At 38.0% G+C, this 121,896-nt stretch overlaps 1 long non-coding RNA gene across 1 annotated transcript; it reads right to left on the bottom strand.

Annotated features, from left to right (window-relative positions):
* Positions 1-2,021: 2,021 nt before the first annotated feature.
* On the bottom strand, positions 2,022-61,482 carry LOC134416743 (uncharacterized). The gene is made up of 3 exons (XR_010027361.1): positions 61,428-61,482; positions 2,909-2,964; positions 2,022-2,142 (listed from the first exon to the last, which is right to left on the bottom strand). It is a non-coding gene; the product is annotated as an uncharacterized LOC134416743 (long non-coding RNA).
* Between the last annotated feature and the right edge of the window lie 60,414 nt (positions 61,483-121,896).

Here is a 121,896-nt window from a genome sequence, read left to right as displayed (position 1 = left end):
CAGGAAGCAGAAGAATAGCATCTGAACTGATAGATACCCTAGATCTCAGTCATCAGTTATCTGCTCAAACCAGTCCGAGTAGGCTTGAAGGCACGAGAGAGAAGAGCTGTCTGATTTTAGCAATGAGATACTATTTCTCACATACAGAATACAGATCACAGGGCTAAGGAGAAGACAAACTACAGAGCAGGGAGAGGCAAGGGAAGAAATACTGATCTAGGAAAAGAAGGAAAGTAGATGTGTGCAGCCTTGGGTACATTGGAACTTATATTTTAAATTTATTCACTAAATTCCTTAAGATATTTTCTTCAAGGCCAGACTGGATGGGACTTTGAACAATCTGACATTGTGGAAGGTTTCCCTGCTGTTTCAGGGTTGGACTCAATAAAGTTACATTTTTAGTACAAATGGCATAATTATTTTTACCTGCGTATCCATTGCATTTAGAAATGTTTGAAATAATTAGAACTGATTAAAAAAAAAAAAACAAACCCTAAACAATAATTTCTTTTCTGTTACTCTTAATTTACTTTTAAAAAAATACTTAAAAGTTAAATCAGAATATTTATTTGCACATGTAGTGTGTCTCTGATTTTATAAAGGTATGTGCTCACTTGAGGTACGGAATCTTCCAGTTAACTTAAATAATGTCATGCAAGTGATTAAAGTTATTAAGTATGGATGTTAGAAGTTGGTCTTGGTCAGCTTGGGAAACTGGAACTCAAGAATTGGTATATCTCTCTGTCTGACTTAGCTTCCAAAATATTTCCAGAAATTGGTTTGGTTGTTTTTTTTTTTTGTTTTTTTTTTTTTTTGAGGTATTCTAGAAAGCCAGAGAACCCGTGTCAATGCTAAATCTCTAAATTGTCCTTCCTGAAAACTCCAGTCTTTTTATATAAGAACATGAGCTGCTTAAGGGCCTATTCAACCCTAAAATCTGTCATGGATAAATTAAATTGAAACAGCTGATGTTTCTTTATGCAGAGAGTTGTTAATCAGAACTCAGTTTAAGGAGATGCCACTTAGACTTAAAACTAAAAGCTTGTAATTAGAAAATATATGGAGGCAATAAAAAATTCTTGGAGCAAATCAAGAACTTTTAAGATTTTGAAGGCTTATGGTATATGGTGCTGCAGAGTCAGTATAGGTAAATAATAAAGCATCAGCAAAAATAACTTAATGGGGTAGAATCTTCACTTTTCTTCTTTGAAATTCAATAAACTTGACTTTACTTCTTTTGTGGAAATTGTGGAATTGTTGTGGAAATTAGTGCAGATATTAAACTGCAAAACTTAATTTAGAATTATTTTCCAACATGCTAAATTTGCTCTTCCACATCTTCAAAAACCTCTAATCATTTCTGATTTATTATGTGCCCATCTTTCCCATCACAATGTCTTTATGTTTCTCAGTTGCTTTCAGTCTCCCTTTACCTCTCACAAGAGCTGCTTAGAGAATACATTAAGAGATTTCAATCTAATGTAGAACAGATGACAGAACAGAACAATATCAACAATGGTGAAATAAAAAGTGTGATGGGAGACAGAAAGAAAAATTGTTATTAAGTTGCCTTCCCCTAATTTTCTTTTCTCCCCTTTAATTTTCCTTTCATCTGATACACAAAAAGAAATGGGGACAATATTTTAGCTTAAACATTAATTTATTTGATCAATGTTTTTCTGTAGATTGCTTATTTGGAAATTGTAATTTACAGTGCACATATTTTTATAATCCATATTACATGTTCTCTATAGAGTATTTCAAAGGTTTTTTACTAAAACTAAAATTTCAATGTATTTCCTCCAGTAATCAACTATTTAATTCTGAAAGACATAAACCTGGAAATGGGAAGATAGAATATAAATTCAGTCTAAAGTTGTTGACTTTCAGAACAGCTTTTCTGGAAATACCCTGAATATAGCGCCTTACATAAATGTAAAGTGACTTGATTTAACCACATATGTTATTTGCAATATCTTTTATTTATTTCAACTTCAAATACAAGGAAATTTCTTGAATGCCTTTGAATTCCTGTTGCTTCAGTTTGCCTGGGCCTTCTATCACAGGATGATTACTTGCAGCTACTCAGAATCTCCTCAGTAAATAACTTCCCATAGTATAAATTTTTCTTCATGTCTGTTACTGTGAAAAGAGGATGGACATTCAGAATAACTATAGGCATTTTCTGGAGACTAAAATTCCCCTCTTCAGGAGAAAAGCCATCCCCAGTGTTAATAGAGATGATGATGATGATGCTGATGATGATGATTATTATTATTATTGTTATTGTTGTTTTGTTGCCAAATAATAAATAGCTTCAGAGGTATTCTTTTTATTAAATAGTTTTATGATATGTACAGTCGTGAATTTTATCCTTAAGAGGCAGAATCAAAATCAAGCAACACTTGACTAAGGCACAGTAGGAACTAAAACTATCAATTTCAAATTATACTAGATGATTACAGAGCTTTCCTCTGACTTCATTCAGGATTTTTGTGTTTACACTGGACAGTGGCTGAGTCTGGTTGCTACCATACAGATGAGTCAAAGAAGATATGAGCTAAAAGAAATGTTAAATTATGAGTGTGAAGTGGAACAGAATTTGAAAATTTACCTACTCTGCTAGTGTTCAAAACAAGTTGTGGTTTCCTTGTCTTAATGAGAGTGGCAATATAAGTCCCAAAACTTTGCATAGTTTGCAAAGTGGAAATATTTGGGGGAGACCGAATTTCTTTTTCATTATTATCTCGGATTATCAGCATCAATCTAATCAGCTAGCACTGAATTTGCATTACTAACTCATAAAACATTGCATACTGAATTAGCGAAACTATCAACATCATCAGGGTTTTCTTTAAGGAAGAGTGCAGTACAGAACCTCCATAATTTTTATATTTAAATTACTTACTTATTCTTATCTGAATTTCCATTCTCATCATTTCCACTTGGTGGTTCACGGAAATCCTGCCAGAAGAAATCACATAGATACAACTAGTCAAAGTGAGACTAGTTAAAGTGAGACCAAGGTGATGCTAAAGATGTTGAAACATGTTTTGAGATGGGTCTTCCTAATAGGCTAAAATCGACTTCTGGTAAAAGTAGACACACTGATATGGAAGATGTTTATTTGCTGCATGGTCTTTTGCAGTTCCACTTCCTCATTTTGCTACTTGTTGGTTCAAGAATTTACCACAGACTCAACTGGTATTAATTTCCAGGTTATCCAAAGCAGATGGAAAAAATGAGAATGAAGAAGCAGCCATTATTTCCTACATGACGCCTGAGACAGCTTGGGATTTTTACAATGTTTGTATCAGTGTAAAAACATAATAATTGCTACAGAAGAAACCAGAGGACCATCTAATTTGACCTTCTGTCTTCAAGTGAGCTGATGCCAGCCTTCTCAAATGTAGACATAAATATCCCTAATACACAGAATTGTGCAATGGTCTGCCATAGAGGAAATTATTCCTGACTCCAGCTGTTGCTCAATTATGTCCTGAAGCATGAGGATTAATGGTTCTTGTGACTTCTGTCCCAGCATGAGTAATTGCACATGCCATTATTATTCAGATCAATGGATAATTCTGCTCTGAATCTTCCTCAATGCTCTTCCTTCTACTAATTTGTGGCCTTAAATGGCAGAAGATGTCACATCATTTTAGAAACACATCCCAGACATATCCTGCCATGCACCAAAGAAGTAGATTCTGTGTTGAAGTGAAGCAAAATTTATCGGCAGGGAAATATTACCTGAGGTGAGTTATGCAATCATTTGGCTGCCGGAGCGTAGGAGGGCTCTATAGAGGGATTGGACTGGCTGGATAGATGGACTGAGGCCAGTTGCATGAGGTTCAACAAGGTGAGGTGTCAAGTCCCACACTTTGGCCACCAGGCAACTCCAGGCAGCACTACAAGCTGGGGAAAGTCTGTCTGGAAAGCTGCCTTGCAAAAAAGGGCCTGGGAGTGCTGGTCCACAGCAGACAAACTGCGTGTGCCCAGGTGACCAGGAAGGACAGTGGCATCCTGGCCTGTATCAGGAAGAATGCGACCAGCAGGACGAAGACAGTGATTGTCCCTCTCTACTCAGCCCTGTGAGGCTGCACCTTGAAACCTGCATCCAGTTCTGGGCCCTTCACTTCAGGAAGGCCATTGAGGTGCTGAAGTGTGTCTAGAGAAGGGCAATGAAGCTGCTGAAACTTCTAGTGATTAAGTCCTATGAAGAGCAGATGAGGGAGCTGAGGTTGTTTAGTTTGGAGAAAAGGAGGCTGGGGGAGGAAACACCTTACCATGCTTGACAATTCCCTGAAAGAAGGGTGTGTCCAAGTGGACATCAGTCTTTTCTCCCAGGCAACCAGTGGCAGGGTGAGAGGACATAGCTTAAAGCTGCCACAGGGAAGGTTCAGATTGGACGTCTGGAAAAATTTCTCAGTGGAAAGGTTCATTAAGCATTGGAATGGGCAGACTAGGAAGATGGTAGAGTCATCATCCCTGGAGGTATTCAAGAAATAAACGGACATGGCACTTAATGCCAGGGTCTAGTCTGCAAGGTGGTGATTGGTCAAAGGTTGGACTTGATGAACTTAGAGGTCTTTTTCCAGCCTAAATGACTCTGTGATTCTGTTGTGAGCTGCCCTTGTCCCATTCCATCAAGGCTGAGGGGTTGAGATCAGATAAGTGGGTGAGGAGATATTGGCCCAGTTCAGCTTTTAGATCCTGTCTGGAAGTTGTATTAGGTAACATAGCCTGACAGATGCTATGAGCAGGCTTAACCAGTCTGGTGAGCAGGCACTTTCATGAATGCTGAGATGGTCTCCTATACAACCTGCACATTTGTTAGCAAGTCATTCCTAGTCACGATAGATCATCCTCCCCTGAAAAAAAAATTCTGCTCCATGTTATGTTTTAGGTCCATAAAGATAGTTATTTGCAGAAAGGTATCCATTGGTGAGATAATCATTAATGTTCATCTAATGATTTTATCTAAAGGTACACACACTGAAAGGGGAGGGGGGAAAAGCCCCTAAAAATTCCAGGGTGTCTTTGAGTTACAAAGGAATCTTTCAGCAAAGTTTTGCTAGGCCAATTTTTACTAGGAGCCCATGACTCCTGCCTTGAATAAGATTATTTTGTTTTTAAATTCAAGCAAAATAAATAAGCAAACATTTTCCAAGTCATTAAAATGATTGGAAGAATTAGCCAAGTAGGTGAACTAACTTGTGAGGGTAGAAAGACTGAGATGCTTTTATGAACAGACCAAAGAAATAAAGGAACTCTCTGTAAAGGCAACATTTCTCACTATCCATGAAATTACTGTTGCCATATATTTTCCAACAGATGATGTATCAACAGGTTTCTGGCAGGTGCCTTAGAGGAACATTTTTGCATTCTCTATTCCCGTTAGGAGACTCTGTTTTTCAGACTGCCATTTGGGTTGTATTTGGCAGCCACAGTGATTCACTAGAAAATGAAACACATTTTTGGTTGTATAGAATACACTGGGTTTTATACACAAGATGATTTGATCAGGAGAAAAATGGTAGAAAAGTGAGTCCAGATGCTCAGAGCCACTTCTGGAGGAGCCATGCTTGGGTCCTAAAACAAACCAACAAATGAAAACTCCATAGTATAAATGTCACATCAGAGAAAGAGGGAACCTGGGGAAAAAAAGTTATGAGTTATGTGAACAGAAAAATCACAATTGATTTGAAAGTATTATCACCTACCTCTATTAGGACACAAAAAAGGCACCAGCCATCTGAGAGCTAGTAGGCAAAACTGTCTTGGGTAAACACCGGAAAATCTGCAGAAGAAATCGCAGAATAAACCAGCCTGTTAATCATTCCCCAAAAACTATAGTTGTGAACTTCTTCACTCAAAAGTGGAGTTTTGCAAAAGAAGAACAATAGGATAGATGCATAGAAGCTGCTAGCAAAAACCTGGGCATCCTTGAAATTAAATAGAGATGAATTTGGTCATAGACATTGGGTGAAAAAAGTGGTACTTCTTTTGTTTTGAAATAAGAGACCAGTGTTGGCTGTGTCTAGGAAACAAAGAACAAACAAAAATCTAAATGGATTTTCAATAAATTTATTTATTTACATATTTTTAAGTGATTTTTCTGAGAATATTTGAACTTACTTTATCCCATGGTCAAAACCTGATAATTTTCTTTCTGTTCCTTCCAATGCCCATTCTGAGCCTATGCTGTTTGTGTGTGGTCTTTTCCACAGGGGTTAAGAAAGACTCCAGAGAAGGACAAATACAAAGATGCCAATTTGCAAGCCATACTACTCTGATATGGGCTAAGCTAGTTCACAAGTGACTTTAAAATTGGTCAAAAGGCTTTTGCTGCTTCCTTGCAAAAAAAATAAAGTGTTTGAGTAGGAACCAGCTCACATTTGTTCTACTGATTTTCAGTCTATTAAGTGCTTTCTCTTCTCTCATTTTATATCCTTTCAATACCTTTTGAATTTTTTGTTTTTAGAAGCCTTCCTCAACTGCTATTGTCATTTTACAAAACTTAACCATGCTAAGAGCTGCCCTCACTGCCTGCTCCCTACACTAAGATATACACAGCCACAAACATTATCGTTTCTTCTCCCTCCCTTTCTCTTACCAAAGCCTTTTGGTAATACTTTGAACAGAGTAAATATGATATAAATTGTCATTCATTTCTATTCTTTAGGCAAAATTCAAAGAGATGGTACTCAGTTAAAATACCCTCATATGTTATATGGATGTGTAACTTCTCATAACCTGGATTCTTTCTGATCTCATAAATTAAGGCTGCCTTCTGTGAGTGGAGTTTCAGAGTAACAATATTCCTCATCTGCTCAAGCTGGATACATGTGTCTGGATTTAAAATTCTTAGTACAGACTGAAGGACTAGGTCAAATTTGAGAGCTACATCAAGTGGTAATGGCATGGAAAGAATTATTTGCTAGCAATAGTTCAAAAATAGCATCATGGATCAATCTAAATTACAGATTTTGAATTTCTAAATGCTGTGTAAGTCCAGTGACAGTGAGAAGCTCCAGGTATCAATAAATGTACTTTATATAAAAAATTGTCTTAACCTGATTATGTCAGTTTGACCTGCATATAATGCAGTTATTGTCAATGGAATTTGTTTTTTCTAATTTCTAATTCTTTCCTATTTTTTTTTATTTTGTTCAAATTGTGTTGGCTGTAGCAACCAGATACCAGCTAGCATTGGTAAACTACATATTACATAAACTACAATTACCGGTAGTCCATAAAGAAGATTACGCTTGAGAGAAGGGAGAAGATACAATTTATCACAAACCAAATTTTTTTTTCCCAAATAAGGGAAAATTATTTTTTTTAATTATTTTTTAAATTACAAATTTTAAGCTTTTTAAATAGGAAAATTGTTCTAATTACAATTTGTTAGTTTACGTAAACCAGCATATAATTGTATAATTTATACAATAGATATAACTTACATTTCACTGCTGTAAAATGTGCACTTAGGTGTAGTTAATGTTGCAGCAAATGGAAAGAGGTCAGAAGTTGAGGTGTATAAAACTAAATGAGAAAAATAGTATAAAGCACTCCGACCTTGTTGCTTACAGTATCTGCTTGGTGGGAAGTGTCATATGAGGTGTCACATGAATGTATTGGCTTCTGTCTTCTCTCACTGCTGTGATGTAATGCTGTGGAGCCCTTGGCACAGCTGACATCTTCTAGAGCAGCTACTTCAATACTTTAACTCTTTCCTCTGCAAATGAGTAATGCTGGTCGTGAACACATGGTAAATCACAGTTTGGGAACACTCAAAATCATAGATGTTCATGGGATGGTCAGCCTGTTTACATGGGGCGCTGAGGTAATCCTACAAGGAGAGAAATCCTGACAAGATGCTAAAGTCTCATTTTCATGTCCCAGAACATGTTATTTTGCAGGATTCTCAGAAGCATTAGCTCCACCAAATCAATGTTCTGTGCCTAATCTCGTTCATTTAAGAGTTCAACCTGAAAATATGTGTTCAGTCTGTTTTATTCTGTGCTTGAGAGAAATCATTTCAGAGATGACTTGAATAAAAGACCATATCCACAAGGGTGTAACCCTTTACAAAATTCATGCTGATCATTATATCAGCAGAAGTTTTATTGGGAAGCTTCAATTGCCTCCTGAAATCTCTCCATGCTCCATCCACTCCAAGTACAATGTGGAAAAGAGAAGAGAAAAAATAACCCAGACACATACCCGTTCTGGATATTTGTATGGAAGGGTGAATGAGAAGGCACAGCTTTTTGATTATCAGAAAGATGGTTATGAAAAACAAGGTTTAAGTTATAGATATTCCTTTTAAAACCTATTTATGAGGGGAAAAAAATTTAAATCACTGGTCAACAAGTTATTGCTGTGGTTTACATGTGGGACAAGGAGGCTAGTTATATGAATAGGCAGAAAACATGCAGGAATTGCTCTACAAGGCCACACAGTAAAAAACATAAATGTATGTGGGTAAACCAATGTCGAGCTTGTTTACACATGAGTAAATCCTAATTAGAGAAGTGGAAAAATGTCTGAATCTAAATTTAAAGTGGAGACTGTTCGTGAGAGTCATGGGTGACTAAAAGTAATTAAGGCCATCACTTAACTAAACAGATGTAACAGATTACCCATGTGTTTCTATGTTTGATGTAAAAATTTTGTTTTGGATACACTGCTGTTTAAAGTCCTTTAATGCTGCCTGAGATATATGTGCCATTATTTTGATTTGGTGATTTCTTGTTGCAAATGCATTTAGCATTGGCTGACATTTAGTTTGTCTAAACAATTGAAAGTGTTTACAACTAAAAGTATTTGTTCAAGCAAGCTAGAGTACGGAGAAATACATTCAAATATAAAACAAAAGATGTACAGAAAAATAAAATACATTTTAATGCCTCCTTTTGCACTGATTTTTTGCTAGAGATGGATTTAGATAGGAGTAGAAAAAAGGAAGTCCATTTTCATCTGACACTACCCAACAAAACTAACTTTTCTTACAAAATAATTGTTTTTTAATTGTGTTAAGGATTTTTATTTTTATTTTCAGCCTCATAGAGTTCAGACTTGCTAAGTTTCTAAGAGTAATTGTATTCCACTAATACTTTTTGGTAAAATGAAAGAAGATAAAGTAGCTATTGTTTAACATGGTTTATTGTCCTGAGCTTTCCACCCAGATAACACAAAGTTGCACATAATAAATTACAGGTAATTACATTGCAGATGCAGCTCTATGAATAGGATTGCATTGAAATTGGAGCATTTATAACAAGGCTGGATTCTTCTCCTATTACAGGAGTGAGAAATTTCATTTAAGGTTTACTCCATTGGCAGTAATATTGTATTGATCAGTCTGCATGTGTGTGCATGAGAGAAGCCCTGAGATACATGCCTCATGTGTCTGTGGTTTCAAACTTCCTGAGATATTGGCACACCCTTACAGAGGGTTGGGAAAGAATAAAGTAGAGATGAAGAGTGTAATTCAGAATTGCCCAGAGTATAATTTTATGATGATGAGACTTGAATGTTGTGTTGCAAATTCCCTGCATGCATCTAATGGAGGAAAAAATGGGTGAACTCAATTAGCTTTAAGAGAAAGTTATGGCTGATGATGCTCTCTGGCTCCAGTTTGGCCAACCAAATATATGATGCTCCTGATCTGAAACCTATGAGGCTGAGGATGATTGTAATTCTCTATCTCTCAACATTTGGTAGAAACTCCTGATAACCAACAACTGTGTTGAATTGTCACAATGGGCCTCAAAATTTCTGAATTATGGCACTTCACCCTTGCTCCTCCAGAAGCTGTATTTAGCAAGTCATTCTCTGCATTAGCATGTTTTTGGTTTTATTTCTTTTAAAGAATGAACATAATTAACGTTTTAATCACTGAGTAAAATAAAATATATTTTGCAGATTTTTATGATGAATTAGTTTCCTGCACACTACTCTGGGAAGTAAATTGGATTTATAGCATTTTTTTGCCAGACAGCCACTCTCTAACCTCTGGTCACACAAGCTTCAGCCATCTAGAGTCCTCAACCAGCAGTTTTTTGAAGGGCAGACACCTGTGGTTTTTTTTGGACTGAAATATTCTTGTGAATCAAAAAGAATTGACCACAACAATTAGGGGCAAGTAGTCACGAAGCCTAATATCAGCCATCAAAGTTGAACTCTATGATCCTTGTGGGTCACTTCCAACACGGGACATTCTGAATCTATGATGATATTCCTGGGAAGGTTTTCTCATGCATTTCACTCCCTAAAGGCAGTAGCAGTTCCAGAGGACAACTGTCTACTTCAAACAACCCCCCCAGGAGCCTTCCACCTTCTCCATGGACTACTAAGGCAGCTTAAGGAGGCAGGCTTGAGTTGCTGCTAGGTTTGTGTTTTGTGCACTCATTTATCTCTCATATATGGAGTCTGGAATTCAAAGAGTCATACCACAATGATGACAGCTAGCACAGCTTGAAGAAAAGGGCCTTAAAGTACTAGATCCTCTTGTCCACCCTCTACTTGCGTGGGGTCGTTTCCCACACAATGCATGGATATGCCACCCATAAAGGCAGCTGGTAAGAGCAGCAACTGAGTCTGAATCACACAAACAAGGCGGGAGGGAAATTGTGTAAACTTTGAAGTATAAGAAGAGGACATTTTCCCCAGGGTTTTAAGGACTTCAGCCTGATGGTTTCTAGAAGCTGTAAATCTTCCAAATGTTACCTCAGTAACTGAGAATTTTCCTGGCAACACTGCAGATTTATGCTGCCTCCTTCTGTGCTCACACCAGATGGAATATCTTCAAGGAAAGTACAGGTTAGGCATTCCTTATGCTGAGCATACTTACAGTGACAAAACCAAGCAGCCTAGAGAGACATTAGGTCTGGAATGACTTCTCTCCATTCTGCTGAGAACAAGAATGCCTGTTTAAACAGCCTTACACTGCTCAAATAAGAAGCGATAGACGCAAGGTATGATGCTGAAGGACAGGCATCAGTAAAGTCAAGGTTCTGGAGTCAGAGAAGTGACTATTTAAAGCCACACCTTGGCTTTCAACTTAAAAAGGAACCTTAACAATTTTTAGGATATTCAATCCCTTCAACACCTATGTACTATCTTGGGTACCACTATCAGAACATTTTATTTTCTATCTTCTGTCTCTTTTTTGGCCATGTGAATGATCCCTTAAACATTTATGAAAACACCCATTTCCATAGACTCCGTATGATTGTATTTGTCTCTGGACAGTCTTCATCCTGACAAAACTGGCTGAAATCAGCAGATTTATAAGCTGTGAAGCTATTCTCTATGTTTAAAATCCTTAGATGTGTTCTCATTTCTTCTCATTGGAAATGCAAGGCCAAAATTAATTTACATGCAAAATTTTCTACATAAAGTTTGCAGTATTTGGACCTTCTCTAATAAAATAAATGCAAAGTCCATGATTGATAGCTGCCTTTCTGTAATTTGCTAAATGAGTGGTCAAAATTTAATATGATGCAGTGAAGGACACCTTTTGACCATATCTGAGTCACAAAATGTAAGTGTCAAGCTATTGGAATATCAGAACTACTAAGTATTTTATATAGAAGATTGCCAGTTACCAGGCTTGTCCAAAGAGGAAGGAATGTCTAAAGCAAGCATATCTACAAATTTCAAAATACTGATACAAATATTAACAGCTTAAAACCAACTCAACTAATTGTTTACAATTTTATTCGTCTTAGATTTCAATATAGAAACCTATTAGTATGTTTTTTTTTTTTAATGTTGTTTTAAAATAGATTGATATTCACAAACCTCATAAAGATCAATAAACCCTCATGGTCTCGCAATTTTACTTCCAGTTATAGTAGGCTCTCTTTTTCAGGATGGGTGGAAAACATTGGGGCCAAGAAGAAAGAAGATATTTTTATAAAATAGTTTACTCTTGACAAGCCAACATTCCTTGTCCTGTTGCAGCTGACGCTAGGGAGGAAAAGTAGTTTTTCTGCATTTAGTCTTTTTTATCATTTAGATTGTAAGTTCTCTGCAGCATAATCTTTTTGTAGTGCTGTGCGATCCTTTCTGGTCTGCACAAACATATCATAATTTTAGCAATGAATAAAATAGTCTTATCTTCTTTCCACATCTCATTTAAGAAGCAATTTAACTTTGATTGATGTCCCAGATCATCTAGTGTCCAGTTCCATTCATGTCTGTAAAAATATTTACTTGCCCTCTAGAAAAGAATGGCCCCTGATGTAAAAGAGTGGATTTCTGAGCCAAATCTGTGGTCAGCTGTCTCTTCCTCCTGAAATCCATGAGAATTGATCCTAACATTAGTCTCAGAGCACGAAGAAGTGGAAAGTTTTCTACAAATAACTGTCTGTGCCATGTGCTTTGAGCTTTTCATCTAACACATTACAAGTTCTGGTGAAGGCCTATGGCCAAAAATATAATATTCCCTACTTAGGAAGGAATTCTGTTTGACAGTTCACCCACTTTTAGAAGATTATATACCATATTGCTAGAACTGTCCATTTCCAGGATTTAATCCAGTATCTGAGATTGTTTTCTTTCCTTGCTAAGAATGTAATTAGGATTGCTGAAGAGTCTTTGCATATTATGAAATTAAGCTATAAAGCCAAATACCATTAAGTTGCCAGGAAACGATCCTGCCTGTTTTCTGACCTTCTGGTCACGAAACTCTCATGTTTGACTTCTACCCAAAAGCTGGAATTAAATGTGCATTATTGTGTAATATTTAGAAATTTATGTCTTAGACACTAGTGGGAAAAAATCAGCTATACACAAAACTGCTTGCAGGAGGTCCTCCCTCACATGTCCTTGGGTGTTAACAAAAGGGAATCCAGGACTGATCATCATGTTGGAGAGGGAAATAGCAAAATGTGATTTTGATTTTCTGGAAGAGAAGATCTGAACAGTAAGCTATCCTCTGAAATATCAAAGGACCTTGAAAATAAAGGAGCCCAAATTACAATATCCATTGAGTCAGTGCAGTTTGGCCAAAGAATATTATGACTTAAAGTGGTTAAATCCTGGTGTGTGCTTAATACCACTTGTGCCAACGAAAGTAGAAGAGAAACCATTTAAAACTTACATGAAAAGCATGGGCAGATTGCCTTCTCAATAAAAATGTTTCTGCATACACATTAGGTTTTCATGTGTAATGCACTCTTTATGCTTTGCAATGTGATTTAAGTTAAGAGAAGTACAGAAAAAGAATATTGTCCTTGTAATTATGCTTGTACATTGTTGAAAGAGCAGTGGAAGAATTTTTTAATTATTTGCTTCTTTTCTGCAACTTACTGCATGTTAGAAACCTTCTTCGATGTTTAAGAGCTTTGCAGGCCTCTGTACATTAATAGAACCAAGTGAAAAACATTCCTTTCAAACAGCAGTATATTGTCATCTGTTTATAATTACTTCATCATGTGTTCATTTGTCTTTGCTTTTAACACATCTTTTTTACACATTTGTATTTGTTCATGAAAGCCACTTTATAATAGCAAAGGCATATATTTCACAACAGCTGAGGAGACTATGCTGAAAATCTCTGTGTAGTGGAGGCTGCTTGCTGTTAGCCAGCTCAGACTATTTATTCCTTGCTGAGCTATTAAGAAGCTCTTCAGTGAAATAACTTTTCAGCATGGTAGATTCACACTGGATGCAGATACCAATGGTGGGCTCCACTTCACCCAAAAGGGGCTTCTTGTTTCAGTTTGTTGTGTAGGATTCCCGTAAAAGTTAAGGGAAAATACATATGCACCTTGTAAGGGTACTTTATCTTCCCAACTTATAAACAAACTGTTTTTTAAAAAAGGCAAAGTATCTCCTTTGATGAGATGATTTAAGATTGATTAGTTTAGACTAGACTCCCAAATTTTAGGCCTTCAGAATAAGGAGGGATGGATTCTGCCTCATCAGTTTACAATTAGTTAAGATTTTTTGCCCTAATTTTCTAACACACTCGAGTGTTTCTGGATAAGGCCCTATTAGATGTGCTATAGCTTAGCAACTAGAGACCTGAAATGGCTACCTCAAAAATAGAGTAAATAATAAAAAGACTGTGCTCCAGCATGGATCAGTGACTGCTGCAAAAGCATGGAAAAGAAAACTTAGGAAAGTAATGAAAGTTTAAACTCCTATGCTTAAATTATTGGCGTCCTGAAGCTGTGTTTTATCCCTGTAAGAAGGAAAGCCGCATGGGACAGACTCACACTGCTCCGAGGACAGGTGCCAAGAGCAAGTCTGTCCTTCTCAGCGAGCAGCTGACCCAGATAAACAATTACCAAACAGAAGGCTTACTTGTACACATATTTTTTTCCTTTATGGCACCTGCTGTATTGGCCAAGCACTGCAGCCAGGGCAGCTCCTGCCCCAGATTTGGATGGAGCAGCTGTGATTCCCAGCAGCCCGAGCTTTGCGCCCCGTGCCGAAAAGCCGCGCTGCTGGCGCTCTCTCAGCTCGCTGGGGCTGCGGGAGCATCCAGAACTGCCTGCCTGGAGACAATTTGGAATCGTCCCCTTGGAAGGAGCTGGGAAAATTGAAGGTATTCACTGTGCTGCTGGGACGCTGTGAACAGCAGAATAAACTTTCCTGTAAAAGGGGCCATTTGGATGAATTCATCTTGTTCCCGAGTAATTTTTGGAAAGTCCTGTACACCTGCACCACAGTGGATTTTCTCAACACTAAGTAAAGACTTTCTATTTCATATAGACATATGAAAAATGAATAAATATATATTTTAGAAGTATTTCTTCTAAAAGCACTTGCACTTTGGATGTATAGATGGCCAGACCTCAAAAAATGATTTAAATGTTTTTTTAAAAACAAGCCAAATATTTGCAAGGCATCTGTTTTTGGTGGGAACACACTGATCATTTTGTAGAATATTTATATATATCTTGATGCTTACAGATTTTTTAAAAGAAAACATTTATATTGTGGTTTCTGAATCAAACAACATTAAGTATGTAAATAATGAAAGACTGGACACTTCTTTTTTAGTTGGTTTTCTTTTTAGGTTTATTTTTTCGAGATCTGGTCTTAAACATAACTTGAATATGATCATATGTAGTTAGGTGCCTTCAAACATGAAAAAAATAAAGACTCATTTGTTTGAGAGAGATTTCATACACTTTGATTGACATTGAATTATAGGCCTGAATTTCTTTAATGTAAGCATAAGTTAGAAGTACCTCAGCTGAATGTGGGTCAAATCGAATAGCTGAACTGTAAAAAGCATAAGAATAATTAAGCTTTTTTCATTTGAATGACTTGTGTATATTTTTTATGAAGTTCACAGCCATGTGAAATTCCCTTCTTTCTGTAGCAACTGGTTTAGAGGGCAGAAGACATACAGGAGGGTTTATTTGCCTCTTTCGAGATGGGTGTGTTTTGAGTTGTCTTCATAATCCTCAATTTGTCCCAAATTTGTCAAGAAGATTTTCCAAGTTTTACTGACCCTTGAAATGAGCTCAGGCTGAACTTCTAAAGTATAGATTGCCCGTCAAGTTAATCCAATCTCTGAGTTCCACAGAAAGTTTGCTGTTTTGTTCCAAGCCATGGTTATGACTGAGGATTGCTTTGAGTTTTAGGGTTTGTATGAGCTCAGAAACCCAAAGTTAAACTCAGCATGTGTGTGAACCGTCAGTAACTGAAACAAAAAAAAAAAAAAAAAAAAGAAAAAGAAAAGGAAAAAAAGGAAAAAAAAATATTGAACCCTGGGGATGTGAAACTGCCAAAGTTCTCAGAGCTTCAGTATATGAAAAAAGAATGTTATTGCAGCATGAGAAAATTTGATGTGGGTAGAATAACATTATTTTTAAAAGTGTTGAACTGTCACAATGCTTTTGGAAAAGATGCAATAACTTCCTAGCTTTAATTCTTTATTCACAAACTTCAAATATTCGAATACAATTTTTAAAAGAAGATGATAGTGTATATTTTTTTTTGTCAGATCTATATGGAATCTAAATAATGTAACTAATGGCACATAAATAAAGACATAAAAAATGTTGTACTTGGATAGATTAAAAAGCTGTATTACTTAGAAACTTCTCAACTTAATTTCTGTTATAATCTGTTTGATATATTTAACGGAGTATTTTTCAGCCCTAAGACCTGACATTCGGTCCCTGAATTGCCACGTGGAGTGATGCTGTAGTCACTTTGATATCTGCATTCCCTTTTACAGGAGAGTGCAGATGAAAATTTAAACCTCATGGATGACTTAGTCTCTTGGAGTAGTTGAAGAGTTTCTCAGATTTTTTCAGTATTTTTTCAGTCTTTTGTACATCTTCAGCTCTGAATTCAGTTTAATGAAAATTTCCATCCTCTAGTCATGGTTTGAAAGATGGCAAGTTCCTTTCAGTGTGTAAACAGCGCAGTGCACTTCAGCTTGAATCAGTCCATTTGTACATCAATACACTTACAGTTTACAGCTGCTTTCTTCAATTTTCTTATGCCTGAGAACGGAGACACACATAAAAATTTGTAATAATGGAATATCAAGAGAAAGCAGATGACCACTCTATCTGTATGGGGGCAAAAAGAGTCATCAAGGAAAAATTACAGTCATCTTTCTGAAACACCGTTTCTTGCATTGAGATGAGCACAACTCGGACGGCTCGCAAACACTTCTGTGTGAGACTGTGTGCATCTTCCTGTGAGGTGGCTCAAATCCCACAGCTTTTCTTTGCTTAGCAACTTGCTTGTTGCATGGTTACAATTTGCAGTATACAAAACCAAATAGATCAAGCCGCTGGGGAGGTGTTGGCAAATACTTTCATCAGTAACAGATGCTTAAATGATCATTACTTGCATCCAGATATTTCAGTTTGTCCTCCACCCTGGCTGAATTCAATCTGAATTTTGCCTGCATCATTCAAATGTAAGATTTGGGATCTTAATTTTCCTAAGACACTCACTATGTAAAGAACCCCTTAAATAAAAAAATACCCCAAAAATTTCTGTGTCATTAAAAAAGTCATTTTATGTGATTTAAAGAACTGTTCTGCAGAACTGAACAGTATGCAGTAAATCTTGGGAGTAATACTCTCCATATTTTCAGAAAAAAAATAAGCATTTAACACAGATTAGCAACATCTCTTTTTGTTTTGAAAACACATTAACTATTTGGCATCCTTCAGGTAATACTCAGCATCTTTTTAGACAGGCACAGTGATCTCACTCTTCTTTATGACACTTTATAGGGCATACAGGACAAAAATGAGTGATGATGGAATTCAACTCTTCCAACTTACACTGACCACACAGGCTTCTAGTCAAAGCCACTTTGTTGCACTCCTAAGATGAGAGAGAGATGGATGTCTACCAAAGGTGGCTTTTAGGCTTTCTTATATTTAGAGGGTGGGTCTTGACAAAATGCCTCTTTGTGTCTCCTCTGTCAAAAAGAGAACGTAGTTGACTAGCTTACGCTAAATATTTCAAATTCAGCTAATTAATCTCATCCTATCAGCCCAAAAGTGTAAGAGGCTGGGACACCTTTCTCCCCTATGCTGAGACACCTACTTAAAGTCACCCCACTGACTAAAATATGTCTAACAGCTTATAACAGCTCAGTTTTGATTTAGTGTGTTGCTTAGTTTGCAGATTGGAATTTGCTGCTTCTGCAACAGGCCAGAAGTTTTCAGATTTTCAGGTGTTCAGGTCAGAGGTTTTGCTTTCTTATCCCCAAAATCAAACTCATCTTAATAGCAGCAGTAATAGGACCCCCTTCCCTACTTCTCCCTCAAAATTTGCCTTGTGTCCCTTTGGCTCTCATTACTGTAGCAACATCCAGGTTACTTGCAGCAGCAACAGTCCCATTCCACTGCTCTCTTATTAGGGAGCAGGCAGTGGACAATGAATTTGACAATGCTTGCTTGTGTGCCCATGCATCATTGCAAGGCCAGGCACGCAATTTCATAGGTGTGCATTGTATGAAAGTCATATGGGTAATGCAAATCAGTTGAGGCTTTCCAATTTATTTAGAGAATGAAAACATTCCTCCTTAGAAGCCAAGAACTGCCCCTTATCCTTCTACTACTGGCTGCACTGCCTTTAAATGACAACCTGTTAATTGAAGTTAAAGCAAAATGTGTTTTAACACTGCCCTCTTACATTTACAAATCTAATTTATCTTCACATTTAACACATTATATATAATTCCATGTATTTCTCTGCAAAGTTTATACAGAGAGATTTATAAATTGTGTCATCTTTCATTATTCTGTCTCCTTTTCTCATTTATGTTTACTTTTCTGTAATTACAGAGGTATTCCATATGGAAACAAATTTTCATTCCCACCTGGTGAAAAATATCACAGGTAAACTTTGTTTGAAATGTTAGGAATATACACCATGGGCTCTTTTTTCTTTTGTTCTTTCTTTTTTTTCCAGAGGTGGAAAAGGCTAAGAGAGCCCTTTCCAAAGATACAGAACATTAGAGTCATTCCTTAGAAGTCTCATTTTTCATAACAACGTTGCCTTTTAAACATATATTACATGCCCAAAAGATGGTTAAATAGCTCATCATATATTCATATATCCATAGTATGAAAAAATTAACTTTTTTCCTGGTAAATCAAATACATCGATGGATAATTTTATATGAAAAAGTTCATAAACTAGTTGAGCAGTGCTCATTGACGTAAAAAAGAAAAGACAGAGAAAAAACTGATTAAAAGAAGTCCTTTTGAACATTTTGGGAAAAAACAATTACATTTTTGTATTTCAGCAAAAGCAGTGTTTGATTCTTCTGTAAATTTAATTTTACAAAATTAAAATGATTTCTTGCATTACCAAAGTTCATAAATTAATATACATAGACAGTGTAAAGGCTGCGCTGAGTAAAAATATTTGATAATTGCAAGATAAACAAAGCTTAGACTAACAAATTAGGACTGCATTGTGTATGGCATTTTCAATTGTACATTGCTTAATTCTCCTCTTGGAGTAAAGTACACATTCAACAATAAAATAATACTAAGATATTTTTGCCCTGAGAAAAAATTAATTTTATTGGAACGCCTTTGTCATGAAGTTCAATTACCATCATTGAAAATCCTGAAGGACCACTCTCAAAATCAGAGAAGTAGTTTCTTTTTTTAAATTATTTTTTATTTTATTTTGCTATTAATTTGGAATCTGGTGGGTTTTTTCAGTCAATGTGATTTCTTTACTGTTTAAAATGACATGTCAGCATAGGTAGTATTGCATGATGCCGACAAGCGGTAAGAAAGCATAGCTGTTCAAATCTTTCATTTCAGTTCTACAGAACTGCTGCTTCATGCTGATGGAACCAGCTTTTTTTTTTCTATCACAGCACATTCTGTGCTTTGATTATATTTAAGCCATTTGCATTTTAACACAGGTGATATATGAGTGGAAAAGGTCTTCAATAGAGCAAAACCTCCCACAGAGTGGGAAAGATTCCAGCTTTCATTAACTGTACAGCCAAATGTTGGTGTGACACACCATGTTAACTCCAAATTAATTTAAAATTTGATGTAGGATATTATAAAATTACTGGTCATAATTGTGTAGTCGAGGCTGAGTGTCATATTTATATATTCTTTAGACACAAAGTCTTAAAACTCATTAAAATAGGAAAACACACTGGGGACAGGAAAATATATATTATAAACATCCCTTAAATAAATACAGACATCTTCAGCTAATACAGGTAATAAGCTAATAACATTTTACAGCATTAAGATCATCCTGTGGCTGAGGTAAGGAGAGGTGGTCTAGGAATGTTTTGTACTCTCTTGCAGACTTGAAACAATGCAAATCATGCCAGTGTGGGTACCAATGTCTTATAAAAGCAGATTTTGGTACACACTGTAGTGTTCCCAGGATTCCATACAATGACAAATGCACATAGGGAGATAGCAGGGCCACCAAAGCAGGGATAAGTGGGTGAATTCTCACTTGACTGAGAGAGTTCCCTGCATTGCCCCTCTGCAATAGCAGGGCAAGAAAGCAACAGTGCCTGAGGGAAGGATGCCCAAGAGTGCAGTGTGCAGTAATCCAAGCATCTCATCAGCCAAGAAAGCTTTTTGGTGGCTGCCCTTAGCCCATGCATGGCCTCATCTGTGGGAGCTCCTCCTTCCATGGTGGTTAACAACATCATGGCCCCTGGTACTGACTGCTTCTAGTGACTTCATCCTCACCTGGGTTGAAAACCGTTCTGTACCTGAGCTAAACACAAACCAAACAGAAAACCAGTCCCCAAGGGTTTAGTTTATAACATGGTACAGGAAATAAATTTGCAATATAAATAAATATTAGGTTGAGATAACTGAGAGATGAGTTGACTTTATGGAGTAAGTTCTAATAATAACTCTTCATTAGCCAGAAGGCAAATTTGGGCAACTGTGCTGTATATAGAAAATAAATAAATAGATTATAAATATAAATATAAATTAACTGTTATGTATACATACATTAAAGAATACAGAAAGAAACACAAACATACTTTTTATCCAATTCCCTACTCCTGTAAGATTTTAATGTATTTTGTCGTTCTCCAATATTTTGTTTAACTCAGAACTTCTCAGTGACCAGATTTTTACCTTCCAGATATAAATAACTATAGGGGGAAGGAGACAGGTATTTGAAAGAATTCAGAGTTGAAACTCTTCAAACTAGATGGTGTCTCTGACAAGAAAGAAACTTTTGTTTGCTTTATGTCTTTATCCTGAAAGAGATCAGAAAGCTGTTGAGAGTTGTAAAGTATGTATACATAAGGTTATTCCATTTGATTTAGCATTTGACAGGGTGTATAGACATTTTAAATCCCTCTATATACTTTGAACTTCTAACTGAAAGTCTTCTCTTTGTGATGCTGTTGCTTAGCTTACATTAAAGAATTCAATGGATTCAGTAATGTGGAATAATGCTTTGACTTTTTTTAATCACAGTATGCCCAGTCACTAGTCCTAACTTGAAAAAAGGGAAATGGCTCAGAGTAAATGTAAGTTTATGATGATTGGAAAAGAGGTCATATAAGCAACTTCCTGGCTGAGTTTTCTGGAATCTGATATGCCAAATTGAATGAAATATTCAGAGTCTGTCAAAAGTAATACATCAAGTCCTTGTCACAAATGTAATATCAATATTTTAAGATACAAGTTTACTGAGTCCTTGTATATGCTGATATCTCCATAACAAAATACTACTGATCTGAATGCTCTAGCCAGCTGAAGATTCAAATCTGGATCAGAATTACATGACTTGGATGGTGAAGTAATTTTGCACTGTGTCTCTGAGAAAGCAACTTGTTTTGATTTAGTAGTTCAATTTTCTGTTTGAAAGAAGCAGCTTTTTCACAGCACATTTTTTCTTTTCAACAAATATTGAATAGTGTCTCACATGTTTTGGCACAGTAGGTCTTTACATTAAAAAAAATACTTCAGATATCACTGGTATACATCATATTTCATCCCTTGATAGTTAGCTTCAATTTGTCCCATGAGTTTCTACTGAGACTCCCTACAGACAAGAATAATTTGCTCACCCATGTCTGTCAATAACAGACAGGATTTTCTCTATCTTGTTGAAATGGGAAACTGCATCCTGAATTTTTTTCTAAGACATTGTCCTTGTTTTGATCAGTGCTACTCTTTGTGGACCGAAAAACCCAAAGAAAATGTGAAGGCTGCTGTGTTATGAAGAAGACAGCACTGACCACAACCTGCATCACTTCTGAGAAAGAATTAGCACCTCAAAACAGGCAACAGCTATGTGGCAGAACTGGCAGGAAATTGGAGGCTTAGCCATCAGATAACATTCTCTCTGACAGGTTAGTAGCTCAGTAGAAGCATGGATGGGTGGATAGGCAGGCATGCAGGCATGCACATTCACATGAATCTGCAAGCCAAAAAACAGCAGCCAGGGATCAGGAGCTGTTACTGTCCTAATAGGAACATTTTAAATTGTGGTCTGTGGAATGGTTATGTCCCTCCTGAGGATCAATGTCCTCTGCCATCCCTGGCTTGGTGCTATGCAGGCACTGTGGTGAAGGATACTTGACCCATCATTAAACTGAGGAAGGCCTTCCCTTTGTAGCCTCCCTGCCTCTACTGAAACTCTCAAATCCTTTCACAGACAGGATAAAATTAGCTGTCATTGCATCTGACAGGCTTTTCTTGTCCCTGTAAACATGCATTGCAGGCAAGAACTCTTCTAAACAAGCAGCGAGCTCCTCTGTATCTCTGTCCTTTGCTGTGTGGGATTGCAGACAAACTAAGCAGTGCCTTTTACTCCTCTCTAGTGTCAGACTTGCAGGCTAAATGCCTCTGTTTTAGGTCAGTCTTGAAGAGTAAAGGTCAGACCAAATCAGTCACAGATTCATTCCTTGAGTTCTTTGGCAGAATTTGATCTTCAGCAGATTTGATCTCTACTTTTGCAGAGAGCTGCTGATTTTGCTGACTTGGCTATTATGAACAACCTTTATTTTTCATTTCAGCCACCACTCAGGTATCAGTGCGCCGTATCCATCTCCAACCATTGGGAAAATGTATAAGTTTTGAAATTTCTTCCAGTCACATTCTGACTATACGCCCTTGTTCACTGCATACAAGACAACTTTGGTATTCTTCTGCTTACTTTGTTTTTTCATAGCAGCAATCTATTCCTCTAAGGAGTTCAGGAGAAAGAAAAACCTAACAGGAAGCAGGATTTCAAGGGTCACAAGAAGTGGTTTGCTGGGAATTGAGAAGGTGATCTACACATGAAGATGTGAACTCCAGAAATCTGAATGTGACAAAGATTTAGTAGTAGCACCATCCAGTCTAAATTTTTCATGTTATGTATTGTTTAGCATCTGCAAGATTAAAACCAGATGGAAACAACAGGTTACAGAAAAATGTGCGCTGTGTTACTTCGAAATCCTTGCCACTGCCTGGCCAGTCCTGTGCCAAAGCACAATGGGTTGTACAGATACACCTCTACACCATGGTATCATGTAGTTATGATGTATTTGCATAGCTCCAGAAAAATGTATTTTGAAGAGTGAAAAAGAAGTAAAGAAATGAAGAATTAAAGTAGCAAAGAAGTGAAGAATTGAAGTAAGGAATTTTGGTTTCTGTAATGACTGAGATTTCTGAAAACTCAAAAGTTTTGATTAGTAGTGCTGAGTTCTTGTATACCTGAATTATGAATGGAAAAAATAAGGAATATTGGGATTGTTTTTCATTCTATGTCTTACTGTCTTTTTTCCTCAATGACATTAAGGCAGGGGCTCTCTCCTCCTAACCACCTACAGGCTGGACCCATGGTTGAGCTAGTAGTGTAAATACCTACAGCTGTCCAAATGCTGACTGCAGCTATGCACAGGAGAGACTATCTGCACTGGTTTCACTCTCTGACTTCAACTAATTAAATATATTGTCAGTATTTTATTTCCACCCTTCTAGAAGAGGACCAAATAGAATATATTTTTGCTCCCTGACAGGTTCCAGGAACTTGATGTACCTCTTTTAACAGTATAGCTGCTTTTATAAGTATTGACAACCATTTCACAGCCTTTATCCTGTGCCTAAATTGATGCTGATTAAAGTCACATAAAAGTGAATCTTTATTGCTTTTCACCTCTGTGGAGGAAAACTTAGAGAGCTATGCCGAGAAATACCAAGCAGTAAAGCTCTTTCATGGCTGCAGTTTTAGTTGCCCCATTGTATGAGTCTCATCTCTAAAAGATAGGTTCAGAAGAAAATACATTCTTTCCTTGAATATAAAGGATCTTCTATAGCCAATTAAAAAAATAATGTGATTTAAAATGTCTGGGTTTTCCTTTGATTCTTGTGCACTGAATGCACTGTGGAAAAATGGTAATTATGTGATTAAAGGAATGCACAATACAATGGGCAACATCAGAGGAGTAACAGAATATGTATGGTTTGCAAACATTGATTCTCAGGGGTTTTTTCTCTCTGTTGTTGTGGTTTTCTTGGTGGGGGGGAAGTTGTTGGTTTGGTTTGGTTTTTTTATTGTTTGTTTGTTTTGTTTTGTTTAGTAAGGCCTCCAGGACAAACTTAGAACAAAAAATTTAAAAGGCCCCCACAAAACAGCAAAAATTTTATTTTATTCTTGGAAGCCAGGCAGCCATGCACCTCAGATAATCTGGGCCAGAGTTATTCTTGAGGTTAATTAGTAAAATGCCTGTATAGTTCAAAAGGTGATGTGCAGGGGATATAGCAGTATTTTACCATTCAGGAGGGATTATCTAGTAAAAATTGAGAGTCCTAGAGGGTTTCCATATATCACTGGAGGAATTCTGTCTGTGGTAAAGTAGAACTGCTAATCATTAAATCAGTTTCTCTTAAAGATTATTTTTCTCTTAATAATACTTTCCTGTTTATTTTTTTGACTTTATAGCACTTTTTCAACTAACCTGCTTTCCACAGGAATGTCATTAATTTTTCCAGAGACAAAAAAGTTTATTTTAAGTCTGGCCAGCAGGGACCACTGGAGTGACAGAAAGCAGAAAAGAAGTAACAGCTGAAATAAAATGTCAGCTTGAACTTGTCACTGATCCTTGTGTCTTAAGGATCTTGTTTTGCAAAGCTGGGCTGCTGTTCGAGTCTCAGATAATAAGGGAGTGTCCTAGGTGAGCCTTACAGCAGGTTAAATTTGGAGATCTTTAATGTTCATTGGATTTGGGCATTATGACATCCTAACCACTCTCTATGGTGCCTCCCGTGAGACGTTTGCTGTTGAGACCTTTTTCCAAAGAGAAATCCAGTAGTAAAAGAAAGAAGCAAGTCAGCTCCTGCTGTGGTGGGCTGGTCTTATTTCGGTTCTAGGTACAAGAAATTAATTTTCATACTCAAAAGGTCTGGGACTCAGCATCTCACAAGTTCAGGTCAGTCACTGCCCAGGGAGGGCAGCCACTCCTCAAATACCTCCCCAATAGAAGGACCTCTCTCCTTCTCTTTCTGACAATTCCAACTCTGCAGACCTGACCAGGCATAGGGAAGCAATCACAGCAAAGGAAACATTCATCACACTGAGGCTTTTCTGCTAATTTGAGTTCAAATGGGCTAGAACCAATCCCAACAGACTCATTGCTTCTCCCCTCTGTATTCTTTTTAAAAGTAAAGTGAGATACACTATAGTCTGAGTCAGCTCAGACTTCCATATACTCTTGGATCTTTTTGCTTAGATAACGTGTTTATTGAAGGCTAGCAATGGATCAGCTAAGCTTTTAGCCTGCTGGATTATACCTGCTGAAGAACTGGAACACTGAACAAAAATGTGGATTAGGCACGTAGGATCTGCATGTTGAACTCTGAGTTCAAGTTGTTTCTATCTTGGATCTATTATAATGGGATTAGAATTGACTAAAATATCAAAAGTTCCTGTTGTAATTACATTTTATCTCAGGTTATAAAAGGTTTTTTTGTTCTCTCATCTTTTAACTTAGCTTGTTAAATACAAAGTATAACAGGAACAATTGAGTTACTATTGTTTTAAATTGTGTTCTTCTGTTCCTTCTCTTTCTCCTCTTCATGGACAATAAAAGCATACTGAAAGAGAGGATGAGAACTACATATTTTAATACACTGTAAATTTTAAAGACCAGAAATGATGGAGATAAAAAAAAGAAAAAAAGTTAAACAAAATGTACTCATTGCATGTAATGGGAAAAAAATCAAAAATGTAGAAGAGCTAAATATATTTTAAAGTTAATTCTATTTAACACAGCCTCCACAAGGAGGAAATATTTCACCTTTGGGTACCACTTGCCACACAGATCCCTTCCCTTCCCTTCCCTTCCCTTCCCTTCCCTTCCCTTCCCTTCCCTTCCCTTCCCTTCCCTTCCCTTCCCTTCCCTTCCCTTCCCTTCCCTTCCCTTCCCTTCCCTTCCCTTCCCTTCCCTTCCCTTCCCTTCCCTTCCTTTCATTAATTTTTTATTTTCTGCAAAAGACTAGTTACAAGCTGTGATTATTTTGATTTCATCATGAAGGAAGTGAGGTAATACCAGTGTTTCTGGCTAAATTCTTGGGGCTTCACAACTGAGGTTTTAAGAAGACACTGTTTCCTGCAGGCTCCTATGTATTTAACATTTCCCTGCCATTGCTCTCTACACTTTCTGTTTTATGTATATTACCTGCCTCCTTGACAGTGGCCTTCCTGGCCACTGGCAGTGGGCACATCTTTCTGTATATGTAAGCATGTATGCCACAGTATGTCATGTCCCAGAATTACTATTAAGTCTCCTTTAACAGAATTCTACATCCCTTATTTTTACATAAAATAGATGGCCTTTGCCATATTTGTCATTTGATATTTTCTGATGCAAGAGAGCAAAACACCCCTCTTTTGTATTAAAAATCAATTGTTAGCATTTATGTAGCTCAGGGAACCTTTCCAGCATTAACTGCCACAGAATTTAGATATGAAGCCTACCAGTAACTCAGCATGTTTGGAAGACAGGTTTGTTGTCACATTTCTGAAGGAAAGTTTTTGGACTGTGCTGCATCTGATCACTCAAGACTAAGCAGTTTTGAGTAGGAGCTAACATAGAAGTCTTTTTGGGAGCAAGGGACAAAGGCAGAGGATAGATGAATATTCCCAAATCCTGCAGTAAGAGGGAAATGGATGGTAGGGAGTCAAACATCTGGCCAACCTGACTGATTCTTAATTAGGTAATAGCTGAAGGAAAGTCCTGCTCTATTTTGCTTTTGTGAGATTCCACATAGATCTGTGCTCTTGTGCTCTGGGGATCTGCAAGGCACAAGAAAGACATTGGCATGTTGGAATGAATCCAGAGGAGGGCTACTAAGTTGATCACAGGGCTAGAAAGCCTCTTCTATGAAAACTGAGAGAGAAGGAGCTCAGCCTGGAGAAGGCCCTGGCAAGACCGTAGAGCAGTGTGCCAGTCCTAAAGAGAGGTACAAGAAGGCTGAAGATGGACTTCTGGCAAGAGTATGTAGCGGTAGGACAAGGGGCAATGGGCTTAAACTGAAGGAGAGTAATTTAGGTAAGACATTAGGAAGAAATTATTTACTGTGAGAGTGATGAAGAATGGGCACAGTTTTCGCAGACAAGTTGTTGTGGATGCCCTATCCCTGGAGGCATTGAAGACCAGGCTGGATGGGCTCTGAGTAAACTGGTGAAGTGGAAGGTTACCTGTCCACGACAGGGAGTTTGGAACTCCTTGGTAGAAGATTTTTAAGGTGTCTTCCAGCTGAAACTGTTCTATGACTTTATGAACGTCTCAAGAAGACTCATTGTGATTTCAGTGAAAGAGAACATAGTGTCTGGAAGAAGCTCAGAGCAACCAGCAGGAAGGGAGGTCTTCATCAAAAAGACTTTGAAGATCTTAGGGAGTCTCATAGGAAGCTTTAAAATTTACTGTACTTTTACATGGGAAAGTACTGTGGCTACATAACTGGACAGTGAAAAGTCTAAAAATGCTTAGTATCTATGTGTGCGTAAAGCTAGTCTGAGAACAGAACGTAGCTTGGTCTGCAATTGCTGTACAAGCCACCAAAATTGTAATTTCTTTGAGAAAATTTGATAAAACAAGCTAAGTCTTGTATGCTAAATTCTCCTCAGTTATATAGGCATGGTGTGAGTGCCTGAAAAATCTGAAACAAAGTCAGTCTAAATTTTGGAAAGAGAGCTGTGAAACAAGATTTTTCACAGAATCCCAACACAAGAGCCCAAGAGGATATTCTTTAGATGGAATAACTCACAGTTGCTGAAATGAGTTTGTTTTCTTATCTGACAAGCTCTGGCAAATTAGCCATGCCACACACCAGCAAAGCCCTTGGTGCAGCTGCTACTGACATCAGAGAGTTGGAATGTGTGTGCAGCACATCCACTAAGAAAAGTTACCAGTCATTCTCTGAAAGCAGACAAGGTGTGAGAAACTACTGAACATCTAAATGAGGCCACTTCTATCTTTGTTAAATATACTGTTTATGCTGAAGATGTTTTACGATCATTTAGTCAAACCAGAGTGTGAACTCACCTGAGGTGAGAAAACACAGCTGGGAGTAAACACTTCCTTCTCGGAAGTTGTTTTCTCCTTAATACCTTCATTTTGCATTTGTTTATTTGCCTTAGTCCAACTTCCTCATTCAAAGTTTGTTTTAAAATTTTAAATCAATTACTCTGTCCTGAATAAATACTGAAGAGTGAATATATAGGCCCCAAACATCTCTCTAGCTCTGAAGAGCTATCTCTAGCATTGCTTCACACTCTTCTGATGTGATTTATTAATAGCAAAACATTGCAACAAATTTGTCAGCTTCACAATATTCTTTTTCCACTGAAGAGCTTAATGTATGTTCTGTAGAAGGAAGAATTGCAGCAAAGCCCAGCTGAAAAATGTGACACACACAGCAAGAGAGTATAGGTTAGAGAATTAGATATTGTCCACCTAGCCACTGTGAGCCAACCCCCAGCTTGAGGATCGCTGAAATTATCCTTCTTGACACCAGTGCCTTCTGAATGCCTTCAAGGCTTCACAAGTACCCAGTGACCAGGTGAGGACTGTCTTTAGATATGTCACAAGTTCCCCATGGTTCTCCTATATCAACATGCTCTAACTTCTTCCCTCTTCAAATATTAGTTCTATTTTTCTCAAAGCTGTAGCTAGAGCCTAAGATATAGCAACACAAAATTCATAAGCTGCAATTGTTTATGGGTTTCATACTGATCTGTACTTATACTTACCTTTTCCAGAATAGAAAGTAGCAAAGATAACCACACAAATACATGTATTTAAGTCCTGATGTGAACCTCATCTTGATAAACCTGCAAATATATCATAGTAGAACAGTATCATTTCATGGAAGGCTATATCTAATTGCTGATGTATAATAGCTTCTTAAATAGACTTTCAGGCCTAGTAGAAATTTCATCTGAGACCTTATTCTTCATTCTTTTCACTTCAAACTAAAATAAGTCAGTTTATATGCAGAGAAGATCAAGCAAGACTCTTCGGCTTGCGCTCAGAAATGTATAACTGCTGTTGAGTACAGCTGAGAACAGCCACTTAACTGTTTGTTTGAACACTCCTGCTATGCATCCAACAAAATTGTTGGGTTTAATGTGTTGTTTGGATCTTTAAGTGTTGCAAAGAGCAGATACAGCCAAGGTAGTCTAGGGAGCTCCCAGCTCTGTAGGACACTTGTAGGTACAGCTGCAAGCTGTTAAGCAGCTTAGCTAAATTGTAGGAAAGGCATAGCCTCTCTAATGACCTTTCAGTTATAAATCTCTGAAGTCAGAATGATGCTGCTCTTTCCACATCCATATGGTCTGTGCATCAGGATTTCTTGCAAGAGGTCCTTAACCCACTAGGAAGATGCTCTTCCTCTGGATGTTTTCTATATGAGTACTCAGACAGCTAAAGGCTCCATGCTTCAGTGATAGCTCCATGTAGAGCTGCTCGTGAGCTAGTTAATCACTTGAATGGTGTTGAAAAATCATTTATTCTGTAAGAGATGTGCAATATCTGCTGCAAGACCCAGAAATTCAGCTGCAGATTTCTCAAAATTTATTAATATTTGAGCTGTGAAGTCAGTGTGACTTCAGGGTCCAACATTATGAAGGAAGTTATGAACTTTTTGTTTTTTCTTCCTTTAGACCCCTCTGAAGACCACATAAACCATTTTAATATAAAAAGCTGAAGTTATGCAAAATGTTCACAGTGAAACCAAAACCATATTACAAATTTGGAATCCAGCATGGTGTTAGTCAATGCTTGCATGCCTTCTGTGAAAACTGCTTTGAGAGAAGTTAGGCTGTATGGGTATGATATATGGGTTTGAGCTGGAATTATGGGAAGCAGAACTCTTGGCTGAGTTTCATGTTGCATGTTCTGAGTTCATTTCAACCTGAGAATTATGCAAAATTGACAGCATGAAAGTTCTTATGGATCAATACTGGGAAATGCACTGAGGAACTGTTTCCATGATTCCTTAGAGCTTAAGGGCAAGCATTTGGTGTTGTTTAGTGCACAGAAGCTGTTTGTGATTTTCATTACTAAGTCTTCAAGAAAACTCTACTTTGATGAATGGCTGCAGATCACTTTAAGATAGTTTCTCTATGTTTATTTTCTTCCTACCAACATATTACAGAAATGAAAGGCTTAGCATAAACTTTGGCCTAAGTACATATAGCTGATTTATAGGAAATACAATACAGAGAGAGATGTTTAATTCTAGAGTTGAGGTGCAAACTGGGTTTTGAAGTACTTTTTGAATAGTCCCAGAAATCAAAAGTGAAAATGATCCCTCTGGTATGCAGTCATGTTCAGGATCAGTCATGAGAAAAACCTAAAATATTTAGACATGTCCAAGGGGTGGGGAGTAAGAAAAGACTAGATAATTCTCTAAGAAATTCACATGGCTAGAGTAGTATAGTGCAGAGTTTTGAGGGGTAAGAGCAAGTGTAATACAAAAAACTGATACTCTGTCAAGAAATGGAGAAGACCTGGAATAATTTGGGACCTGGAGAGAAAAAGTTGTGGCATTAGGTTTTGCAAAGGCATAGAGTATGTAGGAGAAATAAAAATTAAAAAAAAAAAGGCAAAAAGGCAAGAAAATGTAAAAATAAACTACATTTAAAGAGCTAAATGTTTTGTGTGTAAAAAGGTAGTTTAGTGCCACCGAAAAAAGTCTCCTTTAGCACTCACCTTGTAAGTTTACAAATTCCTTCCATAGCTGGAATCAGTACTGCAAGAATGCAGTGAAATTTGCTTAAAATGCCAGAGGCTACAATCTCTTGATGAATAAAAGCTCCTTAGCAGAACCATACACTGCTAAGTGGAGAACTCTTTCTGGGAGGAAGAATAATAGATATAGCACCAATGTGTAAACAACTCCCTTTGCCTTTTTACTCACTTGGAGGTCAACCTGACAGTAGACATCAGGGAATAGAAAGAAAAGACTAGAAAAGAATGTGAGTCTTTTATTCCTTGAAGATGGCAGGTAGGAGGAAGAGAGGAAGCCCAAGTTTTACCAGTGCCTTCAAATTCATAGCAAAACTAGAATGGTTTCTGATAGCAGCAAGTCCCAGCTGCCTAAAGCAGAAGTACCAAAAAGGCACAATAGGTAGAGGTACCATAACACAAATAATGAGGAATTTAACTTAATGCAAATAGATAAACAAAAACATTGGGCACTGAAGAACAATAAACAAAAAAAAACGGGTTTTAATGTCGTTGGAACTACCTCTCAGCCTGATGAATTCTTACTAACACTGAGGAGTCCTCTTTACCCATTTAACCTAATTGTTTGATCTTATTTCACTTTCAGGTACCAGATGCAAATATTTGGAAAGTCTGATCATATATTTAGTGAGGGAAAATAAACATCTCCACAGCCTCAGGAGTGTTTTGGTATTGTTTTCGTACAATCATAGCTCCATATCCTCAATTGTTTCTGAAGTAGTTTTCCAGTAGTTTTTTCATGTCTACACTACTCAAGCCTATTAGAAGTCATCTTACCACTGATGAAGATTTAAAACAAATATAAATATTTTATTTGTTATCCAGACATTTACTGGAAATCTGTCGCAAGCAATGAAGGACTCTTACCTTTCGTTGATCAATTCAATGTTGTTTAATAGATGGATATTGCCCAGAAGCAATAGATAACTTACTGATTTTGCTTACATTTCATCATGTGGAAGTTGTAATTTCTGTTATACGGATTGAAAAAGTAGGTTTGGAAATGCACACAGCTCTAAATATGAGTCTTAAAATTAAATTCATAGAGGCATATTTTATGATACTTCTTCCTATCAAAAAAAAGGAAGGGAGCCTTCACTAAGGGTAGGTATATCAAGAGCAGGTGTTCTTGATGCTGGAATACTGGGAGAGAATATTTTGAGACAAATATATCTCAGAATCCTTAGAAAAGAGGCTTACAGAGTGTAATGAGCATAAAAAATGTGAAAAATAATTTGATTTTTGTCCTTAAAAAAACCAAAAAAGCTGGTCAGTGTTCTAGCAAGTTAAAGATTGAAAACAGAATGTGCCTGTATTTTAATTGAATTGATGAACTATTATACTGGGAATCTGGAGATAATATCAGAGGGAAGTATTAGTGGACATTCATGGTTTGAGTTAAATATACTGAGAAGCTGGGAGTCTTTTGGCTTGAAGTCATTCTTTGCTTTCCAACCCAAGTAGTAATAACAAAAAAAACCAGTCTTTCCTTTTCCTTATTAAATCCATCTATTGTAAATATCACCTAGCAGCTGTACAGCCCACTTTATCAGGAAGTGTGCTTGAGTTCAGATAAAGTTTGTTATCTCTACTGAAGTGACCACCCTGTTAGATAGCAGCAGCCCTGTGTGTTTGCATAACTCAGAAAATATCTTCTTCAACACATAATCCCTCTGGCCTTTTCTCTACAACATTAAATCAGAAAATCTGTTTCCAGAGAAACAACATCCCCAAAGTAACAGAATTTACACCCTGTTTGCAGCATCCAATACCCAGAAACAGAGAAATTGCCAGGAAACTTTGTTCACAGTCCAAAAGCAGCAGCAAGATGTCTCAGCTATCTGTCTTGCTCTGCTACTTCAATTTTTCTGACAATGATATGCAGAGTGATGACCTGCAAGAGTGTCAATCAAAACTAGATAAAAAGTGAGCAGGGTGACTGGCAACCTGCTGGTCAGATTTGCAGTCTATCTCAACACTGGCCACATAACAGAGGTTTCTAAAAACTGCAAAATGCAAGAAAAAATTTCAAGGTGTAGGGGAAAGGGACTGTAGATGCCTGATCACAAAGTTTGTGTAATGGAGAAATTCCTTAAAGAGTGTGAATTCTGGTCTGATGTCTTCCATGCTCTATTTCAGCACACAGATTTGTGAAGGTTGCAGCTCCTCATAAGTAAGAACTAATGGTTTTCACAAGTCCTGTCTGTCTTGTAATGTTTTTTGGAGTTAACTTTTTGCAAAGTTCATAATTTGATTAATATTTTTTATGTTTTATCTTATATTTCACCACTAAAAAGAAGTCTACAACAAACCCCATAAAAAAAAAAAAAAAAAAATCCCACCACAATAAGAAATAAAACCCTGGGAAATAAAAGGCAGGTAGGTCAATAAATTAAACTAGAGAAGAGAAAAAAAGAAAAAGGACCTCTATTAGTAAATACTTAGAGTTGGCCAAAAAACTCTACACAGTACCCTCTTCCTATCTGCCTTTGTATTCATATCATGGTTGAGACAGAATGGGATTTCTAATCACCAAATTTTAATATCAATTTGGATGACAAAGAATTATTTATTCTTCATTTTTTATTTTAGTATAATAACTCAACATACAAATGGCTGAATTCCCCACAGACTGCATTAGTTCATGATGACAGGCATGTCTTTTTCAGAAACAATCTCTCCAATATATTTGAAAATAAGAGATGAAAATTAATTACTTTACAGACTGAAAGTTTACTTTGTAGGCTGGTGTTCTAAAGCCCTACAGTAAATTCTGTAATAAAATTTGGTGTCATAGTATTTCTCAAAGCTGGGAGAGGACAGAAGTTTAAGGCATTTTAGGGTTAAAAAGGGCTGGCAGAATTAAAGCGAATCATAGACAAAGGGGCCAAATATTTTTCAGACATGTCAACACGTAACTGATGAACACTTAATCCTTCAGTAACAAGTTAACCTGCTCCTCTGTTCTAGCCATGAGAAATGTCACCATGAGGAGTTCCCCCACTTGTCATTTGGACTGTGTCAATCTGTTCTAATGAATTTGCTTCAAAGCCAAGCTAGTTTACATACTGAAGCACTAAACCAGCTAATTTTCACTCTCAGCTGCAAACATTTTATTCTCAAATCATTCTTCCCTTATCACCTCTCTTTCTTAAATGCTTTCCCAGAGACTGATGGCTAGTGGGAAATATTTTACATTGGGGTAACTACCAATGGATGAAGGAGGAAGAAGAGTCAGATTTAAAAAAAAATAAAGTTCTTTTGCAGTTTAATATTTTGGATTTGGACACTTGTTACTTGTGTTACACTTACTGTTGCAATTTTTCATTAAACTACAATGCATTTCAGATGGTTGTGTACTCTGCTTCATCTTCAGATGAGTGTTTTAACCTTTCAGATAGCATCACATAAAACAGTGGTTAAACTACTCATTTGAGGAGTGAGAAACTGAGAAGGTGTAGAGACCCAGATGATAAGGGGCTAATGTGTATGTCTGAAATGCCGATAGCCAGATAGCTGTGGAGCCAACCAAGGATTGTTGGGAATAGCAGCCAAAGATTGTTGGTAATAACACACTGTGAGAAAGAGCAGGATGGAGAAGGGCTGGAGAAGGGGGCAATATGAGGGTAGGGCAGGATGTCTCTGGGAAAAATGTCCTGGAGCATGACACAGTTCACTGTTGTACAGTACAGGAATAAGATTGAGAAGCAGACATGGACAGTAGGAACAGAAATCAAGACCACCAAAGACCACTGACTCATTTCCAGAAAGGTCCAGAAGAACGGACTGCACAAAGCTAATTTGGATCGGAAGCAAGAAACTTAATTCCAGGGTGGGGAAAACGTATCTATAGAAAACAATGTCTATAGAAAGGCAGGCCCATGAAGCCCAGGCGTGCAGGCACCCACAGCTGGAATGACACTGGATTCAGAGCTAGTGATCTCTCTTTCTCTCTTTCTCATTTTCCTTCTCTCTCCCCCCCCATTTTAATTCATTTCTCTTTTTCTCTCTTCCTTTCACTCTACTCTTTTATCTAAACCCAACTGTGCATGCTTGTACTAGAAGGTCAGGAACTAACATACCAATTTCCATGCCAAGTGTTTAATCCCTCTGGCCTTTTTGCATCTATTGTGGATCCTCTGACTTCTGTTTTTTCTTTTGACCACAAGTATCTACAAATCTTGAGTGCTCCCCTTCTCTTAAGAATGGGACATAACAGAAGGGAGGTATAGAGCGCAATTTCCAAATGATTTGCCTGAATCCCAAGGAATAGGATGTCCAAACTATACAACTGTACTTCCCATAACTTTGAATGGACCAAGCGTGTACTTGTTTGCATTCAGTTTGCCAGTAGGAAACATGAAGGTGACAAAAAAGCATTCCCCCAGCGCTTTGGCAAATCACTACTGTGCTGCAAACAACCCAGAGCCAACTTGAGACACAAAAACAATTATGAAGTACAGCTCTCATAGCGGTGGAATATGGCTCTTGTTTTTCCTTTCAAACCATAGACACAAATGCTGGAGGAGGTATTTCTTTGAGAGATTCCATCACAGACTTCAGATCAGGTCCTGCAGCCTGCTGGCATACCTGGTAATTGGCTGATGTCAGAGTGGAAGGGAGTGTGGTACAGAACTCTGTGTGCTGCACTGACAGTCCCTGTGAGTAAACCCAGACTCATGAACATCAATGACCAGCCTTTGGAGGTACATGTTCATTTGGACTTTAAGCTGGAAGGCATGGCTTGTGTTTGCCTTATGGACATTCCATGGCAACACATTTTCACAACCTAGCAGAATTTGGTATTTTATCTTTCAGCAGCAGAAAATTAACTTGCAAGAAGCTTTCTATGTGATCAAACTATTTTTTACAAGACCAGAATCTTCTGTTCTATGGGGAGTTCAATCTTTCCAGTGTTGGTTTCTTGTGGGCTATTTTTTTTTCCATAAGAGATGTTGTTTCCCAAGTCTGTGAATTTTCAGCCAAAATTCCCTTTCCCCTGCTGATCTGCTCTTTGTCAACTTTATGCTTGGATCTCAACTTCCAGCAGAGAGATGGAGGCATTTCAAGGATGGGCAGAGTAACTGTTTTATGGATATTATTTGTAAATTGCTCTGGGATGGTAGGCACTATATAAATATAAGATATCATTGCTATTAAACTGTCATTCAGCATTCTCTTCCATTTACTTCTCTTGGAAGTAATAGGGAAATAACATTCACCATAAAATCTGGTTGATAACATCTACTGAAACAGCTGGTATCCTGACTTGTTTGACAGAAGTGGGTTCTTATATGAAGCTCAACAAATTAAAATGATGGTAGACACTGCTTAAGTTTCTGAGTCTATAGTTCAAGCATCTTTTGTCAACAGATTTTCTGAGTACCTGCTTCACGTCTTCCTGCTCATCGAGAGCTTCTGATTGTATTATACCACATGGTTGTGGTAGTGGCCACACAGCTTAGGCAATATATTCAGCCCTACTCATGCAGTGCCATGGATGTTTCAATGTGTGTGTAGAGACCTTGGGAGTGTGGGCTTGAGGGGAAAGAGGGTTTGACTGAACTTAGGGAGAAGCCATTATTTTGCCAGATGTTTCTTTCTGTAGGGAATGAAGGAGGAGGTAATGATTTGAGTAAGTGCAGGGCAAGCCAGTGCTACACATATGAACCTCCAGAAGCTCAGTCGAAACAGAGTAGGGAAGGCAATGTATGCAAATTGTTAAAGACATCTGTTTCCCTCATAAAAAAGAATAAACTATTCCATGCATCCATCATTAACTAGGTTCTTTTTGGATAAGACAGCTATAGGTTATGAGAGTCTCCATTGGAGAGGTTGTGTGTGTGTGTTGGTCTTCCTGTAGGAAGACTGAAGCTTCCCATGGTAAGAAGCATAGCAAATATAGCATTTATTTCCATAAAATGTCCCATCCCAGCCAAAATCTGAGTACAGAGCTGAAGGTGAGCAAGGATGGAGAGAAGATTTCAATCTGGGACTTGGCTGATCACAGTTCACCTGTTTTTATCCCAATGAAGAGCTGTCTATACAATTCAGCTGTTGCTGAATAGGGTCTGTTACAAATCCAGACTTGGCTAATAAAATCTCTGCAATAAAAACATTTCTTTGATGTCCAGCCCAGTACATAAAAACCAAAAGTATGCTGTTACCAAGGTGAACGGGTGAATGGTTTGGGTTAACATCTGAGCAGTTACAAATGTCACAAGCTTGGAGAGATTTAAAAAACCAATTGAAACATCCACTGAAGCCAGGTTTCTGGTTTAAATTTAAAAGAAATGAAAATATCTAATATATTTTATGGAGTTGTCAGGCATGAAATTGTGTCTTTGAGAGTCCGAAAAGCACTGAGAATTTAATGCATGTATCTTGGGTAATGACATGCAAATAAAAGAGATAGCAAATGATTCATGATGCTCTATACTAAATACCAGACTATGCAGCAGGGGAGATGCAAGTCTGAAGATAGCATGTGGCATGATTATGATACTGTTCTTCCTTCTGGGTAAGTGCACACTGAGAGAAAAAGTACACATGGCCGATTTATCCTCATGTGAGAGAATGTTTCCAATAAAAAAAAAAAAGATAATCACAAACTTTCATCCAGAGAAAGAAGTGTGTGAGCAAGGTTTTTATTTTATCAGATAAAACCTTTCCGAGGAGAAATTACTGGTTGTTGCTTTCATCCTTTTCTACTTATGAAAGAAAGTAAAACTTGGTTGGACATGGCCACCTCTGGTATGTTCTAGAAGATCATATATGCATCCTATCTATGTATTTCATTACTTCAAAGAAGAGGGCATTATGATCAGAGGAAAGCTGAACCAAATGCATTGAAGAGCGAGATAGGAGGGGGAAAATAAAATAAAAAGTAAAAAAAGCAGTAGAAACAGCACACTCCTGAAGGGTGCAGCTCTGTTTCCATCAAGTCTATATTCACAGGGTGTGTAAAATTTATAATATATATATAAATTAATATAGACACTGCATATCTTTCTGCACAATCAGAGGAATGGTTTTGTTTTGACTTGTGGGATCAATAGAGTTTTCCAATAATAATTTTTCCTTCTTGTAACTCCACAAGAAGATACTAATGGATGATCATACACTCTTTTCTTCACAACCATGGTGTACAGCCGGATGGCCTCAATTGCTCAATGTGTTTCAGACATAATATCTTCTGCACAGAAATGCTGAATGAGGAAAAAAGGCCAACTTAATAATTCAGTACCGTAAAACAAAGGTCAGGCAAAGAAAAACAGTACCAGGAAAGTTCAGTAAAGCTTAGGGAAATCTTTCTCTGGCAACATCTGAGTTTTTCATGAAATGTCAGTGGCTATAGCAGGAAGCCATGTGTGAGTTGAAAGACCACTTGGATAGCAATATTTCCATCTAGAAAAACAAAATCAAAAGGAATGTTGTGTGGTGTTAGTAGGAGGAACATGAGGAAACCTCAATATCTGATCCTTTCATGAATGTTTAATTTTGTTGGGTTTAGCAATTCTGAAATCTAGTATACACCTTTATAAGTTACAGCAGTTAAAAGAAGGCTATATTAGACCATAAAAGAGAAGAATAGACTGCCTTGAGTACAAATGCGAGCCAGCATCTGAGAAGACAGGGAATTGAAGAATTTGTGGACTGAGGCAAATTAAAGCATAATCAAGTTCTCAGCATTATGAGTTTTTGTCCCCCTCTGGTGACTATGAAGCTACAGAGGTCTGTGAAACATTTAGGTTGAAAAGGAAGGTGGTTGTTGTTGCTGTTCTATTTGTTTTGTTTTAAATCCAGACAGGTGCAAGTAATCCTGGGCTATTCTTGCTGCTTCACTGCTAACAAGCCATACAGGAATATACTATTTCATGAATTAAATCTAGTCACAGAGCGTTTCTGGCTGTGAGTTGTCTTTTGTCCATAATGAGTCTTAATGGAGGTGGAGACAGGCAGAATCCTTTCCACGTGGCTAAATTATAGGCTTCAAATGGCTTTTTCATGGATTATGAGGGGAGTGGATATTGGGATTTCAGAGTCATAGAGGTACTTTTTCTCATAGACAGATGTGTCTGTGTTCATGCTCACACCTGTGCACTTGTGGGGTGTAGAATGGAACATCAATTTGTGCCTGCTCACATTACAATTCAGAAGGACAATGATGAGGGTCAGACTTTTTTCCATGGTGTAGCTTTATTGTATCATCTTGCTGAAACCCCATTTATTCCTAGCTGCTGATTAAAAGCTAACTAAAAAGTGTAGGAAATTAGTATGCTCATGAAAGTACAGATCTGTCCAGAGGTCAAGGTAAGCATCAATAGGGGATAGCCATAGTGAAATACATGGCTGAAGTCACTGAAGCTGTGCCTAACCTCTAGGTGTTTGGACAATATTGACCAATGCATTTCTTTTAGTCATACGTGTATTCAAAAAATTGCAGAGACAGAAAGAGCTTTAGAAAAAGAAACACCAAAAGAAAGCACAGTAAATGGGTATTTGCTGAAAATTATAAGAAAAACTGAGGACAATGTGATTCTGAATATCTCCATTCCGTTCCCTTCCCTACAGTACTTTTATTACTAATATAAAAAAATGAAAGGCTGGACAAATCATTCCTGGTCACAAGAGGTAATGATGACATCTCTCCTTTCTCCCCAGTACCACCAGCTAATCAGAGGCCTTGCTTGGGATAAGCATAGATGTGGAGGGCACTTCCTTGGCCTTGTGAATTTAGGTACTTCAGAGTAAGGAAGAAATGTTTTCTTTTCCTTGGTGGAGCTGTATGTTGGGTTCATGTACCTGAAGTGGCTATTACGAACCTGTTTCCCTTGGGAATCTAAAATGAAAAATCCATTCCGATGTTATTCCAGCTGCCATCAGCTGAATTAACAGGTGACTTTTCACCAGCTGGTTCTACACCATCTGGATCTCAAGCACTAACCACACATACTAGTTGGTAATTTTCTTAACCTGCTTCTTTACTGCTTAAACTGAATTGCCAGAGTGATAAAAATGGCATAGTTTCATTACCCATGTCTTCACTCTGTGAATACTTATATAAACTCATCTTCAAAGAGTCTGTATTTGCATCTCTTTGTTACAGTGTAACCACTCTAAACCACTTTTAAGATCTGATGTTCCATCAATATTTTGAATTCATGGGATTTAGTTAAAAGCCCAAGACAGAATGAATCCAAGAATTTAGTGGACTCTGAAAAATATTTCTTTTGGTCATCATCCTAGAGTAAGAGTTGTTTTCCACAATATACATAAGCATTTCTAATGATGTTATGCTAATTTTTATGCATTATCCCACCACTGCTAAGATCACCTATACTGCCAGCATTCTGTATGTCACAAGCACAGTGCAATTCCATAAATGTACCCATGCATGAAGCTAAAATTAGCATTTTGAAAAATACTTCTAGATCCTCCCTTGTGTTGCAGAGAGGAACACAAAATGCAAACCCCTAGAGCTTTAGTTATATTCAATAACTCACTGGAAACTAACTCATTGGAAAATAGCTGTACTAGAGAAGACTAGAGGATTATTGTTAATGTATCAAGGGGCATACTAGTCTACCTATTTATCTTCTTACTGAGCCTAATAAGAGGCAGAATTGTACTTTCTGCATGGCTCTGAAGTGCTGCTGCAGGTCTGTTTGCCTGTCTGCATATGACAGCTGTAGCTTCTGAAATGACTGAAATCCCCACAAACACCTAATTTCAAAGTATCTAAGTATGGAGAAAAGTGAGAAGTGATAATGTCAAGATCCTTGTGTCTAATTACTAAGTCCAGGAATATCTTTCAGATGTTCAATTTGTGAATGGTCAGGAAGGGTTAAATCTTCAGGAATGTTAGAATGATATATCTTCACACACTCTTTGTGACAGCTTTCCTTTTATTTATGGTAATTGGGAAGTAATGGTATTCTGTCAGGTCACCTGTTGAACATCTGGCTTCAGTTTTGGTAAAGTAGTGCATCAAAGGAGTTAAAATTTATTTGACTATGTTTGGCACAGGTCAGAAAACATTTGGCTGTCAAAACACCAGGTAGATTTATGGTTACTTATGGACAGAAGGAAAGTTTTGAGCAGATTTCAGAGAAATAACAATGCTCTTTTCCTTTGATAAATCTATTGGATTTTCATTTTTGTTCAAGTCAACTTCCACCAAGAGATGCAAAATGCACCTACCTGGTTTTGATGGCAGAATAAAATGTACAGAATAAAATGAACACTGAACAATAAAAGTAAAAGGCTGATCTATCCCTTGAGAGGGAAAATTTTTGTTTTGATCGCCCTCTATACAGTAGGTAAATCAAAAATATTTCATGTTGATGAAGCAACCAACCTTAAAGTTATGTCTTAGCCAAACCTCTTTCTGAGTATTATATTAATTTACTGTAACTTGCTCTAATTGTAGGCAGCAATTACAGAATCACAGAATGGTTGAAGTTGGAAGGGATCTGTAGAGGTTATCTGACCCAGCTTTTCTGCTTAAGCAGGGTCATCTAGAGCTGGTTGCCCAGGACCAGGACCAGGTGATTTTTAAATATCTTCAAGGATAAAAACTCCACAACCTCTTTGGGTAACCTGTTCCAATGCTGTCACCGTCACAGTACAAAAGTGTTTTCTGAGGTAGAAAAGAATCCTTCTATGTTTCAGTTTGTATCCATTGTCACTGTTCTTTTCTGAAAGAACCTGGCTCCATCTTTAACCTCTAGTAGGATATTTAATTCATTGATGAGTTGTCATTGAGCTATCTTCTCTAAACTCCCAGATATCCCAGCACAGGTGCTGCAGCCACTTCACCAGTTTGGTGGTCCTTTGATGGACTTTCTCCAGTATGTCCATGTCTGTTTTGTACTGAAAAACCCAAAACTACACATGTGGCCTCACCTACTCAGAGAATACTCAACTCTCTGATAGCATCCTTGTGGATGCAGCCCAGGATACCTTGATTCCAGGAAATGTTGTTGAATCAGGTACAGTTTGATCATTTTTTCAACAGGCATCAGATCCCCTGCTTTGTCCAGTTTCTCACATTTTGTCCAGCTGCTTTTTCCTGCAACATTCAGAGTAAATTTAGGTGAGAGTTCTTTTATGTGTTTATCTGAGTGTGTTGTGTTCAGGCGAAAGATATCCATTTTACTATATCAAATAACAGGGGATTCCTTCTACAGGAAATACACAAAATTGATTTTTCTTCTTTTCCATTTCTACAGTATGCTCAAGGTTGTACTGTACTCCAGCTCAGAAGTACCTTCACAGTGATACACATACCTGTGCTACAGACTGATCATGTTACAGGTGCCAAATAGTGTTTCTATTCTGCCTCCTCATTAGCTCAGACATTTTGGGGTGTTTGCAAGCAAAAATATATTAATGGAAAGTTTTTGGGGTCAAAAGAAGGTGGAAGGCATTATTTGTCTGCTGAAAAATATAATTGAGCAGGTATTTCCCTCTAATGCATCAGCATCTCTAAACTCATAAATATGAGGAATCATAAAGATATTTTGAATTTAGGAACCATTCCAAGAAGTGGCATTGTCTCTGTTGTATCAGAAAACAAGAAATATGACTATTCAGACCCTTCCTTACTTAGGAAAAAATTGTTTACCAGTGTGACTGTAAAGGCAAGGCATAGCAGGCAAGGCTGCAGTTCTATCCAGAGGTAGATGATGGAGTCTGTTTGGGGCAGGTGTGCTGATCAGCAGGAGTGGCAGGACAGAGATGGTGCGGAGAGAGCTGGAGTCTGCACTAGGTCTGCTTGACATCAGGGGACTAGGAGGTGGTGCTGGCAATCAATGCCTGCTTCAGAGAGGACATCTCTGCACACTGGTGCTGGCTGGCAGCATCAGCAGTCACCTTGGCTCTGCAAGCACATACACAAGCTGAGCAGCAGTCCATGGCTGCGTAAATGCACATGTAGCGGTTTGCTCCCTCTGCAAGTGGGCAATCCTGAAAAAATGCAATCTTACCACAGCTCTAACAGCCATGAAATGTGAGACATGAAGGAAAATTTCAGCATAAAGTGAAAAAAAAAGCTCTAAAATATTGAAAATCCTTCAGGCTTTCTGTGTATGTGAAGAATGGAATTCAAGAAAATCTCAGGCTTACTGATGGTTTCTGAGAGATTATTTTAGAACTCATTACTTCAGTATTGTCTGAATACAGTCAGAATTCAGAAGCTGAGACAAAATTGTCTTAGTAGTAATTTCATTTGTGCCATCTCAAGCTCTAGGCTTGCATTGAGGTTCAAAGTATGATTTGGTACCTGATGGGAACTGCTTCTCTCATTTCATCATGTTCACTGACAAGCATAGCCCATGAAAACTAACTCAAAATTTCATGGGCATATTTGAACACTAGTTTGATGTTAACAGCAGCAGAAAGCAGACAAAACTGCATGGATGTTTGACAGAAATTTTAAAGTGGGGAACTTGGAAACTGGATATAGATGGTGCAAGACTTCTAGAATTGCTATTTTGTTCAAGGAATACACACCAAAACCATTTTCATCCAGTATTTTGACTTGTTTTTATTACAGTGTAAAGATTAGGCAGAAGCTCCCCCTTCTTGCACACCGTGAAAGCATATGCCATACAGGCAACTCCTACAAAGTTAGGCTGGAGAAATAGCCAGGAAAAAAGAAGGGTCTAATAAAAAAAGGATTGATAAATGGAAGCCCCAAACCCAAACTTATTAAATAGTTCAGGATGATGATCCTCAGACTTATGATTTCAGAGAACTATAGATGTTCAGAGGTGTGAGGCAGCTCTGTGTTTTCCAGGATAAATGCAGGGGGATTGATTGAGGGTAGCTCTAGGCAAAGCAGAAATTACACTAAGGATATTTCATGGAGGCCAAACCCACAACTTTACAACCTGCGAAGGGAAGCATAAGACTTCCTAAACACCCTGGCTAGATATAACTGTAGCTGGAAACATAAGCTGACAAACAGGTTTTTTGCATTAAATCTTAAGCTATTTGAAAAAGGGTGGTATGAGAATTAAGGGTTGAAGAATTCCCCTAAGGGAGAACACAGATGGAAGAGAAGACAATACTACAATTACTTGAAATAAGAGGAAAGTAACAGAATTCAAAAGTGGAATTCTTTCCTTGAAAGGAATCTGCTTTGGTCAGGGGGTGATGGAAAGGACTGTAGCTGACGGGAAAGAGATGGTGGCAGGGTGAGAGGAGCTGAAAGAAGAGGAAAGCATCTGGACACCTGGGGGGTCTAATAGGAAAGTGCCAGAAGGCACTATTTTCTCTGGTTTTAACTTCACTGTATTCTGTGTTGCAACAGATTTATATTCTACCTGGTTGCCACTGTTTGCCATGTGCACTATATTTCTGGGTCATAAGAAAAGAACCTATTTTTATATTTACAACTTGTCTTTTACCCACCAGTTCATAGGATGGACTGGCCAGGTGACCCTTAGCTCCTCTTGAGGCCAGTCCTTGCATGATCATAGGCGGGATTTGTGTTGGAAAAGAACTCAGTTGTTCTCCAGTGCAAACTCCTTCTCAAAGCATGGTCTGCTCTCAAGTTAGACATAGTTGTTTCAGATCTTGACAGCTGCCAGTCAGCCCTTGAAAATATCCAAGGATGGAGACAGAGCGATCTCTCTGAGAAGGCTCCTCTACTTCTTGAGAAAAGTTGCCATGGTATAAGAGGGTTTTTTTTCCCCTTAAATCCAATCTGAATCTCTTCTTTCAGCTTATGTCTGTTATTTCTCATCCTTCCACCATGCACTGGTTGCTATGTCTTGTTGATGACTTCTTTGTGGGCACTGGGATTCTGCTGTTATATCCCCCCAAGACACCAAAATCCAAAGATGAGATAATATCATCAATACCCTACCCTTACTGTGTTACAACACCTAAAGGCTAAAGGGCACTATTATCTGCTGGGCAACTTTCTTTATTAGAGCAAAAATTTTCTGAAATGGAGCCAAAAAGAAATTGATCCAGAAAAAGACAGATATTTGGTTTTGCTAAACTGTGGATGCTCTTTCAGATTTTGATATTTCTGAAAATAAAATAGCACAAGTACTTTTGAAATTTCTGCCACTTCCTTATTTTCAGCATCTCAACATTAATGTAAAACCAGCTCTGTACATGAGGAATATGTATTTTATTAAAATTTGAGAAATGCAATTTTTAAATGTTTTGTGTAGATTTCTGAGCCTTAAAAAAATTAAAAATATTGAAAATGGTGAATAGTGCCCATTAAAGATGAACTGAAGAAGTGCATGAAACAGAACCTGCACAAGGTTTAACATTTTTTTCTTGCAAAAACGATCCTCAGAGAGACATTGTATCTTTACTTCCAGGCATTAAGCACCTACAGAAAATTTCAAAGTCACTTGTCAAGTTTATCAGTGCTTTGAACACTCTTTTAAACCAAAACCAGAAAACTTCTGTTAAATTTTACCAGGCATATATTTTGCCGATAAAATCTGTACTAAAAAAGATAAAATATCAAGCCTCCCATCTTGGGAAACTATATGAAGATGTTTACAGAAGGTTTAGCACAGACTTATATAAGCAAAGCAAATGTTGTAGAAAACAAGTCTTACATATAAACCTTTAACCAGAACTTCACACTTTGATAACCTTTGTAGAAAGGCAAAAACAGAAACTAAAGGCTAGGATTTCTGAGACTCCTGAAAAGGATGGACCTGAAGGCTTACAAAAAATTGAATGCCCAGCTCCTAGGCAAAACTCCTATCTAATACAAGTAGGAAAAAATCCCAGCTAAAGCCAGTGTGAACTGCAAGATGAAACAGGCCATGACCCAAGTCCCAGCAGGCATTCAGTGTACTCTAAAAAGAAAATAGGAGAGAAAAAACCCCACACACCAAATTGTCCAAATCTTCTCAACTTCTTTGTAGCGAAGGTATTTCAGCTCCTGCCAAAAATGCTTAAACTTTCCTAGATCTCATCTGTGAGACAAGGACAGAACACAAGGCAAGGACAGAACCTGGTCAGGATCTCTGAAGTTATTGCCTTGTAGCTCTGTTTCACTGTTAAATTTGACTGTAACTTGCTGGCAAACAGATTGGAAAAAGTATGTCCTAGGTTGATAAATACCTAAAATGCAGAGCCTATCTCAGACTGCACAGATGAACTGATTCCAACCATTCATATGAAAGCAGAGAGGAAAGCAATGTTTTCTAACCATAAAACAAAACAGGAAAAGAAATCTTTGATGTTGGAGAATAAACAAGGTCAGCTTTTCAAAAGAGCAGATTCTGGGGGAAAGGTGCCTTTTTTTACTCTCCACCTACTGTACTGACACATGAGACAGGATACAAACAACTACTGTCAAAGTCACACTTATGTTTAAATATTTACAAGGTCATTAGACATGTTGAAGTTCAGGGCAATACACTGAATTAAAGATTTTCAAGGAATAATGTGCTGGTTCTCCATCCTTAGAACAGTTAGAACAGGTGCTACAGACATTTCATTATTATTACTAAGGAAATATTAAGTAATAAGCTCTTAATATTTTTTTCTAAGTCTAATTGATAAAGCAAAAACTGAAGTCACAAATAGCTTTTTTGAGAAATCTACAATAATGTGAATGACATATATATATATATATATATATATATATATATAAAATATGGATATAAATGCATTCTTTAGCAATTTAGCATTTTATATTGATTTATGCAAATTTTCATTCCATGTGGACATATAATTGAGCTTCAATCCATGGCCCCAATTGCAGTGGAAAGTTAAAAAAATCTCAGAATGAAAAACATTAATATTTAATCTGCTGTTCATAATTAAATGCACAGGAGCCTCTTGTAAGATGACAAAACCTTACATTTGGTGTAAGTTCTTTTTACATTTTTGTAATAATTACTTGAATACCCTTGATTTATACTTCAAACACTGGCAGGAAATACAATGTTATCTCCCAGAAAAAGAGTGACAATTCATTAATGTGGATACCTCTTATCAGAGATGAGAGTTTTTCCTTCTGCAGTCTTTCCATTCTCTCTGAAATAACCCTAGAACTCTCTGGTGCAACTTACATTGAGGTAAGGATATTGTCAAAAGCAATTGCAATGCTTAAATCTAAACAGCGAGTTGTTCAATTACCCATATACATCATGCAGAGGAAATTAAGAAAGGATTTTCAAATTATTTTATTAGGTAGTGCTGTGGTCTGTGGACTTGTTATCTCACATGATGTCTATTTAACTGTAGAAATCAAATATGAACATGAAGGTTATGAAAAATCTTAGCAGAAGATGGTGAGGGTATTTTGTCCCCTTGATCACAAGTAAATAGGAAGTATGTGCGCATATTAAACTGCCCTGTATCTGTGCATATTATTCTTTTTCTGGGATGCCACAGGACACCCAGCAGTCCATGCAGCCAGAGCAATGCAGCCCAGTGCCAGCTCTGACCCTGCTCAGCCCAGCTGTGTGCAGCAGGAGAGGCACTCCTGCTGTGTGGCAGTGCAGAGGCAGCACTGGGGCATCCCCATCTCCTTTGTCCTTCCAGTTCTGCTCCAGCCTTGTCCCACGATCAGCAAGGTGGGGCTGCTGGGGAGGTGTGGCAGGAGCAGCACCTTCCATTTGTGCGGAGCCCAGTGCGCACACACAGCAGTCCCTGGCTGCAGACAGCCCATCTGCTGGGGCTGGGGACGGTCGAGAAGCTCTGCTGGAGGCCATGCCACAGCCAGGTCTTTCCAAAGATCTGGACAAGTGGTTTGAATCCGACTGAAATCACTGTCCCCCAGGCAAGAAAGAGCGAGCACTAACAAAAGCCCAAAAACCCTGAGTGTGTTTAGTCCTGCTCCTGCTTTCAAGTCACTGTTGTTGTCTCATCCATCACAGACACCCCTTTCTTCTGGATCAAGTCTCTGCCTTCAGCTCTTTCAACTCATTAGTGAACCATTCAATGTGTCTTCCTATTATGATGCCAGTATTTATTACTCCAATATGGGAAAAAAAACCATGCATGAGAGAAGGAAAAGAGCGAAGATTATAAATACATTTTCTTAGCTTTTTGCACTTAGACTGTCAAAAAGATTCATGACTGAGCAATATAACAGTAGGATAATTAAAAAGCCATTCTTTTGGAATGTCTTCAGAAGTCCCTGTTTTTGGCACGCTGCTAAAATAAAAGTCAGCATGGAAGTTACAAAAGATTCTATTTTTATTTTCACCCCAGTGATTTCCCCCATGCTATCCTGACTCAGATTTCTTACTTCTTTATGTGCAAAACTGAAGTAAATGAAGCACACATCAAAATCGTTCATCTAAGAGAGGAATCTTTGAAAGGATCATTTCTTTAACAAGGATCACTTAACTTTCCTTCCATATTTTCTAAAATCACCTTCATTTTTCTTCTGAACTCAGAAGTCCCAAGGCAAAACTTGACTAAAAGAATTTAAAATGTTTAATGTACCTGCCACCTATATAAGATTAAACTTGTATTATCTCTCTACCATTTTGAACAAAATTTTGAATTATCTTTGCTTACATTTATGTTTTAAGTAGACTTCCTGGATTCATCAAAAAACTCATTTCTAACTTCATCCAACATATACCCAGCTCACCTTTTAGAACAGCCTATGTTCTGGCCATTCTCAACTCTGACCTTTTATCACAAAAAACAGATTGAGGAGTTAAATAGTCTTATTGATTGCCACTTTAGCTGTCTGAATAAAACCCACAAAATTAAAGCAGTTTAGGGCCTGAAAACTTCTTTTGGTTTAGGTAGGTGGCAGTGTTCAAATAGCCTCATGTTTCCCTTGAAATTCCACAGTTTCTCAGTTGAATTTCAAGGGAATGTGTTACAATTATCTTCTTATCTCTTTACTGCCCTTTCTGAGGGGTTGAGCTTTCCTCAGTGTTAGAAATCTAAAACAGATCACTGAAATGAAATATATATATATATATTTTTTTTTTTCTTTTGGTACTCATATCAGCTCTGACTTTGCCCTACATCAGAAACATCATTAAAAGAATGTGGATGTAGATTCACGACATTTATAGGGTTGGATGTTATGATATGCTCCCAGTTTATGGCCTCCATGTATGAGGCTTCATAAACAACTTTTGTGAAATCCTATCTTCACTCACGATAATGCCAAAATTCCTGTGAATGCCAATGGAGCCAGGCTGTCACTGCTCAGATTTTTCAGGGGCTCTTTGGTAGGTTTTCAGCCCTTGTGTGCACCACAGAATTCTATCTGTAACCACAGTTGTGCTGCTAAAAGCCCTTAGTGCAACCACAATGGGCAGGAAGTGTTTTCTGACTGAAAAAGTGTTTTGTAGGTGTACTTCAACTATTTAAAAGTCATAACCAAACCCAACTGAAATTCTCTTTTGGCAACACAAAAATGTTCATGTCAAGAACTTTGCTGGCATTGGATCATAAGCTGGAAGAGGATGCACACGAGATTTTCATTTAATGTAAATGTGGTCATGTCAGGGTAACGTGGGATGGGTATGGCCCACCTGAAGGGATTATGAAATGGCTGCTTTTTAAAATCAGCTGTTATGAAAACTTTAACCTAATTAGGAGGGGAAGAGATCTTTGTTACTTTGATTTGTGTTACTGGACCACTCAAATATTTTGGCCATGTTTAAGACCCTACTGGAAAAACCTCCTAGGACAGGACCTGTTCAAAACACAAACAATGCAGGACAGAAGAGAAGGATGTAGGCATTGTGGGCACACATGAAGAGTATTAGCACACCATCAGCATTAAAGCATTTTTCACCATTTTTGGGGAGAAAAAGCCCAACAAAGCTGCTTAGATTCAAAAGAGAACTAATAAGTGACTGTCATAGCCAAAACATCTCCTCCAACTGTGAGGGGCCAATTAAAAGCAAGCGCTAAAATGGTCTTGTTTGAAAATTGTTGCAGCAAGCAACAATTAACAAGGTTAACACTACAAGTCAACCAGAGGTGGAAGTTGATGTTGTGATAATAAATAAGAAATAGGTGGAAGAAAGCCCTGAATGATCTTTGAAGTGATATCACTTTTGTTTGAGGGGGAGGTGAGGAGCCAATTGTGCACTAAGAGAAGGGTATCAAGATCAAAGAAACAGGCTGGGAAAATGATCATTAAAAGAGCATTCTTGAAGACTCTGACCAGACAAGAGTGCATTTGTTAAGGTCAGGGGAAAGGATGCTTAAGATATGAGTGTCTGTATGACTTGAACTGCCTGTTACAAATCTTGTTGAAAGATAAGATTCCTTGAAAATGTCGGATGTCAGGAAATGCCTGGTAAGAAGAGCAATGGATTGTGCATGTTCATGTAGTCATACACAGAGCATTTCAGCTCTCACTCATTTATGACTCTGCCATTATACAAAAGCAATCATGAGTGGGAATAAACACCTCAAATATAGTACAAAACTGAATATAATTAAGTGACCATGAAGTCTAAGATACCTGCAATCTAAATGATGGGGTTTTTGCTTGTTGTGACAGCAGGATCTATTCACCTTCATAATAAAGCACAGTTACTACCGTGGTCCTCAGGCTGTAACAGATGAAATCCTGGCAAAACATGCTAAAGTGTCAATAACCATGAAGAACGGAAAAATTCCAAAACCTATTTATTTACACTTACATAAAGAAAGGCATTTTATGAATCTGTGCTGCTACTACTGAAATGTTTGCTAGAAAAATAGGCATGATGAGCAAGCCTTCTAGCACACCATTGAGGATATGCACGTCTAGAGAGCTAAGCCTGGGTCTGGAAAAGGCCAGTAGCCTCCCAGATAAGATGCTAATTATTAGTGCTTGGTTGCTCATTGAGAGAGTGCAGAAATCCATCTTACCAACTGTGGAAAAAGAGAGAATTCTGGCAAGAAGCTAGCAGAACCGCATGCCCTTGTGCAGGGAATGGTGAGCAGGTACTTGTTTTGCTGACATCTTCCACCGAGCTTCTGTCAGAACCATTTAGTTCAGCACTGTCTGCCTGAACTGCAACATTTTAAACAGTTTTTCACACACAGGTGGAAACATGGTTTTAGTGCTGTGGCACACAACTAGGTGAACCCTCCTAAGCCATCAGTGTTCCAATAGAAAGCCAGCCTGTTATTGACTAATGCAGAGGAAGACATCTTCTGCACACAGGTCTAAGGAGAAGTGAAAAAAATGAGAGACAAACTTAAGTATGCCTTATATATATTTTTATATAACCTTCTGTATTTTCATGCACATATCACCACATTAAAGAAGCAATTTCTCTTCAGAAAGATGGTCTAATTGTGTCATGTAGAAACACAAGCAGTACATACTGAACTTCTGGTCATATATTTGGCCTAACTATATGTAGTTGTTTACCTCTATGCCTGAGTGTAAAGGGAGTAAAAAACAAAATGAGTCTGAAACTATTACTCACAACAGAGCTGGCCTCCAGAGCTGGCTTTTCCGAAGTGTAAACAGTGAAGTGAGAGTGTTCCATTTTCAACTGCAGTACTGTTTATTTAAACCCAAATCTGCAAATATGATTGAAGTTTGGCTTGGATTCAACAATTTGATAAGGTATTTAAAGCTGCAGTACCATGTTTTGAATCACAGACTATTTCACTTCTTTCAGACTTTTTGTTATGTCATTAGGCAATTTCTCTTTCTTTGGCTTATTTTAAAATAATTTTTAAAAGATATTAGAAGTGGAACTGTGGGAAACTCTGCTATAAAACACAAAAAGCCACAAACAAGGCTTGTCTGCTGAATAGAATTTGGGCCTCAGAGGCCTTTCCTGAGTTTCAAAGATTTCCAAGAGTTTGCTCCAGGGTCATCTTGGAGCTTCTGGCTAATTGAAAATATAAAAACAAGAATTTTAAAAGAATTTTAGGCACTAGGAAACTACAAACAAAAAGTCATCCTAAGATCTGTTAGCCTCAGTGGAGTAAACAGCATTTGGAACCTGATGCACTTCAAAGTGAAAAGCTTTTTAAAAATACATCAGCAGCATTTAATAATCCTTTACTTTTAGATTGTCTGATAAAACAAGCTGAATTTAGCAGAAAGCTTGCAGCTGAGGTCAACACTCCCTAGATTGCAGCCACATAGTATTCTTAATTGAAAAATGTTTAGAGGCTGAACAAAGAAAAGAAAATGTCATAATGTTCTATTTCCAAGCAGTATAATTAAAGCATCGCATAAATAACACAGCTTCCCTAAGGTCACACCAAAAGATCAGTACCAATGTAGGAAGAGGTGCAAGAAGTTCAGGTGGTGGATCTCCAGCTTTATCCTGGAAACAACAGTTTTTCTCTAATTATGAGAATCTTGACAATCAGGAGTCTTAGATGGTCGAGGAATTCCTACTTGCTCTACTGCTTGCCCAAAGGAAAAGGCTCTAGCTATCTGGAAAGAGAGAATGGATAAACTATTTGCATTGATGGCAACAGAATGAAATTTCTAAACTCCTTCTGTCTTTAGGAGGTGATGATTTTGTCTTTTTAACACAACTACAACTGCATCAAAAGCATTTCTACAGCACCTGTTCTTAAAATTAGTTCCTTAATGACATCATATGACATGCTTCACATTGAAATTCAGCTGACCATTATTAAGTCTTTTTTAAAAGAAAAAATATTTATTATGAATTTAAAAAAAACCAACACAACTTATTCAGGCATGAAGTTCAGTGAACCACATCATCAAACATTTGGGAGACCTGCACAATCAGATTTAAATTCTGGCAAGAGTATGGGACAACTTTTCTGTTACATAGAAAGCTTCTTTCTTCTCCTCCCTTGATTATGACACTGTTCCCTAAACAGTAATTTGAAAGATATGCCCCTGGCATGATATTTCATGTTGGAAAGTTGCAGGTTAGCATCTGCATGGAGCCTTTTGCAAGGAATTGAAGGCATTTTTATCAAATGCCTAAGTTCTGTAATTCACCCAGAACATTCACTAGCAAAATTTTCCGCATCGGAAAACAGAAATGTGGCTTTCATAGGATGGCCTCATGCCAAATAGAAATTTCCCTGTTTGCCACACACCCAGAATGGTTCGAAGGATCTGCAATCATGCACTGTGGTGCTGTCCTAAGTGGCGGCTCAAATGCAAGCTGTGGCTTTGCATGTACTTCAGCATAGCAAAGCTGAAGTCAGTGCTACACCATTTTCCCCAGCTGACAATATAGACCTCAGTTCACATCTGGACATTTTGTGTCTTCACAAGACACTACTGTCTAGGAATTTGTAAAAATTATCTATGTCTGGCACAAAACAGTCTGTACAGAAAGCAGATTACAGCTGCCTCACAGAGTCTCTAAGTCCCAGAACATCCAGCAGCTAGATGGGCCTGTGTTGATGGATTCATAGAAAATATTAACCTTGAAAAAAATTAATATTAAGCCAGAACCATACATCAACTGTGTGATAGCAGTGGCTGGGAAACAAGAGCAAGCACAATACATGTGCTTACACAGCATACTTACGCACATGCACAGGCACACCAAGTTTCAGCTTCTGTTTTCATTTTGTGTTAGGAAGAATCTAAACCCTCTTTTTTTTTCCCTCTGAAACTTGGTAAAACGCAGAAGCCTCATAATGAAAAGCTGCTACACTCAGCTTCTGGAGCCTCACCACCACTCGCCTGAGAACTCCAAACCACCATGTAGCATGGGACATAGCTCTCTTCTTCCCTTGTGAGAAATGTCATCCTAAATCTGAGCCTCCTCACAAAAAGCTTTTGAAAAAACTAGATTTTTTCCTGAAGAGTTACAGTTTCAAGAAATCAGAGTGTTTTCAAGGGAAGAGGTGTTTAATAAAAAAGAAGCCCTGACTAGCTTGTGTGGGGAAAACCCCTTGAGAACATATTGATTGGCACCTTGATGCTTGATGCATGCCTGCTTCACCAGACCACGTCCTTAATATTATACACACGTAAAACTATCATGTCTTTCATCCTGAAGAAATGTGAAAGTAGTCCTAATGCAGCACACACTTGATGCAAATGACTCGGTCCTGTCTCTGGCAGATATCTGAATCCCATTTGTCCTTCAAACCAGGGTAATAGGGGGTTGTCCTTTGTGGAACTGGTTCTCCAAATTAACTGAAAATTTTATGGACTGAGGTCACCAAGACAGCAGTACATGTGGTGGAAAGGCTATGGATGGGGATTTACCTAAGATTTGGACTTCAGTTGCTGGTGCCAGTAATATTACCTTGTGCAGTTACTTGATATTTGTATTTTTTTTTTTATTTTGGCATATGTCTGCATGCATATGCCAGTGAATGTTATGATCTTTCCTGCAAATATGTACTAGATCCCTCCAGACCAAAATGCTTTAAATAAACCTATGCTTCTAATTGAGCACACCCATGTCAACACTGATGCATAACATATACGTTGCAGTAAGCTTCATCTGAGTTAGAACCAGGGCTTAGTTGTACCAGTCTGGCAAACATCTCATTGGAATACTTTACTCTCATAGTTAAGTGTAGAAGTGACTATTCCAGGAACTCTGAAAGACACATGCTTGGCTCATTTTTATTAGGTAAGTCTGTAAATAGTGGTGCTGTGCTGGCTGGCACCAGAATAGGCCTTGGCCCTCAGCATTGCACAGGGAGCATAAACTTGGCAAGTCTGCCTTACAAATCACATATAAATCAAACCTGCCCAGGAAACTGGTCCCATTGCTAGAACTCCTATTCCCACACACAGAAGTAATCTTTGAAGCCAAGTGCCTTAAAGATGTTTTTGTTTAAACTGTGGCGATGTAAACTTTAAGGTTTCAAGGAGTTTATTCCTTCAACAAATATTTTTACAAGACAAATAAAAGTTGTCCTATTTTTATATTGTTTTGTATTTTCTTTGTGGAACCATAACATTTAATCTACAATAATCTGATGAGAAAATAATCCATATCTGCATTATTTTTTTTTATTACAGCTACTGTTTCACAGCTTCTCTCATCCCACATGGTTGTGAATAATTGTTTTGCTCTCTAACATATGCATATGCATATTATTTTATATATGATTTGAGAATGGGTGTGGAAATGTAAGCTGGAATGTTAAACTTTTATCTAGGTGCGACAGTGTATGAAGTACTGTAGATTAATATATATTGGGAAAATATCACATTTTAGTCTGAATCATATGCTAGTTTTTCCCAAGGAACCTTATCAGTAATAAAGCAGGCTTAATTTTTCTGCTCCTGGAAATTTTTGAAATTTTATTCATGTTGTTTCTGAACACAGGGAAGTGGAGGTGCATCCGCTTCCAAGTGAAGTTAGTGTGTGCGATGTTCAGCAGTCTCAGCTAACAGTCACAAGATGAATATTCAGAAATCACTTCTGAAAAATATTAACTTTCTGTTCAAGTTTGAAGTAGATAGTGGTTTGAATAAGGCTTCATCTTCTCAGCTCTAATTAGTATTGGCTAAAGACTTAAGTACTTTGACCCTTATCCTTGTGCATTACCCATGAAAGAGACAGACTGAAACCCAAGCAGAAACCACTTATTGTTGAAGTCATGTATTAAGTTGCCTCAAAGTATTTCTGGATTGCAGCCAAAATGAACTGATTTGTAGAAGAGAATGATGTTTAAATAAATATGTATGTATGTATATATCACATCATGTAGCTAGATGCTCAGAAGGCGAAGTAGAACTTCTCCACAGAATATAATGTTTCATCTTTAGACTGGTGGGAATTTTATTGGCTTGAAAAGTAGATCTCTTACTGAAAATATCTACAGAGAGAGAAGTTATGTTTGACAAGCCTGTTCCAAAGTAATACTCCTATCACTAGTAACAGCTTTTATAATTAAAACAAACAGATCACACCCGTCAAATTCATTTCAGCTACAAAGTTTGTGGCTGCTGCCATTAACAATTACATTTGGTACAAATGTGTGGGAGTAACCCATACTGCTGAGTGTATAAGATAATTTATTTTCTTATGCAGACAGGCTTTTGTTGTCAAGTGAATCTAATATAGTGGTAAGGTTCTCAAATAATTTTACAAGTTCATCACTATACTTCATAGAGGTTATTTTCCCCAAATTCTGTAAATATAAAATGTACACCTCTGAGGTTGTATGTTTTTGAAAGGTAAGGCATCAGTATTTGTTCTTGGGATATTGCTACTAAAGGCAAAAGGTAAAAGAGGGGAGTACTAAGCATTCACTGTATTTTCTCTCCAAAACACTCCACCTCAAAAAAACTTGTACATTCAACTTCCACAGCAGTGAATTTTTCAGAAATCTTCTTCACAATCCTTGTGGAAAGGTGCTTGCCAGATTTCTGTCCATTATCTTCAACAAAGGATGCACTTAAAAGCCAGTGGAGTGTTTGCAAGGCAGAAGGTTGGAACATGCATGGAACAAAGGAGGGTCACTCTGGATGCTGTGGTCCCCCAGAAGGATGAAGAGAAACATTTGTTATTCTTGTCATCTCACCAATGATTTTGTGGGCGTTTGTAATGATTCTGACTGCAGATTAGCCCCGTCAATTCCAAATAGCTGCTAAGTGATAAAACAGAATTCCTGTACCAGAACACCCACTTCAAAGAAAGGGGGATGCAATTTAAACAGAAGAAGTACAAGATAGAGATGAACAGAAGAAGTACAATACAGAGATTAACATAATTGAATGGTATCAAGCTCTAAGCTTAAATGTTAAAGTTGTCTAATTACATGAAGAGTGATTTCTGATATGGAGGAGCATAAACAATTCCAGTGGAAAAATATAAGCAGGATATTAAAGGAAATGCTAGGGTAAAACAACAGCAAAGGTGGTATGTCAGCAGAGATTTAAGTGAAAGAAATGGGGAGTTTGCACACTGGAAGAAGCATGACCCAAATTCCACATGCAAGGATGGGAAGGGAGGATACAGCAATGAAACAAGAGGGATGGGAAGGGCAAAAATACACAACATGATTCAAGAAATGAGGGTACAGCAGTACAAAACTTCTGTCAGGGCTTTTGAACTGAATGTTGAAGGAGTGAGAGAGAAAAGAGGACTTAGAACAGAGAAGGAACAATTATTCAGCTGGGGAAAAAGAAATTATTTTTAGCTGGTGAGTATTAGGTAGGCTGCATAGGGGAAGCTGGGTGCTAGGAAATGTTCACAAAAGGAGGTTGAGGTAGCCATGAGAGCAAAATGATGAGTGACACAGAAGAAAAATAGGTAGGTTTAGAAGATTATAGAAGCAAAGAAGACAAAATTGACTGGGTACTCAAATATTAGGAAGTGTGGAGTGAAAAGTAGTTTCATGGTTGTAAATCTCAGTGTCTGGAAAGATGGAAGACTTGTCAACAGTGATGAAAGAAATGGCATGGGGAATGGGTTTGGAGGAAAGACAAGATCCTGGTAATTATAGACCAGTCAGCCTGACCTCAGTACCTGGCAAAATAATGGAACAGTTTATATTAAGTGCCATCATGCAAAATTTACAAGATGGCCAGAGTATCAGACCCAGCCAGCATGGATTTAGGAGGAGTAGGTCATGTTTGACCAACCTGGTCACCTTTTATGACCAGGTAACCCGCTTAGTGGATGCAGGGAAGGCTGTAGTTGTTGTTTACTTGGATTTCAGCAAGGCCTTTGACACTGTCTCCCACAGCATACTCCTAGACAAACTCGCAGGCTGTGGCTTGGACAGGAGCACTCTTTGCTGGGTTCAGAACTGGCTGCATGGCCGGGCCCAGAGAGTGGTGGTGAATGGTGCTGCATCCAGCTGGCGACCAGTCACCAGTGGTGTCCCTCAGGGATCTGTGCTGGGGCCAGTTCTGTTTAATATTTTTATTGATGACATGGATGAGGGTTTAGAGACCTTTATTAGCAAATTTGCAGATGACACTAAGCTGGGAACGTGTGTTGATCTGTTAGAGGGACAGAGAGCTTTGCAGAGGGACTTGGAACGGTTGGATGGATGGGCAGAAGCTAATGGGATGAAGTTCAAGAAGTCCAAGTGCCGAATCCTGCACTTTGGCCACAATAACCCCCTGCACCAATATAAGCTGGGGACGGTGTGGCTGGACAGTGCTCAGGTGGAAAGCGACCGGGGGGTGCTGGTTGACAGTCGGCTGAACAGGAGCCAGCAGTGTGCCCAGGTGGCCAAGAAGGCCAATGGCACCCTGGCCAGTATCAGGAACGGTGTGGCCAGCAGGAGCAGGGAGGTCATTCTTCCCCTGTACTCGGCACTGGTGAGGCCTCACCTGGAGTATTGCGTCCAGTTCTGGGCCCCTCACTTTAGGAGGGACGTTGAGATGCTTGAGCGTGTCCAGAGGAGAGCAACGAGGCTGGTGAGGGACTTGGAACACAAGCCATATGAAGAACGACTGAGGGAGCTGGGGTTGTTCAGCCTGGAGAAAAGGAGACTAAGGGGCGACCTCATCACTCTCTTCAACTTCCTGAAGGGTGGCTGTGGTGAGCTGGGGGTCGGTCTCTTTCTCCAGGCAACAACAGACAGAACAAGAGGACACAGTCTCAAGCTGCGCCAAGGGAGATACAGGCTAGAATTAAGGAGGAAGTATTTTACAGAAAGAGTGGTCAAATACTGGAATCATCTACCCAGGGAGGTGGTAGAGTCGCCATCCCTCGAAGAGTTTAAAAAAAGACTGGATGTGGCACTTGGTGCCATGATCTAGTTGAGGTGTTAGAACATGGGTTGGACTCGATGATCTTAAAGGTCTCTTCCAACCTAGAATTTCTGTGATTCTGTGAATTTATCTTCTTTCTAGTTAGTTAAACTGGGGCAAAGGGAAGAGGGCAGAGAAAAGGCCTGCACAAAGGAAGATCCTGAATTTGAAGAATTAGACATCAAAATTGCTGCATAGGCACTGGGCAGGACACCAAGGTGGTGGTGAGCTGACCCAGGAGAACAGTATGTATAAAAGCATGAGACGATTAAGGAGGTGCACCCAGACATCTGTGAGTCCACATCAGCCAGCAAGAGATGCTCAGTTTCAAAACCTGCACCATGGCACCAAGCCAGTAAGCTACAGCTGCTGCATCAGCAAGACTGACAACATCTGAGGAAGATTTTGAGTTAGCAATTTCATTGAGGTCTGCACTTGACACAAATCCAACAAATATATGTTGAGCTACAAACTTTCCATATGTTAAAACTACTGATTTCCCCTGAAAGCTATGCACATCTCATGGAGGCCTGAAACAATATCTTCTGAGATAATAGCCCTGGCACCTAGAGCAACTTAGCTAAGGTTAACCTTCCAAAAGTTCACTCTCTGCAGTAAAGAGAATTGTTAGAACTGATCTGACAAGGATTGTACTTTAAAAAAGAGCAAAAGCATCAAAAAGAAGCAACACCTCTGTGTCATCTACCCTGAAATAACTTACACAGAAATCTCTGCATTTCATGTCCACAGACTTTAGAATGCAGGGCTGGTTTTACTTAAGAGTGAAAAAAATCTATGTAATGTAGATGAAGCAAGGATTTTTTTTAATCAATCTGGACATTTACATGAATAATAAGAATAGCTTGAGTAAATAGAACAAAAATTAAAAAAATATGGAAGAGATATTAAACCTCAGACTTTTAGGCTCAATACATGGTACGACTAAAGAGCAGCACGAGAACTTTCCACATCTTTCTGCTAATGCTGGTCAATATCAGAGACAAAATATTGGGGTGCATTATGCAGTGGGTACCATGACAGGTTCCTGCGCTCTTACTTGTGCCTGATGCAGGTACAGGTACTGAAATAGGCAGTTCTAGAGAGGTCTAAAATAGACATCTTTATGTTGCTCAATGGCAGTGGTTCATTTTCCTCTCTTCTCTTTGCTTGTTTTTTTAATTAAATTCTAAGAGAAATCTAAAGTGAAAAGAAAATTATAGTTATAAGGTAGAGATCTTTTAAGTCTAGTTGTAGAATCAGCTTGTGACCATAGCTGAACATGACAGAATTTTTGCTGAACCACAGCAAAGCAGATCATATGTTTGCCATGTGGATTCTTAACTCTTGTAATGCATTTGAAGTATCCATTTCCAATTTTAAAAGGTCCATGTCAGAAAAGTGAATCTCAAAATATACAGCACCATTCCTCTGCTCTCTTTATTCCAATGAAAAACAATTTACAGAATGTAGCCCAGCTGTCAATTCATTTCATACCCAATTCTCCTTCCCATTAATCTCCACTTATTTAAAATGCCTTAGACTCTTCAGAAAGGAAGCTTATCACCAAATCCTCCCTGGGAAGGTGGATGAGAAAAGCATGAGATGGAAGAGAATGAGCTGTTAAACCCCGGGTCTCTGTCACCATGTTTGACAGCGTGGAGGGGTAGGTGCTCTGTTGTTCCAACACTGGAGGGGAGTGGGAATAATTGCCTGAGTGGGGCACTGCTCCTGCCTGGCACCTTTACACTGTCGAGCAACACAGTCGCAATCCCACACCAGACGGTGTCAGTTTGACCCTGGACATCCCGCTGCCATTGAGCCGGCTGGTGATGCACACCCTTTGCATCCCTCAAAGGAAAAAATGCCCAACAGGAGATTTTGCAGGGTATTTGGGTGCTGCAGCAATACAACCCTAGTGGGAAGACTCAGTTGCCTCCTTTAACCTGACCATTTAATCTGTACGGGCATGATAAATCATCATGCAGTGATTCAAGGGTGTGCACATCCTTATAATGCTACTGATGGGTGTCCCTTCTGGCTCACTTATTTCTAGCATTGCACCCTTAGCACCCCTATTGCCTTGTTCTGCTTTAAAAGAGATAATACCTGACACCTCATGGCAGCAGCAGCCACCAGATGAAGGAAAATCACATTAAATTGACATTAAAGACCACAGGAGATAAAAAGCCCTCTTTATATTTAGTGTAGAATATAAGGCCAGAAAGCAAGAAAAGCTGAAAAATTATTCCTTGAGAAATACAAAGTGGAAGAAAGCTTAGTGAAATCAGACCATTTTTCAGAGTTAAAGAGGAAAGAGAAATCAAAAAGTCTGCATAAAAACAAAAAATAAAAAATTCAGTAAATAAGAGAATGAAGAAGAGAATTTGGGTTGCCTGTTGGGGGAGAAGAAAGTGAACATGAGGTGTTGAGGGGATCATGAATCATGCTTTAATATGAAAAGAAAGAACTTGTTAAAAAATGGAAAAACAAAATAGTAAAGGAAATTGACAGGCACAGAGGTGATAGGAATCTGAAATGCTTTGGACTTTATGATTAACAGAGAGCAGGGGAAAAAGAATGAAGGACAGAGAGTTTTTTCTAGAAAATATCAGCCTGGCCTTTAAACAAACCGTCAAAAATACTGTGCATGGGGATACAAATGAACAGAAGGGAGAAGGCTCAGTCAGACTGTGACAACAAAGTATGATAGTGAATGAGAAAGAAAGAAGCTTGTCTTTTTGAAAAAAATCTACAAGTGCATAGGAGGTTATCAAAATCATGGTGCTTCCTCTAGAGATGATGCACAAGGTAAATTCAGGGGCAAATATAGCCAAGATGAGGAGAGAGCAAAAGAAATATACAGTGCATCAGATGGACAGACAAATGAAGTGGAGAGAAGTAAAAAGTCTGCCAAGTATGAAACTGAATATAGAGCTGAGTTGGCAGGTAATATAACCAAGAAATTCTCCCAACTCTCAGTCTGACAACCTGCTTTATTAAAGTTTTATAAATGTTTGAAATCTGACTTAACATTTCTGAGGAAATAACTCCATAACTATATATAAATATCTCCATAACTCCAATCTGATTCCCTACCTTCTCTTTCTTTGAATTCTTCCATCCTGCAATGGTTGCACCATTCACTCTTGATTGGTAGTGGAGGTGTGGGGGGTTTACTGCAGGATTTTCATCTTAAAAGCAGCTGAGAAATGGATCAGTCCTGTCTGAAGGTAAAAATCAGTTTTTCAGACTGTTGCTGACACAACAGATCTTTTTACAGAAAAGAAACAAAAAGGACCATTTTCCTCACATTCTGTAATTTTTTTTCGCTATAATTCGTGTAGTAAATCTCAGAATTTTCCCTTGGTAATCTAAATTAGGCTGAATAAATTTTTCTCTTCATCTATGGGATTGACTTACTACACAGAGGGTAGAGTTAGTCTGCCTGTCCTTGGCATTGAAAATGCAAATTGAATCCTGGCGTTGACAAGAATGTTTGGATTTGGTATAAAAGAGACTTAGTCACGGTACATTTCCAGCTCCTGATTATGCCAAAGCAGGAGGGCTGAGTGAGTGCCAAGAACCAGCGGTTGCCACTCCCCCCCCGAGGGAAGGAAAAATGGATAGCCCACTCCTGGCCCACACGCACTTTCTGTATTTCACTCTTGTGAGCTGCCTGAAGAGACACTACAAAATAAGGAGATAAATGTAATTTCGAATGGTGTGTTTATTTTTGTTTCTGGTATTTGTTCAGAGCAGATTTGCAGAATGAAACTCTGCCACTACTGACTCAACAAGCACTTCACCCAAAGGTACCAAGTGGCTTCCAGTGTTATTCAAAAATGGGTTTATTTCAATAAACCCATTTATGGATCTTTCAGCATTTATGCACAGATACAGTAGTCTTTTGCACACTGTAATATGAGTTATATTAATTTAGGTGCAGGACTCTTCAATTCTTACAAAAAACTCAGGTTGCTCTGACACTTTGTAAGGACTTTAGCCTCAAAAACAGAATGGACATGCAGCTGTGTCCTGAAAAGTTTCTCCTGCATACTTCCTGATTTGAAAGGCAATAATGGGTGAGCCCTTATAAATCCTCAAGTGAATGGACCAATACTGGCATTAACCATCCTTATATAAATGAAAACCTAGGAAATCCATTTAAAAACCTCCAATCTCAACTCATCTTAACTAAACAAATATAAATAGTACATTTCTCCTCTGTTAGTTTTACATTCTGGTTCACAAAAAATACATTCTAAAGCATTACTATTAAATTTAAACACTAAAAATTGCATAGATTTAATAATCTCTGCTCTATCTTAGCTTCTAGTAGACAAAATTCATAAGACAAATCATTATCACTTACTCTCCTGTGCGCTGTAACTGTATCTGAATAAATTCACTGTTTGTCAAATGAGGGAAAGGAACAGGAATTGCATGTTGCAACCTTCTATTTACGATTAATTAAGACTCATGGGAAATGTCTAGCTTGATTGTATTCAATGTTTGAAGGGGTTACATGGTAGAAATAACATCAGCAAAAAGAATGGTAACTCAGGAGTTGTATTTGCAGGAAGAGGGGGAAAACAAGACTACCCAGATTCTTGTGGGCACCTCTTGTCTCGAAGTTAGAATTTCTTGCTTGCTGGCCAATCCTGACCATGTTTTACCTTCCTTTCTATACAGGTCATGTACCATAAAATCAGTAAAATAAGGGAGTTAAGGTGGTGGAATTTTCTTCCAGGAGATGGGAAATGTTATTAGGCTTAGGTTTGAGTTGTTGCTTTGGGTTTTTTCTTTTGCATGATAACACCTGTAAAGATTACCTCATGGGGATATTAGTTGTTATTCATGACTTTGGGAGTTGTACTCCATTTCAAAGAGCAAGTTCACCTCAGTTCATCAAAAGGTACATTGTCTTCACTAAATATTGCGGCTAAATAAGGACAAAAGCCATGTTGAAACTAAAAATAGCAAACTATGCAGGAGAGACTTCCCCAAAGCTTATTTTGTTCATTAGCATGTGAATAAACTCTTTTGAACCCTTCACATCATTGAAGGCTGGGCAGTCCCCTTCCCTATCCACAAAGCCTTCCTTTTGAAGGGAAGTGCATTCACCAACTAGATGGGGAGGCATAGCCTCCTTTAAGTAATTCTGAGATTATGAACAGAAGGAGGAAAATTTTTGTCCTCCAAATGCACTTTTTCCTCAGTAAAGCTGACTTCAGCTTTCTGGTTGGCTTTCAGGGGTCTTTTACGTGAGGAACAGCTAAATGCCCCTTCCAAATTGTTAAGGAAGGACTTTTTCTAAGGAGCCACTGATGGAGTGAGGCTTGCTGCTCAACCTGAGAAATGTTACTTTCAATTTTTTGTACAGATGAGAGAGAACATTTTAATATCCACTCTTTTCTGAATGAGCTTGCTTAGTAATCCACCATGAATATGCACTAACATTTGAAAAAGAGAATACTTAAGCTAATAGCACCACACTGGGATGCACTGGAGTGTTCTGGATATTACCATACAAGTAACTGAAGACCATTTGGTTTTAAATTCCCAACCCTAGAAATATTTTTCCCAGGGTTATGTAACATCACAAGAAATCCTCAGATGTTCTGTTGCCTTCTCAGCTTACTGTTTCTGGAAAAGCATAGGTATTTTTGCAGGCAAGATATTTGTGATTGTTTTTTTTTTTACTTTTAACTTTTTTGGAGTCTGTCTTTCTTGTAGCTGAACTTGGTTTCCTTGGGATTTAACAGCTGAAGATATTTATGTTTGGAAAAGTGTATTCTTTGTGAAACATATGGATTTGTGAAGATAAAACAGCACAGCAATTGGCAAAATCAGAATTGAATAGAGTGTTAGACTAAAGGATTTTGAAGTGTCATGCTGACAAACTTTGATGCAAGAGGCCAAATTCCAGTTTTAGTTGTGGGAACCAAATTAATGTGGGAACTCCCTGCCCCTCTTCATCCACAACAGAATTTGCCTTCTTTGGCAATAAAACTGGGGGTTCTGGTCTTCATTAGGTACATCTTTGTCATATGGGGGAACCTTGAAATTACAGCTTTCATTTTTCTTATCCTCCTCTCTCTTTTTTTCCCCCTAGCCTTTTTACTTGACTTTTTGTGTGTAGCTCTTCTCTGACTAAGTCACCCTCAATTCCCTTCCCACCTAATGGAAAGAAGTGGATATTTCAAGGGTGTGATTCATCAGGGACCTTTAAAATGTCTGACTGAGGTTTAGATGAATCAGAACTGAACTTAACTGACCAGGACATTGTTGACTGTGGTGGGAATATGGAACTGCGAGTTGTGATGGAAGTGTCCAAGTTCCAGAGATCACCATTTGACGCACTGAAATCCTGCCTTTGTATTTTTCTTCAAAGGGCATTGAATGCTGATATTAAAGAGACATTCCTCTGGTACTCTATGGAGTTCACTGAGGGTCTAATGACTTTTGACCCTCCTGTGATTCAGGCTACCTGTCAGCTCAGGAACTGCATATGAATTTGCCTGAAATTTACAGTTGGAAGTTTTCAGCCTATCTGAGAAGGTGAGAAATTTACACTTTCTCACTTTCAGAGAACTTAATTTGGCTGTATTTTGCAAACTCCATAAATTCAGTTAGCAGAGTACAGCAGGTGTGTCCCATTTTAGGCTTTCCAGCACCTCTTTTTTTCTTTGCTTTCTTCATCTGTTCCTCCCCTCATCGAGTTCACAGAGATCTCCATCTCCTGTTTTCTTTGAAGAAAATTCCCATACTCTTGTTTCTTCCTGACCATGCCCATTAGGGACACACAACTGGTTAAGCAGTCTCATATTGACAGCTTGAAAATCCTTAGCCACAAACCCACTTCCCACAGAGCCTTAGTGGCATCTGAGCAGTTCTCCTCTTGCCCTGAGGAATGGCTTAGCAACTGGAGGAAGTCAGATACAAAGCTTTTATATTTCTCCTCCACTGTTTTCTCATTCTATCTCCCTAGCTCTTTGCTCCTTCTTGCTGTTTCATAAGACTGACATTACTTTTTTTATCTGTCTTCAATGTTTTTCACCAGCCAGCGCTCCGGTACTCTGGCATCCAGTAGTTAGTGCAGCTGTTGAGAAAACTGTGTGGCATGGTCCAGGACCCTTCTCCAGCTCTTCTTGACCATGGCTTAATCCTAGTGCACTTTTCCTGAAACAGACCATATGTCTGTGGCTGGATGTCACAAGGTGGTTGACATATGGGGCGTTTTCTGAGTTTCCACTGTTCCCATCCGAGCTAAATTCCCTGTTGCTTTTGCTTCTTACAGGAAGAATTGGATGATTTCTGAACACCCCACTCAGTAGCACAACCATAAGTTCTTAAACTTAAATTCTGGAGAGTGTGCCACACAAATTTTTTGATTCTTTATGTCTGATAATGCCTTTCCTGCAAACACTATTTCCACAGTGCATCACACTGTTTTCAAAAGAAACAGAGTTAGAAACAAAAAGCAGGCTTTGGAGACTGCACAGACACTGAATCACCACCTTCCACAGCAGAAAGCAAATAATCTCAGATTACTCCACACAAATAAATATATGAATGATTATAATCAGCTCAAGAACTTTGTGGATGCTCAAAACATGCATAGTACAAGCCACTGCAAATCAACTTTCACCACTAAAGGAAAACAGTCTTCCAGTCAAATACTCTGTGGGGAAATGTTCTTCTCCTGCATGGCACATTTGCAGTCATGATGTTTCAATTGAGGACAACATGCAATTATCTTGGAAAAAAAAATTCTTGTATTTTAGCGTAATTTTTATTTTGATTGACACCAAAAGTCTACCAAGTCTAGGTAGATTATTTGGAAACTGTTTTGAGATACAGGATATGGCATCTTCTAGATCCATTTTTTTTTTCTTTAAAAGAAAATAAACTTAGTTCTGCCTTGTCATGTAACTTCCTTCAGTCAATGACATCAGGAGAGAAGATGGTAAAACCAAATTTTCAGTTGAAGATTTTTATTGTGATACCATCCTAATTAAATTATTGATGATTCAGAATAGCTTCACTGAAGGTAAGAGCATTAGTCCTGGTTGATACCAGGAGAGAGAACTGAATTTAGTTCCCTTTTTCTGATAGTGAGCATTTCACAAAGAGCACAGATTTGTGGTAGGTCCTTCTTGTTTATTTTGTGTGTGTGTGTTCATATTTGTTTTGGGAGTCTGTGGTAATCTTGCTACAACCCAAAGTCCCAAAATACCACAAGAAAGGGTGTCTTACACTGTCTCCAGTCAAGCCAACAATAAATAATTCCTATGAATACCACAAGGAAGTTGATTTATGGTTTGATTTCTCAAACAAGGAGCTCTGGACAAAGTTCAGATAAGGAAGTAATCTTATGGATGCTTATCTGGAGTAAACTAGTATATCTCCGGGGCTTCATTCAAGGCCAAAATGACCATAAGATAGAAAGCAGAGAAACTGAAAAATTTATCTCATATGAAAGTACTGAAAGGTTTAGAAACTGGCATGTTTCTGTTCAGGTGACCAGCACATTTCAAAAAACCTAATTAATTTTAATGTGTTTAATTGTTGTCTGGTTTTCCCCTCCCTCTGGTTTCTAATTTCCCTTTTATGTAGCTTATAAGTCAGAAGATTTTTAAGACTGCAAGGTTAACCCTGGGTGCATGGAATGTATAAACCAACTTTTCAGCAGTAGGATTTATACAAGGGGGAGAATGCAGGATTTGCCAGGTGCAGACAGATGTAGATGATGCCTGCAAAGCTTTAATATCCTGATGATGGTAACTGTAAACCTGAGAATTCAGACAGTGAGAAGGGGCAAAGCACAGCACCAATGTGAGCCTTGCAGCATTCTTGAGTTGCAGGTGACAGAATGACAATTCTTCTCATGTTATGTCAAGCTGCTTTGTTATCCTCTAATTCTGACTAGGCATAAAAGGAAAATAGTTCTTGTTTGTCCATGCAGCTGAGCCCTGCTTAGTTCTGCCTCAGCTCACCCAGGTGCTGTCAGCTATTTTTAAACTGATTTAATTTTGTAGCCAAGAACCACCCATTGCTTTCCAAGGATAACAATGACTTGTTTGATTCTGAGTAATCTTAGGGCACCTCAGGGCATGAATCAACTGGAGTGAATTTAGTTGTGTTTGGTTATTGTGCTGTAGAGAAGACCATGGGGAGTGGTTTTCTACTCATCTGCTGCATGAGGGACGAGGGGTGAGGGAGCAGCTGGGCTAGAGACAGGACAAAACCACTGTGATTCTTAGGATGGCTAGCATGGGAATATCACGGCAACTTTTCCTAAAAGTCTGTGCTTGAGGACCTGGTTGCTGAAAGTGGTAATCAGTATGTCTTTAAATCCTTGTTCCTAAGTCACTGTGTAAGGTGTATTACGATTCATATGTATTGATCTGTACTAAGTGTGTACCCAAATAGAGAAACAATCTGAGAATATTTTGATTTACTGCAGGATAAGACATGTGGCAGTTTGATCAAATTCCTAGCAACACATTTGGGTGTGTTCACCCCAGGGATGCCTTTATAATTAAGGCAAAGCTTTGGATGCTCACATCCAGCCAACAGACTGGACCATATGCCAGTTACCCATATTATTCTTCCACCTGAAACCACAGCACCTAAGTCTTAATAGCTTACTAGACAAAACAGGAAAAATTAATCCTGGTTTTGAAAGAAGGCATTGGAAAACAGTTTCTCAGAAATTTCCATATTTTTTCAAGAATTTAAAATGGTTTATACAGTGTGCTGTAAAGGGAGTGAAGCATGGTAAGTAGAAAGGTTTTACTTCCATTCATTTGATATGATCTATGTAATTCACTTAGGATTGTGCTTCCTGTGATTAATCCCATGATTCAGTATGAATGACTTAAAATTCTTTTGGCTGTATGATGTAATCATGTACCTCATAGTACCAAAAACTCTGAAGGTCATTTGATTGTGCTACAGACAATAAGATGAGATAAATATAAATATAAAATTGAAAATTTAAAAGAAAAGATGGAGGAAAACATTTTACTTCAGTGTCCTTTAATATTTTTATTGTAATATCATTTTTAATTTTGTGACTGCACGGTCTTTTTACCATCCAGTGCAAAGAACGGGCAGTTTATATTTACTTAGCAGTTGTTTCAGTGGTGGTTTTATTTCCCACTGTGTCTATTATTTATGTTCTCTTAGACTTTTCTATGTCCTCATAACTCTGAAACAGGCAATTACTTTAGAAATACTGTTTAGGGTATCTTCAGAATTTCCCTGAGGAGTGGTATATATTGTCCCTCTTTCATATGCAAAGATATGAAATTTGCATGGAGTAGAGTTAGAGATACTTGCTAATTTCAGATGCCAACTTTGATTTAACTAGGACCTAAACTTTTTAAAATATAATGCATCCTTCCCTGTACTTGAGAGTTCCAGCTGATACACACTGTAATTGGGAACAGCTCTTTTCCTTCAGGTACAACTCTTCAGTACCTAACAGACAATCAACACTAATTATTTTAAGATATTATATTGGATACTCCCCGTTGAGGCAAGGATAAGAACAGGTTCCCACAACATCAGCTGCCTTAACTGGGTTAATCTTAGTGACAGCCAGCTTTCAGTTCTGAGCAGAAGAGTGATTCCAAAATGCATTTCTTTCATTAGGTGGCTATGCTGCACCACTGATGCAAGCCCTTGCGGAGCCCAAATTAATTTTGTTAAAAAAATCAGATCAAAAAAGTTTTTTTTCTATCCTTGTACTGACTTCCAAATTAATTCTGAACAGAAGAAAACTTCAGAATTAATTTTCAGAGTATTCTTGCTCTTTTTGCCATTGACAAAAACGCTGACAAAATTGTCAGCAAGGAGTAAGAGCAGTAAGAAATGTTTGCTACTAGGTATCATGAGCATTTTCGCTGTAGGGAAACAGCAAGACTTGAGAGGGATTATGATCCCCTAACCACAGTACTACTCACCAGTGTTCAGGCTTTTGCCCAGACCCCATTTGTAATGGTTTAACTCCATTAAGTATCTAAACACCCAACAGCCTCTCACTCACAGCCCCTATCCACTCCAGTGGGGTGGGGTAGAGAATCAGCAGTGAAAAAGTATAAAACCTCATTGGTTGAGACAAATGTTTATCATTAAAAAAAAAAAAAAAAAAAAAAAAAAGGAGGAGAAAGCCAACAAAGAGAAAGGGAGAAAAAAAATAAAAGAAAACCTGAGAAAAACAATTAGTGCAAAAGAGTGATTGCCTACCACCTACCAAGCAATGGCTACAAAGTCCCTGGGTACCAGCAGCCACTGCCAGCTTCTACCCCAGGCTTTCTATGTTGAGTATGATGCTTTAGGTCTGTGTCCCTTCCTGACTCCTTGTGCACCCCCAGCCCACTTACTGATGGGTGGGTGAGGAGCAGGAAAGTCCTTGATGCTGCATAAGCCCTGCTCAGCAATAATCAATATATTGCAGTGTTATCAACATTGTTTCCAGCTTTTTAAGGCCAAACTGTAGTCCCATACCAGCTACTGTGAAGAAAATTCACTTTCAACCAACCAAAAGTAGCACACCTTCCTTCTATTCTGTCTCTTTCCTACCTGTAATTCATACCAGCAGTTCCATTTGACTGTGCAATGCCTCTTTCCCTCATTCCATCTTCAAACAAGGCATTTTCTAGTTCTCTGATGCATATGACATCAAGTAATCTCTGCTGACTGTGACATTCCCTGCTGGTTTCTGGATGCCACTCTGTCCCAAATGGTCTTAACAACATATTTTAATTTAAAATAATTTAAAAAGTCTTAGGAAAAATTCTTCCTTTTCATCAAGTCTGAACTGAAAGACTTGGAAGAGAGCAGCCCACACATCTGGCAGAGAACAAGAAATGTTGTATGAGACAGACACAGGGACAGATGAAGGTGTTGCATTGGTATCAGTGTGATTTATTTCTATTTTTCCTTTCATCTTTGACTGACACTGCAAATTTTAAGGATGTTTCACAGCAGTGAATAGACACAGTGCAGTGGGGTTTTTTCCCTATTTGGTAGACAGAAGTCTACTAATAGTGGTATTCTCATGGTCAGAGGGAATTATCAAATTTGATCATGGTAACTGCCTAGAGTAAAAGACACAAGCAGAAGTGTACTAGAGCAGTAAAGAAAGGCAGAACTAGGGAATAACAATGTGGCCTCCTATTTCTGTATCATATATTCATGTGAATCTGATGCTGTGTAACACACTCAGCAAGGTGATGAGAGGCTGTATCTCAAATTTTCTGTCTCACCTGTGAAACTGACTTAGTTGTAGGAAGACCAGGCACGGACTAGGAAATCTGGTCTTTTGGTCCCTCCTTTGTTGGAAACATCTGTGACTTCCAGAAACTCCAGTTGTGCTCCAGCTCATTCCTACCTCTCCTGCCCATTAATGACTTGCTGTATGTCCTTTACCCATATGGGTATATTTGAGAATTAATGCTATTAAAGATAAGGAAGGATCAGGTGGATACTGCAGACATACAGATCTCACAAGACAGGCAGGGCTTTGAATTATGGGATTTCTCAAAGTTCTTTCCAAATTTACATCCACATGATTTCAATATTTGCAATGCTCAAATTACATGGTGGTTAAAATCTGATAATAAATATCTGACAGTATACCTTTAACATGTAGAGACATATAAAAAGCTATCTTTTTGTTTCAGTGGGAGCTGTGACTGGATTTAAGTTACTTTTCCACATGAAATTGTAAGTTCATTTCCTCCTTTATTTGTCTTCCAGAACTTGGATTTGATGGTGTATGTTTCCTGGGGCAAAAATAATGTAATGAGTGAAGTGAGAGGTTCTGGGATTCTCTTTGTACACTATTATAAAATATGCAGATGGAGTTTCAGTCACTAAAAGATGAAAAGAGCAGAAGACCAAACTCAGATCTTGAAAGGTACTTACAGTATTCTTCAGGTGAATTTTATGTTTCATAATTGTGTATTTAATTCAGATTTTGGTAACTTCATCTGGTGGGGTTATGGCTTAATAAATGAGTGGAATAAAGATACAGAGAATTTCAGGCCAAAATTTGGCAGCTGTTTAATAACTGCAGGAATGATTGGAGACTGCTTCCTATGAAAAAATGTTCTACATGAGATGTAAATGGATGAAAGAAAAAGAACAACAAATCTGGGGTTTTTCAGTTCTTGGCACTGAAGATGAATTGGATAAAACAAGATATTCGGAACACCTTATCTGAACTCTGAGAAGCTAGCCCAATTTCCAAGTATTTTTAAAACATTTTTTTCTCAGAATCTTAATTTCTCATTACTTTTTATATCAGTACAATAAACAGTAAATGACTGATGATTGAAATAATACTCATAATAATCTTACTTGGAAAAAATCCAAAACTTATGCTTATATTAAGATATGGGACCAATGAAAAAAGTAACCATGAGAGATTGACATTAGATCTTGCCCACTATTCTGCTTCAGTATCTGATTTTTCCTGTTTAAATATGAACTCATTACCCTCAGAGAAAGAATCTATTGTTAACATACCTGGAAGCAATTCTTATCTTTAATGTACTAAGTTTCAGCATCAATACCAGTGCAGCCACATGCAGGTCATTCTACCAAACAAACAGAAGTTTTCTCTTTTTAAGATCTATAGCAGTTGTGAAAACACAAAGAAATACAAAGGCATGCAACATAGCACAGGAAGAAAGTGTGGGGCCTTTATAAAGTAATTGACATGGCTAAGCTGGAATAAGTATATTGTATAGCACTGCACCTACTGAAATTTAGCTTCAAAAGAAATGAAAATCCAGATGTGGCCATAGCAAGTACTCATTCACCAAAAAACAAACAAAATAAAATCCTCCCCTCAGGGCAGAAATGAACCACTTTGAAGTCAAACATCTCAAGCAGGTACTTGATTCTAGATTGGAACCAGAAAAGGGATACCACAGATAGTGATGTTACAGTGTCCCCTGAAGTCGTAACAGACACACAATATAGTGGTTACCTGCTTTTAGCATATAAAGCAGTAATGACTAAATGTGTTCTGAGGAAGATTGATAGCTAAAGGGCAGCATGAGCTTTCAATCAATCCGAAAGAACAGTTATTAAAACTAGATTCTACTGTAAAAAAATCTTATACTGAATGAAACGTTCTTCCTGTGCAAAGGGCCGGTATGAGGTCTAAGCACCTTTTAAGTTTTTTAATCTCCACTGCACAGCATGACTGTTCCTCAAGGATCCCACAGCCTTCAGAACAAGGGTGAGTTTAATGAGGTGGACAGTCTGTAATAGTAGTGCAGAGAGCAGCAAATAGTGTGAGAGGTAGAAATCTCTTCTCAGACCAATATTTCTAGAACATGGGCCTAATTTGTAGTGCAGTGCAGGAAATCTGCTCTGTCCTGGCTTTTCAGCATACTGAACTTAAAATCTTTGCATTTTCTAAAGGAGCAGCCAAGAAAGTGTACGCAGCTATATATATGCACTGTTATACTGTCAATTTCAACAAGAAAAAGGAAACACAGAATGGGAAGTGAGTATTATTTCTTTCTCCTTGCTTTCATCACAGACTATATCTACAATGCAAAAAAAATTGGATAAAGGACCAGTCTCCACTCAAACAGATCAGCTCAGAGTGAAATACACTGCCAGGAGTGCATGTGGATACTACAATGGAGAAGCTTGAAATAGCACCATGTCTAGAATAAACACTCTGAGAATAAGAAAGAACAAGACAGCATATTTAATGAGGCATCAGCTTCTACTTCATTTGATATTCTAGTGTGTTACAGGATGAAGAGAATAAAGCAATATACAGCATTACAAATGCATACCCCTCACAGTGAATCATCTTATTTCTAAATTTCTAAACCACATTCGCCTTTTCTATATGCTCTTGAATGCCTCCTTTCCTCTTCAGTAATGCCTAGTTTATGACAGAAAAATGGAACACAGGAGACATTTTGTTGTTGGTGGCAGGGTTTGGGTTGTTTTTTTTTAATTTTTTTTTAATTTTTTTTTAATTATTTTTTTTTCTTTATTGCTGCATTGGACAATATTCATTGTTGCCATTGACTTTATCTTGGATGCACACTGAAGTTTGCACAACTCAAGTGAAGTAAAAGAATCTTAACAGAGAGATCCTGATGGATCCTGAGAAAGCTTGCCATAAAGAAAACAGGTCAGGTCACATTCAGGGTTGAACAGATTGTGTCTATAAATCAGCTTAGGGCATTCATTTGCAACCCCAGTTCAGTGGCAAAGGCATCGAAAGTATCCTGAGAGGATGCAGGGAATTCTTCAGCGAAGGACTTCTGGAAAACCTTTTTTGATATAATGTGACTTCTTACATACTTTAGGAAAGTAATCTACCTGTCTTTTATTTTTACTGTGTTAAGGGGTGTGGGGTTATGTATCACTTGTTTGTACATAAACATTATTATGATTTTTCCTAAACCTGTAAGATCCTGAACTTTGGCTAACCACTTGGCTCTGGATGCAAAAAAACCCCATCAAAAGTAAAAGCAATAGACCACATGAAAACTAATACTAACAAAGGTAGTTAATTGGAATGTGGTAAATTTGGCTCCAACTGTATCACAGAAAAGGGGATTTTCTGCAGCTGAATAACCACAGATGAGATAATATAACTGCAAGGCCTCCTTGATGACTGTGCAGACTGAAAATATAACTCCTCTTCAAATATGCTGGTCACAATACAGGTAAAGGGAGGCTGCTATGGGTGCCCACACTATTAGTTTACATTTGGAGGTCAATATATTATGCAGGCAGACAGACAGACTTCTGTGGACAGACTATGGGAATGGCTAGGGTGCAGACAGTCAATTAGGGCATGCGTGTCATTTTAAGGACGTGGCTAGAACATAAGATCCGTGCATGCAGCCAGCATGCTCAATCACACATAAAACTCTGTGCAGTGGGGTGGCACACTGAAAGAGGCACACTGAAACTTCTACAGCTGAACTTAAAACAGCAGCCTTCACATTGGTCCTTCTCCTGTAAGACTCAGCTGAAGAGACTCAGTGTGATATTTTTTAACAGCCTGAGCCCCGAAGCAAAGTCTGTTCAGCCCAGTTATTCTGAAAAACAAGATTTTCCCCCCACTGTTCTGTTACTTCTATTATAACTTTGGCCAAACACAAAAAGGATAAGAGTTTTGGGGCATGTGCTTTCTTTTGTTGTGAAATGCTTATTTAAAACAAAAATAGTAGGTTTTATCTTTTCCCACCATCTGTTTTCCCATTTGGGTTGGTTTGAGTTTTATGGAGTGATTGCATTGGTGCTTGTTCGTTCAAACTGGTTCACATCGCTAATTTTCCGTCAGACTTTGGAGACGTCAGTCTTGTGGCCTCAAGCTGAATCCATGCATTCATGATAGCTGACCAGGCAAAATGGATAATTATAATCCACAAACATTGTTTGTGTATGCAATTACTCATTTTGTAGTTGTAGATTTTGCCTGGCTCACCTCCAGTACCAATGTTAGAATTCTAATTTTTTTCCAAATTTTAATAATTATAATATTATTTAAAAATCATAGAAAAATGTTAATAAAATTATTTATTGATGTACTTTGAGTAGCCTATTTGGGTTATTCTGTATCTTGTTTTCCTGTCACCTATGTCCAAAACACAGCTACATAGTTGTAAAAACCTCTTATCTTTTCTTGGTAGTGTTCAGCAATCCTGATCTATTTCAGAGCACTGTAAAATGAACAAAATACACCGCTGACAAAAGACACAATAGATATAAGCGTATTGTGCTTGTATCATGATAAACAATCTTATGACTAATAATAAGAGGCAAACAATTTCCTAACAGGTTGATAACCCCTAGAAAATGATGATTCCTTGACTCAAAACATCTCATTCAAGAGATTGTGCCATTTTACCCTCTGAATTCATCTGAAAAGTAGAAGCCATGGTTAAACTACAGTTCCCCACCTATTCCATACCTATATGTGGTATCCGGAGTTTCTGTTAAAGTTCTGTATTCCTGACTGACCTGTAAAGACTCCATAAAGAAAAGCATTGTTATAAATGCATAGCTCCAGTATGTGCATATATTATGTTCTCAGTCTTAGACATGGAATTTTATTGCTCTCTTAAAGTAGACAAGCTCTCTCCGAGAAGGCTGGAAACCCCAAAATAAAAGGGGAAGCATAAGTATTTCAAATAATTCCCAATTTTGACATGACTTTGCAAACAGGTTTTTCACAAAATGAAATTGTGCCCTCCACTGTTCTCTTTCTCTTTTTCCCTCAGAGAAAAGGGATTTCCACAAAAACAGCAGTGGCTTTCATTTCACTTCAGTAATTCAAGCCTTCTTGCAGTGTTTAGAGTAATGTAATCACATACCTGCTGTAGCCCAGGTATCAGACATGCAACACCTTCGGTTTTGTCCCTTAAATTCCAATGCTCTCTCCAAAGACACACACTATTCATCACATCTTCCTGAAGCTGAGACGGGGTCACTGACAGAACCATGCCTGGATCAGTGCTGTTTGTTTGCATGTGCATCTCCCTGAATTCTCTCAGGGGAAGCATTCCTGTCAAGAAACACTTCACAGCCACTTTTTTTAATAGAAGACCCATGCTTTTATACTGCACTGCATATTTTCTTATTACTTTGCATATCAGTTACCTTCATCTTCTAGTGCTGGCTATGTCAGCTGAATAACAAAGTAAGCATCTGTCAGGACAGAAGTATGAGAACTACATTAAGGTACCTATTGACATGTCATAAATCACTATTTTTAACCATGAGGGTCCCATTGCAACTGTGAGATACAGATTGATATTTTGTTGTTTGATCCATCTGGGTGACCATTTTCAAGATTAACCCCTTGATGGGAATTCTGACTGAATAATTCTGGAGCTAATTTATCTTCTCTTTTATTAAACCAGCTGTGTGGTATCATAGTGAATCTAAATAACCTGAAAGTATCCAGATTTTTGTTTTCTTACCCATCAATATGAGATTGTCTTGGTCATGACTTTTTCTTAGCCATGAGATATTGTAAAAAAAGAGAGGTTAAGGGACACAAAAACCCCTTCAGATGTCTGAAAATATTTCAGGAGTTGCCACTCTGTCCTGTGCTATGTCACAGAGATGCCAACATGGCTCCTGGTTTGCCTGAAACCTGGCTGAAGTGAGCTGGTGCCCAAAGGAGCCCACCCTCAAGGTCACACGGTCTAGCACCCACTGGCCTTGTGCTGACTGAGGGCTTGGACCACAGCCCATTAGAATGTCATTTCCTCACTCACAAACAGTTGAACTGTGTCAGGGTTGAAAATTAGTAACTCTCAGACAAATTCATGGAAGGCTCCGCCTCATATCCCCACCTATGCTTTACCCAGTTGAGTGAGCACTGCTGTCCTACCCCAGACACCTACTGCCTCACCAGAGTTCCCTAGCTCTCTGTTTCACTCCCTGATCTCATCCTTTCAGGTTATCCCTGCTTTGCCTTAAGCTGATGCCTCCCACTCCTGCTGCTGACATGTGCTGCCGTCCTGTCTGCAGGCTGCTGCCTGTTGTGCCTCTGCCACAGCTGACGGTCCCAGCCCCTCGGCCGGGGGTCCAGGAAGCAGAAAGCAAACAAACAGGCCGACATCAAAGCAGCCCTCAGCAGCCTGCTCCCACCCCCAATTTCCCCTTTCCATCTGTTGACAATGATGGGAGCTGCGTCCAAGGAAAGCAAGGGCTTCTGAGCTCTACCCCCCATGGCTGAGTAGTTGCACTCTCTGAGCCCCTATTTCTTCTTCCTTCCTTTCCTCTCAAGGAAAACTGGAGGAATAGGAAGGCTGAGACATTTTGTTGAAAAAGCAGGGCCAAGCCTACAACAACCCTAGGACATGCCATCAAAAATCACAGCAATTAAAATTGCTGCTTAGATGCTAATTGTGTCAATACACCAAAAATACAGCCTCAGGAAAGGTGACTGCCTGGCAGGACAATAGCTCCAAGAGGCCCCTGTCTCAACTTGTAGTCTGGCCTGGCTGAGAGCTAGGAAACATGTTCTGCTCTAGGCTGGGGAATTCAACACACAGGAACGTTTCCAGACACTGTGGCGAACCAATACAGAGTATCCTACAGCTTGTGTTGAGGCTCATAAACTTTCCAGGATCCAAAGCCCCCTTGGAGGCATGAAAGTGGCATGCTGGAAATGGCCCTCAAATGCTCACATTCCTGAGCTGTGTGGGGGGAATATTTCTGGACACCACTAGCCTTCCCAGGCCACAGCTGTGGTAGGGACTGTTTTAACAATCTAAGTGTCCATGTATCTGCTTGGGAGCATTTCACAGCTTGTTTCATTTATTAATGTAGAGGTGGCAAATGCTTTCTAGACCCAGGTCTCTTGTTGGCATGGGCTTGGTATCCATCCAGGAACAGACTAAACAAAGCATCCAGTTACAACAGATGTTCTTTTTGTAAGATGTATTTGCTAATTGCTTTTTAATAGAGCAGTCTTGTCTCATGTAAGAATATTATGTGTAATGATGGCATTGTATGAGTACATGTGCAGATACAAAGGAATTTGGACTGTAATTTCCCAGCCTCTAGGATAAGTCCTTCTGGCTGAGAGATTGTTCTACCTGAAGAAAAGAAGGCTCCAGGGAGACCTAATAGCAGTCTTCTTGTGTCTAAAGGGGGACCTAAAAAAATCTGTAAAGTGGCTATTTACAAAAGCATATAGGGATAGGACATGGGATAATGGCTTTTTACTAAAAGAGAAAAGGTTTAGATTATTGGGAAGAAATTCCTTACTGTGAGAATGGTAAGGCACTGGAATAGACTCTCCAGAGTGGTTGTGGATGTCCCACCTCTGGAAGCGCTCAAGGCCAGATTGGATGGGACTTTGAACATGCTGGTCTAGTGAAAGGTGTCCCTGTCCATGGCAGAGGGGTTGTAACCAGATGATCCTTAAGGTCCCTTTCAGCCCAAACAATTCTATGATTATCTGATTCTCCAGTTCTCCAGGAGAGGAATGGTGGAAATTTCACTGTAAGGAAAGAAAATAATGCTCAATGCAATAGAGAGGATCAAGAGAGAAGAAAGCAGTAGAATGTGACAGGTAAAATCCTTCATGTTGCCTATATAATTTTTGCATTTTGCTTTAAGCAACTGCTACTATAAACACTGAGTTGTTATGTAAAACAGAACAGCCTGACTACACCACACCATACTTTACAGGAAAAGGTATAAAATGTGGCTGGGACTCACTGGGATTTTAATATATTCTCCTTTAAGTGTCTAGTGGACATGTGCCTGCCTACTTTGTATGGTGAACTTCATACTGGCTGTTTTGAACCCATTGGGAATGATCAGAGTCTGTGTAAATTCAGTAGGAAGATAAATTCAGATTTCATTTCTATTATGCTGCTAGATTCCTTATTAGGTACACAGAAGATGAAATTCTGATATTTTTTAATATTGGAATAGCACCAATTTCTTTTCATTTAATGAGATTATAATCTGGCCTTCTGTCTTTTCATGGACCTGGTGTACTGCATATTGCAGAGTTCACTCATTAGGCTTAAATAAACATCAATTTAGTAAACTATTTCTACTTTAAAAGAATAGCACTGATTTGCAACCCAGCTCATGGCTTTAATCTCTATGTACTTGGCACCTCACCAAGCCTAGAAGTCTATATTACTATATTAAAGTAAATGTAAAGAAAGAAAAACAAAATTTCAAGAACAACAAAATGAGAGATCCTATAAAAGAGGCCCTATAAAATAGCCTATGTTTTAGTGGTAGCTTTTCTCCTTCAAATAAATAAATAAATGAAAAAACCCACTCCTTCATTTGGCTAAGATTACATGATATGACACATTGTATTTTAAGGCAAATTTTATGGGATCTCAAGACAAAATTTTGGATGTTTCTCCTTGGAACAGAAAAATACAACAGTTGTAATAATCTCAGGGATAAAAAAAGAGAGGACTTTTCTCTCCTTAGTTCTCTGCTGTGATTTTTTTCATAAATCAGCCTTAGCCAGTGGTATGGAAAGCACCACTTGAGATTTTCAAAGCTCTAAGTGCTAATTTCAGACCTATACCAATTTCACTGGTATTTTCAGCAGGTGATACTTCTTACAGACAGGCTGGAATCTCACACAGAAGCCCAAGACAAAGCATGCCCAGCCCATCTCAGCATGACTGAAGGCCAAGTATATCAGACAGAGCAGGAACTTGTGTTTGGACTTTCTATCCCACAGGCTGTACTTCACTTCCAAGGCTAACACCCATAGGTGAGGGCTACTTCCTAACTTCCTCATTTTTTGATTGATCTTGAGAGCTTTCTAAAAGGTTTGGTTTAATCACATTGGAGAAGGAAAAAAAACAATGTCTCAAAAAAAAATCAATAGATTTTTTTTTTTTTTTTTAAATAGAATCTTTATACCCAGGCATCCTCCAGAAATCAGCTCCAAAACTGATGCAAACATCTTCAATCAATGTGTGCCAACAAGACTTGTGGCTAGAGGTAAGGCTGGAAGTCAGGCAAAATGGGATTTTCGTACAAATTTCCATTAAGGCTGCAGAGAATCACTATTGTTCCCCCTCACATTTTAAAGCTCTTACACTGGTCTATTTGAAGAAAACAACAAACAAACCTCAAATTGTGTATTTCTCAAGAGGAAGAAGAGACATAGGTTATACAGGCATCAGAAGGTCTCTCTGAGATACATGCCAGTATTTTATCTTTCTATAATTCAATTGAAAAGATAAAAACTGCCATACAAATGGACACATGCAATCAGCCAGAGCCACATTGTGGACCGTAGCCCAAATACATCTTCTCTCCATAGGGTCTAAATTTGTTAAATGAGCAGAAGCAACTTGGCTCAGCTTGACAATAAATGAACCCATTCTGCCATCTACTGGCTCTTTGATATCAAGGTGGTGAAAATCTGGTTAATCATAAATGTGATAAAAATAAAGCAGAATATACCTCAAAATATTCACAAAATTACATAAGAATTATCAGTAAAAAGAAAACAAGCTACCCACGATTGCTCTTACTGTGTCAACATGCTTTGTTTTGCTATAGCATTGACACAATGAAAATTCTATCTTGCTTATTTCAGGTGCGACATGGCATTTATATTTAAGGTAAAGCTGGGAAAACATAAGTTTGATTGTGTTAAAATATTTATGTATGAAAAAAAGCTTTGCAAATTCTTTTTTTCTCTTAAAATTTTATGGTTCAACTACAAAATTTCTAACCCCTTTAATAATAAAACTCTCTCCTTTCAATGTTCCCTAAATTTTATCCCTGACTTTAAGTAATTTCTGATTTGTTTTTCAGATTACAAGTTGTACTGTATTTTCTTTAACAGAAGTTTCTCTGCAAAACATGAAAACACTTTCTTAGCTCACTATCAGGAGCAATGATGGTCTTAGACTTACTTTAAAATATAGAGTAATTTTCTATTTAGATTTTTCTAGGTTTTTATACAAGATGAATGTAGGTCAGTGTAACTTTCAGACAGGGTCACTAATATAATGTGGAGAAGTTCTAACTACCCCTGCCCTCAGAGCCACTTTGTAGTCTTGTTCCTCAACAGAAAAGGCTTTTACATTAGCCTGGAACAGTCTGGGAGATTTCTGGCAGTGTTTTTGGTAGTATTTTTGCTGATGTAAAGCAGCAAAGATGACTTTGGTCCATGGTAGTTGTCTTCTGACAGACACACAAAAGTTGTGGGCTTGGAGTTTGAGGTTTAATATATTTTCTGGTGAGTGCTTGCTGAAATCAAATGATTTATATACTGTAGCAATAATTTGTTTTAAGATGCTCAATGTGAAGTTGCAAAAACTGCAGGCATCAGTTCTGGACTTTAGTTGGCCTTTTTAACAAGAGACCCTCTGATTCCTGTATAACCTATGTCTCTTCTTCCCTATGAGGAGTACACAGGACCACCCATCTTTCTGGCAGTGATTTTTCTCCAGAACCTGTGTAAGCACAAGTGTCCATAGAAAAGCAGTGAGTAAGAGATTTAGTAGGATTGACTTACACTGGGTGGAATCCTGTGCACCAAGCTTTTGTCAGATCACCAGACTGTGCTCTGGATAAAACAGCAGCCATTTCCCCATAATGGGGGAGCTACGGGGATGGCTTCTGTAAGAAACCGCTAGGAGTTTCTCCAAACTGGACTTGAGGTTGTCTAAGGCTGAGCCCATCACAGTAACTGTGATAACATCTCTGGGACAACACAGTTAAGAAGCTGGGGAAGGAGGAAAGACCCCTACACAGGAGCAATTGAAGACAAAGAAGAGAGGAGTGAGAATATGCAATCGAAAAAGCTCTGCAGTCACAAGATCAAGGAAGAAGGCAGGGGAGAAGGTGTTCCAGGTGCTGGAGCAGAGATTCCCCTGCAGCCCATGGTGTAGACTTTGGTGGGGCAGCTGTGCCCCTGCAGGCAATGGAGATCTGCAGAGGAGCAGAGATTTACCTGCAGCCTCTGGAGGACCTCAGGCATGCGATGGCATGTGGATGCCTGAAGGAGGCTGAGACCCTGTGGAAGCCTGCGCTGGAGCAGGATTTCTGGCAGGACTTGTGACCTCAAGGGGAATCTGCACTGGAGCAGTTTGTTAAGACCTGCAGCCCATGGAGAAGTTCATGGAGGATTGTCTCCCATGGGAGGGAGCCCATGCTGGACCAGAGGAAGAGTGTGAGAAGTCCTTCTCCAGAGGAGGAAGGAGTGGCAGAGACAGCCTATGACGAAGGGGCACAACACCTCTTTCCCTCACCCTTGTGCTGCTGAGAGGAGGAAGTGGAGAAAATTTGGATTGTTGTTGAGCTTGGGATGAAGGGAAGGCTGAGGAAAGATATCTCTTAAATTTGATTTGATTTCCCATTATTGTACTCTGATTTAATTTGTAAATTTATTTTTTTTTCTCTAGTGTTCTCTGTCCATGAAGGTAACTGGTGAGTGATCTCTCCCTGTCCTTACCTTGATCTACATTAGAGTGGCTTTGGTGGGCATGTGATATCTTGTCCATGTCAGCCCTCCACAGTGGGGAATAACCTGAATAGGAGAGGAAAGAAATGTACTCCTCAATACCCTGAAGCTGCATGCAATGTAATGATACACTAGACTGGGATGACAGGCAAAGTTCCCCCCTCACATATCCCTGCTACACTGAAAGTCCTGGAGGACTTAAAATGGGATGGTCTGGGACTTGTTACACATGATCTGAAAAACACTTGGCCCTCAGAGGATGCAGTCTGAAAGGTTTCCTCTTGTCACATATCTCATGTCTTCCCTCAACAGGGACCTCAGCACAGAATTCAACCACCGGAAAACAAACATCAATGTTCACCATAAGAAAGAGTGAAGAGAAATTGTATGCATATGTGGGGAAAAAAAACCTTTAAAAAGTTCCAGAAAAAACTAATGCTGAAATGTAAGGCCCCCAAATTCCATCCCACTGAAGCTGGATTTGCAATTTCTTTCTTAATCCCTAAAACAACACTAACCTCGATGGCTGAGGATTATTCTACTCAAATGCAGATATTGGTCACAAAATTCAGGCTGAAATTTGCCAGGGGAATAAAACCATCATTTCATTAGAACTGGATATGTTGTGAATGCTCTCTTCAAGGGAAGCATTGAACCTCTTTTTTCTGCCTGTTGACTAAAATACACTAGAGAATGTCTGCTCACCATTACTTTAATACCCACAAGGATATCTTGATGTGACCTCCTGGAGAACCTTATCATATAAATAGCCTTGAATGTGTCATTCTAACTTTATAGTCCTATGAATTAAACAAATCTGGATAAGATAGTTTCAGGCCAACTCAACTAGTCTGTTTCAGCTTTTTTTTTTTTTTACTATCATGTCTTCAGCACAAAACTTCAATACATTATCATTTTCTTCTTCTCTGAATAACATTTGTCTCAAAAAGAAAACGTGAGATTATGAAAATTAATAGTGAAAAAACCAAGCTTGTACGAACTCAGGCCAGTGGAGAGAGCTACTCTGGCAACAATATTATAATATTCATATTCTCATCACATGCAGATTAGAGATTTGTAAGGTGACATCTATTTAGCCTGCCTCATTTGTACAAGGGAAGTCAAGAACTTTGCAATGTGCTGAGTGCAGAATACCTCCACCTAACACTGTCAGCTCCTGGAGGAGACCCAGGCAACCTGTGGATGGATCTGGATCAGCTGGTGTTTGCAACCCTGAGCCTGAGCAATGAGAAGAGGGGAAAGAGGAGACTACAGCAAGGGGACAGAGAGACTGTAAAATTTGCAACAGCTGGTTTGGAAGTAGGCTGCGCTGCTTCAATCAGTCTCCAGCAAAGCTTTCTGGAATGGGGTAGAGAGTGGCAGCAATATATTAAGTCTGTCTTCTGTGGCACTTTAATATGTCATGTGTGGTTTCAAGGAAGGCAAACCAGGGATGTTGGGCTTGACATGTGATACATTAACACTATAATTTCTCCTATGACATGATTTGTACAATTCTAAAACAGCCTTGGGAATGGTGCAAAAAGCAAGCATGGGTAATTTAATCTGAAGAGAGCATGACAAGCAATGAGCATGCACTAAGATTATGGAAAAGTGTAAGCCACAAAATCAGCCAAAAGAGAAAATTTCCTTTTTAATTACAGACTTGCATATAATACAGCACAATATTGTTACAATGATTTTTGTAAGAGTTTTGAACTTGCTAACCAAAACTTTAACTTTGTTTTTAAAGAAAGTGAATCTATTTTCTTTTTCAAATTGATTCTATGCGAAATGTGAGTACAGGCAACTCTAGAAAACACGATGCACATTTTTCAGTATCAGTATTGATAAACAACACGGTCAAAGTCCTTTATCTAGATCTGTGGGAGAATTTTATTGTCTCCATACTGCTACATGCTTTTAAGCTCTCTCCAAACGAAACTGGATGCATAAAAATGGCTGTTGGAAGTGGTCCATAGCCCATAGCCACCACCAGCTCTCTGGTTTGTTTCTTACCATGTCTCAGAGCTGAGACAGAGATTATTCTGGTAGTTCAAATACTGATAATCAAATTACCCAAGAAGCTCCCTGACACAGTTTAATAACTACAAGAGGCTGTGTCCTTGGAATTCCCAAATCCATAATCAGTACTACTATGCTGAAACTTTGTGAAGTCACTGCTGTCAAGTATAACACTATTAATCCCAGGAGTATGGGCTTATTTTCTACCAGCCTCGTGTGTTTGGATTGAATAGAAGTAGATGCACCTCCTGATGGCTGTTATCCTCTGTTCTTTTTTCAGGTCACAGGAAGGGAAGACAAGAACCAGCCACTACTTCAAGAATCTCCCTTTTGTCACATCATGCCCCTATCTTTTAAATGCTACACTATTCCATCAGTGATGTTGCTCCCACACAACTATTTTTCATAGAAACCCATCATCATAATGTTGAATGAAAATGGGCAATGCCTCATAATTACATGACAGAAAGAAAACTGAGTGCAGAATTCTTCTCAAGTATTAACCAAAGAACATGAATAGGAAGCATCCCTGCTCTTAGAAATAAGATTCACTATGCAGTCACAATGGAATTATGAGACATTTTCTGTGATTGGTATTTTTGTGCATAAAGAGCAGTGGCTTTCCAGCCTAAGTGTCCATGTGAGTGGATCTGATGCCTGGGCCTATTTTCAGTCACCTCAAGCAATTGGCTTGTAAAAGCTACATGGCACACAAACTATCAATAGGGACAGAAATGGCTTGCTGACTGTGTGACTGGCTGGGCCAGATGGCTCAGCAGAGACCACATGTAAATGAGACTGCATTATGTTTAAATGTCATCTATATATTGCTTCAAAGACTTATCTGGAGAAGGATCCAGAACTTCAAGGGTTTCCTAGAAGCAAATCCAGACTTCTCAATTCACAATCTACTAACCACAGACTGATGTTATATGTTCTTGAAAAGGTGTCCAGGTCCTACTGGATCAGAAATTATTGGTATCAGGTATAAAGAGCTACTTCTTTTTAAAAGTTGAACTGAAATAAAAGGATAAAGAGATTAAGAAAAACAATAAAGAAATTAACTGAATATTTTTAACTGCAGGGAAGGTTTAGTCTCAATTTCAGGACATGGTTTCATTTAGCTTTAAAGATTTTTTCAGCCAAATCTAATGAGAAGAGAATTTATATCGTTGGCATTTGCACAGAAATCTTGTGGTATTTAGCCATCAGACAATTGTTTTCTCATCTGGTTTGCATTTGGGATTTGAGGAGAGACACATACAGCCTCTGCTGGTGGTGTTTTATATTGTAAAATCTTCTTCAGTCTCTATATTTAGAAGTAACTTCCATCAGCTTGTTTTAAGAACTTTCTAATATGCAATGTTATCCAGAACAAGCTGGGGAATATTTGAGAGATGCTTCACTCGTGTGCTGAACATAAGGAACCACCTGTAGCAATATACAGAAAGATGTGTGTTGTTATAGAAGCCCTTAAAAAGCCCACAGTGTTTTCTTTCACTGCTGTGAAATGCCTGAAATCCTCTGGCTCTGACCCGCTGGCTGTATGAAACAAGGTTTTGGGGTTACTGAAGAAATGAAAAGCTCTTGCTCAACTAAGTCCCTTTGTTACATTTTAACCAGGAATAATTTTTGTACCTGCCTCAACTCACCAATGTCTGGAAGAAAATTCTGAAATATATATGTAACTGGACAAGCAAAATATTCTGCATGGAAATTCATATTGTCTTCCCATACAGTTCATAAGCACTTTAAAGGTAGCTAGGGAGCATACATGCCATGTCTGTCTTCATCCCTGACTGCTATAACACAATACATGTCTTCTTATGGCACTTGAGTTCTGTATTTTGGAGATATAAAAGCAAATTATCAAACCTTTCTATAATCTAGCTTTTGGATATAAACCTCCACCAGATGGTGCCACAAGTCCATGAGACTGGCCTCAATGGGCGATCAGCAGAGCCTCTCCTTACTGTGCAAACTCAAGTATGCATATTCCCTCAAGAACATGAACCCTTGAGAAGAAAATTAACTGTAAAAAAATTTTACAAATTAGAAGAACAAGGTTATCAAAATCAAAGAGAGTGCCCTGAAATAGGCAGGTTGAATGGGCCATGAAGGACTGAGCTTCCCTATATGACATATTACTATGTTATATGAGTGGTATATCTGATACATAACTGGGGCATAGAAGCTGATTTTAACCCATTCAATTTGTATTTTAATTATTATGGTAATTTCATTATTTTCAAGTTAATACAGTGGTAGTCTTTTCTATTTTTTTTTAAATTATTTCTACTCCACAACATTGTGTGCTACAATATAGCCCTAAGGCATCCTTCTTCACTGAAATGCATTTCTGTCCTAAGCTCCCAGATACAGAAGCTGATACTTCACTTACCAAGAAATTCAAGTATTGACAAAAATTATTTTTCACCATTATTCAGTAAACATGCACCTTTCCTGTTACAGCTATGCTGGCTGAAGGCATTATAATATTGTTGTTAGCCCAATGTCAGCTGCATGGCTTCACTTGAAATCACACCTGCAAATCTGCCCATCAAGCACCAAGGGTGACGACTCTGCTTCAGTCCAAATAGGCCAGCTGGCCAGAGATACCACATTGAAATAACTTCAGCAATTCTGGCTTATCTTGACTGGAAAAATTTAGTGAACTCTCTTAAGAGTTATTTTGTTCGAAGAGCAGAAGACATGGCAGGGGTCCTGATGAGCAGTTTTAAGTAGTCTGACAGTGTACCTTCAGAGTTGCAACTAGGAAAGGACATGAGATAGGGAACTTGCAAAACTCACCGAACAAATACAAGGTCAATTCAAGGGAGAAAAATAACAATTCTCTTTTACAAAACAATAGTCCAATATTTAATAATTCTACATTTACTGGTGAGGAAAAAGAAATAGCTTTCTCTCTTATGTGGAAGTTTCAGAGTTCAGAGTAGATGCTTTCTTTCTGTGCCCTTTCCTGAACTCATAGCACAAGCAAGAGTCAGGTTTCCCCTTTCTCAGCAACAGCCAAGGAAGGGTTTCCAAAGACTTAACAAAACTGAAGTCACTTGGCCACCATGTATCAGTCCAAAGCGCCAAGGAAAATAAGCCTTTCTCAGTCAAAAAGAATAGTTTCAAAGTTTGGGTTAAGCAGGGAGTAGATTTTCTCAAATTTGAGAAGAAAAGGCTCTAAGATAATTAGTTGTTATACAGAAGTCAACAGCAGATGTTTAATGAAGAATTTAATTTAGGGATTATAATTGATTGAAACAGATATAATTATTTATATTAGTATTAGTATTAGTATTAGTATTAGTATTAGTATTATTTGAAATTAGTTAGCTCACAGTAATGCATTCTATAGCTCTGCTCCTGATCTTGGGAGGGAGTTTTTAATTTTAGGAGTCTTTCAGTGTTACAAATAAACATAAATTTAACACAAAATTAGGGCAATCTTGATGAGTTCTTAAAGGATGAGGAAAGGCAGTTCTCATGACTTCTAGAGATAGAGTTCAGTTAAAGCTCCAATAATGTTTCCACAATCAGTTCAAACTGAGTTCAAGAGCCATTTTTAATAATAACTAATACGAATTTTTTTGGAGGCTGTTGAATTGCAACTAGATTTGGACACTAGGTAAACATATTATTCCAGATGACCAGTCCAGAATAGAGCATATATGAGTAGAAATTATATTTTTCTTTTTATTGATGCTGAATTTCAGAATCTCTAGTGATCAAAAGCTTTATAAATTTGATGATTAAACAAGGACTCAGGTCCTTTGTGGAAAAAAGCTTTAATGAAAAAGGAGTAGAATACAGGCTGAGCACTTACTCAGATTGATCTAGAAAAATGTAATGATTACAGAGATTTCTCTAGCCCAGTATTTAACAAAATTTCAAGATGCTGAAAATGGAAGCAGTTGAAGATGAATCAAGGAAAGGCTTTGAATTGAGAAGGAAAAATATGAAATCTATACTGAGATTGCTACCTGAAACAGTCTGAATGATATTGTGACATTTATGTGGACTTCCTGAGTACCCTCTCTTCTTTATGGGAAAGAAGGTGAATTTACAGACAAACCCAATTTGAAGGAGCTTGTGAAATTAAAATTAATTTCCTGCAGATGAGAAACTATAGTAGTTCTCATACTGTAGAAGAAAAAGTGTAGTTGAGAGGAAAAGACAGGGAACCATGTCAAATTCCCTAAAATGACTGAGGAAAGTCAGGGAAAATCCATCTGTGAAGTCAGAATTTTTAATGCAGATACTGAGAGCTGGCTTCAAAGAGTTTCAGAGCTTGCGGTGCTGGATATGTGAATCTCACAACTGGGGTCCATGCTTTCACCCTGGGACAGAGGGACAGATTGTCACCAGTCCAGGGCAGGGTGTTTTACACTGGATGGATAGACACTGGAAAAGTTCATTTAAAAGTACCTTAGGTTTTTTTCACCCTATGTCCCTCTTTCCCTGAAGCAGCCTCAGGAAATATTTTTCTCTGCATCAGAGACATTTTTGCATAGCTGTGCAGAGAAGAATAATGTCAAGAAGCTGTTTCATCCATCCTTGCCCAACCGAAGCATTCTCTTAACTTTATTTGCTTGCCAAGTGGTTTCCATGCTGATTTTTAGTCCTGTGTCCTCCAGGAGACCTCTTGGCTTGGACTTTAGTTTCAACTTAACACATTTTATCTTTTTGTTTTATATTAACTGTCCAAGATGCATTCATAGCAAATAATAGGAGACTAAATGGCTCCTTTTCAAAATAGTGTCCAGTGAGGAATATAAATAATCACAAATGTTTATTTATGGAAAACCAGCAAGATGTGGGAAACTGGTTTACGCACAGAAACATGCTATATCTTCATTATTCTATTTAATTTGTTCAAATTTTAGGCAAATACTTTAGGTGTGAGTAATGATCAGCATATACTACTAACTGATTAAAAATAAATACTACAATACTTATATTGTACTTCCTTTAAGACCTTGAAAATGTGAGTGTACTACAAAAAGAAAAATACAATGGGACATAAATTCTGTTATTATTGATAAAACATATTTTTCCTAAAGGTATCCTACTACATAAGATGATATTTGATAATGATTTTATTTGACTGGTTACAGACCTCCTGCCCTTCCCCTCCCAAAATCCCTGAATATTATGTGCAGTTTTGGTCAAATGTTTGAAATTTGACATGAAGGCAAGAAAGAAAGAAAACACGATAGTCAGAGCATTTTTTGCAAAGGGGGAAAATCTCTTTTTTCCATGTGCTTTTTTTCCCCTGGTTTTTAGGTTTTTTCTGATTTAATCGGAGATTCCACTTGTTTTACAAACAAGGAAAGGGGAAAAATCCTGTCTTTACACAGGATTTTTTTCCCTTTGTTGTTTTAGGAATGCAGCTGCACCTAGTTCTTTCCTGAAGCTAGGTTTAAGGCTTTAGTATGTTGGCATCCACCCTTGGGGCACCACAAGGGGGTCTTCTCCTCTTTGTAACTGACGTTCATCTTCCCTCAGATTCCACTTACCTGATTTTTTTAAAAATCAGTGTCAACACCAATGCTTGAGGAACTGTGTCATGATCCTCCATGCCTGTTACTGCATGCCTTATTTCCTGTGAGATGTTGAATATAACCTCAGGAACTAGGAATGATCTTCCACAAAAAGTCCTCTGCACGGGTTTTGTGGATGGCTTGTTTGTTTGTTTTTTTCTGGTTAGCTTGGTTTTGTTTAGTTTTGGTTTTTTTGTTCTGTTTTGTGGATGATTTTTACACTTTTGAGAAATCTATCTTTAACTGCATTTAGATTTCAAAGGCCACCAAGGGTAGAAAAATCAAAGCCATACCACAACAATTCATCAGTCTATTCTTCTGGAAGGGCTTTTGTTACTTTCCTAACATCTATCTTATAGCAATGAGATTACAGATTATTCATATTTTATGCTGGGTTTTGAGTTTAATTAGATACCCTTGAAATCCAAGAATTTAATAAACTATGTGGAGAAGCAAAATCTCTTATTCTGAAATCTGTTGTTTCTAAACATTAAAATTTTTTTTGACTGTGAGACTGTCTAAAATAAATTAAATGATCACACTCTACTGGTTCTACAAAAAAAGCATAGATTGAGTAAAGAAATTAGTGGTTTGCAGCTGAATTTATTACATGAAAAATATTCATATTACAGATTTTATTCTCTCCTAGAAAAGCAGACACCAACTAAAAAGATACAGACTTAAAACTCTGAGAATATCACGAAGTCTTTCTTCCACAATCCCAACCCTTACATTCCAGCATGGACATTGAATTCAAACACTGTAGAAGGAGACATTAGGACCAAGACTTCTCTTTAGAAATGTTGAATTATAAACTATTGGAATTACCTTGATTGCAGTTTCAATTGTTCAACTATTAAAGAATATTCTAAACTGAGTCATAAATAATGCTTATTAATTAGTATATTTGTAAAGTGGGAAAGGACTTAGATAAGAGCTTCTTGCTTTTGAGTTCCATTACAAATTAAATATTTTTCAGTGACAGACAAATTTAAAAATGTTTCAAGAAGATGTTGAAATCTTATTTTTCTTCTGAATGTCTTTCCATTTTATCTCACTTTAGTCTTACAATAGGAATTATATGACCAGCTTCTGACACTAATATAGCTACCCAATGGGTAAGTTTACCTATAAGCAGCGGCTAAAATTCATTCTTTTGAAAGAGCTTTCAGTTCTAGAAAATGGGGCCTGAATATTCAACAGAAAAGGCTACATTTTGGTGTTCATTACCTGCTGCACTTGACTATATGGGAGACTAAACAGTATGACAATTCCTTACTGATCTCAGCGAAAACTGATAAAGTGTTTGCTGATAACACAAATGCTAGGGTGGAATCTTAAAATGCTCTAATTCTTTAAATTGCTGCATAGATACACTAAATTATCTACCAGACTGTTTATGGTTGAGCAGCTACACAGTTTGATATTATGACAACTCAGATGGTTTAAATATTTCTTTAAATACAGATTTATGTGCCCAAGCATTTTTTTTCTGTAAGTGTTAAAGGATGTTTTAAATTGATTCAGTAATAATTTAAATATGAAGACAAAGCAGTAGAAAAAGTAACATAGACCTCTTTGTCAAAATTTACATAGATTACATTCTGTAGATTACATTATATAACCTTGTATGTCACCTTACTCATTGAGTAGGACAGTTTTGCTGAATAAGGTGCTCTTTACTGTGCATGAGTGAACATATAATGAATTTGAAAATCCAATTTTCTGCTGTTTAGGCTTCAGGTTACTCCAGCTTTATCCTATAAATCATTTTAATTTCTCAAATTTAAAGTTGAGTTCTCTGGAAAGAAAAGTCTTCTATCAATATTTACCTCTTAAATGAAAAAAATTAGTATTCAATTTTTGATGTAATAACAAAAATAAAAATATCTCTAAAACAAAATGTTTTTTCTTTGATATATTTATATAGCCTAGGTTAAATCTGATTCTAGATCCAAAGTTCTTAGAAATGTATTGAATTATTTTAATTGGTGACCTTGGTCTTTGGATTGGGCACTGTGAAAGTCTGGAATGATTTATTTGAAGACTGTTTAAAGCAGAACTGAAATAGATCTCCATTCTATCTTTTTTCAAAAATCACACATATCTTAATAAATGTGGATCTTTTGTGACATAGAATGCACTTTTTGAACATACAGCCACTGCAGGTTCAAAGTTTTTAACAGCGGAGACACACAATATATTGTACAAAATTGAACAAGTAGCTTCAGCCAACATCCATTTCAAACCTAAGCAGCCAGTAGAGGTTGCTCCAACCTATGTCAAAACATAAGGAACAATTAGGCTCACCAACAATTTGAAAAACAGATGTGAGGTTCTAAATAAATATATTCAGGTAAATGTGGCTTAGTTTATTCTGGCAACAATTAGATATACAGAAAAACCCTGCAAACTGTTGACCACATAGATGCATTTACATATACATAAAATAGATGTTAAATATTTAGAGTTAGATTCCCTCAAACAGATCCTAAAATTCCCATTCACTGCAGTGAATTACTCTGACTGGTTGTCATTCTCCTGCTGTGGTAAGGGACCATCCAAATCACATTCCATAAGAAAAGTCATGGAAGAGATACATCAACAACTTAAAAATTAGTTCTTCTGGCAGAAATTGGTATGTTTTTTGGCTTGTCAATTGGTAATGATTTTCCATGAATAGCAATAAACACTCCTCACCACCATCTCAGACAGTGAGGGCTAGAAGTGCCTTTTCCATGTAGGCTTTTTTTGCTTTATATTCTACAGATGTGCCATTAAAGGAGCCTTAACAGTAGCTATAGACTTTGGCACTCATTCCTGCAGCCACATGATCTGTCATTTATTACTTTATTTTTCATATTTACATTAATTTACTACATTACTTTTTCCACACATCTCTTGTCTGAATTCTTGTGTCTTTTTTCAATGACAGCATGCACAAATAGCACTTTGTCATATGGCCCTGTGGTGAAAAAGAGCTGTTTTCTGTGAACAAGCATACATTTGCTTTATTTAAGAATGTGAAAGGATCTAGTGAGCTAATGGAGCAAATCCTGTTCCTTGAATTAAGTAGTATACATCAGATGTGAGATCCAGGAACTTAGCTGGAAAAGCCAAATGTAAATTCTGTCATGGATTCACATGAGATGCCAACTTTATAGCTACTTCTATATAAATGCTCAAAGTCTAAACACCAAGATGGGTGTACTAGGATGTCTACTTCTAAGTGACAGAACAGATGCCTCAGAAATTTGATGGAAAGAGGACAAAGCACTGTAATATCAGTGTCTAAATGACAAACCACTAAAAACAATGGTTTTGCCAGAGGAGGAATAAAACTGTAGCTAAACACAGCTTAAAGTAAAAAAATTAACACAAACAATAGATTTTGATCTATCATTTATAACTACATTCAGAGACAAACATTAAAGGAATGCACAGAGGCACAAGAAATTCTGGAAATAAACCTGAGTAGGTCAGATCAACCAGAATCTGATAGATCTTCTATATGTAGGGTATTACTATAAAAAGTATCTCTGCAGCAGCAATTGTGACATACAGATACTCCAAGTTTCTAGGAAAATAAAATTACTCCACCCAGCAAGCAATCACTAGAGTAACATCAGTTTTTCAAAGATCATCAAAGTATGTGACAGTGCTAAAAGAAAATTCAAAGGGGCAGCTGAAAGAATGAAACAACTGAAACAGTATGGAGTTTCTTCATCTCAAGGTAAATGTGTATTCCTTACAAAAAAGAATGTGGTAATGCAATGAAGAAGTTGTGGTAAAGTTAAGCTTTATGAGAAGTACAAAAAAACCCCAAACAACAAAGAAAATTAAAAACAAACCTTCAAAATTCAGAACTATTTTCCAAATCAAGATGATAAAAACAAAACCAAAAATCAACAATGAACCAAAACCTTTGGCAAGTTAAACATAAAACCAAAATTAGGTCAAAAAAGAGTTTTGACAAACATTTTACAAAAGTCAAAAGAGTTGGGGTAATGCTGTTTCTTAAACACAGAGGAAAAAAATCTTACCACAGAGTCATTAGGACTGGTAAATGACTGAGATGTAAATAGAAGATTCACAAAAAAATAAGACCATTTCAGGGAGAAAATAACTAGATTATTTTATTACTTACAGGGAAGGAATTAGGAGACACTCCTCCAACAGAACCTTCCTTTAACAAGTGACTGTGAGGAACTACCTGAAATTACAGCGTCACTAGAAGAGCCTTTGGAAAAATGCAATTAGGTAAACAGCTATAGATATTGAAGACTGGATTTTGAGAAATAAGGGATGTATGAATGAATACATTCCCCTTCAACATATTTTTTGTTTGGAGGAATGAAAATAGATACCTTTTAAATAAATTGTTTCAGATGGTAACAGAGCAGTAAGCTGACTTCCATACTGTCAAAGAAACACAGTATGAAGTTTACATTGATATACAGATACATTGCTATAATTTTGAGGGGAAAGAATCAGCATACATTGTGTTTCAGTGTCTATTAGAGAACTTGGAATAATTATGATGAAGGATAACCTGTTTGATAAACGGCACTTGCAGTTTTCAAATCCCTTTTGACACTGACAATGGTCTTAAAACCTGAGTCAAACTGTGTAGAGATGAATCCCAAAAACCTGAGCGAGTTGTATTTGGTTTATTTTACATGTGTTCTCATGTAATGGATGAGAAAAGGTGAGAGAAAGAAAAGAAAAGAAAAGAAAGAAAGAAAGAAAGAAAGAAAGAAAGAAAGAAAGAAAGAAAGAAAGAAAGAAAGAAAGAAAGAAAGAAAGAAAGAAAGAAAGAAAGAAAGAAAGAAAGAAAGAAAGAAAGAAAGAAAGAAAGAAAGAAAGAAAGAAAGAAAGAAAGAAAGAAAGAAAGAAAGAAAGAGGAAAAAGATCTTACTCTCACCAGGAAAACATACTTTTCCTTGTAGTTTCTACCAGAAGGGAGAAAAAAGATACCATGGTGTACAAAAATATCTGATTTTGAATTTACAATTAATGAAATTAAGGAGCTGAAGGTACAGAGAAATTGCTATTTTTTCTAATGGGGATATTTTATATGCTGTTATAGTGAATAAGTGAGACTTGTATTGTTGAACATGCTCATAATCAATCATGAAAAGGAGGTGCATGATAATATTCTACTAATATTAATCAGTAGTACTTTAGTGATGACACAGGACCAAGAAAAATATATGGAAGAAAAATATGCCAAGGTCTTATGGCACATAAGTTGCAGACACAAACCAGAGTTGATGTTCCTAAAAACCCATACTTCTCCAATGCCACTATTTTAAACCTTTTGTTCTTCTTGCATGTGGGTTTAGAAGAATTCAGCATTTGACTGCCTTTTGACAGAGGATACTGTATTAGGTGGGTAGCTGCCCTAGGACCTTGGCTGTTATTCCTGTTCTGCAAAAAGGACTGATTGGAGGAGGGGAAAGACACACTAACACCAAAGCTCACAAAATAAAATTCACCTGCATGGTCACCAATGTCAGATGATGTTCCCAAAATGTCACTGTATTGTTGAGGAAACAGTTCAGGAGTAATTTGGAAGTTGCTTGCTCTTTAGGAATTGTGAATATGAACATGAAGTCTATAGAACTCAGAATTAAAATCTGATATCTTGGAAATGCTGATTTACTTGTGCTGCTAAAGTGAGGAATCACTGTTCATGATATTTATGAGTTTTAGTCTTTCCTTCCCTGTCTCAAGTGGACAGTGGATAGTTGCTTATAATTGCAAGTCAGTTTTAATTGTGTCTAAGATGAATAACAGTGTCTGGGAAGTCTGTGCAGAATGAAAATGTGCAGACCAAGTTGTCCTTGTGCTGAGGAAATTTGTGGTCCTACAAACCCAAGAAAATATGTTGTTAACACTTTCAGAATTTGTCAAAAGTACCTTGTCCCATTTGATTTACCACTATCAGCATAACTTTTATAGCTGCAGATGTTCTTATGTTTCATTGTCCCTTTTTATGACTATTGATATTTGAAAGACTGAAAAGCAGCTTCAAGAATTAAATGTATTAAGTCCTAAGAAGAGCTGTTTATTTTAAAAGAATATAAATCGGAAGCTGTATTAAATTATCACTCTTTTGACAAATTCTCTTTTAGGCCAACCTATCTAAAAGTAATTGATCTTCACTGTTTCAAGGTGAACAATTCAGGCCATTTAAAATGTCTGAGTTTCTGATACCAAGAAAATATCAGACAATTGGAAGACAATTTGGAGACATTTAGGAGAAGGTAACTGTAAAGAATAGTCTTACTCACTCTCTTTTTCTGTCATTAACTCTTTGGACAGAAATATTACAGAAATATAATTTCAGGGAAGACTGGTTTTCAGACTACTAAAGTCAAGAGAATGGACTGGTAAGAAGATTAATTTTGAGGGGATGAAGAAATGGGATTAATTGAAGCGTCAGGTCCAAACTATTTCCTTAGGAGTCCAAGGGCAGGCTTGCTCTTATACTTTAAGGCTCGAATATTTAGATTGTCTTACTGGTTTCTGTATTAAGCCTCTTGTACTACCTAGTAGCAGTTGGTCATCCATGACTTCTGAGCCAGACATAGCCTCTAAGAAGCTCTGAACAATCTGTTTTGCTTTTTCATTTCTATGCTGTTCCACCATGAACAGCAGACTTCCATTGCCACCTATGTATGTCAAATATTGCATGATCTGATTCATTAGTAATATTTGAGATTTTTGAAAAAACTCAGCTACTGAAGTGCAAATAGTATTGATTTCATAGGGATCATCTACATGACATAAACAAAACATATGTATTGAGGTAGATTTTCAAAAATCTCTATAAAATATCTAGATTTTAAGTAGATAACTTTTAATGAGAAAACATATTTATTGTCTATTTTCAAAATTCCCGCTCACTGAAGAGATTCGGGTATCCACATTTTTATTAATGAAATGTGAAATTCAGTATTAAGGTACACAATGATGCACATCGCATAAATACACCATGAGGAGGGTGGTCTCACCATGGATAGTCCTCTGGAAACATCATCCCATATTCAATGATGCTCAAAAATGCAAAATTAAATTTTTAGGAAACAAAGGAAAACAAAACAGAAAATATCATCGTGCCAGAGAACAAAGCTATAGTGTACCCATGTCTTGAGCACACTCAGGTGTATATTTGTAGTAACAAAGGAGGAAAAATATTCATCTAGAAATTTGAAAACTGCAGGTAATTGCCATGAACAGCTGGAGATATGAATGCCTTCTGTAGATGTCACATGAAGAAGGATTGTCTGTTTTAGAAAATGCATGACTCAAGAAGAATAATCACGAAGGCTGAAGAGAAGAAGAATTAGAAACTCTTGTCTTAAAAGATCAGGAATTGAATTTCACAGAAACAGAAAGAGTACCTTTTCAAATGTCACTTAACTAACTGAGGTACTCCAGGCCACTGAATGTGGTGGAAGCCAAAAATATCAAGAAAGGGATTAGATAAATTTGTGAAGGTTAGGCCCACTGAGAAATATTAAACTTGTTAGTTCTGATCCAGCCTCTGCCTCAGGAAGTCACTATATTGCTAATTGCCAGAAGCTGTGTGTACAGGGAAAAGATTATTGCTTTCTTGCCTTCTATTTAGGAAATAATTTCTCTATTCCAGACTAAAATTTCTGCTTGAATGCAGAGGAACAGAAAAGCACCTTGCATCTGAGTGTGCCAACAGACTGGGCTGTTGTCCTACTCTGTATTTCAAAGCATTTGTGTTGGTGAAGTACCAGAACTTCAACTTTCTTTTCTCAAAAGCATTCATAAGATAACATTTAATTCTGGCTAGGTCTAGCCTGGAAGCATAACTAGTTATCATTGCCTTGGGAGCAATCACGTATGTTTGCAGGTGAGCTATGGGGTAGCAAATGCTTTCTCATCTCTAATTTATGGCTGAAAATTATTATGATTACTTTGCCATTTGTTTATGCTGTTTGTAATTTTGGGGTTTTTTTAATAACAGGAGTGGATATTTGTCCTTGATGCCATATTATTATTGGCAGAGATGATTCATAACACATGGTGTTCACAATAATGGTCTCATTCTGTGGCCTCAAAAACTGGTATCAGATTTGCTGGGTTTGTACTGTTATTTGTTTTATAAAATATACTTTCCTGTATAAGGACCTTTATTTCTCCATCTGCCCTGTTTCTCCAGCTAGTCTGGCCAAGTGCTGGAAGGCTGTAAAATTCTATCTTTTCTTTCAAATGATAAACTCTGTGCTATTAATCTCTCTCTACACTGTTTAGTGATTTAGAAAACATTGTGCAGTCTATTTTCTTCTGAAGTTTCCATCTGATCCTTTAGACACAGTCACTAGCATGTAACCATCAGACCAGCTCCCTTTGTCTTCTCCAAAGTAGTAATTTCCTTTTCTGACAAAGACAGAAAGTCACAATATTTCCATAGTTGCCATTTCAGTGATGAGAACCAGTTTCCTGAATGCCAGAATACAGCTCTTTTTGCCCTGTGATTGGGAGAAACTCTGCTTGTAGTTTGCATTCTTTACTTGCTGGGAAATTTACTTGGAGTGATTAAACTGAGCTCTGGGTCAGTTGCCTCCTGGTGACTTTTGTTTCCCACCCTTCCATTCATATTAGTCTCTCAGAGGAAGGAGCTGGTCTGGGTGGATTGGCAGGAGAAAGTCCAGTCTTCAGTATCAACACTTCCCCTGCACTGCCAGAGAAACATCCAGGGAGGTGGGTGAGACCGGCCCCATGGACTGTTGTCCTCGGTCCTCCAGCACCTCTCTCTCCATAGCAACATCAAGAGTTTGGACCAAGTACAAAGTCAGCTCCAAAGCTCTGCTGGTCCTCAGCAGTACTGAGTTAATTTTGTTAAAATCTTTCCTTCTCCTGAGCTTCTTTGTGGTCTCCATTACTATTAGAAGGAGTAGAACTTACCTCTGTCTTAGACAAAGCAGAGGGAAACAGCTTAGGAAATACACTCTCTGCATTCCTTACAGCGAGTGGGTAGAAAGAAGCACTGTTTGAACATGGATCATCTTCCTTGCTTTAGATCCATACTTGGAGACACAGCATGCCCTGGAACTGCCTATTTCTTTGCTTCAGGCTGCCTGTGGGGACAAGCTGGGACATGGGCTGAATCTCCCTGAGGGAGGAGAGCTTCATGGCACACCTTAGCTAGCTTATCAGTGAGCTGTGGTCAAATGAGCAAGCCCCATTCCCTTCCCCCATGAAATTCTTCACATTTGCTGCACACTTTTCCTTCGACTGGTGATTTGTCTGAACCAACAGTGACCCAGTCTCTGGGCAATAAGTGGCAGAAGAGCACATACCTCATTTTTCAGGGCTAGCTTCATACTAATTTTGTTTCTGGAACCATCTTAAAAGGTCCAACAAATTCCTGCACCAGATCAAGAAATTGGTGGGAGAACACTCAGGGATAAGGAGGAGGACTCAATTTCAGCAGCAGATGACCTTTCTGAATCCTCTTTCTCCATACATGATGGTTTCAATTACAGTGGTTGATGTGGAATACATTGGCTCATCAAGCTTATTTATAAGCTTTTCACTATAGCACTTTCCCAGCTTCGTGCACAGTTTAGCCCAAAAAACTCTGGTGCTGGAGAAAGGCTCTACAGAGTGGCTACCTCCCAGGCTGAGCTGGTGAAGAGAGATGAGGAAATGAAGATTTAGATTTGGATGCCATCAGGCTCACCATTTTCAAAGAAAGGGAAAGGAATTAGAAATGAACCTCTGTAAAGTTCCCTCTTTATGAGTAGCTATAGCTGTCTGTTTAGCTTTGCCATTTAAGCAGGTGGTCTCAAATGTTGATTTCTCTGCTCTCTGAGAAACAGCACTTCACTGACATTTTTGCCTTTACAATTATTTTTGAACTATTAAAAAGTCAGGTTCGGATAAAGGCACAAAGATTTGAAAAGAGATGATGTTTTCCACTAAGACTTGTACAAGAAACTGTGAAGAGTGTATGAAATCAAAATGTCATATGGGTTTGCTTAGACTAGAAGAATAATAATTCACATGTACACTTTATAGTATGTGTGCTAAAGCTTAGCACAGCCTTCCTTGAAATCCTGACATGTGTTTTTTTCCGAGCAGAACAGAACAGAACCTGAATACTTGGTAAGTGGTGTAATGCAGTGGTAAAATGATAAAACTCATATTCAGCTAAAATTGTTCTTTACTGCCCTCTTGTTTCTTTTGGCTCAAGTAAGAAGAACAAAGGAAAAAATGGAAAAGAAAATCTTAATGAAAATAGGGAATGGTGGTGCCAGACGGAGGATGTGACCTGTCAGAACACTGATCTCAGGAGATTACTCCAGGAATCCCAGCCAGGTTGGCAGCTACTGTTTGCAGCTTCTTGCTCCAACATCACACAGAGGTTCCTAAAGACGAGCAGTCAGGGATTTTCTTCACTGAGTTTTAACTGACAGGATCCTAGGTTCTTTCAAGCTAAATGTGCTTTCCAACAGATTCCAGGCACAATCTTATTTTCTTTTCTAGCACATTGTGTATCATTGATGAAGATTGAAAGGATTTTGGTTTAATTTAGCTTAAGCAATGCACGTCTGCCATGTGCGTATTATTGTACAAATGCCATAGCTACTTCAGGCTGGATTGGGAAAAAGTTTTGAGGAAAATCTAAGGCCTGGCAGAAGTTTGTGGAATTAAAAGCTGCTCTAAAATCTAAGTCATAGTGATTTTGTTAGGCTGTTCAGATCTTAAATGAGTAACCTGGTCTTTTCCACCATTAAGAGGAGGTGCATAAAAGAAGAGGGAGGCAAAGGTGGTTACAGTTTCTTGTTAGCATGGTTTCACATTGCAAATAAGCTTCAGGGTTCAGGACACATTTGTAATTCTGTGAAGCCTATTCATTGTAGACTGGACTCTGCCCATTAGAGATCCCATCCTAGGCCTAAACTTGCAAAACACATATTCTCCCAGATAGTGATAATACTTCCACAGGTAAAGGCTGTAAAGCGTGTGTGTTCTCCCCTACTCTGAATGTCACTTCCAACAAAATCAAGTTTCTGTAGAGCAGTTCAGAAAACTATTTAAGCACCTGTTCCAAAGCTACCATTTTGGTCCTCAGCCCTTTATGAATTATCCAGCCGCTTTGGAAAACTGGGAGCAGAGATATTTTGAGGGAGATAGTATCGATGAGGAAATTTTTGAAAATTCTGGGAAACAGATTTTTCCCATTCCTTTGTTAAGAATAATATAGCTGCCTCCTGAGACTACTAAGTCTCCAAGAGAGACAGTCTTGCACTGAATTTTGTAGCAAAATGCCCTGAGATTTTCTGGAAACTGAGCAGAAATCTCTTGAGAATGAAAGCCTTTCTCCCATGTCTGAATAAAGGCAGACTTAAATTGTTATAAGAGTGGGATGTATTTATCTATGTGGTGGTTTTAGAGAAGAATAATTTCCATACAGATTAGGGATTAATAAACCAAAAACTACTGAATAGATATAATTAATTTTGAACCTCAAAAGTGGTAATATGAATCACTCAATAGTGTGTGTAACTTTAAATGGTTTTTGCATTTATACCTTCTATTTCCTTTGGCCTTTCAATTGTCACACACAAAATTTATTCATTGCACACAAAGTAGTCTGAAATTGCATTCACTTATCTCTGAAAGAATAAAAATACTGTATATTATCAGTTGTTTAAAGAAATGGCATGTATTTGGTGGCTTTTGGTTTTTTTTAAGTATTGAAACAGGTAAGTGTTAACTGTGGCTGTGGGGAAGGAGAGGAGACACATTGGCCTAAGTTATGTAGCAGCAACTGTCTGTAGGTCCAGATCAACATTTAAGCCTCTGCTTCAGCCCCCTTCAACTCCACCACAAGCAGCTAAGCTGTCCCTCCCCACTGTAAAAGAAAACCACTTGGTACTGTTAGCTTTGGAGAGAAAACCTTCAACCAACGTTGTTCTTTTGATAGATTTCATTCTTTGGGGAAAGAAGAAAAAGAAAGTAATTAAATTAGCAAGTTGGCCAGCTGCAGTGGAAAGGAAATAATGATGGGCTGTGCCCAAGATAGAACAACACACCTATTTAATCTGTGCCTATTTTTGAACTGTCATTTACTTTGATTTATAACTATGGTTTTGAAAAATTTTAATGACGAGAACTTAGCTTGCTCCAGGATTTGAAATAGCACAAATGTCAAAACCAATAAATATCACACTTTCAATTCAGACAATAAACCAAACACACCAAGAAAGAGCCTTAATTTTTTGATCAATTAGGTTTATGCAGCTGCTAAACTGTTTCCAAAGAACTTCAAGGGAAGGGGCAGTCTTCACTAAAAGGCCATCCTCTGGCCCATGATGTCAGTGTTCAATGGACCCACCAGAGAGAACAGGCCATTTGTTTTTGATGTATACATCACATTCAAGCACACTGTGATATGTGTTTAAGTTCATACCAAAACCAGTAGTCAGACTTCTTGGCAAATATGGCAAGCTTACATACAGTATGCCTGAACCAGATCCACTATGAGAAAGCATCCTAAAGAATCTTCATCTTTGTTGTCCTTTGAAGTCAGGAAAAGGAATAGACAGAGTAATTTCTTACATGTAGCTCACTGGATCAGATATAATATACTACACATAAGTCAGCATTGCCTACTGTTATTTAAAGAGCAGATGCTATTAAAAATGTTTAGGTGATATCTATTTAACTGTTACTGGGCAAATAATCATGGGTGTCAATAGACATCGTCTTGGTGAAATCAACAATCTATTGGTAAAATAGGCACTCAATAGGTAAAAAAGAGCAAGCAAGTTAAATTAATAGCCCATATACCTCCCCCTTTCATTACCATGGTTGTTGAAGCAAACCTCTTTGTGTTTCTGGAATGTTTGCATAAGTTTTATTACTTTCCCATTTCCAGACAGCACTCCTACCTGAGCTGAAGAAATACCACAAGAAAATCTGCTCTTGCTGAATTTCCAGATGCTTGTATCAGGTTGGCCTGTGAACTGCAGTGTATGCCCCAGACCTCTTCCCTCCTTTTCTCTTTACAACCCCCATGATCCTAGTAGACAACCAACTTCCAGATGTGCTAAGCAACATGGATATTATCTTCATACAGCTGCACTCTCCTTTTTCTATGACCTAGCAGGGGAGAGGCAGGGAAGACTAAATGAGTGTGTGGTAAAAAGGTGGCAGATACTGATCTTCCTTTATCTTCCACATTACACACACACACACGGACACATACACACAGACTCACAGAAGTTTCCAGATTTAAGACTAAGCAGACAGAGAAAGGTTGCTGGGAAGAGAAGAGCTTCATGACATATTAGAGATGAAAAATATAGCTCCCAGAAGAGGGGTCAGAATAGGTGATGGAAACCATAGCTCAAACATCAGGGCAAAGAAGCTTCTTATAAGCAAGCTGGTTAAAACAAGCACTTTGGGAACTGGCTTTGGTTTCAACAACCCTGCAACTTAACTCCTCCATCTCAGCCTTTCCAGGTTTTAAATCCTCTTTCCCCAGAGGAAAATTGTGTAATGGTAACAACTATCATGGACAGCAGTGTCAAGACAGCAATTTATCCTCAGTGAGGCCAAGGATAGGAGATTGTTAATTGGCTCCAAAGGAAAGGGATGTTTTCGCTGCTGGGGCCTCCATATAGCGCTGCTTAGACGTTTTCTTTAAGGGTAACCATCTTGCTCTCTTGTTGCTTGCACATGTGAGACAAAGCAAGGTTCATGCATGCTGCAGCAAGAGGTGGCAAAATCTGCAGTGTTCTATGATGTGAGAGTGATGGTTCTACTATTTCTTAGTGCCCCAACTAATCCAATATTGCCACGGATGGGTCCCAAGACCAGCATCACCTGTGTTCTCTCTGCCAAGCATTTTAATTATAGTAAGATTAGATTTTTATATGCCTGAAGGATGGTGAGGACAATATTTCTTTCTGCTGTAACCTCTCCAGAGAATGAGAAACTCTCCAGAGACTGGGCAGGCAGAACTGTTCCCTGCTCTCCCCTTTTTAAATACTAGTACTTTGATTTAGATTATTTCTGGATACTTTGTAAATAGAAGGATTCTGCTCAGTCTCCTCTAGAGATGCGCATAATGCCATGTGTCTAATCTACAATCAACAAGGAGATCAAGAAGGAGATCAGGCATATTCAACCTACAGACTTAGAGATATCATGTGCATGTGGATCATGTTTAAGTTAAAGCTGTGGCACATTGGTGAATAAGTGTTGGGAATCCCTGATTCCAGCTGTACAAAGATTGTTTCACAGCAAGTGAGTCCTCAGGTGGTGCAAGCTGCTGCTCTCCAAAGGCTGCAGTGATACTGCTCGGGGTATAACTCTGTTATAACACTTCACAGCCCTCCCCACTGCACTGAGTCACCAGCATGATTCAGAACAGCCCTGGTAAAGTGCCCCAAAAACCTCCTCTGCCCACCTGCACAGCTGCCTCAAGTTGTGCAAGCTTCAATTATCTGTCAACAAGTATTATTTAGAACTGTTGACAAATCACTAAAGGAATTGACTCTTCACTTAAAAAAAAAAAAAAAAAAACGGTATTCATACAGAACTTGGCACTTGCTCTTGTGTTATTTCAGGAGTTCCACTTCTAGTTCCAACTTAAAACCAAGAAAAGCAGAAGTGGAAATATTTTTTTACTAGTTGATCAAGAATTTTCAGACCTTGACACGGCTTCAGATTCAATCTATCTTGCCAAATTTGGGATGAAGGCTTAAACCTGTTTAAAAGTTTCCCAGGAATGAAAGACATTACAGTGCAGTAGTTAGAGAATAAAAAATGAAGTGAATGACCTGAATTATTTTTTAGACATCATCCTGGGCTAGTTGTGCATCCACAGAAAAGCTCTGAAACTCTATATCACTGTTTCTAGTTCGGTATACAGGAAATAATAGCTGCAATTATTCCTTGTATAGTAAATGCAGTATGTTAAAAAGATTATTTAACACTGCTTCTTTAATACTATTATTTAGTACTGCTCTGAAAGGCAATATAAGAGTAGTCAAATAGCCAACAAAAGACAAGTTAAAGCTAAATTGCATCAAGTCCCAAATCCAGGTAAGCACTTAAACACATGCATAACTTCAAGCAATAAGCATTAATGTCTCTCACATACATAATGTTTTGCATATGCTTAAGTGCTTAAATGGACTGGAGCCTAAATTCACAAAGACAGCAAGGACGACAACGTTTAATTTTGCACCTTTGTCTAACATTAACTTTCTTACTCTTTACATTCATAAATTTTCTACATATTTACAGGAAAAAAAGTGTTCTGTTTCAATTCAGAACTTGGGAGTTTGTGCATGTGCACAGGCATGTGTGTATGTGCATGTCTGTGTCTGGAGCCTATGAACCCTTTCTACAATTCTCTCTGTCCTTCTGGACATAAATACTTTCCTAATGGTCAGATCTCCCACATGCTACTGCACTTACTCAAATACCAAAACTTTTTATTAGAATTTTCTCACCAAAAAGAGTCCCCTGGCATGAATCCCACTGTTGCATTGGCAAGACACTGTACAAATCTGCAGCCTCTAGGAGAGCAAAAGGACACAGATTCGTTGGTGTGGTAATGTGTTTCCAGCAGGGCTCAGAGTACAGCATGCACCTATCTTGGTGCTTAATGAAACTAATCACCGTTGAAATTACATTTGGATTCCCAGCAACCTGGGAGGGCACAGGAAATAACAGAGGGCTCTCGACCAGTGATCAGGGAGTCATGGCAGCAGCCTGACATCATTACCATGAGGCACCCTAGATACAAATGTATATTATTCTTAGGGTGAGAGTTGTATTTAGATCTACTATACCTAAGTGCAGCTTTCATCCAAACAAATGTCACTTAAAATACACTTAAACAAAACCGGATTTAAATTTTTTTGTTTTACCAATATATGAAATTATTATTCATGTGGGTTTTTGTTTCGAGTTTTGTTTCAAGGGATAAATGTGAACATTCCAATAAAGATGGAAGTGCCTCAAATGTTTTAGAGCTTAATTTCACTAGGGAACTAACATCTTTAGTTCTAATCTCTATAGAGGCTTGTCCAAATTCCTCAGAATGAGTCAGATAGACCTTCAGGTAACAAGTTTGTAGATACTGTAAAGGAGTCCTTCTCATAGTCAGGTATCTTCTTTTCTTTCAGTGCCCTCTGGAACCTTTGTGTGCCTAAATCATATCTCCCACAGGAAAAGGCCTTCATCTGAAAGCATCAGCATCTGGGAAACTCATTTAATCTAAGTCATTCCATTCGCTGTTTAACTTTATTAGAAAAGTTTTGCCTGTTTCCAAGTTGCATAAATGTAGATAATCATTACCTTATATTTTTTTCCTCTGACTTGAAAGTTTTGACAATTAGTAAGTTGTATTTTCCCTGATGGAGATATGTCAACCACATCATTTTTTCATCAAAACACTCTGCACATATTTTCAACTGTCTTTCATTGTTTCTTCCCAAACAAGAAGAAAAACACTTTGCATTAAGGTTATTTTTTCCCAATTAAAAAAAAAAATCTATTTTCTTTTTCTGTTGTGGGACAAACTAGGATCATATCAAGAAGGATACTTATATGCCTGTCTTAACAATTCTTTATTGTTGCATTGGCATAAATGACATATTTTAGTAGGGTGTTGTCCAAAAATAGGCAGAGTGTAGGTCAACTTTGTTAAATATTTCCAAACTGTAGCTGAGTTTCAAGTGTTCCTTCAGCAGCCAGAGTGCTTTGTGAGTCTGGGTCAGTTTAGGAGGTGCAGAGTAACTTTGAGACCTCACTGGACTCAGTAGCTCCTTTTCAAGTAACAAGTTACTTTAACCTCATTCAAAGATTTGTGATTCAGTATCGAGAAATTGGACCAAAGTATTTAATAAAACAGGGTCTTTCATCAGATTTAGATACTCTATAATTTGTTTTGGATCATGGCTGTAAAACTTAGTTGTCAGGTTTTCTGTTAATTCTTTTAGTCTGGGTTAATTTTCTTTTTTTAACTAAAGTTTGATTATATTCTGATTTTGTTTTTCGTTCCATTTACGATATTATTCTATGCCTCTATCCAAAAGCACCATTGAGAAAAATGAGGCATGTGTTAGATACTCAGTCTAAGATGGACATGGAAAAGAACTGTCATAACAAACCTGCTGCTGCCAACAGACCTTATTTGGGCTTCTTTGTTCTGAAGGCATGACAACAAGAAGTCATGCTAACACTTGTAGAGGATGTTCTCATTGAAATACACATATTTTAGCCAACTCCCACCCATGCTCTGTATCTAGATGTTGAGAAACACAAGTATTTTTCATCACAGCAAGTTTCTGTCCCAAATGTCTGAAGACCATGGGAATTTAGAAGTGGGAATATGTAGAAAACAAGACTTAAGAGATGCCTCAGAGATACTGGAGAAGGCCAGATGAAAAGGAAAAATTATTACTTCTACTAAGTAAGTTAGATGACCAAATGGTTAGCACCCATATAACACCAGTAAATTACTTTTCTGTTGCTGGGCTGCTCAGAAGTGCCTTGTTTTTCCTATGGAATTTCATAATTTTATGCCAAGGAAATAATAAAGGTCACAGATAAGATCACACCTGAGCTCTGAAAAGGGTGCAACTTCTAGAAATTGGTGCATAAACAAAAGCAAATTTGTACCTTCTGGAAGGTTAACAGGAAGCATTCCCATAAACCTTGAAAACATGATAGATGTTTGGCATTTTTTATATGAACTATTTTGCTCATCAGTGACTGTGATAACAACATACTGCCACAAAATGGTATCCACATATTTATAGTGGAAGACAACAATACAAACTTATTCAAAGTAAATCAGCAGAATATGTAAGAATTTCAGTCTTTGCAGTCGATTAACATTATAAAACAAACAGGCAAATGGATCATTGGAGAAGAAAAACACTTTTGGGCAAACTAAAGCTTTCTGATTTTTCAGTGTCCAAGAAAAATGGCCTTGCCAATTTACTAATTTATTACTTCTAGCAGCTGTAACCTTCAGGTCCTAGAAAACACAAATATCTTAAAACCTTTTAATATAATCCCAGCACAGCAGCATCTTTCTTTCTTGAGTTTTCAACTCATGGGACCTCTTTTACGATTATTTTTCCTGCTGCCTTAGAAACCTGGAAATATGTCTTTACACACAAAGATTTCCTAGTTTCATGTCTCTGAGAGTGAATGAAACTGCATTTTTAGCCAGCTTCAGAAGAGAATTTCTGTGAGTCCCTTTCAGAAGGGGCTTCTTCTCTTCCACCCCACCCTCTGAGAATGTCATGTTTATAAATCAGTGACCAAAAAGTAAAAATGAAGCAAATTTTACTGTATTTCATAGAAGTTATTTAATTTACATTAATGACTTTGAATAATATCCAAGGTAAGATTGAGAGCACTCATGAGCCTAGAGGTACTGTTTCACAGTGTCTTCTGGACTACCAAGTAGTGTACATTTATAAAAATGTTCCAGAACCTTCACAGAAATGCTATGTACTATTACTGCCTTCCCAATTATTTTTAGAACCTACTCCTGCTCCATCTTCATTTGGATCAATCCTCTTAACTGGCACTAGCAAATTTCATTGTTGTATTTGCAAGTAAAATTTTACATATCATTTGCTTTTATTTAAAATTCTGAAAATAGAGTTAAACTTCTGTAAAGGATCACAGCAACAGTGAAATGATAATATTTTGTAGTGCTGTAGGTTTAACAGGGATACTTGATTTCCAGCAATCAATTCTCTGACTCAGGCAGCATTTTCCAGTCCTAAATTCTTGTGTTAGAGATCTTTATGCAGTAAAAGCTGTGTGGATATTGTGAGTTTAACCTTAGCATTATGACCAAAAAATAGCTCAGGCAGACAATATGTAAAATATTACTAGGTAAAAAATGCTCTTCTCCCACAATTTTAAATCAAAAATCACATTTTGATATTTCTTCAATAGTTTTCAATTATTTTCACAGCTTAAAATATAAGGAAATCATATGTCTTTTAAAAGTATTTAAAAGATCATCCACTGAATTAATCAAACGTATACATATCCATACCAATACCCATATCCATGCTCACATTTGCCCATGAAATTTTTTCTATTACAAGTTGCTTTATATGTACATGCTGAATTTACTTCTAGACAAAGAAACAGTTAACTCAGATTCTAGAAAGAGTTTCAAAAGCCATTTCTCATGTGGAAAACTAATGTAATTTAATATCTTTTAGTGGTATTTGACAGAAAAGATTTCCTCCTGCATTTACTGATATTCATTTGACTGAATTAGGATAGAAGCCAACGAGACATGTCTTATCATGGATGCTTTTATTTATCCATTTATTGGAACAGGATGAGAAGCAGCTGACAACTTCCTCAGTTTTGCATCCCAACTCATCTTACAGTTTCTTTTGTTCTCTGGAAGTGAAATAATATCTCTCTGATGGATTTCTCATGTATTTTCCCTGAACATCTTGCCAACTCCTTTACCCACTGCAGAATCCCACCGAACTTCATATATCACCAATGCACCATTCCGTAACTTATAAGTTGATCAGCTGATGTCCTACAACAGAAGAGGAATAAAAATTCCCCTATAACTTTTATTTAGCACAGGCTTAAAACAGAGGAAAACATTTATTTTAATAATTTATTTGTTGGGCCAACATCAGGAAGAGCTCAAACAATTATTGTTCTTTTCACCCTCTTTATAAACAAAAGAGTAGTAAAAGGGGATTCAGAGATAGATGATGAGGTAGAAGAATGAAACCATAAACACGAAATATTAAAAGATTAATAAGGTATTAGTCCTGATAATTGATAAATGTTTAAATGTAACTGACCTGCAGATGTATCTCCAGGGATCAATTAAACAATTTCAAAATTGCCAAGTTGATTCAAAACCAAAACATCCACACTTGAAACACTTCAATAGTTCAGTTGATATATACATATATTTTTTGCTGGCATATATAAACTCAAGCAAATCAGATTAAATACCAGAACATGAAAATTTTTAATATCTCTGATTCAAGTGTAAGACGAAAAAAGCAACAAAAATCATCATTAGTAGTATTGCAGAGATGTTCAGCTTACACATAGTGACATGAAAAATTACAGTTAACTCATCACTGAACAAAAAATGTCCTGAATTCAAATCATAATCTGTTTTGGGTTTACATGTCAGTACATTATCACTAAAATATTAAAATTTGTGTCTATGCTTGACATGTCTCTATGTGTGTACATATGTATATAGTGCAGACATGACTTGTAAAATGATTTCAAGATTTCAGTAATATTTTGCATTGCAAATGTATTCTTGGGAAAATAGGTTAATTGCTTCCTTCTTTAGTGGGTTTCAATAGATACTGCCAAGCAATGGAACAAAAGTTCTTAGGAAAATTTGTCCTCAAACTTTCCTTGTATTCCATGAGAATTGTATCATCGTGGCAAAAAGTTGGCTCCTACATCATATTGAAGAAAAGGGTGGTGTGAGAAGGCAGGGTGAGGCTGGTATTGCTGGCAGAATTGAACTTCTTTTCCCTGGGCAGCTGTTCATGGCATTTTTCACCTTGAAGAGCATTGCAATCAACAAAGATTTGTTTTAGAGACATGATAAGGGTGGGGTTGACTGCAGCTTTTAGTTTAAAATGGTCAGAAGATTGCTATGGCAGTGACTAGGGCAACAGAAACAACAAGGAACCAGACAATATAGTATATGTGTATATTATATATACCACCTCCTTCACATTAGCTGATATGGCAGAGCTTCAACTTCCCTAACAGTTTTTTCCATTGGGCCCATGGAAACTTAGTCAACATTAATTTCGGATGGAGTCAACGCCCATTTCTAGGGTTCAATTCAATTGCCAGAAGAAGCCTACTGCAAAAGGAGATTTACAATATGACCAAACTGCATAATATTTCTGCAAACAAAAATTAATATCTTTAAGTAAAGGTTCTTTGAGTATTTCAAAATTTTTAGTGTGATTTTTTAGTTTAGTAGGTGCCCAAAATGTTAATGTTTTGTCAAAAAAAAATAAAAATAAACACAATAAGAAACCCACTGAAGTTCAGAAATATCTCTTTCCTCCATTCATATGTTTATTCTTTTTTTTCCTGGTTTATCTATGTTTAGTGAAAAAAATCAAAACTACGTATACATTCAGAAAAGGAATCCTAGAGAGTGTCATACAGAATTAACCTCTTTATCTGGCTTTTTAAAGACACCACAACATTTGACTACCAACTGATTGTGTTACTTGAACGCAGTCTGTTCTTTCGAGTTCTGTAATCACACTTCCCTAAGTTATCTTTATCCAGTTCTAAAGAATTATTTTACTGTCCATGATTTTGGTCGAAAAATAATGCTTTCTACTTAGTATCATTCAGAATAACTGATTATTTTTGGGTGTTTATCATAAGCCAATAAAAGAAAAGAATAAATCACACATAAGTTTTTAAATGTTCCATTCAGTAAAACAAAAGTTGGAAAAAATTAGAGGATGTGGATTCACTGAGAACCAACAACTTTCAAGAGCATTTAGTTTTGGTATACTGGTGTGTTGACTCATACATATTTACCATAAGTCTTTTACCTGGTCTTGGGAATACCTACCAGGGAAGGTTTGTGACATTTATCTGTTGCAGTATGTGCTGACACTGGCTTTCCACCAACAAAGCATCTTGCTATGAGAGGGCCAGGATTCCCAAACCTGTTGAATTTTGTTTTACTGAAACTGTGAAGTTCAAAGCCAGCCTGTACTGCATTTCAGCAAGAAATACAAACGTTTTCAGGCAGCTAAACTAGGTTTTTCACAGAAATTAATAAGTCTGTAATTTGGAAACACGGCTTGCTTTCATCTTTCTCCCACTCTTAAATGTAACTTTAAACATTTGTGGAAATGGGTCACTGGCTGAAATGTAATAGTTTTGCCAAAGGTAGAAGTCAAACAAGGAAGACAGATTGAGTGTAAATTCTCGGGAGCTGGCAGAATTAACTAGAATTCTGTTTAACAACTCAATTCTGAAATTATTAATGACTTGTCCTTGCCAACTTAAAAAAAAAAAGTGAAATAGATTTTTAGCTGTGGATTTCTTAGAAAGTCATATATCTTATTAATTTTAATACATTTTCTGCATAATCAGTCATAATACAATGGAAACTTTATTGAACATAAAATAATCCATAAGGTGTTATATGGGTTTGATTTCTTGAGAGAGAAAATTCATAAGGAGGCTGCTCTTTCAAGTTAACTGTTCCATAAGGATGAAATCATCAATTTAGAATATGGACAAAAATCAAAGAATGTCTTATTTTACAGACATCGTAATTTGGGATTAACCCTTACTCCAACTGAAGTCGACAGTAGAGTGCTACTGACATCAGCAAGAGCCTAATCCATCTCCTAATTATCCCTACAGGACAGAAAAGTAACAATATACCTGGGCAGGGAGCATCACCTTGTATTTTCCCTGGGCTGAGATCCTCAGGCTTTGGAGACAGTTAGCTGCAAAAATGATGCCAGATCCATGTGCTGCATTAGAAACATCCTTAAAAATTTTGTGACTGGTTTTGCAAAGGCATTGGCTAGACTAGCAGCCTAGATTTTCAGAAGCTTCTCATGTTTCCTTCAGCAATCTCATTTTTCAAGAGAGTGTTTGTGAGCAATTTTGCAACTATAATGTTACTTCAGTCCTGTCAATAGGTTCAGCTGGGAATGCATGTTTGTCTCTGCATTTGTAAGAAGCCAACTGTATCCCAGTCCAAAAATGCACATTATTCTGAACTAGGCAGGTGTGTTTCATATAGAAATTCAGTGTATATGTAGATTCATATGAAATAATTTTAGACACACAAACTCGCAGAATAGTTTTGGTTGGAAGTGCTTGGCTTATAAGGGTCCGTCCTGCAATGGGCAGGGACATCCTCACCTAGATGAGGTTCAGAACCCTGTCTAGCCTTACTGTGAATGTCTCCAGGGATGGGGCATCTAATATGTTTCTGGACATCCTGATCGGATGTTTCACTACCTTTATTGCAAAAAATTTGCTCCTTATATCTGGTCTGCATCTATCCTCATTAAGTTTAAAAACATTGACCTTTGTCCTGTTGCAACGGGCCCTAGTTATGTTTTCCCCATCTTTGTTCTAAATCGTCTTTTAGTACTGGAAGATCACAATAAGGTCTTGGAGACTAGGGACTAATGTTTTCCCTAAAGTTTGTAAATATTACTGTATTCTTTGACTGTGTACTCATTTCTAATACTTTTTTGATTCACAGTTCCAGTCTGCAAAATTTCAACATTGTTGCTTGAAATTGAAATAGCAATTTAAAAAATTTGCCTTTCAACAACAGATTATTATCGAAACCAATAAAGAACCTTAAATACTTCCTTAACTCAAAAATTGTTTTGTTAAAGTAGTAACTCAGTGTGAGAAAACAGAATTATGTTTTTTGACCTGAAAGAGAGTGCAAATGTCACCAGAATGTTTTGGTAATCTTCTCCAAAATTCTCTCAGGGAAAAAAATCACACATGAAATTCAATACTCTTCCAAGGATGTAGAAAGTATTTATTTCATTGCACCTTCTCTGTGCTACTATATGTAATTCTCATAAAATGAATATTTTAGGATATTTTGGAATAATTCTTTCTAAAATTTCCTTTTATTACAGTTTTTAAATGCAGTCTGGGCCTCTTACTCTTTCCCTTTTTCAGCAACGTTCAATGAAGACAGACTGACAATGAAACATTTTTATTGTCATAAAATAATGGTACTGCCACACAGAAAAATTTTAACACCATTTAGTTTGAAACTGGCAAGCCAGAATGGATCCTGTTTTACAGTCATCATTTCTTCTTGGCAACAGTGAAAGGCTACAATATTAAGGTGCTTTGAAGGAAAAACCTGGGGACCAAAAGAATAAACAAGATTCAGCTTTTTGTAAAAGAATTTTATTGGCATAGCATATTCAGTTAGCAAGTAAAACTGAGATCTAACAATAACGGCAAACCAGGATAATGATCCAGAAAACTTTTTCTCATAGAATTTTTTTCCTATCTATCAACTAATCTCTTAGAAGTGAGAGCTAGTTGAAAACATTGTAAGAAAAACTAGTAGAAATGTAGCTTTGTAATTTCTCAGAAAACAAAACCTGTCATTTTTATTCCTCATAAAAAGTATAAGTATATAGAAACAGACATACTTTGGGTTAAGAAATCCCTAAATCCAATGGTTTTTATCTTTCTGTCTCTTCCATTTTGTCTTCTTCTTTCTATTTTATGATCAGAAATGAAACAGAGAAAAGCAAAGATAACTATATTTTTACCTCATTTTACACTTCAGGGCATCTGTAAAAGTATTTATCAATAATGTAAAAATCTTTACTTAGGGTGTTTTTTATCCCTAAAAAAGGAAAGTTTACTTTTCAGTCTGATAGTTCATAAAAATCTTATAAAAAGCTTTACACAGGGTCAAGTTCTAAGCTTCCTTTAAAGAAGAAAAATTCAAGCAACTGAGGGCAGTCTTCCAGTTTAAGGTAATTTCTTATGCTGCGGTTCAGCAAGAGTAGCAGTCTAAGAAAATAACCAATGAACCCTTTCTTGCATGAATAAGACTCGGCAAGTTACAGATACAGGCTTCTTCAGGGCTGTGGTTTTTATTATGCTGCATAACCTTTTAAGAGCAGAAACACCCCTTTGCTTGCTCTTAAGTGGTGCAAAGAGTCTCAGCTATGGGCAGCCCCACTGGGCGCGGCTCCTTTCCCTGCTCGCCCGCTCACAGGGCGCTGTGTGACTGGGCAGAGCTTGCCTCCTGGTGATGCCTTGAGAAGGCTGACCTAGAACAGAGACTAGAAGGAGATAAAGAATACAGTTATTTATTAGGAGGCCTCAGTAAATCCACCTTGGGCAGTGCAAAAGCCCAGCCAGGGCTGTACACAAGATGAGCCCAAAATGGTCACAAAGTGTACGACCAGTCAAAGGGTCTCACACTTTTTTAAGTTTTGGCCCATTAGCATATTGGAATTTAATTGTCTAGTTACAGCTCTAGCCTCTGAAGTCCCATCCTTTTTGTTTTTCTCTCTTCAGTCCACCATTCTTTATGCTCTCAGGCCTGAGATCTTGATCCCCAGCTGGAGAAGGAATTGTTTTGGCTACCTACTCTATGAAGAGAGCTTACCATCCCCTTATATGAAACTCAGACCTACACACTAAAGCAGTACAGAATCTGAAAAATATAAAAGCTAAAACCTGAGGCATCACTGAGGACCCGTGGCCTGGTCCTACCTGGCACTCCTAAACAGCCCTTGTCCATCCCTTCCTGGGTGTCACAGGGTGAGGAGATGCCCAGCAGCTGAATACCACAGTTGTACCCTCTGCAAGCACATCCTCATCCTGACTCACTGCACACTGTCACCTCTACCCTGGAGACACTATGGGGCACTATGGGGCACAGGATTTTACACTGTTGAAAGCAGAAAATTTGGACTGTAAATTGACCTCAGGCACAATATGTAACTGGGTAAAAAAAAGAAGACTTTTTATATGACTCTGCTTCAAATGATAAAATACTGGCTTTCTAAGGACACAAAGTCCAACGTAGGCTAGAGAAGCTCACAGATACTTTCATTTGTGTGCACCACATTTAAGGAGAGAGTCCTATAGGCATCTGCTCTCTCAATCATGTTTTCTGCTCAGTCATCTCAGCAACGAAACAGGTTGCACGGACTTCTTGATTAGCAAGTAAAGGTATTTTTCCTGAAACAAAGGAAATTGCTTTTATATGGAGCAGTTAAGTCATTTTATGAAAAAAAAATTCCCTCCTTTGTACTCCATAAAGTGTAAGTAAATTCTCTCTTCACTAATCCATTGCACTTACCCAGAGAATCACAGAATAATTTGGCTTTAAGGGACTCCTTAGAGATTTCTTTTCCAACCCTCTGCTATAGATTTTTAATTTTTTTTTTAAAGTCAGATCAGGTTGATTAGTATTTAAAATCTTCAAGATAATTTGGAGATTTCTCAGCCTGTTTCAGATTTGAACTACTCTTACTATGGAAAATGTCTTCCTTACATAATTTCTCTTCCTATAGCTGGGGACTGCTGCCCCTTATCCTTTCAATGCATACCTTTGTGAGGAGTCTGGCTCAGTCTTGTTTTACACTTCTCTTTAGGTCAGATCATCACACAACATCACAGCTTGCATGTTCATCCTATCACCCTGGTTTCTCACTCTGGCCCAGAAACACCAAAGGGAACATGCTCTAATTCTTCACATTCTTTTCACTCTTCAGAATCACAAAGTCTTTTTCTTCTTGTTGTTTTTTCATGTTTATCTCTTACCTCATTGACTACTTGGCTCTGTCTCATTTCAGTTCCAACATGCAATACCAATGAAAACAGGGGAAACTTCAGGCTAACATGAAGTCAGATAAAAGACTTTCTACTGATTTGTCATCTTATAATAGTTTTGATAGACGATTCACTGAGGAGATACATTCTGTTAATATGGAAATAGAATTAATCACCCAAAGTAATATATTAAAAAGCATTTGTTAAGGGTGTGAACAAACTTGGAAAAAACCCAATAAAGCCCAAATTAATTAGAAAAAGAGAAATGCTATGCATTCACAAATTCAAAGTTTACTTTCTTTCTTCATTCCCTTCTAAAAGCATCATGATTGAGTTAGAAAGCCATTTTTCAAAATTTTAAAAATGAAAGCATAAGCAATATTTTAATAACTAATTTTTTGAGAAATAGAGATCTCTTTCTTGTCTGTGAATTGTCCATGAACACAATATTTTTAGAATGATTTTTTAATAATTGTTCTATTCCTGATTATGCATTAGCTCAAAATTTTTGAAGATATTGGATTGCTTATGACCTTCGTATTTCTACTTTACCTTTTTCATTTACATGAAATTTAGGTGGATATCTCCACCCACGTTATACCATCTGATTCCTGAGCAAATACATGGGTATTTGCTAATGAACCTAATGAAAAGATTTTGTCTTTCATAAATTAAGTTTTGCTAGAAATTAATGTGCTGGAAACTCATTTAAATAATTTTCATTTCACTTCTTGTTTTTCTAGGAATTTTCTCAAGGTATTTCCATAACTCTGACAGAAGTCTGTACAGGCAAAAATGGCTTTCCTATTTGTTAGCATTTGTAGTGGCTTGACCATAGGACAGTTTGGTTCTTAAGGTGTGCCTTATATGCCCAGAAGATAATTTTTTAACAAAATATCCACAGAATTCCCACAGAAATTCCCACTGAATTCTCATTAAAGAGACTCTTTTATCATTTTAATTCTATATTTATCTCCAAATAGTTCTGATCTATGAACTTCAAACTTTTAGGGAAAGGTTTCTTTGTCTTGCCTTATTTTTTCTAGGAAATCTTGAAAATGTGGTTGATATAAGTTAAATAAATATTAGTTTAAAAAAGACATTGTATTTTTTTCTAGTAACTGGGTGGCAATGAAAAGTACCTACAATACACATTTCATAAATTGATCTTAAGTTCCCATCTCAAGATCAGCATTTAACCAATAGAGCACAAATGAAAATTTTGTGGTCCTCTATGCTCCTAGCATGGAGGTATGTTAATACACTATTGTTCAGTTAATAGAAACTATGTACTGTTAAATGTTTCTGTTTTATCTTTGAGTTATTTACAGTTTGGATGAGATTCTGATACAAAACTGTTTACAGAAGAACTTTGAGCCAAGTGCTTGCTAGTTTTATAATTCCTCAAAATGACATTTTCAACTAATTAAATATTACATTTATCAGATACATTACAAATGGATGTTTCATCTGCACTTCTGGCAAAGGATCTTTTGAACTTTGCACATCTGTTGTCTAGGTCATTGTGGTGGTTTGACCAGGAAGAAGTGGGAATTCTGGGATGCTGTGGTCAAACCAATGGGTGCTTGGATTTTGATATTGGCACCTGGTGTAGCCAGTGGGGTTTTACACACACCTCCGAGAACACCCAGGGGTTAAAAGCAGAGCTTCAGGCCTGGGAGGATCTCTTGGGACTTCGAGGGACGGAGGTCGGATCTCCCTTCCCCCATCCAGCCGCTGCTGCTGGGCGGGGGAGGGGCAGCCATGTGGTAGGCCTGGGCCTGGACAGAGATGGGAGTGAGGAGGCCCTTGAGGATGGAAGGGTGGAGGAGCCCCAAGAGACATCGGGCAGCCATTCCCCCCCCCCCCCCCCCTTGGAGACAGACAGACACAGAGAGAGAGAGAGTGCAGCCTGTGTTTGTGTGCCGTTACCTTGAAATTCAGTAAGCATGTGCTGGCAGCAGGCAGCCTGGCTGAGGAGATGGGGGGGGGGGGGGGGGGGGTGGGGTGCAGCCAGGAGTCCAGCCACTTGGAGGAGTTTTTAACCCTTTCTGGACAATGAAAACCTTACAGAACACTAACCCTTCCTAGACGAGAGATAGGAGTGGAGGAGGACGAAGGAAATGACCGAGTGATGGAGGTCTGGACCAAAGAGAGAATGAGAGATGTTAGAAGAATGGAGAAGATGGAGTGGCATTTTATGCTGGACTCTTTTGTGTAGCCATGGACAGAGCCATGTTTCCGTGAGATACAGAGACTGAGTCCAGGGGGAGAAATGTCCCAGAGCCAAAGAAGATTCAGTGTGGGTACCCCTCGGCCCCAGGGGGTATATAAAATATGGGGGGGACAGATGTCCCAAAGGTGAGATACTGTGCTTTTCTGGAACTGGACAAAGCATCCTTAAAAAGACAACCCTGGAAGCAGCCCTGATTCTTGTTCGGTGGTGAGAGCACCGGAACAAGGACAGAAAAGGCCACCACGACACACGGAAGGACTCCCTCTCCTCTTGAGGAACTGAAAGTTGAGCATTCTAAAGGGTGGTGCTGGACCCAGAACTGGTGATTTTGGAAGATGTATTGTATTGGGAATTTAGGGGGGAGGAGGAGGAGAGTGTTTTTGTGAGGTTTTCATTTTCCTTGTGTTTTCTTTTTCTTTTGTGTGTAGTTTAGTAATTGTTTGTGTAGTTTAGTTAATAAACTTTTCTTTATGTTTAAGCTGGAGCCTGCTTTGCTTATTCCTGGTCACATCTCACAGCAGACACCAGGGAAAGTGTATTTTCATGGGGGCTCTGGCTTTGCCAGGCCTAAACCATGACAGTCATCCAAAAACTAAAGAGGAATAGACCTGCTACCTGTCTGTATAAGAGGCATCACTGTCTGTATATCTAGAACTTCCCCAAAAAGTATGTACACCTTTCATTCAAACATTCAAGGTTAAAGTGGCCTTGTATCTAATAAAAAGCTAAATTGGAAGAAGAAATATTTCTGTCCTAGTCTTTGTCTTTTCTCCTCAGTCTAGCAGAACTGAGAACATACACTCATATTGGGAGAACATACACTCACTTGCAGAACTAAAACCCCACATTTGAGCCCCTGCTTGCAGCTCTGGTTTTGTCCTAGTATGCACTGTCAATTATTTTCTTCTCCTTTAGAGTTGCTGACAAAGCATAAGCCATATTTAACCCAGGATTGTGGGTCCACATTTTCTTTGGCCAGTGTTATGCCATCCTGTCCTTGAGCCAACCATCTCAATTTGGGATGTAGAGAACAAGCAAAAATAAACTGTACCATGTGTGATTTTAAAAAGCCTTTCGCTATCTCATCAAACAGAGGTCTTCTTAACTTCTTTAACAAAGTCTCTTTAAAGTGAGAAAAGGTTTCGCTCTTTGACCTCTTTTTTTAAGACTGCATAGCTCTATTGAATAAGGGTTTGCTATTTCCTCTCACCTTTCCGCTCATCTGTATTTCTTTATTCAATGTCATATCATTGTTTTCCCTCCAGTCTCTAGCTCCATCCCAATATGCATCCTTTATTCCTCATCTTGTGCCAAGCCACCATCTGTGATGGGCTCAGCCCTTTCCACTGTGCTTCCTGGGGGTGGCAGTGGGAACTTCTGTTCTTTGAGCTCCCCAACACTGGAGCGTGAGGGGTGCTCAGGCAGCTGCAAGTATAACTGCTGCTCCTGAACTTGCAGCAAGAGGCAGAAAGCATGAGGGGCCCCTTCCTTCCTTCCTTCCTTCCTTCCTTCCTTCCTTCCTTCCTTCCTTCCTTCCTTCCTTCCTTCCTTCCTTCCTTCCTTCCTTCCTTCCTTCCTTCCTTCCTTCCTTCCTTCCTTCCTTCCTTCCTTCCTTCCTTCCTTCCTTCCTTCCTTCCTTCCTTCCTTCCTTCCTTCCTTCCTTCCTTCCTTCCTTCCTTCCTTCCTTCCTTCCTTCCTTCCTTCCTTCCTTCCTTCCTTCCTTCCTTCCTTCCTTCCTTCCTTCCTTCCTTCCTTCCTTCCTTCCTTCCTTCCTTCCTTCCTTCCTTCCTTCCTTCCTTCCTTCCTTCCTTCCTTCCTTCCTTCCTTCCGACACTTCCTTCCTTCCGACACTTCCTTCCTTCCTTCCTTCCGACACTTCCTTCCGACACTTCCTTCCGACACTTCCTTCCGACACTTCCTTCCGACACTTCCTTCCGACACTTCCTTCCTTCCTTCCGACACTTCCTTCCGACACTTCCTTCCGACACTTCCTTCCGACACTTCCTTCCGACACTTCCTTCCGACACTTCCTTCCTTCCTTCCGACACTTCCTTTCGACACTTCCTTCCTTCCTTCCTCTCTCTTCCTCTCTCTTCCTCTCTCTTCCTCTCTCTTCCTCTCTCTTCCTCTCTCTTCCTCTCAGCAGAAAGCGAACAGATTCTTCTCACCAGAAGTGAAATCCAAAATCTAAAAGAATCCTCCTGAGCAGCTGTGACTTGTGTACAGCACTGGTTCCAGATTGCAGACCAAGAATAAAAGATATTAAATATATAAATTGAAAATATAATGTGCTATCAGCATTTATGAAGGGTCTGGAGGTGCAGCAAAAGGCAGTACTATCCACTGGATGCTCTGGCTAACAGACAAAGATTGTTATGGGTCTGTGATCTATAAAAATTACTAAGAGCTACCCAAACTGGATGATATTATTTACATGACCACAGTATTCTTCAGTCATTAACATGGGCCAGTATGCTGGCTGTTGTACAAACACAAATCCAGAAGGCAAACCCTGCTTTAAGGACTTTCCCACAGGCAAACCCATGGAAGAAGAGGGCCACTTATAAACTTCATACAATAAAGACACAAGGAGTGGATATACCTCAGTATGGTACAACAATTCTCTCTCCTGCTTCCCTGCTGCCAGCTCTGGGAGGAGAGGCAGCAGAGAAAGGTTTGGTCCTCAAGCAGCTCCAGCCATGATTTTTAATGGGAGGAAATGTTTTCCTTCCTTCTCCCCTGTGGCATGTGTTTATGCTGTGCCAGCTGATGTTAACTGAAAAGCTGAAGATCCCCAAATGCCCTAATAAACCTGTCCCCCTTCCCTTTTACACTCAGTGATTACAGCCTGTTTTAAAGGGATAGTGACTAAAATAAAATGTTCCATTTTGCTTGGCAGTACACACTGCAGGCATTTGGACTCCTGTCCAAGCATAAGCAGGGGAATGCGCTGGGGTTCAGCACGCACCTGGACCCAGCACAGCCCAAGTGCTTTGCTCTGATTTTAATTCAGCAGGGGAGAGTCACAGACAGCAATGGCACAAAATTTGTCTCCTGTTGTTCTTTCTTGCAGCAGCAACAAAAAAGCAACTGCAAAATAAAGGATTTTTTATTGATCTCAAATTTTGTTTAGAAATAATGCTCCAACCAGGTGGATTCTGTTATACACATTTAAACTAGTTTAATATTTTAATTGTATATACAATCCTTTAACACTAGACTTTGCATATGAAATTAGCTGCAAAACAGGTGAACACCAAAAAAAGAAAAACCTAAGGAGAAGAAATACAAAATGGAGTTCACGTTACTTTTTCATTCTCTGTTTGTTCTTATCTTTTTATATGAAGATTTTTAAATACATAACTAACTTTT

The sequence above is a fragment of the Melospiza melodia genome, chromosome 3, assembly GCF_035770615.1.
Source record: "Melospiza melodia melodia isolate bMelMel2 chromosome 3, bMelMel2.pri, whole genome shotgun sequence".
Taxonomy (NCBI): Eukaryota; Metazoa; Chordata; class Aves; order Passeriformes; family Passerellidae; genus Melospiza; species Melospiza melodia.
Note: the sequence above shows the minus strand (reverse complement) of the source record. Positions and strands in the feature narration are given on the sequence as shown.